The 144,179-nt window shown below is 47.6% G+C and overlaps 3 protein-coding genes across 6 annotated transcripts; 1 reads left to right on the top strand and 2 right to left on the bottom strand.

Annotated features, from left to right (window-relative positions):
- Window positions 1–7,115: 7,115 nt before the first annotated feature.
- LOC148474593 (carbohydrate sulfotransferase 5-like) lies at window positions 7,116–57,955 on the bottom strand. Of its 2 annotated transcripts, none has more exons than XM_088458362.1 (2): window positions 57,883–57,955; window positions 7,116–8,317 (listed from the first exon to the last, which is right to left on the bottom strand). In XM_088458362.1, the coding sequence occupies exon 2, from the start codon at window positions 8,296–8,298 to the stop codon at window positions 7,147–7,149; it is 1,152 nt and encodes a 383-aa protein (XP_088314488.1). In that variant the 5' UTR covers window positions 8,299–8,317; window positions 57,883–57,955; the 3' UTR covers window positions 7,116–7,146. The 2 variants fall into 2 exon arrangements, with proteins under 2 accessions (XP_088314488.1, XP_088314489.1); XM_088458363.1 differs by lacking the exon at window positions 57,883–57,955 and adding an exon at window positions 14,673–14,751.
- A 19,725-nt stretch (window positions 57,956–77,680) lies between these two features.
- ATMIN (ATM interactor) lies at window positions 77,681–106,675 on the top strand. The gene is made up of 4 exons (XM_088458401.1): window positions 77,681–77,985; window positions 95,728–95,853; window positions 97,149–97,348; window positions 103,871–106,675. Exons 1-4 carry the CDS (start codon window positions 77,788–77,790, stop codon window positions 105,633–105,635), a joined length of 2,289 nt encoding a protein of 762 aa, XP_088314527.1. The 5' UTR covers window positions 77,681–77,787; the 3' UTR covers window positions 105,636–106,675.
- A 6,911-nt stretch (window positions 106,676–113,586) lies between these two features.
- On the bottom strand, window positions 113,587–129,992 carry CUNH16orf46 (chromosome unknown C16orf46 homolog). Of its 3 annotated transcripts, none has more exons than XM_088458353.1 (3): window positions 129,818–129,992; window positions 116,762–116,955; window positions 113,587–114,661 (listed from the first exon to the last, which is right to left on the bottom strand). In XM_088458353.1, the coding sequence occupies exons 2-3, from the start codon at window positions 116,945–116,947 to the stop codon at window positions 113,732–113,734; spliced, it is 1,116 nt and encodes a 371-aa protein (XP_088314479.1). In that variant the 5' UTR covers window positions 116,948–116,955; window positions 129,818–129,992; the 3' UTR covers window positions 113,587–113,731. The 3 variants fall into 3 exon arrangements, with proteins under 3 accessions (XP_088314479.1, XP_088314478.1, XP_088314480.1); XM_088458352.1 differs by lacking the exon at window positions 129,818–129,992 and adding an exon at window positions 122,632–122,792; XM_088458354.1 differs by lacking the exon at window positions 129,818–129,992 and adding an exon at window positions 122,556–122,642.
- Window positions 129,993–144,179: the final 14,187 nt, after the last annotated feature.

Here is a 144,179-nt window from a genome sequence, read left to right as displayed (position 1 = left end):
GCTCCGTCGTGTGCATGTGCGAGACCTGGCTAGCGACGGGTGCTCCAGGTCTCGCAACAAAGGGGACGAGCTGTCAATGGTGATTGACAGCTCACCCCATTTGGTAGGCGGGCAGGGGGGGTGGCTGGCCAAACTGAGGCGTTCCTGAAGATACAGTATGTCTGTGACAATTGAAGTATAACACAGATACTCAAAAGGAGTGTTTTTGAATGTGGATTTGGAAACAATTGTCAGATGTTTAGCTATCATTAGAAATTGTAGGCCTTGTGTCCCATGCTGATGTGGTTAAGAGGGACTCAAAATTGTATTCTGAATAAACATAGGAAAGCCTTTCGATAAAGTTATCAGACTCCTTGCCAACGCTTGTTCAACCTGTGAAGCGGACATACTCCATTGTCTGTCATAATTTTAGTTCAGACAGAAGTAATATTACTGTTTGAAGTTATGTAGGTATATATATATATATATATATATATTAATATATTGGTATATATATTGTGATAGGATCATTGGTAAAGTGGTCTGTGGCAGGTACATTTGTCCCAGATTCCTGTCTTATGTGTTTTAAACCCCCAGGAGAAAGTCTGCAGTGTAGCAGGCTTGAGTTTCGGCTTTTTGAAAAGCCGGTTTGGGACCTGGGGGTTGTGGGTGAGAGGAGAGGGAGGGCTCCACCCACGGCCACTCCAGGTTTTGGATCTTGCAGCCTGGTACAGGCTTGTTAAGGTTTCCACCTGAGAGTGGCCAATATAAGCCTAGAGTGTTGAGGGCTGATTGTCTCACCTGGGAGAGCAGACAGGGAGTTTGCTCAGAGACACTTGAAAACCTAAACTGTAAGTGTTGTGCTGTGCTTTTGTTGCTGGTGAGGGCACTAGGCCCTGCCAGGTTCTGGTAGTGAGGGAACTACCTGTGAAGTTAGTGCCCCGACAGGGCTAGGATTTTTGTTTATGTTTTCTTTATGTTATTTCTGACATTGTACAATAAAGACTGGCACCCACCAGCTTGTACTTGCATCCAGACTGGTGTGCTGCTTCCCTGCTGCTGTGTGTGTGTGTAAGGAAGGAGTCCTCTACCCAGGAGAGGGACCCCCTAACCTAACTGTGTCACAATATGGTGGAGAATGCGGGCAACCACACACACTGAAGTTGCAGCAAGAGGAAAACTTTCCGTTTAAACATTAAAGGGAGAGACATCCAGTTTGTGAGTGTGGAAATAACACTGTGTCCTTGGAGTCCCATAGAGGAGGCGTCAGCCAATGCTCAGAGAGGCAAGGTTCAGCTTCCAACCTACACCCCAGGACAAAATGGAGGACATGATTAAGGCCTTGCTCCAAGCTACAGCAGCTCAGCAGGAATCTACCAGAGCTCAGCAGGAGATGAACAAACTTCAGCAGGAATCTACCTGGGCACAGCAGGAATCCACCAGGGTGCAAGTGTTGGCCTTGGAGACAGCCCAGAGGCAACAACAGGTCGCCATCGAGGAAACCTGCCAGGCCATAAAAGAGGTGCTACAGCACCTGGTCGCCCGGCCCAGAGATGTTGCTTCTGGTCCTCCCACCCCCACTCACTCCGTACGAGCCAGTCACTTCCTTCAAAAGATGGCTTCCGGCGATGATGTGGAGGCCTATCTCGCCGCATTTGAAAGAACGGCCGAAAGGGAGAGTTGGCCCCAGGAGCAGTGGGCAAGTCTGGTGGCACCTTTTTTGTCTGGGGAGCCACAAAAAGCATATTTCGACTTATGCCTGGCTGATGCCAAGGACTATAAAAAACTAAAACAGGAGATCCTAACTCGCTTGGGAGTCACCACCTTTGTTCGTGCCCAACGGGTCCACCGCTGGGAGTTCCATATGGACAAGCCTCCACGTTCACAGATGCATGACCTCGTCCATCTGTCCTCAAAATGGCTACAGCCCGAGACGCTGACGGGACCACAGATCGTGGAAAGGGTCGTGATGGACCGGTACCTGCGATCATTACCCGCGACTCTGCGCAAGTGGGAGAGCCATGAGGACCCTAAGACCGCGGACCAGTTGGTCGAGCTAGTGGAGAGGTACGTGGCGGCTGAGGAGCTGAGGAGTATGCCCCACCAAGCCCCGATGGCGCACCAGCGAACTCCCACAGACACTGGTAAGACTGTTCCAGGGGAGAAGGGTGCTGGGCGGTGGGATGTACCTAAGACTGAGGGTGTAGAACCTGGAGACAGGCCTGCCAGGCCAGGAAGGTTCTTGCCCCGTAAACGACTAGACATATGATTCAGTGTTTCCGGTGTGGTGACTTCGGCCATATTTCCGCTAATTGTTCACTTACAACTGAACCTATGCAATGTGATACTGCTCATGCCTACCGCAGGGGGTCTTTCTTTGCACAGACAGCCTGTACGGCTGACCGGCAGGCTGAGACTGATAAGCACATGTGTGTACTCACTGTAGATGGCAACCGAGTAGAGGCACTGTTAGACTCTGGTAGCTTGGTGACACTTATAAAAGCTGAGCTGGTGAACCCCTTGAGGCATAAGTGGAAAACTGTTGATGTGACCTGCATACATGGGGATAATCGATATTATGTTACTGCCGAGGTGAACATCGAGACACCATGTGGCTCTGCTATAGTTTCTGTGGGTTTGGTGCCTGGTCTGGTGTACGATGCAATATTGGGGAGAGACTTTGCTCACTTCTGGAAGTTGTGGGAAAGCCGTTTTGTTCCAGAGGTGAACAACCCCGATCCATTTGAGAAGGTTGTTGATGTAGTGGAGGAGGGAGTTTCTTCTGAGTCAGAGTTATTCCCTTTTTCTACTATGGTTGGCGAACTAGAGAATGCGGAGCGTGACGGTGGCCCGCCAACTGATGTGCCTCCCATTGAGGTGGGAAGTGTGGTTGGGCCAGTGGATCATCTGCCTGATTTAGAGGTCAGAAGAGAGGTCTTTGCCGTGGAGCAGTTGAATGACCCTACTTTGGTAAAAGCCAGGGAGAATGTAAAAGTAGTTGATGGTAAACCCATAGACCCTGATAGTCCTTTGTCCTATCCCCACATGGCAATGTGTCAGGACTGGTTATATCAGGTGACTAAGAAGGGGAAGATGTTGTGGAACAACTAATAGTTCCCAAAGCCTACAGAAGAACAGTGTTGGATCTGGCCCATGGTCGTATAACGGCAGGTCATCTAGGGGTAGAGAAAACCACTGAGCGAATAATGCAGAGGTTTTTCTGGCCCGGGCTTCATAAAGAGGTATTTGACTTTTGTGCATCCTGCCCTGAGTGTCAGTATCATGCTCCCAGACCACGTTTTAAGGGACCACTAGTTCCATTGCCTATTATAGAGGTGCCGATAGTGAGAGAGCACCTGAAACAGACTCAACAGGCACAGCAGAGGGTATACAACCGCAATGCTCGGTTACGCAGCTTTGCTCCTGGGGACAGAGTGTTAGTGTTGGTTCCCACTGTGGAAAATAAACTTTTGGCCAAATGGCAAGGGCCCTTTGAAATCTTAGAAAGAGTGGGACAGGTCAATTACAAAGTTTACCAGCCGGGGAAAAGAAAGCCAGAACAGATATACCATATAAATCTGTTAAAGCCCTGGAAAGATAGACCGGTACTGTCGGCCGTCCGAGCCCCTCTAGTAAAACCAGGGCCCTTAGTTCCCGAAGTGACAGTGGCAAAAAACCCTGTCGGCAATTCAACAATGAGAGGTCAAGGAGTTTCTGGTTAGAAATAGGGTGCTGTTCTCTGACGTACCTGGGAAAACCTCGGTCGTTAAACATGACATCATCACTGACCCAGGGGTTAAAGTTAATCTAAAGCCCTATAGGTTACCAGAAGCACCAAGAGCATCGGTGTCGAAAGAAATTAAAAATATGCTAGAGTTAGGGGTTATTGAAGTATCACATAGTGAATGGTCAAGTCCCATTGTGTTGATTCCAAAGCCCGACGGGAGTGTGCGTTTCTGCAATGACTTCCGAAAGTTGAACAGTGTTTCAAAATTCGATGCCTACCCGGTGCCACAGTGGAGAAGGAGGCGTTGGCCATAAAGTGGGCGTTACAAACTTTTAAATTTTCAGTGGAACACAGGCCAGGGGGCCTGTTGTCTAAAGCGGACGCGTTGTCACGCATTCATTGTTTGGGGGCTTCAGTTGTTCCGCCCCACAGGTCGAAACAAAGGGGGGGGATATGTGATAGGATCATTGGTAAAGTGGTCTGTGGCAGGTACATTTGTCCCAGATACCTGTCTTATGTGTTTTAAACCCCCAGGAGAAAGTCTGCAGTGTAGCAGGCTTGAGTTTCAGCTTTTTGAAAAGCCGGTTTGGGACCTGGGTGTTGTGGGTGAGAGGAGAGGGAGGGCTCCACCCACGGCCACTCCAGGTTTTGGATCTTGCAGCCTGGTAACAGGCTTGTTAAGGTTTCCACCTGAGAGTGGCCAATATAAGCCTAGTGTGTTGAGGGCTGATTGTCTCACCTGGGAGAGCAGACAGGGAGTTTGCTCAGAGACACTTGAAAACCTAAACTGTAAGTGTTGTGCTGTGCTTTTGTTGCTGGTGAGGGCACTAGGCCCTGCCAGGTTCTGGTAGTGAGGGAACTACCTGTGAAGTTAGTGCCCCGACAGGGCTAGGATTTATATTTATGTTTTCTTTATGTTATTTCTGACACTGGCGCCGACCAGCTTGTACTCGCATCCAGACTGGTGTGCTGCTTCCCTGCTGCTGTGTGTGTGTGTAAGGAAGGAGTCCTCTACCCAGGAGAGGGACCCCCTAACCTAACTGTGTCACAATATATATATGTATATATGCACCTAAATGATCACATGAGTATCCACAATGCATGCACACATATATATACAGTTGCAAGTATAAATAGAAACACACACAGTGCATGTTTTGCGCTGTAACACAAACCCTGCACACAGTGCACTTTTTTACACTGCATGTAGACACACAACGCATACTTACATATAACCATAAATATACATGCACTCAAAAGGTACCTGCACATTATGGTTCATATAAAAGTTATTAATTATGATGTCAAATGTATGTATTTGATATTAATGGTATACAACATGATAGACATGACTTGTTTGGTACTAAACTGAAACACTGTTTATTTCCAGATATCTGAATCTATCAGCGAGGGAGTCACATCTTGCGTTCGATGGTTATGGAATATAGGAAATTATTGGTTAGACTGTATACACTGTAATGTAGTGTCTCTGTCTAGTTTAAATCAATTAAAGACAATGTAATCTGGAGAATTGGGACATACCCCTAGTGAACTGTCCTATGAACTACAGCGTACTACGAAGACCAAGAGCAAGAACCAATGGAATTATGTTTGTCTGTCTACATTGTTGTTATCATGATCTGTTAGGGTATGTAAGAAAAACAAGAAAGGAATCCTAGCGCTTAAATACCACACTAATAACTCAATCTAAAAATGAACCTGCAGCGGTATAGCAAACAAGGGGAACAAATTGCAACCACCCAAGCACTGAGACAAAAATAGTTAAACACGCAAAAAAGTTTCAAGTTTCAGCTTGAAAAAGTCCCAGGAACAGGACGAAAAGCGTTGCGGTCCGTACCTGTCCATTGTGTCCTGTCATATTACCCGCTCTTGTAAGTGTCGTCAGTGTCCTCAGTCTGTTTCTCCCGGTGCGAGGATATCTTGCAAGTCACGGCCGTGCACATCCCCTCATCCGGAAAATCCTCCCGGCTTCCCTTTGGCCCTGGTCTCCGGCAGGCAATCATTACTGTGCAGCCGCACAGAGGGCCTGATTCAGACCCGATCGCGAGTGCTGAGCGCTCGCAAGCGGGTCCATGTTGCCCAAGTGCACATGTGCACGACGGAGGCGGCTCCGTCGCGTGCATGCGCTAGACCCGAATAAAGACGGCAAAGCGCTCTGTCAGAGCAGCCGGCTCTGAATCAGGGCCTGAGAGCCTTAGCACTGGATCAGCTGTGTGACTCTGAGACTGTTTTCTGTCCTGGTCAGCATTCTCCACAGTACAGCTGGTGAGAGAACAACGCTACCTCTATTTTTTAGCCGTCTGAGATCTTGAGATCGGTCAGTACTTCTAACTTGGTCCTATTATTGTGTGCCCGACGGGGTAACACTTTGAGTATCTCATAAGCTATTAACTGCCTTTGCTATACAAGCTTCAGATTGTCTATTGTGGATATCTCAACGGATACAGTACTTGCAGGCTAGTGGCTACAATATTACCAAATCAAGCTATTAACTAGCAAAGTGTGTCTAAACGCTTTTCATCTGAAGCATCTGGAATCTTTCCATGCAGGAACTGTTATCTTGTGATTCTAACCCAGCACATTAGTACCATTATTTATACACCAGCTAGTTAATACAATATTCATTCATTCATACGTTTTTTGTTTTTACTGTGAAATATGTTTTTATTATTGATTCTATGTCCTATTGAGATATATATATATATATATATATATATGTATTATCCTATTTTTTCATAATTGTAATTTATTATTAAATTATTATTATATTCCAAATTGCCTACCAGCGCGGTATGCGTGTTTAACTATTTCTGTTAGGGTATATAGCCTGTGTCCCGGTCCCAGTTAGTAGCCATTCTCATGGATGACCACAGACCTCAGGATGGATGACTGTAACTGGGACCGGTGCACTTGCATATGTATCGACTGTACCTTGTTTATGTATAATCTTTTGCGCTATTTGTATTTAGATCACAGATTGTAACTAAATGCACTTTATGTGAATAATAACTTTTTGTGCTTTGGAACCACACTCAAAGTCTGGAAAGCAATTATTTCTTGTGCAACTTACAACACTAAATAGCGACATTTAGGTATATAGATCATTAGGTATTCATACGGTATTCTGACCAGCTGCATCCCCGATAGCCGGGATTTCATACCCAACCCATATCAGCGATGACGCGATCGCGCAGCCACACCCCAGCAGCCGCCATGCCGCCTGCTGCGCTGACCTGGCTGCCCCCTCGTTACCGTAATTACGATAAGGAGTTGTGCACTTGCGTTTGCACCATCATGCACATTGTACTCTCACATATATTTTATTCACTCATTTTCTTTTTGGTTTACCTCAACTCTAACTTGTATTTTTCCCAATCAATAAAGATCATTTGGAAAAAAAAGTAAGCAATTTAATTTAATCAATTTTTCCTCTGTGACAACCATGTGAAATCGTCTCGCTGTCTCGGTAGTATGGAATCCATTGCTAAGTTTCCCAGCTCTGCCTTTGAATCTATAAATTGGTAGCGGAAAGCATTCATAGCTTCTTTACATATGTCCTGCACTTTCTTGATCTTTTCTAGGAATATTCCCTTTCTCCAAGTCTGGGACATATAAAACGCATCCCTTGGCGCAATCTCAAAATCGTTCACCTTGTGTTGCCGATTTCCATGGGTGATATTGTAGATCCACGAGCCAACATTTTCACTCAGCTTGAGGTTAACAAATGTAAATATTTTTCTCGCGCTCTTTAAGGGCTCTCTAACCAGATCATCGTATCTAAGCAACATGTAGCGGTCTTTAAGAGAAAAAAAATTGTTAGAATGTACTGCTTTATATATGTCGACTTGGCTTTGACAGATTTTCTGTAAGACCTTGAACTCCAACGCTTTGGTGGCATTTTGGATAATCCCATTGTCAAAAGTCAAAGAACTTTTTATTTTCTCGCGAGATATGGCAACAGCGCGAGGGTCATGGACTACATGTATGATCCTCAGGTTTAAGGTGGGGTCTTTTAGCAGAGAAATCAGCACTTTTAAGTCAAAGATGCGAAGCTCCTGTATAACGACATGGCTGTAAGTATAACAGGCGTCTTCGATTTTCTGAAATGAAGAATTCCCACAATGTTTCTTACATGTGGCTTCAGTGACAATGTCACTACGGGAGAAAGAATCACATGCCGGAGGTGAGCAGAGGGCTCTGCTAGCAGACCATCGAAACAAATCCGACACGTGACTGGTTTTTTGCATGTATGCATCAAACACATACATGTCACATCTGAAGACTGATCGGATCATGTCCCTCACTGCCATCTGAAGGACAAGTGCGTTGCTCTGGAACATAGATTTCCACACATGCCAAGCCGGCTCCTTCATGTAGAACACATCCGGGTGTTGGCTGAAAAACTGACCGACCAGAGATGATCCTGACCTCCAGGTGGAAAGTATGAGAAGATGGACTTTTGGGGAGTTCTGCTTTGTGCTTGACTGAATTTGAGTTCCCAAGTGTGTAAGGAGCATGATTGCACTAAAAATAATCACGATTGCAATTAGGCGAATTCTAAATCTGCTCATGGTCTCTGAACTTTGGTCACTGTAGATGAAATAAAAAAAATATTTAAGATGTTTATATTATGGATCTTATATCATTTTATCTACACCTGGGATTATGCACACACACACATACTCAAATGTTCTGACTGATTGACTGACTCATCAACGCCCAGCCCAAACCCCTGGACCTAGAAACATGAAAATGGGGAAGCACATACCTTCCATGACATAGGTGCCCACTAAGAAGGGATTTTTCAAAATTCGACTCCTAAGGGGGTGAAAAGGTCTAAAATGTTTACCCCCCTGTGCAATGTCCTGACTTACTGTCTCATAGTGGCTGTAGCACATTTCTAGATTCAAACACCATCTGTCCCCCCAACTGCTGCCAAACATCACTGGCAGTTGGTGTGGCTCCCCTACTTGAATAGTGAGGGAACGGAACGTGTTACTACAGAGGTGAAAGAGGAAAATGTGTTACAATAGCAGTTAGAGGGGAATGTGTTACTATAGAGGTGAGGGAGGGGACTGTGTTACTACACAGATGAGGGAGTGGAATGTGTTACTACTATAGAGGGAAGGGAATGTGTTATTAAACAGGTATGGGAGGTATGTGTTACTACACTAGTGAGAGAAGGGAATGTATTACTACACAGATGAGGGAGGGCAATGTGTTACTATAGAGGTGTAGGAGGGGAATGTGTTACTAAACAGGTATGGGAAGGCAATGTGTCACTACAAAGGTGAGGGAGGGGAATGTCAAATGTGTTACTAGGGGGTGAGGGAAGGGAAAGTGTTACAAAATGGGCAAGAGAGGGGAATGTGTTAATACATGGGTGAGCATGGGTAATGTGTTACTTCAGAGGTGAGTGGAATGTGTTAGTACATAGGTGAGGGAGGGTAATGTCTTACTATAGAAGTGAGGGAGGGGATGCATTACTATATAGGTGAAGGGTTAATGCATTACTGGAGTGATGAGATGAAAATGGAAACAGTAAGGGGTCTATTTACTAAGCCTTGGATGGAGATAAAGTGAACAGAGATAAGGTACCAGCCAATCAGCTCCTAACTGTCATGTCACAGGCTGTGTTTGAAAAATGACAGTTAGGAGCTGATTGGCTGGCACCATATTTCCGTCGACTTTATCTCCATCCAAGGCTTAGTAAATAGACCCCTAAATATCTAAGGTCTACTGGGTACATCAGCTAGTATATAAATAAATATATATATAATCTGAGTCGAAAGCAGAGGTTCCCTGCGTCTTATGCTAATGCCACGACAACTGAGACGCCAACTTCCAGCATCCTGTGAGAGAGTATTTCCCATCACTGTGCGACTATATACGCCACCATCGGTCGCATCATTGAAACTTGCAGCAGCCCTGTGGCAGGTGCTGTTCCTCCATCTGAGTACGGGCTCCTATATGAGCGGCTGTGTGCCACCCCGTTACCTCCAGGAACACCTACTAACATACACAGACCCTGCATCGGATTCTGTACTGCGTCTTTGTGCGCAGACAATTGGAACGTATGCGCTGTATGACTCAGACACGCGCGGACTTATAACATCGGCCAGCTGCGTGCATCATCGACACTGCGCACGACTCAGGCCCGAACCGCAGTATAGTACAAATCGGAATGTTTTCCCTTTCACCAATAGCGTCACCTGAGAAGAAAGGCTGAGCTGTGTACATTGCTAATACACATACAGTCAGGTCCATAAATATTGGGACATTGACAGAATTTTCAGATTTTGGCCTCTATTCACCACCACAATGGTTTTGAAATGAAACAAACAAGATGTTCTTTAACTGCAGACTTTCAGATTTAATTTGAGGGTAATTACATCCAAATCGGGTGAACGGTGTAGGAATTACAACGGTTTCTATATGTGCCTCCCACTTTTTAAGGGGCCAAAAGTAATGGGACTATCAACTCAATAGCTATTTCATGGACAGGTGTGGGCTATTCCCTCGTTATTTCATTATCAATTAAGCAAGTAAAAGGTCTGGAGTTGATTCTAGGTGTGACATTTGCATTTGGAATCAGTTGCTGTCGACTCTCAATATGAGATCCAAAGAGCTGTCACTATCAGTGAAGCAAGCCATCATTAGGCTTAAAAATCAAAACAAACCCATCAGAGAGATAGCAAAAACATTAGGTGTGGCCAAATCAACTGTTTGGAACATTCTTAAAAAGAAAGAATGCACCGGAGAGCTCAGCAACACCAAAAGACCCGGAAGACCACGGAAAACAACTGTGGTGGATGACAAAAGAATTATTTCCCTGGTAAAGAAAAACCCCTTCACAACAGTTGGCCAAATCAAGAACACTCTCCAGGAGGTAGATGTATATGTGTCACAGTCAACAATCAAGAGAATACTTCACAAGAGTGAATATAGAGGGTTCACCACAAGATGCAAACCATTGGTGAGCCACAAAAACAGGAAGACCAGATTAGAGTTTGCCAAACAACATCTAAAAAAGCCGTTACAGTTCTGGAACAACATCCTATGGACAGATAAGACAAAGATCTATTTGTACCAGAGTGATGGGAAGAGAAGAGAAGGAAAGGAACTGCTCATGATCCAAAACATACCACCTCATCAGTAAAGCATGGTGGTGGTAGTGTCATGGCGTGGGCATGTATGGCTGCCAATGGAACTGGTTCCCTTGTATTTATTGATGATGTGACTGCTGACAAAAGCAGCAGAATAAATTCTGAAGTGTTTCGGGCAATATTATATGCTCATATTCAGTCAAATGCTTCAGAACTCATTGGATGGCGCTTCACAGTGCAGATGGACAATGACCCGAAGCATACTGCAAAAGCAACCAAAGAGTTTTTTTAAGGCTAAAAAGTGGAATGTTATGCAATGGCCAAGTCAATCCCCTGACCTGAATCCGATTGAGCATGCATTTCACTTGATGAAGACAAAACTGAAAGGAAAATGCCCCAAGAACAAGCAGGAACTGAAGACATTTGCAGTAGAGGCCTGGTAGAGCATCACCAGGGATGAAACCCAGCGTCTGGTGATGTCTATGCATTCCAGACTTCAGGCTGTAATTAACTGTAAAGGATTTGCAACAAAGTATTAAAAAGTGAAAGTTAGATTTAGGATTGTTTAGTTTGTCCCATTACTTTTGGCCCCTTAAAAAGTGGGAGGCACATATAGAAACCGTTGTAAATCCTACACCGTTCATCTGATTTGGATGTAATTACCCTCAAATTAAATCTGAAAGTCTGCAGTTAAATCACATCTTGTTTGTTTCATTTCAAAGCCATTGTGGTGGTGAATAGAGGCCAAAATATGAAAGTTCTGTCAATGTCCCAATATTTATGCACCTGACTGTATATTGCATTCTGAAATGTTTCCTTGTTCATTTTAGATCAACATTTACTTGTACAACACACAGCGTACAGAGGCTTAGGGCCTTATTTCGGGGTGAATGCTATGGCGGTGCCGCACGCTAGTGGCTAATATTTTCAGTCTGCGCATGTTTCCGAGCAGCACTGCGCTCGCCTCAAGATTGTTACCATCAAATTTAGACACAGAGGGGCTAAATCAGTGGGCATTTCTGGGTGGTAAAGAGGGTGGCAGGCCAGACGTGGGCGTGCTGTGCTCAGCGGCTGTGCCTTTTGCCACAGTTGCCCTGATTTCAGCAGCCATGTTCCAGATGGACAATCGGGCCTCAATAGGGCTGGTGCAATGTTCAATGGTGTGAGCAATGTGCAGCCGGATTAGCGCCGCAACCAGTAGGCGTCTCTCTACGAACCCCATCAGCTGCAACATTAGCATAAAGACTCAGGACCTCATTCAGAGTCGGTCGCTGCGGCCGAACGGTCGTAAGGTAAAAGGGGCTGGATATGCAAATGAAGCGCTCGCAAGTTGCGTCGTTAAGATGGGATCGTTAGCTGGACGAGCGAGGGGAGGATGCGGCCATAAGACTAAAAATACGCCCCCTTCTCGTTCGCATTACACATCATCTCCGGGCATATAAGGATTAATCAAGACCATCGGGAACCATCGGAGCTGCTCGTAGAGCTTAAGGTTGACCATACCCTCTCTTAAGCACTACGATCAGGTCAGTGTACAAACCTCCCATGTCACGTGTGCCATGACATTACTTAGTTAATTATGCACTCCCATAAAATGCTGTTCGCATAATTAGGCACGCCTGCGTTCGGATCTCCACTCCCCCGTTCACAAGCACCTTCCCCTGTTACCACCCACAAACGGCTCATTCTGTCACTCAAACTACCGACCTGGCTGTGTTCAAGGAGAGAGCAATTTCTGATCATAATAGCTAGTTTGCGCACGCGCATTGTGAATTTTCTGCATGCGTAGTTTAGCGAACATCGGTGGCGTACGACCGAGCGGCCGCAACGACCAACTCTGAATGAGGTCCTCAGTCGCACTGCTCAAAAGAATCAGTCGCGGCTGCATTTAGAGAGAGATAAAGTGGACGGAGATAAAGTACCAACCAATGGGCTCTTAACTGTCATTTTTCAAACACAGCCTGTAACATGACAGCTGGAAGCTGATTGGTTGGTGCTTTATCTCTGTTCACTTTATCTCTTTCCAAGGCTTGATATAGCTCCCTCAGTGAAAGTTGTAATGGTCTTGGAAGTAATAGACAAAACATATAAGGGCTGATGTGGATTTGAACACAAGTCTGTTTTGCGGACATATCTAGTGTGTATTTGCATCACGTCTGCTTTGAGACCAAACGTACGCAACTATAGGAGACGTTCAGTTGTATGCAGCTCAGTCACATCCCGCTTGTTGCTGCTGGGGCACAGCTGGGTGGCAATGGGGCATGCGCTCGTAGGCTAAGTTCAGTGAGGGTGTGTCAGATGAATTGGATGAATATTATGAATTATAGGCCTGATTCAGAGCCGCTCGTAAGCGGCCGATCGTTCGCTCTGAGCGATGTTCGCAGAACTGCGCATGCGTAATACGCATGCGCGAACCAGTCAGTGCGGTCGAAATTCATGTGCTCGCAAAATAGCGAATGCCTGCTAATTTGAGTGACAGAATGAGGCGTTTGTGGGTGGTAACAGGGGAAGGTGCTTGAAAACGGGGAGTGGAGATCCGAACGCAGGCGTGCCAAATTGGGCGTTTTAAGGGTGTGCATAATTAACAAAGCAGCGTCATCGACCACATTACTTGGTTGTTTCTTAGCCTGAACTGCTCGCATGATTGCGGTAGGAAAATCCAACCACAAGCACTGCGAGCAGTTCAGACGCCTTTCGATGTACTCGATTAATCAAATAAATAGCGGAGATGACGTAGGATGCGAGCGGCCAGGGGGCGTTTTTATCAAAATAGCGGCCGCAGGTTTTGTTCGCTCATTCAGACTTAGAGGCGTCAACAGACCGCAAAGAGCGAGCACTTCATTTAAATAGCCAGCCCCTTTTTCAGAACGACCGTCCGCAAATAGCGTTCGGCAATGAATCAGGCCCTATGTCTGTTTTCAGAAACGCCAAAGTAACTGAGCAGGACCATCAAATATCATAAAAATATGGATATTGCATGTAAGAAATATGGCAGCGTGCGGTATGGCAAAAATACATACTTGCTCTCACTGGGCACTTGCAAGTAAAGCTAGGCACACAAGCACCTAACAAGCCACACCCACATCCTCCTATTGGATAGTTCCAAGATTAGCACCCTGCAGATGAGGACAAGTTGGCTCACGAATCCATACATGGGTAAAATTTGCACAGTTATAAATGACACTTGGGACTCAGGGCCTGATTCAGAGCCGCTCGTAAGCGGCCGCTGGTTCGTTCCGAGCGATGTTTGCACAACTGCGCATGCATACGGATTTTAATAAGCATGCGCGAACCAGTCAGTGCGGCCGAAAATCGTGTGCTCGCTAAATAGCGAATGCCTGCTATTTTGAGTGACAGAATGAGGCGTTTGTGGGTGGTAACAGGGGAAGGTGCTTGAAAACGGGGAGTGGAGATCCGAACGCAGGCGTGCCAAAAGGTCAAAATGGACGTTTTAAGGGTGTGCATAATTAACAAAGCAGCGTCATTCACCTTAATAAGCAATGTTGTGAGTGGAATTAGCTTTTGCATGCAAGAAAGAAAACTTTTCTTCACTGCATACAAATACTGGGCAGCTTCACTCATCAGGGTTGCCGACATTCTGGCTGCCCTTCCGGGAGGGAGCATACAGATCGACATACCAGGGGACGTGGTCAGCATAGGGGGCGTAGCCGGACAGTTTGTGGGTGGAGCGGGGGCCAATGACGCGATTCACAGTGAATCGCATCATTCTGGACCCGCCCCCGCTACACAAAGCCGCGTGTACAAAAATCCACTAGCACTCCCTGTGAGTGTATGATGGAGCTTCTAGTTCATCATGGGCTTGTTCAATATTTTATTACCCGGGTAACCATTGGTGCAAGGAGGGAACAACTGCACCAATGGTTGGCACAGTTATCTCTACGTGCGTGAGCCCTGTAGCCTGGGCTCTGGTTGTCATAAGTTCCAGCATATGTAGGCATACTGCAGCAAGCCACGGACAGTACCAGGGACTGAAGACTTATCTATGGAATCATTTCTCTCTTCACTGAAGTCAGCAAATTCACCTACAGGAGTGTTGAATGATGATAACATAAAAACAAGGCACCATATGAAAATAGCGTAGAGAAAAGGCACTGTATAAGGATAGCATAGAGAACATGCATCGTATGAGGATAGCGTAGAGCACAGGCACCGTATGAGGATGGAAATCAGGCACCGTATGAGCATAGCGTAGAGAACAGGCAATGTATGAGAATAGAATACAGAAAAGGCACCGTATGAGAATAGAATAGAGGACAGGCACCGTATGAGCCTAGCGTAGAGAACAGGCACCATATGAGGATGGAGAACAGGCACCGTATGAGAATAGCAAAGAAAACAGGCACCACAAGAGCATAGCGTAGAGAACAGGCACCGTATGAGGATGGAGAACAGGCACCGTATGAGCATAGCGTAGAGAACAGGCATCATATGAGGATGAAGAACAGGCACCGTATGAGCATTGCCTAGAGAACAGGCAATAAATGAGGATGGAGAGCAGGCACCATATGAGAATAGCATAGGGAACAGGAACCGTATGAGCCTAGCGTAGAGAACAGTCACCATATGAGGATGGAGAAAAGGCACTGTATGAGAATAGCATAGGGAACAGGAACATTATGAGCCTAGCGTAGAGTACAGGCACCGTATGAGGATGGAGAATAGGCACCATATGAGCATAGCGTAGAGAACAGGCACCGTATGAGGATGGAGAACAGGCACCGTATGAGCATAGCGTAGAGAACAAGCATCATATGAGGATGAAGAACAGGCACCGCATGAGCATTGCCTAGAGAACAGGCAATATATGAGGATGGAGAGCAGGCACCATATGAGAATAGCATAGGGAACAGGAACCGTATGAGCCTAGCATAGAGAACAGGCACCATATGAGGATGGAGAACAGGCACCATATGAGAATAGCATACAGAACAGTCACCATATGAGGATGGAGAAAAGGCACTGTATGAGAATAGCATAGGGAACAGGAACATTATGAGCCTAGCGTAGAGTACAGGCACCGTATGAGGATGGAGAACAGGCACCGTATGAGCATAGCGTAGAGAACAGGCACCGTATGAGGATGGAGAACAGGCACCGTATGAGCATAGCGTAGAGAACAGGCACCGTATGAGGATGGAGAACATGCACCGTATGAGAATAGCATAGAGAAGAGGCACCGTATGAGGCTAGCGTAGAGAACAGGCGCCGTATGAGGATGGAGAACAGGCACCGTATGAGCATAGCGTAGAGAACAGGCACCGTATGAGGATGGAGAACAGGCAGCGTATGAGAATAGCAAAGAGAATAGGCACCGTATGAGCATAGCATAGAAAACAGGCACCGTATGAGCATAGCATAAAGAACAGGCATCGTATGAGGATTGAGAATAGTTACCATATGAGCATTGCGTAGAGAACAAGCACCGTATGAGGATGGAGAACAGGCACCGTATGAGAATAGCATAGTGAACAGGCACCGTATGAGCCTAGCGTAGAGAACAAGCACTGTATGAGGATGGAGAACAGGCACCGTATGAGCATAGCGTAAAGAACAGCCACCATATGAGGATGGAGAACAGGCACCGTATGAGAATAGCATAAAGAACAGGAGCCGTATGAGCCTAGCGTAAAGAACAGGCACCGTATGAGCATAGCGTAAAGAACAGTCACCATATGAGGATGGAGAAAAGGCACTGTATGAGAATAGCATAGGGAACAGGAACATTATGAGCCTAGCGTAGAGTACAGGCACCGTATGAGGATGGAGAACAGGCACCGTATGAGCCTAGCGTAGAGAACAGGCACCGTATGAGGATGGAGAACAGGCACCATATGAGCATAGCGTAGAGAACAGGCACCATATGAGGATGGAGAACAGGCACCGTATGAGAATAGCATAGAGAACAGGAACCGTATGAGCCTAGCATAGAGAACAGGCACCATATGAGGATGGAGAACAGGCACCGTGTGAGAATAGCATACAGAACAGTCACCATATGAGGATGGAGAAAAGGCACTGTATGAGAATAGCATAGGGAACAGGAACATTATGAGCCTAGCGTAGAGTACAGGCACCGTATGAGGATGGAGAACAGGCACCGTATGAGCATAGCGTAGAGAACAGGCACCGTATGAGGATGGAGAACAGGCACCGTATGAGCATAGCGTAGAGAACAGGCACCGTATGAGAATAGCATAGAGAAGAGGCACCGTATGAGGCTAGCGTAGAGAACAGGCACCGTATGAGGATGGAGAACAGGCACCGTATGAGCATAGCGTAGAGAACAGGCACCGTATGAGGATGGAGAACAGGCACCGTATGAGAATAGCATAGAGAATAGGCACCGTATGAGCATAGCATAGAAAACAGGAACCGTATGAGCATAGCATAAAGAACAGGCATCGTATGAGGATTGAGAATTGTTACCATATGAGCATTGCGTAGAGAACAAGCACCGTATGAGGATGGAGAACAGGCACCGTATGAGGATGGAGAACAGGCACCGTATGAGCATAGCGTAAAGAACAGGAGCCGTATGAGCCTAGCGTAAAGAACAGGCACCGTATGAGGATGGAGAACAGGCACCGTATGAGAATAGCATAGAGAACAGGCACCGTATGAGCCTAGCGTAAAGAACAGCCACCATATGAGGATGGAGAACAGGCACCGTATGAGAATAGCATAGAGAACAGGCACCGTATGAGCCTAGCGTAAAGAACAGCCACCATATGAGGATGGAGAACAGGCACTGTATGAGAATAGCATAGGGAACAGGAACCATATGAGCCTAGCGTAGAGAACAGGCACCGTTTGAGGATGGAGAACAGGCACCGTATGAGCATAGCGTAGAGAACAGGCAACGTATGAGGATGGAGAACATGCAACGTATGAGAATAGCATAGAGAAGAGGCACCGTATGAGCCTAGCATAGAGAACAGGCACCGTATGAGGATTAAGAACAGGCACAGTATGAGCATAGCGTAGAGAACAGGCACCATATGAGGATGGAGAACAGGCACCGTATGAGCATAGCATAGAGAACAGGCAGCGTATGAGAATAGCATAGAAAACAGGCACCGTATGAGCATAGCGTAGAGAACAGGCACCGTATGAGGATGGAGAATAGTCGCCGTATGAGCATAGCGTAAAGAACAGCCACCATATGAGGATGGAGAACAGGCACCGTATGAGAATAGCATAGAGAACAGGCACCGTATGAGCCTAGCGTAAAGAACAGTCACCATATGAGGATGGAGAAAAGGCACTGTATGAGAATAGCATAGGAAACAGGAACCATATGAGCCTAGCGTAGAGAACAGGCACCGTATGAGGATGGAGAACAGGCACCGTATGAGCATAGCGTAGAGAACAGGCACTGTATGAGAATGGAGAACAGGCACTATATGAGCATAGCGTAGAGAACAGGCAACGTATGAGGATGGAGAACATGCACCGTATGAGAATAGCATAGAGAAGAGGCACCGTATGGGCCTAGCGTAGAGAACAGGCACCGTATGAGGATTGAGAACAGGCACCGTATGAGCATAGCATAGAGAACAGGCACCATATGAGGATGGAGAACAGGCACCGTATGAGCATAGCATAGAGAACAGGCACCGTATGAGGATGGAGAACAGGCAGCGTATGAGAATAGCATAGAAAACAGGCACCGTATGAGCATAGCGTAGAGAACAGGCACCGTATGAGGATGGAGAATAGTCGCCGTATGAGCATTGCGTAGAGAACAGGCACCGTATGAAGATGGAAAACATGCACCGTATGAGAATAGCATAGGGAACAGGCACCATATAAAGATGGAGAATAGGCACCGTATGAGCATTGCGTAGAGAACAGGCACCGTATGAGGATGGAGAACAGGGACCATGTGAGGATGCAGAACAGGCACCGTATGAGCATTGCGTAGAGAACAAGCACCGTATGAAGATGGAAAAAACGCACCGTATGAGAATAGCATAGGGAACAGGCACCATATAAAGATGGAGAATAGGCACCGTATGAGCATTCCGTAGAGAACAGGCACCGTATGAGGATGGAGAACAGGCACCGTATGAGAATAGCATAGTGAACAGGCAGCGTATGAGCTAAGCATAGAGAACAAGCACCGTATAAGGATGCAGAATAGGCACCGTATGAGCATAGCGTAGAGAACAGGCACCGTACGAGGATAGAGAACAGTCACCATATGAGCATAGCATAGACAGCAGGCACCATATGAGCCTAGCGTAGAGAACAGCCAGGCACCGTATGAGGATGGAGAACAGGCACCGTATGAGCATAGCGTAGAGAACAGGCACCGTATTAGCATAGCGTAGAGAACAGGCACCATATGAGAATAGCATAGATAACTGGCACCGTATGAGAAATAGCGTAGAGAACAGGCACCATATGAGGATGTAGAATAGTCACCGTATGAGCATTGCATAGAAAACAGGCACCGTATGAGGAAGGAGAACAGGCACCGTATGAGAATAGCGTAGAGAACAGGCACCGTATGACGATGGAGAATAGGCACCGTATGAGCATTGCTTAGAGAACAGGCACCATATGAGGATGGAGAATAGGCACCGTATGAAAATTGCGTAGAGAAAAAGCACCGTATGAGGATGGAGAACAGGCACCGTATGAGCATAGCGTAGAGAACAGGCACCGTATGAGGATAGAGAACAGGCACCATATGAGGATAGCATAGATAACTGGCACCGTATGAGCATAGCGTAGAAAACAGGCAACGTATGAGCCGAGCGTAGAGAACAGGCACCGTATGAGGATGTAGAATAGTCACCGTATGAGCATTGCATAGAAAACAGGCACCGTATGAGGAAGGGGATCAGGCACCGTATGAGAATAGCGTAGAGAACAGGCACCGTATGACGATGGAGTACAGGCACCATGTGAGAATAGAATATGGAACAGGCACCGTATGAGGATGGAGAACAGGCATCGTATGAGCATTGCATAGAGAACAGGCACCGTATGAGGATGGAGAACAGGCACCGTATGAGAATAGCATAGGGAACAGGCACCGTATGAGAATAGCGTAGAGAACAGGCACTGTATGAGGATGGAGAACAGGCACCGTATGAGCATTGCGTAGAGAACAGGCACGGTATGAGGATGGAGAACAGGGACCGTGTAAGCATTGCATAGAGAACAGGCACCGTATGAGGATGAGAACAGGCACCGTATGAGAATAGCGTAGAGAAAAGGCACTATTTGAGAATAGCGTAGAGAACAGGCACTATATGAGCATAGCGTAGAGAACAGGCACCGTAAGAGCATGGAGAACAGGCACCGTATGAGAATAGCGTAGAGAACAGTAACTATATGAGATTACCGTAGAGAACAGGCACCGTATGAGAATAGCGTAGAGAACAGGCACTATATGAGAATAGCGTAGAGAACAGGCACTATATGAGCATAGCGTAGAGAACAGGCACCGTATGAGGATGGAGAACAGGTACTGTATGAGGATGGAGAACAGGCACCATATGAGGATGGAGAACAGGCCCTGTATGAGGATAGCGAAGAGAACAGGCACCTTATCAGCATAGCATAGAGAACAGGCGCCGAATGATGACAGCGTAGAGAACAGGCGCCGTATGATGACAGCGTAGAGAACAGGCGCCGTATGATGACAGCGTAGAGAACAGGCGCATTATGAGGAGAGCATAGAGAACAGGCGCCGTATGAGGATAGCATAGAGAACAGGCGCCGTATGAGGAGAGCATAGAGAACAGGCACCGTATGAGGAGAGCGGAAAGAGAACAGGCACTGTATGAGGGTAGACAACAGGCACCGTATGATGACAGCGTAGAGAACAGGCGCCGTATGATGACAGCGTAGAGAACAGGTGCCGTTTGATGACAGCGTAGAGAACAGGCACCGTATGATGACAGCGTAGAGAACAGGTGCATTATGAGGAGAACATAGAGAACAGGCACCGTATGATGACAGCGTAGAGAACAGGCGCCGTATGAGGAGAGCGTAGAGAACAGGCACCGTATGAGGGTAGACAACCAGCGCCGTATCATGACAGCGTTGAGAACAGGCGCCGTATGAGGAGAGAGTAGAGAATAGGCACCGTATGAGGATAGCGTAGAGAACAGGCACCGTATGATGACAGCATAGAGAACAGGCACCGTATGATGACAGCGTAGAGAACAGGCGCCGTATGATGACAGCGTAGTGAACAGCTACCGTATGATGACAGCGTAGATAACAGGCACCGTATGAGGATAGCGTAGAGAACAGGCAACATATGAGGATAGCGTAGAGAACAGGCATCGTATGATGATAGCGTAGAGAACAGGCACCGTATGATGATAGCGTAGAGAACAGGCACCGTATGAGGATAGCGTAGAGAACAGGCACCATGTGGGGAGAGGATGGAGAACAGGCACAATGTGAGGAGAGCGTAGAGAACAGGCACAGATGAGGATAGCATAGAGAACAGGCACCGTATGATGACAGCATAGAGAACAGGCACTGTATGATGACAGCGTTGAGAACAGGCGCCGTATGATGACAGCGTAGAGAACAGGCACTGTATGATGACAGCGTTGAGAACAGGCACCGTATGATGACAGCGTTGAGAACAGGCGCCGCATGATGACAGCGTAGAGAACAGGCACCGTATGATGACAGCGTAGAGAACAGGCACTGTATTAGGATAGCGTAGAGAACAGGCACCGTATGAGGATAGCGTAGAGAACAGGCACCATGTGGGGAGAGGATGGAGAACAGGCACCGTATGAGGATAGCGTAGAGAACAGGCACCGTATGAGGATAGCGTAGAGAACAGGCACCATGTGAGGAGAGTGTAGAGAACAGGCACCGTATGATGATAGCGTAGAGAATAGGCACTGTATGAGGATAGCGCAGAGAACAGGCACCGTATGAGGATAGCGCAGAGAACAGGCACCGTATGAGGATAGCTTAGAGAACAGACGCCGTATGAGGATAGCGTAGAGAACAGGCACCGTATGATGACAGCGTAGACAACAGGCACCATATGAGGATAGCGCAGAGAACAGGCACCATATGAGGATAGCGTAGAGAACAAGCACCGTATGAGGTAGACAAGAGGCACCGTATGATGACCGCGTGGAGAACAGGCGCCGTATGATGACAACATAGAGAACACTCACCGTATGACGACAGCTTAGAGAACAGGCACCGTATGATGACAGCGTAGAGAACAGCCACCATATGATGACAGCGTAGAAAACATGCATTGTGGGATGACAGCGTAGAGAACAGGCACTATATGAGCATAGCGTAGAGAACAGGCACCGTAAGAGCATGGAGAACAGGCACCGCATGAGAATACCGTAGAGAACAGGCACTATATGAGCATAGCGTAGAGAACAGGCACCGTATGTGGAGAGCGTAGAGAACAGGCACCATATTATGACAGCGTAGAGAACAGGCACCGTATGAGGAGAGGGTAGAGAACAGGCACCGTATGACGATGGAGAACATGCACCGTATGAGCATTGCTTAGAGAACAGGCACCGTATGAGGATGGAGAACAGGCACCATGTGAGAAAAGCATAGGGAACAGGCACCGCATGAGGATGGAGAACAGGCATCGTATGAACATTGCATAGAGAACAGGCACCGTATGAGGATGGAGAACAGGCACCATGTGAGAATAGCATAGGGAACAGGCACCGCATGAGGATGGAGAACAGGCATCGTATGAGCATTGCATAGAGAACAGGCACCGTATGAGGATAAAGAACAGGCACCCGTATGAGAATAGCATAGGGAACAGGCACAGTATGAGAATAGCGTAGAGAACAGGCACCGTATGAGGATGGAGAACAGGGACCGTGTGAGCATTGCGTAGAGAACAGGCACCGTATGAGGATGGAGAACAGGCACCGTATGAGCATAGCGTAGAGAACAGGCACTATATGAGAATAGAGTAGAGAACAGGCACTATATGAGCATAGCGTAGAGAACAGGCACCGTAAGAGCATGGAGAACAGGCACCGTATGAGAATAGCGTAGAGAACAGGCACTATATGAGATTAGCGTAGAGAACAGGCACTATATGAGCATAGCGTAGAGAACAGGCACCGTATGAGGATGGAGAACAGGTACTGTATGAGGATGGAGAACAGGCACTATATGAGGATGGAGAACAGGCCCTGTATGAGGATAGCGAAGAGAACAGGCACCGTATGAGAATAGCGTAGAGAACAGGCACTGTATGAGGATGGAGAACAGGCACCGTATGAGCATTGCGTAGAGAACAGGCACCGTATGAGGATGTAGAACAGGGACCGTGTGAGCATTGCGTAGAGAACAGGCACCGTATGAGAATGGAGAACAGGCACCGTATGAGCATAGCGTAGAGAACAGGCACTATATGAGAATAGCGTAGAGAACAGGAACCGTAAGAGCATGGAGAACAGGCACTATATGAGATTAGCGTAGAGAACAGGCACTATATGAGCATAGCGTAGAGAACAGGCACCGTATGAGGATGGAGAACAGGTACTGTATGAGGATGGAGAACAGGCACTATATGAGGATGGAGAACAGGCCCTGTATGAGGATAGCGAAGAGAACAGGCACCTTATCAGCATAGCATAGAGAACAGGCAGAGTGTGATGACAGCGTAGAGAACAGGCACCTTATGAGGATGGAGACCAGGCACCATATGAGGAGAGCATAGAGAACAGGCACCATAGGAGGAGAGAGTAGAACAGGCAACGTATGATGACAGTGTAGAGAACAGGCACAGTATGAGTAAAGCGTAGAGAACAGGGACCATATGATGACAGCGTAGACAACAGGCACCGTATGATGACAGCATAGAGAACAGGCGCCGTATGATGACAGCGTACAGAACAGGCGCCGTATGATGACAGCGTAGAGAACAGGCGCATTATGAGGAGAGCATAGAGAACAGGCGCCGTATGAGGATAGCTTAAAAAGAGAACAGGCACTGTATAAGGGTAGACAACAGGCACCGTATGATGACAGCGTAGAGAACAGGCGCCATATGATGACAGCGTAGAGAACAGGCGCAGTATGATGACAGTATAGAGAACAGGCGCCATATGATGACAGCGTAGTGAACAGGCGCATTATGAGGAGAGCATAGAGAACCGGCACCGTATGATGACAGCGTAGAGAACAGGCACCGTATGAGGGTAGACAACAAGCGCCGTATGATGACAGCGTTGAGAACAGGCGCCGTATGATGACAGCGTAGAGAACAGGCACCGTATGAGGAGAGAGTAGAGAACAGGGACCGTATGAGGATAGCGTAGAGAACAGGCACCGTATGATGATAGCGTAGAGAACAGGCACCGTATGATGATAGCGTAGAGAACAGGCACCGTATGATGATAGCGTAGAGAACAGGCGCCGTATGATGACAGTGTAGAGAACAGGCACAGTATGAGTAAAGCGTAGAGAACAGGCACCATATGATGACAGCGTAGAGAACAGGCACCGTATGATGACAGCGTAGAGAACATGCGCCGTATGATGACAGCGTAGAGAACAGGCGCCGTATGATGACAGCGTAGAGAACAGGCGCCGTATGATGACAGCGTAGAGAACAGGCGCATTTTGAGGAGAGCATAGAGAACAGGCGCCGTATGAGGAAAGCATAGAGAACAGGCTCCACATGAGGAGAGCGGAAAGAGAACAGGCACTGTATGAGGGTAGACAACAGGCACCGTATGATGACAGCGTAGAGACCAGGCGCCGTATGATGACAGCGAAGAGAACAGGCGTAGTATGATGACAGCGTAGAGAACAGGCGCCGTATGATGAAAGCGTAGAGAACAGGCGCATTATGAGGAGAGCATAGAGAACAGGCACCATATGATGACAGCGTAGAGAACAGGCGCCGTATGAAGAGAGCGTAGAGAACAGGCACCGTATGAGGGTAGACAACATGCGCCGTATGATGACAGCGTTGAGAACAGGCGCCGTATGATGACAGCGTAGAGAACAGGCACCGTATGAGGAGAGAGTAGAGAACAGGCACCGTATGAGGATAGCGTAGAGAACAGGAACCATATGATGATAGCGTAGAGAACAGGCACCGTATGATGATAGCGTAGAGAACAGGCGCCGTATGATGACAGCGTAGAGAACAGGCGCCGTATGATGACAGCATAGGGAACAGGCGCCGTATGATGACAGCGTAGAGAACAGCCGCATTATGAGGAGAGCATAGAGAACAGGCGCCGTATGAGGAGAGCATAGAGAACAGGCACCATATGAAGAGAGCGGAAAGAGAACAGGCACTTTATGAGGGTAGACAACAGGCACCGTATGATGACAGCGTAGAGAACAGGCGCCGTATGATGACAGCGTAGAGAACAGGCGCAGTATGATGAAAGCGTAGAGAACAGGCGCAGTATGATGACAGCATAGAGAACAGGCGCCGTATGATGACAGCGTAGAGAACAGGCGCATTATGAGGAGAGCATAGAGAACAGGCACCGTATGATGACAGCGTAGAGGACAGGAATGTATGAGGAGAGCGTAGAGAACAAGCACCGTATGAGGGTAGACAACAGACGCCGTATGATGACAGCGTTGAGAACAGGCGCCGTATGATGACAGCGTAGAGAACAGGCACCGTATGAGGAGAGAGTAGAGAACAGGCACCGTATGAGGATAGCGTAGAGAACAGGCATCGTATGATGACAGCGTAGAGAACAGGCACCGTATGATGACAGCGTAGAGAACAGGCGCCGTATGATGACAGCGTAGAGAACAGGCGCCGTATGATGACAGCGTAGAGAACAGGCACCGTATGAGGAGAGAGTAGACAACAGGCACCGTATGAGGATAGCGTAGAGAACAGGCACCGTATGAGGATAGCGTAGAGAACAGGCACCGTATGAGGATAGCGTAGAGAACAGGCAACATATGAGGATAGCGTAGAGAACAGGCACCGTATGATGAAAGCGTAGACAACAGGCACCGTATGAGGATAGCGCAGAGAACAGGCACCATATGAGGATAGCGTAGAGAACAGGCACCGTATGATGAAAGCGTAGACAACAGGCACCGTATGAGGATAGCGAAGAGAACAGGCACCATATGAGGATAGCGTAGAGAACAAGCACCGTATGAGGTAGACAAGAGGCACCGTATGATGACCGCGTGGAGAACAGGCGCCGTATGATGACATCATAGAGAACAGGCACCGTATGATGGCAGCATAGAGAACAGGCACCGTATGATGACAGCGTAGAAAGCAGGCACTGTATAAGGAGAGCGTAGAGAACAGGCACCGTATGATGACAGCGTAGAGAACAGGCACCGTATGATGACAGCGTAGAGAACAGCCACCATATGATGACAGCGTAGAAAACAGGCATTGTGGGATGACAGCGTAGAGAACAAGCACTATATGAGCATAGCGTAGAGAACAGGCACCGTAAGAGCATGGAGAACAGGCACCGCATGAGAATACCGTAGAGAACAGGCACTATATGAGATTATCGTAGAGAACAGGCACTATATGAGCATAGCGTAGAGAACAGGCACCGTATGAGGAGAGGGTAGAGAACAGGCACCGTATGACGATGGAGAACAGGCACCGTATGAGCATTGCTTAGAGAACAGGCACCCTATGAGGATGGAGAACAGGCTCCATGTGAGAATAGCATAGGGAACAGGCACCACATGAGGATGGAGAACAGGCATTGTATGAGCATTGCATAGACAACAGGCACCGTATGAGCATGGAGAACAGGCACCATGTGAGAATAGCAAAGGGAACAGGCACCGTATGAGAATAGCGTAGAGAACAGGCACTGTATGAGGATGGAGAACAGGCACCGTATGAGCATTGCGTAGAGAACAGGCACCGTATGAGGATGTAGAACAGGGACCGTGTGAGCATTGCGTAGAGAACAGGCACCGTATGAGAATGGAGAACAGGCACCGTATGAGCATAGCGTAGAGAACAGGCACTATATGAGAATAGCGTAGAGAACAGGAACCGTAAGAGCATGGAGAACAGGCACCGTATGAGAATAGCGTAGAGAACAGGCACTATATGAGCATAGCGTAGAGAACAGGCACCGTATAAGGATGGAGAACAGGTACTGTATGAGGATGGAGAACAGGCACTATATGAGGATGGAGAACAGGCCCTATATGAGGATAGCGAAGAGAACAGGCACCTTATCAGCATAGCATAGAGAACAGGCACAGTGTGATGACAGCGTAGAGAACAGGCACCATATGAGGATGGAGACCAGGCACCATACGAGGAGAGCATAGAGAACAGGCACCATAGGAGGAGAGAGTAGAACAGGCAACGTATGATGACAGTGTAGAGAACAGGCACAGTATGAGTAAAGCGTAGAGAACAGGCACCATATGATGACAGCGTAGACAACAGGCACCGTATGATGACAGCGTAGAGAACAGGCGCCGTATGATGACAGCGTAGAGAACAGGCGCCGTATGATGACAGCGTAGAGAACAGGCGCATTATGAGGAGAGCATAGAGAACAGGCGCCGTATGAGGATAGCGGAAAGAAAACAGGCACTGTATAAGGGTAGACAACAGGCACCGTATGATGACAGCGTAGAGAACAGGCGCCGTATGATGACAGCGTAGAGAACAGGTGCAGTATGATGACAGTGTAGAGAACAGGCGCCGTATGATGACAGCGTAGTGAACAGGCGCATTATGAGGAGAGCATAGAGAACCGGCACCGTATGATGACAGCGTAGAGAACAGGCACCGCATGAGGGTAGACAACAGGCGCCGTATGATGACAGCGTTGAGAACAGTCGCCGTATGATGACAGCGTAGAGAACAGGCACCGTATGAGGAGAGAGTAGAGAACAGGCACCGTATGAGGATAGCGTAGAGAACAGGCACCGTATGATGATAGCGTAGAGAACAGGCACCGTATGATGATAGCGTAGAGAACAGGCACCGTATGATGATAGCGTAGAGAACAGGCGCCGTATGATGACAGTGTAGAGAACAGGCGCCGTATGATGACAGCGTAGAGAACAGGCGCATTATGAGGAGAGCATAGAGAACAGGCGCCGTATGAGGATAGCGGAAAGAGAACAGGCACTGTATAAGGGTAGACAACAGGCACCGTATGATGACAGCATAGAGAACAGGCGCCGTATGATGACAGCGTAGAGAACAGGCGCAGTATGATGACCGTATAGAGAACAGGCGCCATATGATGACAGCGTAGTGAACAGGCGCATTATGAGGAGAGCATAGAGAACCGGCACTGTATGATGACAGCGAAGAGAACTGGCACCGTATGAGGGTAGACAACAAGCGCCGTATGATGACAGCGTTGAGAACAGGCGCCGTATGATGACAGCGTAGAGAACAGGCACCGTATGAGGAGAGAGTAGAGAACAGGGACCGTATGAGGATAGCATAGAGAACAGGCACCGTATGATGATAGCGTAGAGAACAGGCACCGTATGATGATAGCGTAGAGAACAGGCACCGTATGATGATAGCGTATAGAACAGGCGCCGTATGATGACAGTGTAGAGAACAGGCACAGTATGAGTAAAGCGTAGAGAACAGGCACCATATGATGACAGCGTAGACAACAGGCACCGTATGATGACAGCGTAGAGAACAGGCGCCGTATGATGACAGCGTAGAGAACAGGCGCCGTATGATGACAGCGTAGAGAACAGGCGCATTATGAGGAGAGCATAGAGAACAGGCGCCGTATGAGGAGAGCATAGAGAACAGGCACCACATGAGGAGAGCGGAAAGTGAACAGGCACTGTATGAGGGTAGACAACAGGCACCGTATGATGACAGCGTAGAGAACAGGCGCCGTATGATGACAGCGTAGAGAACAGGCGTAGTATGATGACAGCGTAGAGAACAGGCGCCGTATGATGACAGCGTAGAGAACAGGCGCATTATGAGGAGAGCATAGAGAACAGGCGCCGTATGATGACAGTGTAGAGAACAGGCGCCGTATGATGACAGCGTAGAGAACAGGCGCATTATGAGGAGAGCATAGAGAACAGGCGCCGTATGAGGATAGCGGAAAGAGAACAGGCACTGTATAAGGGTAGACAACAGGCACCGTATGATGACAGCATAGAGAACAGGCGCCGTATGATGACAGCGTAGAGAACAGGCGCAGTATGATGACCGTATAGAGAACAGGCGCCATATGATGACAGCGTAGTGAACAGGCGCATTATGAGGAGAGCATAGAGAACCGGCACCGTATGATGACAGCGAAGAGAACTGGCACCGTATGAGGGTAGACAACAAGCGCCGTATGATGACAGCGTTGAGAACAGGCGCCGTATGATGACAGCGTAGAGAACAGGCACCGTATGAGGAGAGAGTAGAGAACAGGGACCGTATGAGGATAGCGTAGAGAACAGGCACCGTATGATGATAGCGTAGAGAACAGGCACCGTATGATGATAGCGTAGAGAACAGGCACCGTATGATGATAGCGTATAGAACAGGCGCCGTATGATGACAGTGTAGAGAACAGGCACAGTATGAGTAAAGCGTAAAGAACAGGCACCATATGATGACAGCGTAGACAACAGGCACCGTATGATGACAGCGTAGAGAACAGGCGCCGTATGATGACAGCGTAGAGAACAGGCGCCGTATGATGACAGCGTAGAGAACAGGCGCATTATGAGGAGAGCATAGAGAACAGGCGCCGTATGAGGAGAGCATAGAGAACAGGCACCACATGAGGAGAGCGGAAAGTGAACAGGCACTGTATGAGGGTAGACAACAGGCACCATATGATGACAGCGTAGAGAACAGGCGCCGTATGATGACAGCGTAGAGAACAGGCGTAGTATGATGACAGCGTAGAGAACAGGCGCCGTATGATGACAGCGTAGAGAACAGGCGCATTATGAGGAGAGCATAGAGAACAGGCACCGTATGATGACAGCGTAGAGAACAGGCGCCGTATGAAGAGAGCATAGAGAACAGGCACCGTATGAGGGTAGACAACAGGCGCCGTATGATGACAGCGTTGAGAACAGGCGCCGTATGATGACAGCGTAGAGAACAGGCACCGTATGAGGAGAGAGTAAAGAACAGGCACCGTATGAGGATAGCGTAGAGAACAGGCACCGTATGATGATAGCGTAGAGAACAGGCACCGTATGATGACAGCGTAGAGAACAGGCGCCGTATGATGAGAGCGTAGAGAACATGCGCCGTATGATGACAGCGTAGAGAACAGGCGCCGTATGATGACAGCGTAGAGAACAGCCGCATTATGAGGAGAGCATAGAGAACAGGCGCCGTATGAGGAGAGCATAGAGAACAGGCACCATATGAAGAGAGAGGAAAGAGAACAGGCACTTTATGAGGGTAGACAACAGGCACCGTATGATGACAGCGTAGAGAACAGGCGCCGTATGATGACAGCGTAGAGAACAGGCGCAGTATGATGACAGCGTAGAGAACAGGCGCAGTATGATGACAGCGTAGAGAACAGGCGCCGTATGATGACAGCGTAGAGAACAGGCGCATTATGAGGAGAGCATAGAGAACAGGCACCGTATGATGACAGCGTAGAGAACAGGAACGTATGAGGAGAGCGTAGAGAACAGGCACCGTATGAGGATGGAGAACAGGCACCATATGAGCATAGCGTAGAGAACAGGCACTATATGAGAATAGCGTAGAGAACAGGCACTATATGAGCATAGCGTAGAGAACAGGCACCGTAAAAGCATGGAGAACAGGCACCGTATGAGAATAGCGTAGAGAACAGGCACTATATGAGATTAGCGTAGAGAACAGGCACTATGGCCCTCATTCAGAGCCACTCGCTAGCGGCAGTACGCTCGTTCCGAGCGATGTTCGCACATCTGCGCATGCGTACGGTTTTTAGTACGCATGCGCGAACCAGTCAGTGCGGCCGAAAATCGTTGGTACGCAATATAGCGAGGGCCTGCTATTTTGAGTGACAGAATGAGGCATATGTGGGTGGTAACAGGGGAAGGTGCTTGAAAACGGGGAGTGGAGATCCGAACGCAGGCGTGCTTAAAGGTCAAAACGGGCGTTTTATGGGTGTGCATAATTAATACAGCAGCGTCATTGACCACGTCACTTGGTTTTTTTTAACTCAGAACTGCTCGCAAAATAGCGGTTGAAAACACCAACCACAAGAATAGCGAGCAGTTCATACGCTGTACGATGTACTCGATTAATCTAATAAATAGCGGACATGACGTATGGTGCGTGCGGCCAGGGGGCGTTTTTATCAAAAAAACGAGCGTATGTTTTGCTCGCTCGTTCAGACTTAGAGGTGGGAACAGACTGCAATTTGCGAACGGATCATTTGAATAGCCACCCCTTGTTTTTGAACGAACGACCACAAATAGCGAACGGCTCTGAATCAGGCCCTATATGAGCATAGCGTAGAGAACAGGCACCGTATGAGGATGGAGAACAGGTACTGTATGAGGATGGAGAACAGGCACTATATGAGGATGGAGAACAGGCCCTGTATGAGGATAGCGAAGAGAACAGGCACCTTATCAGCATAGCATAGAGAACAGGCACAGTGTGATGACAGCGTAGAGAACAGGCACCAAATGAGGATGGAGACCAGGCACCATATGAGGAGAGCATAGAGAACAGGAACCATAGGAGGAGAGAGTAGAACAGGCAACGTATGATGACAGTGTAGAGAACAGGCACAGTATGAGTAAAGCGTAGAGAACAGGCACCATATGATGACAGCGTAGACAACAGGCACCGTATGATGACAGCGTAGAGAACAGGCGCCGTATGATGACAGCGTAGAGAACAGGCGCCGTATGATGACAGCGTAGAGAACAGGCGCATTATGAGGAGAGCATAGAGAACAGGCGCCGTATGAGGATAGCGGAAAGAAAACAGGCACTGTATAAGGGTAGACAACAGGCACCGTATGATGACAGCGTAGAGAACAGGCGCCGTATGATGACAGCGTAGAGAACAGGTGCAGTATGATGACAGTATAGAGAACAGGCGCCGTATGATGACAGCGTAGTGAACAGGCGCATTATGAGGAGAGCATAGAGAACCGGTACCGTATGATGACAGCGTAGAGAACAGGCACCGCATGAGTGTAGACAACAGGCGCCGTATGATGACAGCGTTGAGAACAGTCGCCGTATGATGACAGCGTAGAGAACAGGCACCGTATGAGGAGAGAGTAGAGAACAGGCACCGTATGAGGATAACGTAGAGAACAGGCACCGTATGAGGATAGCGTAGAGAACAGGCACCGTATGATGATAGCGTAGAGAACAGGCACTGTATGATGATAGCGTAGAGAACAGGCGCCGTATGATGACAGTGTAGAGAACAGGCGCCGTATGATGACAGCGTAGAGAATAGGCGCATTATGAGGAGAGCATAGAGAACAGGCGCCGTATGAGGATAGCGGAAAGAGAACAGGCACTGTATAAGGGTAGACAACAGGCACCGTATGATGACAGCGTAGAGAACAGGCGCCGTATGATGACAGCGTAGAGAACAGGCGCAGTATGATGACAGTATAGAGAACAGGCGCCATATGATGACAGCGTAGTGAACAGGCGCATTATGAGGAGAGCATAGAGAACCGGCACCGTATGATGACAGCGAAGAGAACAGGCACCGTATGAGGGTAGACAACAAGCGCCGTATGATGAAAGCGTTGAGAACAGGCGCCGTATGATGACAGCGTAGAGAACAGGCACCGTATGAGGAGAGAGTAGAGAACAGGGACCGTATGAGGATAGCGTAGAGAACAGGCACCGTATGATGATAGCGTAGAGAACGGGCACCGTATGAACATAGCGTAGAGAACAGGCACCGTATGATGATAGCGTAGAGAACAGGCGCCGTATGATGACAGTGTAGAGAACAGGCACAGTATGAGTAAAGCGTAGAGAACAGGCACCATATGATGACAGCGTAGACAACAGGCACCGTATGATGACAGCGTAGAGAACAGGCGCCGTATGATGACAGCGTAGAGAATAGGCGCCGTATGATGACAGCGTAGAGAACAGGCGCCGTATGATGACAGCGTAGAGAACAGGCGCATTATGAGGAGAGCATAGAGAACAGGCACCGTATGATGACAGCGTAGAGAACAGGCGCCGTATGAAGAGAGCGTAGAGAACAGGCACCGTATGAGGGTAGACAACAGGCGCCGTATGATGACAGCGTTGAGAACAGGCGCCGTATGATGACAGCGTAGAGAACAGGCACCGTATGAGGAGAGAGTAGAGAACAGGCACGGTATGAGGATAGCGTAGAGAACAGGCACCGTATGATGATAGCGTAGAGAACAGGCACCGTATGATGACAGCGTAGAGAACAGGCGCCATATGATGACAGCGTAGAGAACAGGCGCCGTATGATGACAGCGAAGAGAACAGGCACCGTATGATGACAGCGTAGAGAACAGCCGCATTATGTTGAGAGCATAGAGAACAGGCGCCGTATGAGGAGAGCATAGAGAACAGGCACCATATGAAGAGAGCGGAAAGAGAACAGGCACTTTATGAGGGTAGACAACAGGCACCGTATGATGACAGCGTAGAGAACAGGCGCCGTATGATGACAGCGTAGAGAACAGGCACCGTATGAGGATAGCGTAGAGAACAGGCAACATATGAGGAGAGCGTAGAGAACAGGCACCGTATGATGAAAGCGTAGACAACAGGCACCGTATGAGGATAGCGCAGAGAACAGGCACCGTATGAGGATAGCGTAGAGAACAGGCACCGTATGATGAAAGCGTAGACAACAGGCACCGTATGAGGATAGCGAAGAGAACAGGCACCATATGAGGATAGCGTAGAGAACAAGCACCGTATGAGGTAGACCAGAGGCACCGTATGATGACCGCGTGGAGAACAGGCGCCGTATGATGACATCATATTGAATAGGCACCGTATGATGGCAGCATAGAGAACAGGCACCGTATGATGACAGCGTAGAGAGAAGGCACCGTATAAAGAGAGCGTAGATAACAGGCACCGTATGATGACAGCGTAGAGAACAGGCACCATATGAGAAGAGCGTAGCTAACAGGCACCATATGAGAAGAGCGTAGCGAACAGGCACTGTATGACGGCAGCATAGAGAACAGGCACCGTATGATGACAGCGTAGAGAACAGCCACCATATGATGACAGCGTAGAAAACAGGCATTGTGGGATGACAGCGTAGAGAACAGGCACTATATGAGCATAGCGTAGAGAACAGGCACCGTAAGAGCATGGAGAACAGGCACCGCATGAGAATACCGTAGAGAACAGGCACTATATGAGATTAGCGTAGAGAACAGGCACTATATGAGCATAGCGTAGAGAACAGGCACCGTATGTGGAGAGCGTAGAGAACAGGCACCATATTATGACAGCGTAGAGAACAGGCACCGTATGAGGAGAGGGTAGAGAACAGGCACCGTATGACGATGGAGAACAGGCACCGTATGAGCATTGCTTAGAGAACAGGCACCGTATGAGGATGGAGAACAGGCACCATGTGAGAATAGCATTGGGAACAGGCACCGCATGAGGATGGAGAACAGGCATCGTATGAGCTTTGCATAGAGAACAGGCACCGTATGAGGATGGAGAACAGGCACCATGTGAGAATAGCATAGGGAACAGGCACCGCATGAGAATGGAGAACAGGCATCGTATGAGCATTGCATAGAGAACAGGCACCGTATGAGGATGGAGAACAGGCACCGTATGAGAATAGAATAGGGAACAGGCACCGTATGAGAATAGCGTAGAGAACTGGCACTGTATGAGGATGGAGAACAGGCACCGTATGAGCATTGCGTAGAGAATAGGCACCGTAGGAGGATGTAGAACAGGGACCATGTGAGCATTTCGTAGAGAACAGGCACCGTATGAGGATGGAGAACAGGCACCGTATGAGCATAGCGTAGAGAACAGGCACTATATGAGAATAGCGTAGAGAACAGGCACCATATGAGCATAGCGTAGAGAACAGGCACCGTAAGAGCATGGAGAACAGGCACCGTATGAGAATAGCGTAGAGAACAGGCACTATATGAGATTAGCGTAGAGAACAGGCACTATATGAGCATAGCGTAGAGAACAGGCACCGTATGAGGATGGAGAACAGGTACTGTATGAGGATGGAGAACAGGCACTATATGAGGATGGAGAACAGGCACAGTGTGATGACAGCGTAGAGAACAGGCACCATATGAGGATGGAGACCAGGCACCATATGAGGAGAGCATAGAGAACAGGCACCATAGGAGGAGAGAGTAGAACAGGCAACGTATGATGACAGTGTAGAGAACAGGCGCTGTATGATGACAGCGTAGAGAACAGGCGCCGTATGATGACAGCGTAGAGAACAGGCGCATTATGAGTAGGGGTGTGCACCGGCCACTTTTCGTGTTTTGTGTTTTGGTTTTGGATCTGGATCTTTCTTCGTGTTTTGGATCTGGATTGGTTTTGCCAAAACCACCCTTCCGTGTTTTGGGTTCTGGGTTTTGTGTTTTGGATCTGTATTTTTTTTTAAAAAAAGCATAAAAACAGCTAAAATCACAGAATTTGTTGGTTTCTCTGCTCCTATGCTATTATTAACCTCAATAACCTTAATTTCCACTCATTTCCAGTCTATTCTGAACACCTCACACCTCACAATAGTGTTTTCATGTCCAAAAGGTTGCACCGAGGTAGCTGGATGACTATGCTAAGCGACACGAGTGGGCGGCACAAACACGTGACCCATCTAGGAGTGACACTGCAGTGGCAGACAGGATGGCAGTTAGAAAAACTAGGCCCCAAACTGTACATAATGCAAAGAAAAAAAAGAAGTGCAAGATGGAATTGTCCTTGGGCCCTCCCACCCACCCTTATGTTGTATAAACAGGACATGCACACTTTAACAAATCAATCATTTCAGCGCCAGGGTCTGCCACACAACTGTGGCTGAAATGATTGGTTCGTTTGGGCCCCCACAAAACAAGCTGGCAATTAATGTGTCCCTGCACAAACTGGCTCTACGGAGGCAAGATGTCATCCTCATCCTCCTCATCCACCGATTCCTCACCCTCTTCAGTGTGTACATCCTCATCCTCACAAAGTATTAACTCGTCCCCACTTGAATCCACCACCACAGGTCCCTCTGTACCTTCTGGAGGCTGGTCTCCCTGGAAGAGCTGATAATTCATTTTGATGAACATCATCTTCTCCACATTCTGTGGAAGCAACCTCCTACGCCTTTCGCTGACAAGGTTCCTGGCTGCACTAAACACTCTTTCGGAATACACACTGGAGGGGGGGCAACTCAGGTAAAATAGAGCCAGCTTGTACAGGGGCCTCCAAATTGCCTCTTTTTCCTGCCAGTACAGGTATGGACTGTCTGACATGCCTACTTGGATGCTGTCACCGATGTAATCCTCCACCATTCTGTCAATGGTGACAGTATCATATGCAGTGACAGTAGACATGTCAGAAATTGTTGCCAGGTCCTTCAGTCCGGACCAGATGTCCAAACTTGGTCCTGCCTGCCCTGCATCACCGCCAGCGGGTTGCTTTGGATACCTAAGTTTTTTCCTGGCAGCCCCAGTTGCGGGAGAAAATGAAGAAGGAGCCGTTGACGTGTCACGTTCCGCTTCAGCTGACAGTGTGTTCACCAGCAGGTCTTTGCACCTCTGCAGGCTTGTGTCGGCCGGAAAGAGAGACACCACATAGGCTTTAAACCTAGGATCAAGCACGGTGGCCAAAATGTAGTGGTCTGATTTCAACAGATTGACCACCCTGGAATCCTGGCAAAGCGAATGAAGGGCTTCATCCACAAGTCCCACATGCCGAGCGGAATCGCTCCGTCTTAGCTCCTCCTTCACTTTCTCCAGCTGCTTCTGCAAAAGCCTGATGAGGGGAATGACCTGACTCAAGCTGGCTGTGTCTGAACTGACTTCACGTGTGGCAAGTTCGAAGGGCTGGAGAACCTTGCACAACACGGAAATCATTCTCCACTGTGCTTGAGTCAGGTGCATACCCCCTCCTTTGCCTATGTCATAGGTGGATGTATAGGCTTGTATGGCCTTTTGCTGCTCCTCCATCCTCTGAAGCATATAGAGGGTTGAGTTCCACCGCGTCACAACCTCTTGCTTCAGGTGATGGCAGGGTAGGTTCAAGAGTGTTTGCTGGCGCTCCAGTCTTCGGCACGCAGTCGCTGAATGGCGAAAGTGGCCAGAAATTTTTCGGGCCACCCAAAGCGTCTCCTGCACGCCCCTGTCGCTTTTCAGAAAATTCTGCACCACCAAGTTTATTGTGTGAGCAAAACATGGGACGTGCTGGAATTTGCCCAGATGTAATGCCCGCACAATATTGGTGGCGTTGTCAGATATCACAAATCCCCAGGAGAGTCTAAGTGGGGTAAGCCACTGGGCGATGATTTCCCTCAGTTTCTCTAAGAGGTTGTCGGCGGTGTGCCTCTTACTGAAACCGGTGATACACAGCGTAGCCTGCCTTGTAACGAGCTGGCGTTTCTGAGATGCTGCTACTGGTGACGCTGCTGCTGTTGCTGCGTAAGGTGATACATCTACCCAGTGGGCTGTCACAGTCATATAGTCCTTAGTCTGCCCTGTTCCACTTGTCCACATGTCCGTGGTTAAGTGGACATTGTGTACAACGGCATTTTTCAGGACACTGAGGACACTTTTTCTGACGTTTCTGTACAGTCTTGGTATCGCCTGCCTAGTGAAGTGGAATCTAGACGGGATTTGGAACCGGGGACACACTACCTCCATCAATTGTCTAAATCCCACTGCACTAATGGCGGATACCGGACGCACGTCTAACACCAACATAGCAGTCAAGGCCTCAGTTATACGTTTTGCTTCAGGATGACTGCTGTCGTACTTCATCCTCCTCGCTAAGGACTGTTGGAGGGTCAATTGTTTAGTAAAAGTAGTGGTGTTCCTACTTCCTCTCTGGGATGATGAACGACTCCCAGCAGCAGCAACAGCAGCAGCGGCAGCAGTAGGCGTAGCAATGCAGGATCCTCCAGAGGAATCCCGGATAGGAGAGTCAGTCATGCCAGTGACATGGCCTGCAGGACTACTTCCGATCCTGACTAAGGAGGAAATTGACGAGGAGGGAGTTGACGGTGTGGTTTGCAGGCGCTTGGATACAACAGGACAACGGGATTTAGGTGTCCCTGGACTGCTTACGGTCTTAGCCAAAGTTTCTGAACTTGACAGTAACTTTTTATGAACGCGCTGCAGGTGCCGTATAAGGGAGGATGTTCCTAGGTGGTTGACGTCCCTACCCCTACTTATTTCACCTTTACATATGGTACATATGGCAAGACAGTTGTTGTCCGGATTTGGATAGAAATATTGCCAGACCAAAGAGGTGGAATGTTTGGTCTTCTGCCCAGGCATGACCGTGATGGGCTTTTTCATCCCACGGACAACAACTGTCTCCCCCGGAGCCTGATTTAAACAAACCACATCACCATCAGAATCCTCCTCGCCAACTTCCTCCTCAGCGCCAGCTACACCAGTATCCTCATCCTGTTGTACTTCAACAGTGACATCTTCAATTTGCATATCAGCAAGTGGACTGTGGGTGCTCCTTTCAGCACTTGCAGGGGGCGTGCAAATGGTGGAAAGAGCCACCTCTTCCCGTCCAGTGCTGGGAAGGTCAGGCATCGCAACCACCACCACACTTGGACTCTCCTTGGGGATTTGTGATATCTTCTTAGAAAGCACAGTTCTTCGCTGTGCTTTTGCCAGCTTAACTCTTTTGATTTTTTTAGTGGGAGGAGGGCTTCCATCGTCATGTGAAGCTGAACCACTAGTCATGAACATACTAGGGATCGACCTTAACCGTTCCTTGCCACTCCGTGTCGTAAATGGCATATTGGCAAGTTTACGTTTCTCTTCAGCTGATTTAAATGTCTTTTTCAAGGTCATTTTCCTGAACTTTGCCATTTGGGATTGTATGTGCCCTCTACTATGACATTGGGCATCGGCCTTGGCAGACGACGTTGATGGCATGTTATCGTCTATGTCATGACTAGTGGCAGCAGCTTCAGCACTAGGAGGAAGTGGTTCTTGATCTTTCTCTATTTTATTTTTATCGGAGAAAGTTTGGTCCTCCATTTATGTTATATCGATTTGATATATACGTGCGGCTAAACACAGAAAATAATTTTTTTTTTGGTTTGGACTGGAGTGTACTTTCAGGGGTTACAGCACCCTTTAACGGTCAAGCCAGCCGGCCCTTTACTTATGACACAGGCGCACGCTTGGCACTACTTTGTTGATGCACGTGCGGCTACTGCGCACACAATTCACAAACACAGAAAATAATTTTTTTTTTGGTTTGGACTGGAGTGTACTTTGGGGGTTACAGCACCCTTTAACGGTCAAGCCAGCCGGCCCTTTACTTATGACACAGGCGCACTCTTGGCACTACTTTGTTGATGCACGTGCGGCTACTGCGCACACAATTCACAAACACAGAAAATAATTTTTTTTTTGGTTTGGACTGGAGTGTACTTTGGGGGTTACAGCACCCTTTAACGGTCAAGCCAGCCGGCCCTTTACTTATGACACAGGCGCACTCTTGGCACTACTTTGTTGATGCACGTGCGGCTACTGCGCACACAATTCACAAACACAGAAAATAATTTTTTTTTTGGTTTGGACTGGAGTGTACTTTCGGGGGTTACAGCACCCTTTAACGGTCAAGCCAGCCGGCCCTTTACTTATGACACAGGCGCACGCTTGGCACTACTTGTTGATGCACGTGCGGCTACTGCGCACACAATTCACAAACACAGAAAATAATTTTTTTTTTGGTTTGGACTGGAGTGTACTTTGGGGGTTACAGCACCCTTTAACGGTCAAGCCAGCCGGCCCTTTACTTATGACACAGGCGCACTCTTGGCACTACTTTGTTGATGCACGTGCGGCTATTGCGCACACAATTCACAAACACAGAAAATAATTTTTTTTTTGGTTTGGACTGGAGTGTACTTTCGGGGGTTACAGCACCCTTTAACGGTCAAGCCAGCCGGCCCTTTACTTATGACACAGGCGCACGCTTGGCACTACTTTGTTGATGCACGTGCGGCTACTGCGCACACAATTCACAAACACAGAAAAAAATTTTTTTTTTGGTTTGGACTGGAGTGTACTTTCGGGGGTTACAGCACCCTTTAACGGTCAAGCCAGCCGGCCCTTTACTTATGACACAGGCGCACGCTTGGCACTACTTTGTTGATGCACGTGCGGCTACTGCGCACACAATTCACAAACACAGAAAATAATTTTTTTTTTGGTTTGGACTGGAGTGTACTTTCGGGGATTACAGCACCCTTTAACGGTCAAGCCAGCCGGCCCTTTACTTATGACACAGGCGCACGCTTGGCACTACTTTGTTGATGCACGTGCGGCTACTGCGCACACAATTCACAAACACAGAAAATAATTTTTTTTTTGGTTTGGACTGGAGTGTACTTTCGGGGGTTACAGCACCCTTTAACGGTCAAGCCAGCCGGCCCTTTACTTATGACACAGGCGCACGCTTGGCACTACTTTGTTGATGCACGTGCGGCTACTGCGCACACAATTCACAAACACAGAAAATAATTTTTTTTTTGGTTTGGACTGGAGTGTACTTTGGGGGTTACAGCACCCTTTAACGGTCAAGCCAGCCGGCCCTTTACTTATGACACAGGCGCACTCTTGGCACTACTTTGTTGATGCACGTGCGGCTACTGCGCACACAATTCACAAACACAGAAAATAATTTTTTTTTTGGTTTGGACTGGAGTGTACTTTCGGGGGTTACAGCACCCTTTAACGGTCAAGCCAGCCGGCCCTTTACTTATGACACAGGCGCACGCTTGGCACTACTTTGTTGATGCACGTGCGGCTACTGCGCACACAATTCACAAACACAGAAAATAATTTTTTTTTTGGTTTGGACTGGAGTGTACTTTGGGGGTTACAGCACCCTTTAACGGTCAAGCCAGCCGGCCCTTTACTTACGACACAGGCGCACGCTTGGCACTACTTTGTTGATGCACGTGCGGCTACTGCGCACACAATTCACAAACACAGAAAATAATTTTTTTTTTGGTTTGGACTGGAGTGTACTTTCGGGGGTTACAGCACCCTTAATGGTCAAGCCAGCCGGCCCTTTACTTATGACACAGGCGCACGCTTGGCACTACTTTGTTGATGCACGTGCGGCTACTGCGCACACAATTCACAAACACAGAAAATAATTTTTTTTTTTGTTTGGACTGGAGTGTACTTTCGGGGGTTACAGCACCCTTAACGGTCAAGCCAGCCGGCCCTTTACTTATGACACAGGCGCACGCTTGGCACTACTTTGTTGATGCACGTGCGGCTACTGCGCACACAATTCACAAACACAGAAAATAATTATTTTTTTGGTTTGGACTGGAGTGTACTTTCGGGGGTTACAGCACCCTTAACGGTCAAGCCAGCCGGCCCTTTACTTATGACACAGGCGCACGCTTGGCACTACTTTGTTGATGCACGTGCGGCTACTGCGCACACAATTCACAAACACAGAAAATAATTTTTTTTTGGTTTGGACTGGAGTGTACTTTCGGGGGTTACAGCACCCTTTAACGGTCAAGCCAGCCGGCCCTTTACTTATGACACAGGCGCACGCTTGGCACTACTTTGTTGATGCACGTGCGGCTACTGCGCACACAATTCACAAACACAGAAAATATATTATTTTTTTAGCACTTGGGGGGAGCACCCCTGATGGACAGAGCACCCCCTGGACAACACTACAGCACTCCTTTAGGACTGGGACACTGCACAGGACTTTGGAGTGGACACAGCCCCTATGGAGAACTGACTGCACAACACAGTCCAGCCAGCCCCTATGGACTTTGAAGTAGTGGACACAGCCCCTATTAACAACAGCAGCACAGCACAACACAGCCAGCCCCTATGGACTTTGAAGTAGTGGACAACAGCAGCACTACACTACACTACACTACACAGCCCTAACTCCCACCCTCCCTCTTCACTGTCCACAGCCGAGTGAGAAAATGGCGCCGACGCGGGTACCTTATATAGGATCCAAAACCCGCGAGACTCGGAAGGCGGGATGATGACGTTTTGCCTCGATTTCAGATCCGAGTCAGGCGGGAAAAGTCGAGCCTGACTCGGATCAGACTCGGATCGGGAGGGTTCGGGGGGGTTCGGATTTCAGAAATCCGAACCCGCTCACCCCTAATTATGAGGAGAGCATAGAGAACAGGCGCCGTATGAGGATAGTGGAAAGAAAACAGGCACTGTATAAGGGTAGACAACAGGCACCGTATGATGACAGCGTAGAGAACAGGCGCCGTATGATGACAGCGTAGAGAACAGGTGCAGTATGATGACAGTGTAGAGAACAGGCGCCGTATGATGACAGCGTAGTGAACAGGCGCATTATGAGGAGAGCATAGAGAACCGGCACCGTATGATGACAGCGTAGAGAACAGGCACCGCATGAGGGTAGACAACAGACGCCGTATGATGACAGCGTTGAGAACAGTCGCCGTATGATGACAGCGTAGAGAACAGGCACCGTATGAGGAGAGAGTAGAGAACAGGCACCGTATGAGGATAGCGTAGAGAACAGGCACCGTATGATGATAGCGTAGAGAACAGGCACCGTATGATGACAGCGTAGAGAACAGGTACCGTATGATGACAGCGTAGAGAACAGGCGCCATATGATGACAGTGTAGAGAACAGGCACCGTATGATGACAGCGTAGAGAACAGGCGCCGTATGATGACAGCATAGAGAACAGGTGCAGTATGATGACAGTGTAGAGAACAGGCGCCGTATGATGACAGCGTAGTGAACAGGCGCATTATGAGGAGAGCATAGTGAACCGGCACCGTATGATGACAGCGTAGAGAACAGGCACCGCATGAGGGTAGACAACAGGCGCCGTATGATGACAGCGTTGAGAACAGTCGCATTATGATGACAGCGTAGAGAACAGGCACCGTATGAGGAGAGAGTAGAGAACAGGCACCGTATGAGGATAGCGTAGAGAACAGGCACCGTATGATGATAGCGTAGAGAACAGGCACCGTATGATGATAGCGTAGAGAACAGGCACCGTATGATGATAGCGTAGAGAACAGGCGCCGTATGATGACAGTGTAGAGAACAGGCGCCGTATGATGACAGCGTAGAGAACAGGCGCATTATGAGGAGAGCATAGAGAACAGGCGCAGTATGAGGATAGCGGAAAGAGAACAGGCACTGTATAAGGGTAGACAACAGGCACCGTATGATGACAGCATAGAGAACAGGCGCCGTATGATGACAGCGTAGAGAACAGGCGCAGTATGATGACCGTATAGAGAACAGGCGCCATATGATGACAGCGTAGTGAACAGGCGCATTATGAGGAGAGCATAGAGAACCGGCACCGTATGATGACAGCGAAGAGAACTGGCACCGTATGAGGGTAGACAACAAGCGCCGTATGATGACAGCGTTGAGAACAGGCGCCGTATGATGACAGCGTAGAGAACAGGCACCGTATGAGGAGAGAGTAGAGAACAGGGACCGTATGAGGATAGCGTAGAGAACAGGCACCGTATGATGATAGCGTAGAGAACAGGCACCGTATGATGATAGCGTAGAGAACAGGCACCGTATGATGATAGCGTATAGAACAGGCGCCATATGATGACAGTGTAGAGAACAGGCACAGTATGAGTAAAGCGTAGAGAACAGGCACCATATGATGACAGCGTAGACAACAGGCACCGTATGATGACAGCGTAGAGAACAGGCGCCGTATGATGACAGCGTAGAGAACAGGCGCCGTATGATGACAGCGTAGAGAACAGGCGCATTATGAGGAGAGCATAGACAACAGGCGCCGTATGAGGAGAGCATAGAGAACAGGCACCACATGAGGAGAGCGGAAAGTGAACAGGCACTGTATGAGGGTAGACAACAGGCACCGTATGATGACAGCGTAGAGAACAGGCGCCGTATGATGACAGCGTAGAGAACAGGCGTAGTATGATGACAGCGTAGAGAACAGGCGCCGTATGATGACAGCGTAGAGAACAGGCGCATTATGAGGAGAGCATAGAGATCAGGCACCGTATGATGACAGCGTAGAGAACAGGCGCCGTATGAAGAGAGCATAGAGAACAGGCACCGTATGAGGGTAGACAACAGGCGCCGTATGATGACAGCGTTGAGAACAGGCGCCGTATGATGACAGCGTAGAGAACAGGCACCGTATGAGGAGAGAGTAAAGAACAGGCACCGTATGAGGATAGCGTAGAGAACAGGCACCGTATGATGATAGCGTAGAGAACAGGCACCGTATGATGACAGCGTAGAGAACAGGCGCCGTATGATGAGAGCGTAGAGAACAGGCGCCGTATGATGACAGCGTAGAGAACAGGCGCCGTATGATGACAGCGTAGAGAACAGCCGCATTATGAGGAGAGCATAGAGAACAGGCGCCGTATGAGGAGAGCATAGAGAACAGGCACCATATGAAGAGAGAGGAAAGAGAACAGGCACTTTATGAGGGTAGACAACAGGCACCGTATGATGACAGCGTAGAGAACAGGCGCCGTATGATGACAGCGTAGAGAACAGGCGCAGTATGATGACAGCGTAGAGAACAGGCGCAGTATGATGACAGCGTAGAGAACAGGCGCCGTATGATGACAGCGTAGAGAACAGGCGCATTATGAGGAGAGCATAGAGAACAGGCACCGTATGATGACAGCGTAGAGAACAGGAACGTATGAGGAGAGCGTAGAGAACAGGCACCGTATGAGGATGGAGAACAGGCACCGTATGAGCATAGCGTAGAGAACAGGCACTATATGAGAATAGCGTAGAGAACAGGCACTATATGAGCATAGCGTAGAGAACAGGCACCGTAAGAGCATGGAGAACAGGCACCGTATGAGAATAGCGTAGAGAACAGGCACTATATGAGATTAGCGTAGAGAACAGGCACTATGGCCCTCATTCAGAGCCACTCGCTAGCGGCAGTACGCTCGTTCCGAGCGATGTTCGCACATCTGCGCATGCGTACGGTTTTTAGTACGCATGCGCGGACCAGTCAGTGCGGCCGAAAATCGTTGGTACGCAATATAGCGAGGGCCTGCTATTTTGAGTGACAGAATGAGGCATATGTGGGTGGTAACAGGGGAAGGTGCTTGAAAACGGAGAGTGGAGATCCGAACGCAGGCGTGCTTAAAGGTCAAAACGGGCGTTTTATGGGTGTGCATAATTAATACAGCAGCGTCATTGACCACGTCACTTGGTTTTTTTTAACTCAGAACTGCTCGCAAAATAGCGGTTGAAAACACCAACCACAAGAATAGCAAGCAGTTCATACGCTGTACGATGTACTCGATTAATCTAATAAATAGCGGACATGACGTATGGTGCGTGCGGCCAGGGGGCGTTTTTATCAAAAAAACGAGCGTATGTTTTGCTCGCTCGTTCAGACTTAGAGGTGGGAACAGACTGCAATTTGCGAACGGATCATTTGAATAGCCACCCCTTGTTTTTGAACGAACGACCACAAATAGCGAACGGCTCTGAATCAGGCCCTATATGAGCATAGCGTAGAGAACAGGCACCGTATGAGGATGGAGAACAGGTACTGTATGAGGATGGAGAACAGGCACTATATGAGGATGGAGAACAGGCCCTGTATGAGGATAGCGAAGAGAACAGGCACCTTATCAGCATAGCATAGAGAACAGGCACAGTGTGATGACAGCGTAGAGAACAGGCACCAAATGAGGATGGAGACCAGGCACCATATGAGGAGAGCATAGAGAACAGGAACCATAGGAGGAGAGAGTAGAACAGGCAACGTATGATGACAGTGTAGAGAACAGGCACAGTATGAGTAAAGCGCAGAGAACAGGCACCATATGATGACAGCGTAGACAACAGGCACCGTATGATGACAGCGTAGAGAACAGGCGCCGTATGATGACAGCGTAGAGAACAGGCGCCGTATGATGACAGCGTAGAGAACAGGCGCATTATGAGGAGAGCATAGAGAACAGGCGCCGTATGAGAATAGCGGAAAGAAAACAGGCACTGTATAAGGGTAGACAACAGGCACCGTATGATGACAGCGTAGAGAACAGGCGCCGTATGATGACAGCGTAGAGAACAGGTGCCGTATGATGACAGCGTAGTGAACAGGCGCATTATGATGAGGAGAGCATAGAGAACCGGCACCGTATGATGACAGCGTAGAGAACAGGCACCGCATGAGTGTAGACAACAGGCGCCGTATGATGACAGCGTTGAGAACAGTCGCCGTATGATGACAGCGTAGAGAACAGGCACCGTATGAGGAGAGAGTAGAGAACAGGCACCGTATGAGGATAACGTAGAGAACAGGCACCGTATGAGGATAGCGTAGAGAACAGGCACCGTATGATGATAGCGTAGAGAACAGGCACTGTATGATGATAGCGTAGAGAACAGGCGCCGTATGATGACAGTGTAGAGAACAGGCGCCGTATGATGACAGCGTAGAGAATAGGCGCATTATGAGGAGAGCATAGAGAACAGGCGCCGTATGAGGATAGCGGAAAGAGAACAGGCACTGTATAAGGGTAGACAACAGGCACCGTATGATGACAGCGTAGAGAACAGGCGCCGTATGATGACAGCGTAGAGAACAGGCGCAGTATGATGACAGTATAGAGAACAGGCGCCATATGATGACAGCGTAGTGAACAGGCGCATTATGAGGAGAGCATAGAGAACCGGCACCGTATGATGACAGCGAAGAGAACAGGCACCGTATGAGGGTAGACAACAAGCGCCGTATGATGAAAGCGTTGAGAACAGGCGCCGTATGATGACAGCGTAGAGAACAGGCACCGTATGAGGAGAGAGTAGACAACAGGGACCGTATGAGGATAGCGTAGAGAACAGGCACCGTATGATGATAGCGTAGAGAACGGGCACCGTATGAACATAGCGTAGAGAACAGGCACCGTATGATGATAGCGTAGAGAACAGGCGCCGTATGATGACAGTGTAGAGAACAGGCACAGTATGAGTAAAGCGTAGAGAACAGGCACCATATGATGACAGCGTAGACAACAGGCACCGTATGATGACAGCGTAGAGAACAGGCGCCGTATGATGACAGCGTAGAGAACAGGCGCCGTATGATGACAGCGTAGAGAACAGGCGCCGTATGATGACAGCGTAGAGAACAGGCGCATTATGAGGAGAGCATAGAGAACAGGCGCCGTATGAGGAGAGCATAGAGAACAGGCACCACATGAGGAGAGCGGAAAGAGAACAGGCACTGTATGAGGGTAGACAACAGGCACCGTATGATGAAAGCGTAGAGAACAGGCGCCGTATGATGACAGCGTAGAGAACAGGCGTAGTATGATGACAGCGTAGAGAATAGGCGCCGTATGATGACAGCGTAGAGAACAGGCGCATTATGAGGAGAGCATAGAGAACAGGCACCGTATGATGACAGCGTAGAGAACAGGCGCCGTATGAAGAGAGCGTAGAGAACAGGCACCGTATGAGGGTAGACAACAGGCGCCGTATGATGACAGCGTTGAGAACAGGCGCCCTATGATGACAGCGTAGAGAACAGGCACCGTATGAGGAGAGAGTAGAGAACAGGCACGGTATGAGGATAGCGTAGAGAACAGGCACCGTATGATGATAGCGTAGAGAACAGGCACCGTATGATGACAGCGTAGAGAACAGGCGCCGTATGATGACAGCGTAGAGAACAGGCGCCGTATGATGACAGCGAAGAGAACAGGCACCGTATGATGACAGCGTAGAGAACAGCCGCATTATGTTGAGAGCATAGAGAACAGGCGCCGTATGAGCAGAGCATAGAGAACAGGCACCATATGAAGAGAGCGGAAAGAGAACAGGCACTTTATGAGGGTAGACAACAGGCACCGTATGATGACAGCGTAGAGAACAGGCGCCGTATGATGACAGCGTAGAGAACAGGCACCGTATGAGGATAGCGTAGAGAACAGGCAACATATGAGGAGAGCGTAGAGAACAGGCACCGTATGATGAAAGCGTAGACAACAGGCACCGTATGAGGATAGCGCAGAGAACAGGCACCGTATGAGGATAGCGTAGAGAACAGGCACCGTATGATGAAAGCGTAGACAACAGGCACCGTATGAGGATAGCGAAGAGAACAGGCACCATATGAGGATAGCGTAGAGAACAAGCACCGTATGAGGTAGACCAGAGGCACCGTATGATGACCGTGTGGAGAACAGGCGCCGTATGATGACATCATAGAGAATAGGCACCGTATGATGGCAGCATAGAGAACAGGCACCGTATGATGACAGCGTAGAGAGAAGGCACCGTATAAGGAGAGCGTAGATAACAGGCACCGTATGATGACAGCGTAGAGAACAGGCACCATATGAGAAGAGCGTAGCTAACAGGCACCATATGAGAAGAGCGTAGCGAACAGGCACTGTATGACGGCAGCATAGAGAACAGGCACCGTATGATGACAGCGTAGAGAACAGCCACCATATGATGACAGCGTAGAAAACAGGCATTGTGGGATGACAGCGTAGAGAACAGGCACTATATGAGCATAGCGTAGAGAACAGGCACCGTAAGAGCATGGAGAACAGGCACCGCATGAGAATACCGTAGAGAACAGGCACTATATGAGATTAGCGTAGAGAACAGGCACTATATGAGCATAGCGTAGAGAACAGGCACCGTATGTGGAGAGCGTAGAGAACAGGCACCATATTATGACAGCGTAGAGAACAGGCACCGTATGAGGAGAGGGTAGAGAACAGGCACCGTATGACGATGGAGAACAGGCACCGTATGAGCATTGCTTAGAGAATAGGCACCGTATGAGGATGGAGAACAGGCACCATGTGAGAATAGCATTGGGAACAGGCACCGCATGAGGATGGAGAACAGGCATCGTATGAGCTTTGCATAGAGAACAGGCACCGTATGAGGATGGAGAACAGGCACCATGTGAGAATAGCATAGGGAACAGGCACCGCATGAGAATGGAGAACAGGCATCGTATGAGCATTGCATAGAGAACAGGCACCGTATGAGGATGGAGAACAGGCACCGTATGAGAATAGAATAGGGAACAGGCACCGTATGAGAATAGCGTAGAGAACTGGCACTGTATGAGGATGGAGAACAGGCACCGTATGAGCATTGCGTAGAGAATAGGCACCGTAGGAGGATGTAGAACAGGGACCATGTGAGCATTTCGTAGAGAACAGGCACAGTATGAGGATGGAGAACAGGCACCGTATGAGCATAGCGTAGAGAACAGGCACTATATGAGAATAGCGTAGAGAACAGGCACCATATGAGCATAGCGTAGAGAACAGGCACCGTAAGAGCATGGAGAACAGGCACCGTATGAGAATAGCGTACAGAACAGGCACTATATGAGATTAGCGTAGAGAACAGGCACTATATGAGCATAGCGTAGAGAACAGGCACCGTATGAGGATGGAGAACAGGTACTGTATGAGGATGGAGAACAGGCACTATATGAGGATGGAGAACAGGCACAGTGTGATGACAGCGTAGAGAACAGGCACCATATGAGGATGGAGACCAGGCACCATATGAGGAGAGCATAGAGAACAGGCACCATAGGAGGAGAGAGTAGAACAGGCAACGTATGATGACAGTGTAGAGAACAGGCGCTGTATGATGACAGCGTAGAGAACAGGCGCCGTATTATGACAGCGTAGAGAACAGGCGCATTATGAGGAGAGCATAGAGAACAGGCGCCGTATGAGGATAGTGGAAAGAAAACAGGCACTGTATAAGGGTAGACAACAGGCACCGTATGATGACAGCGTAGAGAACAGGCGCCGTATGATGACAGCGTAGAGAACAGGTGCAGTATGATGACAGTGTAAAGAACTGGCACCGTATGATGACAGCGTAGAGAACAGGCACCGCATGAGGGTAGACAACAGACGCCGTATGATGACAGCGTTGAGAACAGTCGCCGTATGATGACAGCGTAGAGAACAGGCACCGTATGAGGAGAGAGTAGAGAACAGGCACCGTATGAGGATAGCGTAGAGAACAGGCACCGTATGATGATAGCGGAGAGAACAGGCACCGTATGATGACAGCGTAGAGAACAGGTACCGTATGATGACAGCGTAGAGAACAGGCACCGTATGAGGAGAGAGTAGAGAACAGGCACCATATGAGGATAGCGTAGAGAACAGGCTCCGTATGATGATAGCGTAGAGAACAGGCACCGTATGATGATAGCGTAAAGAACAGGCACCGTATGATGATAGCGTAGAGAACAGGCGCCCTATGATGACAGTGTAGAGAACAGGCACAGTATGAGTAAAGATTAGAGAACAGGCACCATATGATGACAGCGTAGACAACAGGCACCGTATGATGACAGCGTAGATAACAGGCGCCGTATGATGACAGCGTAGAGAACAGGCGCCGTATGATGACAGCGTAGAGAACAGGTGCCGTATGATGACAGCGTAGAGAACAGGCGCATTATGAGGAGAGCATAGAGAAAAGGCGCCGTATGAGGAGAGCATAGAGAACAGGCACCACATGAGGAGAGCGGAAAGAGAACAGACACTGTATGAGGGTAGACAACAGGCACCGTATGATGACAGCGTAGAGAACAGGCGCCGTATGATGACAGCATAGAGAACAGGCGCAGTATGATGACAGTGTAGAGCACAGGCGCCATATGATGACAGCGTAGAGAACAGGCGCATTATGAGGAGAGCATAGAGAACAGGCACCGTATGATGACAGCGTAGAGAACAGGCGCCGTATGAAGAGAGCGTAGAGAACAGGCACCATATGTGGGTAGACAACAGGCGCCGTATGATGACAGCGTTGAGAACAGGCGCCGTATGATGACAGCGTAGAGAACAGGCACAGTATGAGGAGAGAGTAGAGAACAGGCACCGTATGAGGATAGCGTAGAGAACAGGCACCGTATGATGATAGCGTAGAGAACAGGCACCGTATGATGATAGCGTAGAGAACAGGCGCCGTATGATGAGAGCGTAGAGAACAGGCGCCGTATGATGACAGCGTAGAGAACAGGCGCCGTATGATGACAGCGTAGAGAACAGCCGCATTATGAGGAGAGCATAGAGAACAGGCGCCGTATGAGGAGAGCATAGAGAACAGGCACCATATGAAGAGAAAGGAAAGAGAACAGGCACTTTATGAGGGTAGACAACAGGCACCGTCTGATGACAGCGTAGAGAACAGGCGCCGTATGATGACAGCGTAGAGAACAGGCGCAGTATGATGACAGCGTAGAGAACAGGCGCAGTATGATGACAGCGTAGAGAACAGGCGCCGTATGATGACAGCGTAGAGAACAGGAACATATGAGGAGAGCGTAGAGAACAGGCACCGTATGAGGGTAGACAACAGGCTCCGTATGATGACAGAGTTGAGAACAGCCGCCGTATGATGACAGCGTAGAGAACAGGCACCGTATGAGGAGAGAGTAGAGAACAGGCACCGTATGAGGATAGCGTAGAGAACAGGCACCGAATGATGATAGCGTAGAGAACAGGCACCGTATGATGATAGCATAGAGAACAGGCACCGTATGATGATAGCGTAGAGAACAGGCGCCGTATGATGACAGCGTAGAGAACAGGCGCCGTATGAGGAGAGAGTAGAGAACAGGCACCGTATGAGGATAGCGTAGAGAACAGGCACCGTATGATGATAGCGTAGAGAACAGGCACCGTATGAGGATAGCTTAGAGAACAGGCAACATATGAGGATAGCGTAGAGAGCAGGTATCGCATGATGATAGCGTAGAAAACAGGCGCCGTATGATGATAGCGTAGAGAACATGCACCGTATGAGGAGAGAGTAGAGAACAGGCACCGTATGAGGATAGCGTAGAGAACAGGCACCGTATGAGGATAGCTTAGAGAACAGGCAACATATGAGCATAGCGTAGAGAGCAGGTATCGTATGATGATAGCGTAGAAAACAGGCACCGTATGATGACAGCGTAGAGAACAGGCACCGTATGAGGAGAGAGTAGAGAACAGGCACCGTATGAGGATAGCGTAGAGAACAGGAACCGTATGATGATAGCGTAGAGAACAGGCACCGTATGAGGATAGCGTAGAGAACAGGCAACATATGAGGATAGCGTAGAGAACAGGCACCGTATGACGGTAGACAACAGGCGCCGTATGATGACAGCGTTGAGAACAGGCGCCGTATGATGACAGCGTAGAGAACAGGCACCGTATGAGGAGAGAGTAGAGAACAGGCACCGTATGAGGATACCGCAGAGAACAGGCACCGTATGATGATAGCGTAGAGAACAGGCACCGTATGATGATAGCGTAGAGAACAGGCACCGTATGATGATAGCGTAGAGAACAGGCGCCCTATGATGACAGCGTAGAGAACAGGCGCAGTATGATGACAGCGTAGAGAACAGGCACCGTATGAGGAGAGAGTAGAGAACAGGCACCGTATGAGGATAGCGTAGAGAACAGGCACCCTATGATGACAGCGTAGAGAACAGGCACCGTATGAGGATAGCGTAGAGAACAGGCAACATATGAGGATAGCGTAGAGAACAGGTATCGTATGATGATAGCGTAGAGAACAGGCACCGTATGATGATAGCGTAGAGAACAGGCACCGTATGAGGATAGCGTAGAGAACAGGCACCATGTGGGGAGAGGATGGAGAACAGGCACCATGTGAGGAGACTGTAGAGAACAGGCACCGTATGAGGATAGCGTAGAGAACAGGCACCGTATGATGAGAGCGTAGAGAACAGGCACTGTATTAGGATAGCGCAGAGAACAGGCACCGTATGAGGATAGTGCAGAGAACAGGCACCGTATGAGGATAGCGCAGAGAACAGGCACCGTATGATGACAGCGTAGAGAACAGGCACTGTATGATGACAGCGTAGAGAACAGGCACTGTATGAGGGTAGACAACAGGCGCCGTATGATGACAGCGTTTACAACAGGCGCCGTATGATGACAGCGTAGAGAACAGGCACCGTATGATGACAGCGTAGAGAACAGGCACCGTATGAGGATAGCGTAGAGAACAGGTATCGTATGATGATAGCGTAGAGAACAGGCACCGTATGATGATAGCGTAGAGAACAGGCACCGTATGATGACAGCGTAGAGAACAGGCGCCGTATGATGACAGCGTAGAGAACAGGCGCCGTATGATGACAGCGTAGAGAACAGGCGCCGTATGATGACAGCGTAGAGAACAGGCACCGTATGAGGAGAGAGTAGAGAACAGGCACCGTATGAGGATAGCGTAGAGAACAGGCACCGTATGATGATAGCGTAGAGAACAGGCACCGTATGATGACAGCGTAGAGAACAGGCGCCGTATGATGACAGCATAGAGAACAGGCACCGTATGAGGAGAGAGTAGAGAACAGGCACTGTATGAGGATAGCGTAGAGAACAGGCACCGTATGATGATAGTGTAGAGAACAGGCACCGTATGATGATAGCGTAGAGAACAGGCACCGTATGATGATAGCGTAGAGAACAGGCACCATATGAGGATAGCGTAGAGAACAGGCAACTTATGAGGATAGCGTAGAGAACAGGCACCGTATGAGGGAAGACAACAGGCGCCGTATGATGACAGCGTTGAGAACAGGTGCCGTATGATGACAGCATAGAGAACAGGCACCGTATGAGGAGAGAGTAGAGAACAGGCACCGTATGAGGATAGCGTAGAGAACAGGCACGTATGATGATAGTGTAGAGAACAGGCACCGTATGATGATAGCGTAGAGAACAGGCACCGTATGATGATAGCGTAGAGAACAGGCACCGTATGAGGGTAGACAACAGGCGCCGTATGATGACAGCGTTGAGAACAGGCGCCGTATGATGACAGCATAGAGAACAGGCACCGTATGAGGAGAGAGTAGAGAGCAGGCACCGTATGAGGATAGCGTAGAGAACAGGCACCGTATGATGATAACGTAGAGAACAGGCACCGTATGATGATAGCGTAGAGAACAGGCGCCGTATGATGACAGCGTAGAGAACAGGCGCCGTATGATGACAGCATAGAGAACAGGCACCGTATGAGGAGAGAGTAGAGAACAGGCACCGTATGAGGATAGCGTAGAGAACAGGCACCGTATGATGATAGCGTAGAGAACAGGCACCGTATGAGGATAGCGTAGAGAACAGGCAACATATGAGGATAGCGTAGAGAACAGGTATCGTATGATGACAGCGTAGAGAACAGGCACCGTATGATGATAGCGTAGAGAACAGGCACCGTATGAGGATAGCGTAGAGAACAGGCACCATGTGGGGAGAAGATGGAGAACAGGCACCATGTGAGGAGAGCGTAGAGAACAGGCACAGTATGAGGATAGCGTAGAGAACAGGCACCGTATGATGACAGCGTAGAGAACAGGCACTGTATTAGGATAGCGCAGAGAACAGGCACCGTATGATGATAGCGTAGAGAACAGGCACCGTATGATGATAGCGTAGAGAACAGGCACCGTATGATGATAGCGTAGAGAACAGGCGCCGTATGATGATAGCGTAGAGAACAGGCGCCGTATGATGACAGCGTAGAGAACAGGCGCCGTATGATGACAGCGTAGAGAACAGGCACCGTATGAGGAGAGAGTAGAGAACAGGCACCGTATGAGGATAGCATAGAGAACAGGCACCGTATGATGATAGCGTAGAGAACAGGCACCGTATGAGGATAGCGTAGAGAACAGGCAACTTATGAGGATAGCGTAGAGAACAGGCACCGTATGAGGGAAGACAACAGGCGCCGTATGATGACAGCGTTGAGAACAGGTGCCGTATGATGACAGCATAGAGAACAGGCACCGTATGAGGAGAGAGTAGAGAACAGGCACCGTATGAGGATAGCGTAGAGAACAGGCACGTATGATGATAGTGTAGAGAACAGGCACCGTATGATGATAGCGTAGAGAACAGGCACCGTATGATGATAGCGTAGAGAACAGGCACCGTATGAGGGTAGACAACAGGCGCCGTATGATGACAGCGTTGAGAACAGGCGCCGTAAGATGACAGCATAGACAACAGGCACCGTATGAGGAGAGAGTAGAGAACAGGCACCGTATGAGGATAGCGTAGAGAACAGGCACCGTATGATGATAACGTAGAGAACAGGCACCGTATGATGATAGCGTAGAGAACAGGCGCCGTATGATGACAGCGTAGAGAACAGGCGCCGTATGATGACAGCATAGAGAACAGGCACCGTATGAGGAGAGAGTAGAGAACAGGCACCGTATGAGGATAGCGTAGAGAACAGGCACCGTATGATGATAGCGTAGAGAACAGGCACCGTATGAGGATAGCGTAGAGAACAGGCAACATATGAGGATAGCGTAGAGAACAGGTATCGTATGATGACAGCGTAGAGAACAGGCACCGTATGATGATAGCGTAGAGAACAGGCACCGTATGAGGATAGCGTAGAGAACAGGCACCATGTGGGGAGAGGATGGAGAACAGGCACCATGTGAGGAGAGCGTAGAGAACAGGCACAGTATGAGGATAGCGTAGAGAACAGGCACCGTATGATGACAGCGTAGAGAACAGGCACTGTATTAGGATAGCGCAGAGAACAGGCACCGTATGAGGATAGTGCAGAGAACAGGCACCGTATGAGGATAGCGCAGAGAACAGGCACCGTATGATGACAGCGTAGAGAACAGGCTCTGTATGAGGGTAGACAACAGGCACCGTATGATGACAGCATAGAGAACAGGCACTGTATGAGGGTAGAAACCAGCCGTATGATGACAGCGTTGAGAACAGGCGCCGTATGATGACAGCGTAGAGAACAGGCGCCGTATGATGACAGCGTAGAGAACAGGCACTGTATTAGGATAGCGTAGAGGACAGGCACCGTATGAGGATAGCGTACAGAACAGGCACCGTATGAGGATCACGTAGAGAACAGGCACCATGTGGGGAGAGGATGGAGAACAGGCACCATGTGAGGAGAGTGTAGAGAACAGGCACCGTATCATGATAGCGTAGAGAATAGGCACCGTATGAGGATAGCGCAGAGAACAGGCACCGTATGAGGATAGCGCAGAGAACAGGCACCGTATGAGGATAGCTTAGAGAACAGGCACTTAATGAGGATAGCGTAGAGAATAGGCACCGTATGATGAAAGCGTATACAACAGGCACCGTACGAGGATAGCGCAGAGAACAGGCACCGTATGAGGATAGCGTAGAGAACAAGCACCGTATGAGGTAGACAAGAGGCACCGTATGATGACCGCGTGGAGAACAGGCGCCGTATGATGATAACGTAGAGAACAGGCACCGTATGATGTCAGCATAGAGAACAGGTACCGTATGATGACAGCGTAGAGAGCAGGCACCGTATGATGACAGCGTAGAGAACAGGCACCGTATGATGACAGCGTAGAGAACAGGCACCGTATGATGACAGCGTAGAGAACAGGCACCGTATGATGACAGCGTAGAGAACAGGCACCGTATGATGGCAGCGTAGAGAACAGGCACCGTATGATGACAGCGTAGAGAACAGGCACCGTATGAGAAGAGCGTAGCTAACAGGCACCATATGAGAAGAGCGTAGAGAACAGGCACCATATAAGAAGAGCGTAGCGAACAGGCACTGTATGACGACAGCATAGAGAATAGGCACCGTATGATGACAGCGTAGAGAACAGCCACCATATGTTGACATCGTAGAAAACAGGCATTGTGGGATGACAGCGTAGAGAACAGGTGCCATATGAGGAGAGCGTAGAGAACAGGCACTGTATGAGTGTAGACAACAGGCACCGTATGTGGAGAGCGTAGAGAACAGGCACCATATTATGACAGCGTAGAGAACAAGCACTGTATGAGGATAACATAGAGAACAGGCACCGTACTAGGAAAGCGTAGACAACAGGCACCGTATTAGAACAGCGTAGACAACAGGCACCATGTGGGGAGAGGATGGAGAACAGGTACCATGTGAGGAGAGTGTAGAGAACAGGCACCGTATGATGATAGCGTAGAGAACAGGCACCGTATGAGGATAGCGTAGAGAACAGGCGCCGTATGAGGATAGCGTAAAGAACAGGCACCGTATGAGGATAGCGTAGAGAACAGGCGCCGTATGAGGATATCGTAGAGAACAGGCGCCGTATGAGGATAGCGTAGAGAACAGGCACCGTATGAAGATAGCGTAGAGAACAGGCACCGTATGAGGATAGCGTAGAGAACAGGTGCCGTATGAGGATAGCGTAGAGAACAGGCACTGTATGAGGATAGCGAAGAGAACAGGCACCGTATGAGGTGAGAGTAGAGAACAGGCACCGTATGAGGAGAGAGTAGAGAACAGGCACTGTATGAGGATAGTGTAGAGAACAGGCACTGTATGAGGTTAGCGTAGAGAACAGGCATCGTATGAGGATAGCGTAGAGAACAGGCACTGTATGAGGATAGCGTAGAGAACAGACACTGTATGAGGATAGCGTAGAGTACAGGCACCGTATGAGGATAGCGTAGAGAACAGGCACTGTATGAGGATAGCGTAGAGAACAGGCACTGTATGAGGATAGCGTAGAGAACAGGCACTGTATGAGGATAGCATAGAGAACAGGCACCGTATGAGGATAGTGTAGAGAACAGGCACTGTATGAGGATAGTGTAGAGAACAGGCACTGTATGAGGAGAGAGTAGAGAACAGGTACTGTATGAGGATAGCGTAGAAAACAGACACTGTATGAGGATAGCGTAGAGAACAGGCACCGTATGAGGAGAGCGTAGAGAACAGGCACCGTATGAATAACAAAATCATTCAGAGTAATGGATAGAATTATAAAGTGTATATAAATACCACATCTTACCTGACACTGCAGCGTTAAGGCTTGGGGCGGAGACAGATAACAGTAGGAACTGAGGAAATGACCTCTGAACAGATCATTCGTTTTTTATGGGGGAAGAGAGCTGCAAAGTTTGTATGTATTCTTGAAAAACAGGGTTTTTGGAATGTCTATGTGAATATTCCATACACTACAATGCTTATTTATTGTGCTACTAAGCCCAGGAACACAAAAAAGCACACACACAGCTATATATTGTTAGACAGTGGCGTAACTATAAATTTTGCTCCCCCATGCCAAAAAAGTTTCAGGCGCCCCCCCCCACCCACCCTCTAAGATCAAACACTCCCAAAGACTTAGTTTAAGGTGTGTGGTTACATGATACAGCAACGTGCCTTACACATTATGACACACTAAGTAATGCCACTTATAACACAGTGTGCCACACCGGAATGCCCCTTACAACATATTATGCCACACCGGAGTGCCCCTTACAACACATTATGCCACACAGCAATGCCCCTTACACATCCCACACAATAATGCCACATATAACACATAATGACATACAGTAAAGCACTTATAACAAATTTATGCCATGCTGTAATGCCCCTATTTCACATTATGCCACACTGTAATGCCACATACAACAGATTATGCCACATACAACACATTATGCCACACAGTAATGCCCCTTACACATTATGCCACACAGTAATGCCCCTAATAGCACATTGTGCACACAGTAATGCCAAATACACATTATGCCAAACAGTAATGCCCATTACATCCCACCCTGACAGATCTACTTCACCAACCCTCCTTTCTGCTCCTGCCAGTCCGTCACCTCAGCTCAAGACAGGTTGCACAGTTTTTATGTACGTGTAAAACCAGATTATTGGGAACATAGTTTATAACCTGTAAACTGTGTATCAAATTAGTGCCCCTTATACAGTGCCCCCTGTAGTTGTGCCCCAAAATGCAATGCCCCCTATACTAGTGCCCCTTATGCAATGCCCCTGTAGTAGTGCCCTTATGCAATGCCCCCCTGTAGTAGTGCCCATTATGCAGGGCCCCCTGTAGTAGTGCCCATTATGCAGGGCCCCCTGTAGTAGTGCCCATTAAAGTAGTGCCCCCTGTAGTAGTGCCCATTATGCAGGGCCCCCTGTAGTGCCCCTTCTAGTAGTTAGCCCCCTGTAGTGCCCCTTCTAGTAGTTAGCTGCCTGTAGTTAGCCGCCTGTAGTTGCTCCCTCCCTCCGCACGCACACAAACACACACACACAAAAGAAAAAAACACAAACACTTACCTTTATCCCCGCTCCAGTGCTGCTGCCGTCCATACCCCGGCGTCCGCTCCTCGGCACTATGGGAGTGACGTCATTACATCACTCCCATAGTGCCCTGCGGGACCCGGAAGACGGAGGGAGCTCCGCCCTCCGGCTGCCGCCGGGGGTTTGAATAGGAGCCGGGCGCCCGCTGGTAACACACTCAGCGGGTGCCCGGCAGATGGAGGGTGCAGGGGGTGCGACCGCACCTCCCGCACCCTCCGTAGTTACTACTACTGCCCCCGTCGCCCCCAAGCTACCCAGCGCCTCCAAGCCACCGCGGGGGCTGCGGGGGCAGTAGTTACGCCACTGTTGTTAGACAAGATTTGTGTTCAACCCTCCAAAAACGCCAGTGTGCAGAGGCTTACTGCATTTTCTTATACAGTTATTATGAGGGTTACGTATTAAGACTCTGCTATAATTCGCTAAAACAATCCCCATAGAGAAGACTTTCATATCTTCAGATATCAACCAGGGGCAGACCAACCCAGGTGCAAGAGGTAAGCAGCATATCTCTCTGGTGTGGAGTAAAAGGAAAATAATATTAAATCCCAAACTAGGAGTGTTTTGCATTTAATATTGGTGTTATAAATTCTGTGGGCAGGTCCATGTAAATCAGACAGAGCTGGCTACTCTTGTAATGAGCTAAGGACCTGATTCACTATCATATGTAGCTGCGTATATGCAATAGTGATTACGCACGTAGTTCAACTGCGATAGTATGCTAATTCATTGCGATCACTATTCCCTCGCAGCACTACACAAGGACGCCCACTTTACTTGCCACACATCCGTAATGTTTAGCAAGACTGCAAAACCATCGGTACAACCGAATACCATCGCAGCCTCACGCACTTGCATAAGCCCTGACCTTAATCAGAAATTTCTAACAACCACGCACGCTATGAGGGCACAGACACATTCCAGTTATTGGTAGAGCCATTTGAGGGTCCAGCTTGAAATCCAAGGTGGAAAGCGCCAAAACATCACCTCAAAGAAGCCACCTCAGCTCTCTCGGATCACCCACGTTATTCATCTCAAATGTTCAGTTTTTCTACAAAAATACTGCTTGGTTTAGCCTCATTTGCTACAAGTGTCTCTTTTATGTGTTTGACTTATGACATGGCCAAAATGTGTCTAAGGGGTCTATCTACTAAGCAGTGTTAGGAGACAGAGTGAAAAGTGATAAGGTGCCAGCCAATCAGCTCCCAACTGTCATCTCACAGGCTGTGTTTGAAAAATGACAGTTAGGAGCTGATTGGCTGGCACCTTATCACTTTCCACTCTGTCTCCTAACACTGCTTAGTAAATAGACCCCTAAATAGTGTATATCCCTTCTTATATAAAGGTGCAGAAAGTGTCCCTCTGAAAGAATCTGGTTTCCATCACCTCCAGGGACACGTAAAGGAACAAGCTGTCAGACACGCAGTGATCTCTTCAGTTCCCATTAATGTCCTGTTGCCGGCTTACTCTCAGCAGGTTGCAGGCTATCGGAATAGGCGTGTGGTTCTGAGGACAATGGCCCTGATTCAGACCCACTCGCGAGCGGCTGTCCGCTCGCAAGTGGGTCGATGTTCTGCACTGAGCATGCGCACGACGGAGGGAGCTCCGTCGTGCGCATGCGCCAGACGCGACGAGCGAAGGAAAGTCCTTCGCTCGTTGTGTCTGATCAAAGGGGGCGTGCTGTCGATGTTGATTGACAGCACGCCCCCTTTGGTGGGCGTGCCTCCCTGACGGGGGCGTTCCCACGGGAACGCCTCCCGTCAGAAGCCGGCCCACTGACATCACTAGTGATGTCAGTGGGAGTGATTTTGGCTCTGATAGAGCCAAAATCACTCCGGAGCTTGCGGTTGAAAACCTCAACCGCAGGCTCCGGCTCGCAGTTTCGATGGTCGCGATGGTCAAGACCATCGCGGCCATCAAACTGCACGCTCGTATAGCCTGTGGGTGGTGACCCACAGCTATACGAGCGTCCAGGAGGACGCTCCATTTTCATGGAGGCCGGCCCTCATTCAGAGCGTGCGCTCTGCTCAGAGCGTACGGCTCTGAATGAGGGCCAATGTTAAGTAATGGTCATGTGACTGCTGATGTCATCAAAAGGCATTAGATTTGAAATTGCTTTCCCTGTATAAGGGAGCTCTGTACGCAGGGGTTGGGTATGAAATCCCGCCGGGTGAAATACCGATGCCGGAAGCCCGAACAAGAAGAATCCAGATGGGTGTAGGTAAATCAACCGGTCCTACCCTCCCCCCCCCCTAACCCTCCCTTGGTGGTGCCTAACCCTAAGTCCTCCTGGTGGTGCCTAAACCTAACCCTCCCCGTACCCTAATCCTAGCCCTCCCGGGGGGGGTGCCTAACCCTAACCACGCCCCAGTGGTGACTAACCCTAACCCCCCCTCTCCACAATCTAACCCTAACCCTCCCTGGGAATCCGTCTGTCGGGAAGCCATCGTCGGGCTAAAGATAGGCATTGGGATTTAGATGCTTATCTTTAGTTCCAAGTCGGGATTAAGACATCGGGATTTCGTCAGACTTCATCCTGTAACGCAGACCTTTGTCAGAGTATTTGGCTCATGTGTTCCAGTATTGTTAATCCTGATTTTCTTCAGTACGTGGTGCGGCATCTGGTGCCTGTTATATTCTGCGCCTCTGCTGCCACCACCAGATTGATTCTATTTTTATATTTTGTAAATAAATATATTAAATAATTCTACTTTCAAGCTGGTTGGTTGCTGGGTGTAGTATTAACAGGCAGACAAGTGCTGCGATCGCTTCCGATGGTACTCGATGTTACCGATGGTTGCATACACATCCTGGAGATGACGTGCATAAGTGGGCGTCTTAAGACAGGCTGGTGGGCGTCTGCATGCACAACGCGATCGCACGCCATGACATAGTGGGCGTGCTAATGCTTGGGCGTGCGATAGCGGATTTGCATACTTTTGCTGCGTGCAAACGCATCTAGCGAGCGGGTCTGAATCGAGCCCCGAGTGCTGGGAGCCTGTCTCACCCTGTACTCACTGTAACTCTCCCCTCACTACAGTAAGGTTCAGTGTCCATTGATTCTCCCACCTGCATCACAGACTGTCTCTTTTCTTCCTCCCCCCACAGTGAGGCATGCCTATTATGGCTCACTTTCTGTGCAGTATTACTGGCCGTGGTGTGGCCCCGCCCCGCCCCTAGCTCCACAAGCAGTGTCTGAGAGGTGAGGCTGAGCTCTTATTGCTTCATCTCTTGTCTCTCCCTGCAATTCTAGGGAGCTCCACAGATTTGGCCAGTTTACTTTTAACTACAAAATTATTACAATAAACAAAGAAGATGTTATAAATATTCCATGTATTATTCTAATCATTCTTGTGTCAAAACTCTGGAGCATGACAGGAAGTATGATAAGGGAGAGAGTATGACAGGTGAGGCTCTGCATTCCCTGCCTACCCTGACTGCACGTCCCTGCAAGGGGCATATTTATCAAAGAATATTTGCAGGCTGTTCCCTGTAAACACACATTTTCAGGGGATGCCCGCAACTATTAAGGATCCCCTGGCTGCATCTATGGGGGATCCCCTGAATGTATCTATGTTTTTGATTGCAAAAGCGCAGCCTCCTTAGGTTTCCATGGTGGCTGCATAAATGCCAAATGTACCGGGCAAGCTTGGCCTCGGTAACTAACAACATCTTTAAATGGCCTTAGCCGTTGTAGCCTACGGGCTACAGATTACAAAAGTTACTGGCACTCACCTGTTTTCGGGAACAGTGAACAGCCCGCCCCCGCTCCGCCCCCAAATGCCTCAGCAATGGGGGGGGGTCTGCAAGTGAGATCGCAGGACCCGTTCTGCACATGCACACACCCCTAAACATGTAAACTAACCATCGGGTTAAAATACATCTCTGAATCAGGCCCTAATTACATATAAACAATGGACATTTAAGCTTTTTTATAAACATCTCAGCCTTGTTGGAACCCCGTGAAATAATTGCACCTTTTACAATATACCTCAAAGGATATATATGTAGAACATACAGTACCTGCCTACTTTTGTAATTTTGTCTTTGGGACAAGCCCATAGAGGAGATGCATGTGGGCAGTGACGGGGGAAGGGGCGGACTATTTGCGCCATTAGGCACCGCATCCCTGCAGCAAAATGATGCGAATCAAGCATATTTGAACAGGGGGTGGAGCAAAATTAAATAATTATCATAGAATTGCTACATTAGGCCCCGCCTCCTTCTCATGGATACGCGGATTCCCGGTATTATTCCTTCTATTCTGCCTACTTCACTAGGCAGTGGCTGGGATGCTGGAGGAGTACCTACTCTTTAAGGGGTACGGCGGGCTACCCGAAAAATCGGGAGCACCCCGCAGGTTCCAGGAGAGTAGGCAAGAATGATTTTAATTTAAACCTTAAAATTGCATGGGTTATCTATGTAACAAATGAGATACCTGGATTGTACTTGGCTTAGGGTCCGATTCAGAGATGGACACAGTTAGTACTGCTGCAGCGTCGTTATATGCTAATATATGTAAATGCTGCAGGATGAGTTTTGAGATAAAAGACGCTCGCTGCCGGCTTCTGTGATCCGCTGCTGCATCGGAGGATGCAATATCTGATCATCTGCGTGACCTTTGGTCATCTGTGGTTACCCAGAATGTCCGGTTACATCACGCACCCACTGGCTTCGGCATACCCAGCAAACAGGGCCGACATCCCCCGTTTTTTTGTAACGCTTCCTGTCACCACCAACCAAATGCCAGCAGCAGAGTGTCAATCATGCTTTAGTGTTTGGGGCATTGCGAGCAATATCGCAGCCCCATATCTGCACATGTGGAATGCAGACTAGGCCCTCATTCAGAGGCGGTCGGAGGATGCAAGCGGTCGCTCAGAACCTGGGCGGCCACTTGCATCCTGACCGCCCGCCTCTATTGCGGTCGTTAGGCTGTGGGTTAACACCCACAGCTCTAACGACCGCTTGGGTGATGGTCGCGATGGTCAGAGACCATCGCGACCATCGGGGCTTACGACGAGACCCTAGGGTAGGGTCTCACTTGTCGTAAGCCCCGGAGAGCTTCTGGCTCTGTCAGAGCCGGAAGCTCTCCACTGACATCACTAGTGATGTCAGTGGGGCCTCCCCCAAATGGCAGGCGTTCCCATAGGAACGCCTCCGTTTGGGCTGCCACCCCCCCGGCCCGCCTTCCAAATGGGGCGAGCTGTCAATCAACATCGACAGCTCGCCCCCTTTGGAAAGAGACCCGCTACGACCGGCGCTGTCAGTCGTAGTGGGTCTCACGCATGCGCACGAGGGAGCTGGCGGCATTACATACCCATTCCTCTTCCAATGTATAGAATTGGTTCCACTTCAAACTAAGGAGAGCTGTCACTTACCTTAACACACACACTGGGAGCTTGTCTGCACTGTTGCTTTTCTTGCACAGTCAACAGGAACATTGAAGGTTGCTAACCATCGGCTTTTGATGTCCATCCGGGGCATGTGCCCCTGTGCTCCCTCCCTTTATCCCGTTTTGTATGCAAGCAAAGATTGTAAAACATACTAACCCACTTTAGAAATCCCCTCTCTGGGAGCAGCCTGTAGAGGAGGTGCTGCTGACAGGTTTTGGGGCCAGACTCTAGGCGTCATTAGGCCACGCCCTCTGGGGAAAATCAGATAATTGATGCTATTAGTCCCCTCCCTACAGACCCGCAAATTCCCAGTGAAATCTTCCCATCCCGTCCACTTCACTAGGACGTGGGCAGGAGATACGCCTACTCTTCCAGGGGGGCTAACCGAAAAATCTGGAGCCTCCCGCAACTTCCAAGAGAGTAGGCGAACATGTTGTAAAATAGCTCTGAAGATTGGAGCAATTTAATGCAAAGCTATCTGCTATTTAGTGGGTAATAAACCTGATAAATAATGAATGGACCTGTAAAATACAAGTATATTCAGAAGCATGCATACACAGTAGACATTTGCAATCTTCTATCAAACCTTATTCTGTAGCATTACAGCGAATAGTTTATGTAAGTATTCCACACAAGCTGCTTCAATGTTGCCTTTTGCAATGCAAGTTGAGTCTCCCATATCCAAATATTCCGAAATACGGAATATTTTTGGCTTGACTGAGATAATGAAACCTTTGATTTTTGATGGTTCAATGTACACAAACTTTGTCTAAGGCACAAAATTATTATAAATATTGTATAAAATTACCTGCAGGCTGTGTGTATAAGGTGTATATAACACTAATGCGTTCTGTGTGTATATTTGGGTCCCATTCCCAAGATATCTCATTATGATATGCAAATATTCCAAAACACGGAATATTCCGTTATCCAAAATACCCCTGGTCCCAAGCATTTAGGATATGGGAGACTCAACCTGTATATGTAAAGATGTAGGTTTTTGCAATATCTATTTCAAATATTGATGTGTTTTATTGGATGACCTTATAAATGTGTATGGTATTTGCAGGTGAACCTGGGATGCCAGCCTGACAGGGGAACAGCAATGGAGAGGGGTTTCCCCATGGCACCTCCACCAGCCCTGAGTAAACCAAATAACAACCATAACTCCCCACTTTCACTTTCTTGATTACAAATTGGAGACAGATTAGCATATGCATGAATCCACTCAGTCCATGCATTAATCTGCATATCTATCCCTTCCAGTGAGGAAACTCTCCTTTCCTGTAAGACCACTCCCTTTCCTACCTCAGGAAATCAGGTCTGCCATGTGACAATGGGAAGTGTTTAAGCAAATGTACAATTACAAGTTACCCATGTACTTCTAGCATAATGCATTCTTGTGTACTTGTGGATATTACTCATAGGCCTGATTCAGCACGGATCGCTATTGCGATCGCAGCTGCGATTACGCACACAGCGAAGTTGCGAAGATATGCTAATGTTTGCAACCGCTCGGCCAGCATAGAGACGACCACCTCTGCTTTCTCACATCTGTAATACCCCGCAGACTTGCGTATACATCAGTAACATCGGACCCTCATGCACAACTACAGCAGCTCTGACCAGTCTCAGAAATCGCAACTCTCGTCGCCCGCTGTGAGTACTGAAGCTGCATATGCATATGGGTAATTTATGCACGTCCATGCAACGGCGTTCAAATGGACAGGTACGCCAGCGTTTCTCCTACCACTCCCCCATCACCACACCCAAATGCTGACCTCCCATCACTCACTCTGCGATGATTTCCACAGTGCTTCCGTAATCGCAGTGCGATCGCACCGCACGTGCAGTGTGGTGCATACGCAGGTGGGGTTGGTACTTCGGTAGCAGCAGATCTGAGTTATGTCACTGCCGGCTTCTCAGATCCACTGCATGCATCCGAAGACACAGCATGGGATCACCAACGCGTGGGCCATCGTACATCTGCGTAACCCTAAAGTTAGAATGTCCAGCTGCCAAGGCCAGTGAAGCTGCGCCCCAGAAAGGGAGACGATCAGGGCTTGATTCAGAGACGGGACGCAATGCCGATATTTACGCAGAAAGAGCGATTGTTGAATTTGCGCATACGCAAACGCAGCACTGAACTCCAGCATCAATCGCATTGTGATTACATTCATACAGAGGAACCACTCGCAAAGCGAGTGACAGGTAGTCAGCGGTTGGGGGTGATTACGGAAGGGGGGTAATTAGAACGCAGGGCTGTCTGATCATGTAAATGCCATTTCGTGGGCGTGCATAAATCAGCCATTGCGTTCTCCTGTGCAGCATGAGAGCTCCCTGTGTGTCACAACAGCCGCAGTGTGTGAGGCAGATCAGACGTGACTTACATGTTGCATGACTGCCCGATGTACGTTGATGTTACCGATGTTTACGCTGTTCTACGTCGTCGTACGGATATGAGAAGGCAGCGGTGGGCGTCCCTATGCTCGGCTGTGATTTGGAAGCCATTAGCATATTTTAGCAAGTGGGATCCGTGAGCGAATGCAGTTGCGATTGAATCAGGCCCTCAGTAAAGCAGCCATCGGACAGCTGCGACCGATTCGGACCAGCATCCCAGTTTGAATCAGGCCCTGTATCATGTAAAATACTGTAATCTCAGTGTAGTCTAAGGCCGGGTACACATCACAACGACGGGCAATTGGCTCGATGGTTGACTCAACTTCCCTTTAGCCCAGAACAAACAACATTGAGTGTACACACTGTATAATCCTTCAAGCGACAGAATGATGTAACGTATACGATTTATCATTGCTCCTGTACACACTTGAACAACCATCTTAAAGATCAATGGCTGGGAGTGGCAAGAGGTGACGTCTTCAGGGGGAAAATCGGAACGACATATCGCCTGGTCGTCCGGTTGGCAGCACACACTACACGATGTGCACCACGTTATGACGCACGGGAGTGCGCAATTGTGCATACACACACTACATGATAAACAGTGTTGTTCCAGTTGACAAGTCATGCCGATATTGTTCTAGTATGTATCTGGCCTTAGATTCAATCTAAAGACATTGCTTTGTTTTGATTTTGCCAAGACACGGCAAGTTCATGTTCTATTGTTGTTATTGTATTTACAAGATGGTACTTTACAAAGAGTTTACAATCTAATACTCATTAATATTTATACTTGCTTCAGAATATGATTCTTATCACTAAACCTTCATACAGTAGGGTTACCACATTTTCATTGTCATATTCCTGGACAGAGTGTGAGGCCAGGGATGCAGGACCAGATTAACAATTTTCTTACAGACACAATATTATAAAATGTTTATACTTTGCATATTTAAGGAGACATCGGGGCTGATAGTGTAGGGCGTGAACACACCCACACAGCACTGGTCACACCCATACAGCACTGGTCACACCCACACAGCACTGGTCACACCCCCACAGCACTGGTCATACCCACACAGCACTGGTCACCCATACAGCACTGGTCACACCCACACAGCACTGGTCACACCCATACAGCCCTGGTCACACCTACACAGCACTGGTCACACCCACACAGCACTGGTCACACCCACACAGCACTGGTCACAGCACCTCTACTTATAGGCCCTTGAACATTTTCAGCCCCAGGCCCATGTGACCCTAATCCATGTTAAATTTTTATGCCTCAGAGCTACTTCATGCTAATTTATATGCCTCCCCCCATGCCTTTTTATGTGCCTCGGTGTCCCTCATGCCCCTTTATATTCCTTATAGCCCCTCATTTGCCTCAGAGCCCCTGCATGGCCCTGTATATATGCCAGTCCAGAGCGCCCTCATGCTCTTTTATATGCCTCACACCCCCTAATACCTTTATATATCTCTTAGCCCCCTCATGCCCCATTATATTCCAGCCCAGTGCACTCTAATTCCCTTTTATATGCCTTATAGCACCCTCATGCCCCTTTAAGTGCCTCAGATTCCTTTCAGTCATGCCCCTTTATATATGCCAGCATCAGAGCCTGGTCAGTATTGCCACTTCATATGCCTCATAGTCCCCTCAGTCATGCCCCTTTATATTCTGTATGCCAGATTCAGAGCCGGGTGTCATGATGCCAGTCTCATATCCAGTCTCATATCCTCCTGTCATGTCCTCCTGTCATGTCCTCATATCCTCCTGCCAGTCTCATATCCTCCTGTCATGCTACTTCATATATGCCAGCCTCAGAGCCCTCTTGTATATGCCAGCCTCAGTGCCTCATCATTCCCTTTTATATATGCCAGCCTCAGAGCCCCTTTATATATGCCAGCCTCAGAGCCCCTTTATATATGCCAGCTTCAGAACTTCCCGTTATATCTCTTTATATGCCTCACTTACAGCCCCTCAAATCAGCCTAGAGCCACCCTCAAAACTCCACACTCTAGTCACACCCGGGACCATTGGTACTAGTTCTCTTATATTCCAAAAGTAAGCCATATGTCTATAAAAAAATTACTCTTATACACCACTAATTCATTTTTTTTTTTTTCAAATGTATGGTGACATAACTAGAATGTACCTCAGTATTTGCAGATAGTAAAATGAGAGATGTAGTGACCACAAACTACCACAAGATGCCACTGTCTGACTACATGTAGTAATGTTTAGGGCAGCGGTACTCAAACTTGGCCTTCAAAGCACACAAAAGGTGCCTATCCACTAGAAGACAGGCAAAAGACTGCACGATTACGACATTGTAATCGTGCAGTTGTTTGTCAGTCTGTGCTGTGCCTGCACTGACCGAACAGCCGTTCAGTGTAGGCACAATCAATCATCTGCAAACATGCTGAACTTGACGTTATCACCAGGTTGGCCAGCATGTTTGCCCGATGATAGATGTCTAAAAGACCAATTTTTTAAACAATCTGCAAACAATTTTCAAATGATTATCGAACGATATCGTTATTGTTCAATCGCTCATTTTAATCATCTAGTGGATAGGCATCTTAATGCTTGGAATACATTATAGATTTATCGAACTCAAAATATCGGTCTGTCGGACATGCCAAATCACAGGGGGGAACATGGGAATATCTCCTCCCCAGGGGAGGAATGCAGATATTGTGTGGCCATTCACTATAAAATGTCTCACAGTGTATATCTGCCATGATATCTGATGGGTTTCAGCTTGTCAGAAAAAATGTGTCCCAGCATAACAGTCTAGATTTTCAGGCTATCCATGCTTGAGTGCAGGTAGCTTAATTAGTACCTTAGTCCATTTAATTTAACCATCTGTGCTTAAGCATGGATATCCGTAAAACCTGGACGTTTAAGATGCCTTAAGGATCGAGCTTGTGAACAACTAGTTTAGGGAAAGACTTTACTGATACAGTAGAGGTGATATACTCAAGGTTGTCGAAAACTCAGACTGGGATGGGGTGTGTGGTCAAATTTGGCAAGTGCAGGCTGAGTACAGGGTGCTCCGGAGGAGGGAGGGGGGATCCTGCTGCCGGATGCAGGATGACGGCCCGGTCTGCATGTGTTCCAGTGATGCGGACACATGTAGATCTCGTACAGCATCTTACCCCATGGTGTGTGTGTTGTGTACAGAGGTGGCGCAGTCACTGCTCTCAGCCTCCTATCTCCTGGCTGGAGCCGCCCAGCAATCCAAACCCAGAAGCCGAGTTCCAGCTGACACCATGGCAATGTTTCCTTGTGGCTGTGGTCATCAGTCAGCGCTCCTCCACCACCAGTGCTGTGCCAACTACCTCCCCGGCCTCCTCTGGCAGCACAAACTCTGGGTCTGATTCAGACCCGGTTGCAAGCGCTGAGCGCTCACAACCGGGTTGATGGTGGCCCACAGCGCATGCGCACATCGGAGCCAGCTCCGTCGTGCGCATGCGCGAGACCCGGCTAGCGTCGGGCAATCCATCGCTCCGAGTCTTGCACCAAAGGGGGCGAACTGTCGATGTTGAGTGACAGCTCGCCCCCTTTGGTGGGCGGGCCGGGGGGTGGCTGCCCAAACGGAGGTGTTCCCATGAGAACGCCTTACGTTTGGGGGCGGCCCCACTGACATCACAAGTGATGTCAGTGGAGAGCTTCTGGCTCTGTTAGAGCCGAAAGCTCTCTGGGGCTTGCGATGAACGAGACCCTACCACAAGGGTCTCGTCGCAAGCCCCATGGTCACGATGGTCTTGACCATTGCGACCATCATCATGGCCGCTCGCTATAGCTGTGGGTGGTCACCCACAGCTATGCGAGCGGCCAAGAGGCCACTCCAAAAAAAAAAAGCCTGGCCCTGATTCAGAGCGAGCGCTCTGTCAGAGCAAGTGGCTCTGAATCAGGCCCTCTGTTCCCACTCCCCAGCCTATAATATGACGTTACTGCAGGGATGTGCAGTCAGGGAAGGCAGGAGAGGCAGAGCCTCCCCTGTCATACGCCTGAGAATTGATATAAAAATTATTAGAATACAAAGAAGATATTTATAATCATTTTTATAGTTAACACTCACCAGCTTTGTGGAGCTCCCTGGGACTGCAGGGAAACAAGAGATTCGTCAGCAACAGCTCAGCTCGCTTCTGTATAGTCAGATACTGCTTGCAGAGCTGGGGGCAGGGCCACACCATGGGCATTAAACTGCACAAAAAGAGAGCTAATAGAGGCATGCCTCTGAGTATGGGGGCGTGTCTTAAGCACTGATGGACACCTTGGATGTGTCATGTGACCAGGAAGTGTACTACAGTGTTTAGAGATCAGAGCTCAGGTAGCTGAAGCAAGAGGACAAAGTGATGCAGGTAGGAGAATAAATGGACACAAGCTTAGTGTAGTGAGGGGATGGAGATGATATCATCTCCAAGTGCCGGTAAGACAACTCTCCATAAGGTGTTAATGGGACCCGGGTCACCTGTTCACAATGCAGAGTAACACTGGTCGTTCCCGTGTTCAACTCTGCTCGCTACCTGGATGGATAGCTGGGTCACTGGACCCAGGAATCCAACCCTGGCCCCTTTTCCACTGAGCCACGGGTTGACATGGCAATAACCCAGGTTATTTGGCCAGTGTAAAAGGGGTCTAACTGTGTACAAACCATGTTGCAATACAAGGAGTACAAATACATAGTTTTTTTGGCACGCAGGGTAAATACCGGCTGCTTTTGCATGTAGTCCTCAAATGCTGGCCAGCTTTATTGTGGACACGGCCCTCCCAAATCTAACTCTCTCTGCACATTATACATCTGCCCCACCTGCAGTGCAGCATGGCTTTACAGTTACCTGCTCTTTCATAAGCTGGGCACACATCTTATATCTGCAGATTGACTGATGTGTTGAGTTTGAAAATATATGAAAATGTATTATGTTCTTCTGTGATTTTCCAACTATTTTTTCTACAATAAATTACTGGGTTAGAAGTCGCCATAAAAAAAAACGCTACTTGATAAATTAGTCTCAATTCCATAAAAGGTTCAATGCATATAACACTGCCTTAAACCTGAAAACGAACCACTCAATTCATTGGGGTATATTTACTAAAGTTCAGGTTTATAGAAGTGCAGATGTTGCCCATAGCAACCAATCAGCTTTAGCTATTATCCTCTAGAAGGTGCTAAATTTATATTTACGCCACCAGGAGTCCCTCCCAGCGAGCAGTAGAAGTAAACTAATCACATATTAAGGATACCTTATCGCTGCAAATCACAGGAAATAGGGAATCCTTATTCACCTGAATGTATTATTACCGAGTCGCTGTGACAGGAGCACCGATAGGAGTCCCTCCCAGCGAGCAGCAGAAGTGATCGCATCCGGAATTTGTTTACTTTTATTAAACTTGTTGCTGTCGCTACAGCTTACAATGTGCAGTTACTTAATATACAGTTGCTTGTCTGTTTTGCCCATGTGTAGACTGTTACACGGATATCACAATACTGGCCCATCTACGGAGTACCAGGCAAACTTCACCTTAGGCTATACTTGCCTACCCTCCCGGAACTACCAGGAAAGGGGAACAAGTCTCCAAGGAGCTGGGGCCAACTAGCCGCGGCTACCCACCTTCCCCAGTGAAGTGGGCAGCACAGGCATGCGATAATGCAATCCCCGTTAAATTGTGTCATTGTGGCTCCGCACCCTGCTCCACAATGCAGTAATCTCGGCATTGCATAGCGAGGGGCGGTGCTACGATGACGTGATCCTGACGCCATCGATGGACGAGTGGGAGCCAATGGTTATTCTTTTTTCTTGACGGGACAGTTTAGCCCCACTCCCTGCAGCTGCTAAGCTCCGCCCTGTTTTTGATTGGAACACGGCCCGCAGTGCCCCCAGCAGCCGTGGCCATCAAGGGGTGCAAACCATCGATGGTTCACCATAGATGTTTTTTTACGCCATCGATGGTAATCAATGGACCCATCTATGATAACCATCGATGGACACCCACTAGGGATGGACATCAATTGTCGATGTTTGCAGACCATCAATGTTTTTCTTGCGATGGTAGTGTTTTTATCATTCGATGGCAGCATACCGATGTTTGTCGCCATCGAATGGTAATCATTCAATGCTGTTCCGTTGGTGGCTTATTTCCTTTAAATCCTAAAAGCTGTGCCTCCCCTGGCTGCTGTGTGCTGTATCTCTGCAGCTAACAATCTCCATGGTTCATGCTGCTGGGATCGTTGGAGGCTGTCTCTCACTGCCTCAGATGTGAGCCTCAGTCCCTCCCTCTCCTCTCTGACAGGGAGGGTAGAGATGTGGGTGTCTCGACACACCACACGTTGAGTGACTCGAATCATTCGAATATCTGAATGATTCGAGCCATTGTGTTGAGACACTCACTCAGTAGATATCTCTAGACACACACAGACAGCTACCAACGTTTACACAAGCAGAGATAGAAATTAATTTCTCAGCTGGTGCTGTAAGAGGTTTGTTTTCTGATACTTTGCGGTTTATTTACTAAGCAGTGTTAGGAGACAGAGTGAAAAGTGATAAGGTGCCAGCCAATCAGCTCCTAACTGTCATTTTTCAAACACAACCTGTGAGATGACAGTTGGGAGCTGATTGGTTGGCACCTTATCACTTTCTTATCACTTTTCACTCTGTCTCCTAACACTACTTAGTAAATAGACCCCTTTGTGTTTTTATAAGTATATTTAATACATGTTTTTAGACTTTATACATCTTATGCTGGGTACACACTGGCCGATATATTGGCCGATCAATTGATCGACCAATATATCGTGCCCCCGTCGGCCAGTGTGTACAGATGATCTGTCTGTGAACAACATCGTTCACAGACATATCACATTGGCTGTGCTGCACAGCCAATGAACAGATATGTCTGCAGACACATCTGTCCATCGGCATGTGTGTACGGGCGATCAGCCGATCGCCCGTACACAGGGGTGCAGAGAGGGGAGGGGGAACCGCGAGCGGGTACTACTTACTCGGGTCCGGCACAGTTCCCCATCCACAGCAAGCAGCCCAGCACACGCTGGGAGACTGTCTCGAGACTGCTAAAGCAGCAGCCCGAGCAGTCTCCTATGCCAAAGGGGAGGAGCGCTCACGCTGATAGTGCCCCCCTTTGGCTGTGCGCTGGGCTGAGGGGCACACAGTGCCCCCCTCCCCAGCACGCAGCGCCGCATTGGAAATGTTTATTTATTTTTTTGATGGGGGCGTGGCCACGCCGGCCACGTTTAGGCCACGCCCCCTACCCGTCCTCAGTCCGGCCCGAGCTGCTGCAGCATGCAGATGATGGTCGGTCACTCGATCTGCAGATATATCTGTCAGGTGTGTACCCACCTTTATACTTATACAGAAACAGCGTTTCTCATTTTCCTCCTCGTCCTCAGTCAGCTCTGCCTGCTGCCTGGCTCAGCTGTGTTTTTTTTTTATTGCTTCGGGTCCGAGCCCCTCCCCCGATCCTTTACTATTGATATAAATAGTTTTTACCATTGAATTCTTTTGATGCGATGGTTAGTTACCATTGCATCAAAAGATTTAATGGTGGAAGCACTGCCATCATATGATGGTGGACTCCCGATGTCCACTCCTACACACCACCAATGGCCATCCCTAGCCATTATTTTATTTGCCCTGGAAGGTGTGCCATCATCTATGGTACACCTCCTTGGCGCCATCAACTCCAATTATGCCTCTGCTAAAATCAGACAGATCTCTACATACGCTCACCACTAAATTGCCTGTAATTCTGCCTAGGCCTGTTGTGGGACACGCCCTCGGAACACATCTGTGCCTATGTGCGAACACAACGTTTCCCCCACTCACCTGCAAGTGGAGATGCTACTGAGATACGTACGACTCTGAAAACACTCTAAACGGAATCGGTATGATTTACCGCCGGACCCATGCCCGGCGGTAGGAATCCCAACAGCGGCATCCCGGCACAGGAGGAAATCCCGATCGTCCTAAGGTAAGTATTGACTAACCTATTTCTATCCCCTAACCCTAACCCTCCCTTAGGGGTGCCTAACCCTAACCTTCCCCCCCAGTGCCTAACCCTAATCCCCCCACATAGAACCAGTGGCGTAACTTCATCCCAGGTGCCCGGAGGCAAGATAAATGTTGGTGCCCCCCCCCCCCAAATTAAAATGTACCACCCCCCAGCACCTATGCCAGCCCCAGCTGCCGCCTCCCTTTGCAATTCCCCAGTAGTGGTCCCCCTGTGCAGTGCCCTCTGTAGACGTCCCCCTATGCAGTGCCGCCTATGCAGTACCTCCAGTAGTGGTCCCCGTTTGCAGTGCCCCAGTAGTAAGGGCCCCTGTGGTGCCCCCAGTAGAAAGCCCCCTGTAGTGCTCCCAGTAGTAAGTCCCCTGTAGTAAGCCCCCAGTAGTAAACTCCCTGTAGTGCCCCCAGTAGTAAGCCACCAGTAATGCCCCCTGTAGAAAGCCCCTGTAATGCCCCATGTAGTAAGCCCCCAGTAATGCCCCCTGTAGAAAGCCCCCAGTAATGCCCCCTGTAGTAAGCCCCCGTGATGCCCCCTGTAGTAAGCCCCCTGTAATGCCCCCTGTAGAAAGCCCCCAGTATTGCCCCTTGTAGTAAGCCCCCGTAATGCCCCCTGTAGTAAGCCCCCATAATGCCCCCTGTAATAAGCCCCCGTAATGCTCCCTGTAGTGAGCTCCCAGTAATGTCCCCTGCAGTGAGCCCCCAGTAATGTCCCCTGTAGTGAGCCCCCAGTAATGCCCCCTGTAGTAAGCCCCCAGTAATGCCCCCTGTAGTGAGCCCTCTGTAATGCCCCCTGTAGTGAGCCCCCAGTAATGCCCCCTGTAGTGAGCCCCCCCCCGCAAGCGCACACACATACAAAAAACAAAAAAAAGCAATTCTTACCTGAAACCCCGCTCCAGTGCTGCTGCCGTCCGTCCCCGGCGCCCGCTCCTCGGTACTATGGGAGTGACGTCATGACGTCACTCCTATAGTGCATTGCGGGACCCGGAAGCGGAGCTCAGGAGTGAGCTCCGTTCCTCTGGTTACCGCCGGGGGGAAAGGAGCCGGGCGCCCGCTGGTAACACACTCAGCGGGCGCCCGGCAAATAGGGGCTGCGACCGCACCCTCCGTATTGACGCAGCTGGAGGTGGAGCGCCGATCAGCGGCGCTCCATCTCCATAGCAGTGCCCGGAACGGCCCGGGGGACAATCGAGCCAGGTGCCCCCTTAAGGGCTGGAGCCCGGCGGCAAATGACTCCATTGTCTCCGGGAGTTCCGCCACTGCATAGAGCCCCATTTATCAAGGATCGCTATTGCAATGAGATCAGGGCATGCCAGTAACGCCCCTGATCGCATTGCAAAATGCGATCCTACCTGCTGGATGTATTATCCGGGACATGCAGGGAGATGGCTCTCATTGCCGGCGGAGGATTCCGTGAGATCCCTCCGCCCGCTGATATGCGGTAAATTGCCATAGATTACAGCGGCTAACGATATCTTCAGATGGCGTTAGCTGCTGGGGCCAATATCGGGAATGCTTTACATTGCCGATATGATACATTTGGCAGCATCGCATCCCCCATAGAAACCTATGGGAGAGCCGGCTGCCTGCGGCAATGGAGGGATCTCCGATACCTGCTGCGGTCCCTTCCTTCATACATCCGGGGGGGTACTTAGTATTTGAGGTAAACCACCGAAAACAGGTGTTTTCGGGGAATTTACCTCAAATTCACTTTGATAAATGGGCCGATAAGTGCCTAAACCTAACCCCCCCTTCCCAGCCGCCTAAACCTAAGTCCCCTGGGGGGGTGCCTAACCCTAAGTCCCCCCCGGGGGTGCCTAACGCTAACCCCCCCTTCCCCGCCGCCTAACCTCCCGAGGGGAGTGCCCAACCCTAAGTACCCCCCAGGAACCCTAAACCTAACCCTTCCCCCCCCCGCAGCTATCCGCGCTCAGAGTGCCTTCGATCGGGATGCCGGGCGTCAGGCTCCCAGTGTATGTCTAATGACAGGCGTCGGCATATCGACGACTGTCTTTAGACCCCTGCCGGGATATGACAGCCGGGAAGCCGGCTGTCGGGATTAGGTTCCTCGGCTTCCTGACTGCATACCCTCTAAACTACCCAAAGTTACATATGCTCAACTACAGAGCATGCGCAGTGCCTCACAGCACTGAGGTCATGGTTTCAATTTCTGGTCATGGCCTGTGTGGAGTTTGTATGTTCTCACCATGTTTCTAGAAGACTCCTGATGCAGCTGAATGCAACCCCAAGCACCTACAGATCGTTGACTCGTAACTAGCTAAGCGTGTATTTTACAAAACATAAATATTGCTTGGTTTTTGTTGCATTGTATTGTATGTATGTTGGAGAGCTGCTCTTCTTTACAAAGCCAAGCTACCACATAATACACTAGTATTGATGAACTGTATTAGAAAGGTGCAGTTAATAAGCAAATAATGTTTAATATCATGTAATGGAAGGGCTATGGCGCATGCGCCTGTGGATGTGCTGCTGGCAGTGGGACTATTTGTCAGGTGTAACACTGAGCGGAAGGTTATTCGCACAAGAAGTAGTAACACACCACACCAACAACAATACGGCGTCTGTATAGCCACGCCCGTAGTAGAACCCCGCCTACCTATGCAAATAGGAGATCGTTCACCCAATCACGGTACTGTTTTTGTCCTCGGCCACCTCCCCCGGAAGTAGCTGTTGCGGCGTACTGGGAGGGGGTGGTGCCAGGTGCACGCCGGCAGTGTGTACGGCGGCAGCGGCGCCCCCCGTGCTGCTGCGGTGCCATGGCTGCCCGCGGCGGCGGTGGTACCAGGGTACGGGCCCTGTACTCATGCGAGCATTGGGAGATTGTGAAGCCGTCAGTCAGCGAGCTATCGCGGGAGGTCCGGACCAACATACTGTGCACGGTGAAGGGATGCGGCAAAGTTCTCCCTAACCCCCCCGCCCTCAACATGCACTTGGTGAAGTCCCATGGAGTGCAGGTGAGATGATTGTTGTGGGACGTACCACAATGACAAGCTGGGGGGTGTCCGTTATAGTAAATATGGTAATTGCACAATATGGAGGATTTAATGTGAGCAGCAGAGTGAAAGCGACCTTACATGGCCAGTGCTGCTGTCAGTGTGTGATGAATGGTAAGGTGGTGCTATGGGATGCCATGGTTACCACTCTGTCATGTAACATGTTTCCAATCTTCCTGCATATAGAGATTTCCCTAGCTAAGGGCGTGACATGGGTCAAGCATGCCAAACTGTCCATATTGTGCCCATGATCTCTGATGTGTTTTCAGGTCTTTGACACTATTGTATTTGAAGCATATTTTCATCCTGTTGGGGGTCATTATAATGACATAGCGATTTGCCTGAGTAATGTACTGCAATTTAGGGGTGCGCATATGTTTGCCGTATATGATACCCTCTAAATAGAATGTGGGTATACAGATCTTTGAAACTATTTTGCCGGTAACGACGCATCGTTATGACAAATTTGCTTTGTCTAGGGTGTACCCACTAGCTCGATCCCGATGCGCTCTCCTGCAGGTCGCTAATGACATCCCCAGTCGTCAGTACTTGCAGCGCTATCTGGCGGTGTCGTTAGTGATGCCATGCTGCCAAATACAGCCTGGCACTGCTACATCCACCCCCTCCCCTTCCCCTCCACCCTCGTTTCGTTGTTGCTGGCATTGGCAAGTGTGTATGCACTTGCTGATGCCGGGTCCGTCGCTGATGTCGCTGGGGTACACACAGCGTTTGTGTACCCCTTGTGAGCTACGCCCTCTTACTTTGTCGGTTACAGGGTTGGACTGGCCCACAAGGGTATAGGGGAAATCCCCGGTGGGCCCCACTGCCTGTGCCCCCCCCCCCCCCCTCTAGGTGTCAGGTTTCAGACCCCAAATTATAAATTGTTACACTATTCGACAGACAGTACCTGGTGAAGCAGGACCACTGATTAACAAGGGGGCTTGGTTCACTTCTATAGAATCTACACCAAGATTTGCCTAATGGTTAGCCAACCATCTGTGATGGTAGGCCACACCCCTCTGGTGGATGACCACTCCCCTTAAGCAATGGGCCCTTACCACTGATTATCCCGGTGGGCCCCTCATGCTCCAGTCCGACACTGGTCGGTTATTACCCAGTCTTGTTCTATTACTGTTTGTTCCCAATTGTAAAGTGAAACAGAATGTTTTGGCTCTTTATTAGTAACTGATAATAAAATAATAAATCACTCCTACATCACTGATGTCTGCATGAGCGAGTACAGATACTGGCAGTGTAAGGGGGTTCCCTTAGTTCTAGTAGAGGGGAATCCTGCTGCTAGAGCGTACAAGGGCGTTCTATAGCATTGTGTGCTTCCAAGTGACCTCAGCTTGGGGAAGTGCCCACTAGCAGTACCTGCTGTTACAGCAGCAAGAAGGAAGGGGAGGGGGGGGGTTAAACTTCTTAGTAATAAACATGGTTTTGGAATGAGATGTTCAACTGTATACATACTTTTGGCCATGTAGTTTATGCATTTCTTTGGTTTGCAGTAGAACAAAACGAAGCCTACAAATTGAGTAAAGCTAGGTACATGCACTGCAATAATTGGGCTGATCAACCATTACTCAGCTGGTTGGTCTCATCATTGCACAGTGTGTTGACAGCACCCGGGGCCGACAGCCGCTCACAAACCCTTCAGATCGACTCCCGACATCAGAAGTGCCGCACTACATTCATCGCTCCAGGTGAGCTGATATTGTGCCACTAGTGTGTACGTGATCGGGCCAAAATCGTCACCTCAATATTTATTGTTCAGATAGGAACGATAATTGTCTCCTGTGTATACAGGAACTGTGACGTCTATAGGATCGTTTCCGCTGTTAGAAATAAAAAATAGTAGATCGTTCCTCTTATCTAGTGTGTACAGTGCTCAAGTCTTTGCTTATTCCACACACAAATTCTTAAATGGCCATTACAAAATTATTGGCACCTATTTAGAAATGGTTATAGATAACTAGATCTCAAGCAGATGGTTCTCCCTCACTGGTCAGTGCTTGCCATATAAAAAGATCTGAATGGGTTTGAGTAGAGAAGAGGACTCCGGCTCCTCCAATGAGCATTTCTTGGGTGGTCAAAAGTTTGCTGCCATGCGTGGACAGTCAGGAGTCTACAAATGAATTCCCTGCGACCTAGATGTTCCTGTAGCGATGTTATCAGGAAGTATGAGCCCATGGTACTATAGCGAACATACCTGGAGACCGTCATGTTCCTGTACAGCAATGTTATACACATACCTGGAGTCCGTCATGTTCCTGTACAGCAATGTTATACACATACCTGGAGTCCGTCATGTTCCTGTACAGCAATGTTATACACATACCTGGAGTCCGTCATGTTCCTCTACAGCAATGTTATACACATACCTGGAGACCGTCATGTTCCTCTACAGCAATGTTATACACATACCTGGAGACCGTCATGTTCCTCTACAGCAATGTTATACACATACCTGGAGACCGTCATGTTCCTCTACAGCAATGTTATACACATACCTGGAGACCGTCATGTTCCTCTACAGCAATGTTATACACATACCTGGAGACCGTCATGTTCCTCTACAGCAATGTTATACACATACCTGGATGTGGCCAAAAGACAAAACGTGATTTGACAATGGCAGCGCAGTATTGTTCTCATGGTGGAGAAAGCACCTTGATCAGCTGCCAAACAGATTATAGCATGATCCCCAAGGTGCGTCATTTTCACCTGGCACTATCCGTTTCCAGCTCCTTTAAAGGGGGTTATATAATAAGAGGCCTGAAGAGAAAGATATAGGCCCGTATTCAATTTGAGGCGGAAAGTCCAGACTTTTCGCCTGCTGGGCTTTTTGCCTGGCATCCAGGCGGAAAAGTATTGCGCACGTGCCCGCTCTATTCCCCGTATCCAATTTCAAAGTAGGCGAAAACTGGAACCGGCGAAAAAAAAAAAGGGAATTTTTGGGAAATCATCCTAGTACACCCCCTAAAGATGTCCAGACATAGGGGATCACTATGGGTCCCCCAGTTTTTGCCTGATGAAGGAAGTTGGGTTTTTAAGTAGCTGCAGCAGGTGCATAAATGCGGCTATGAAGAAGTGCTGAAGAATAGTACTTAGGGTTTTGTTGGGGGGAAAATAACTATGGCCATCAAATTTCGAGTACATGAAAATGGGTGCAAGCATATTTTTAAGTCCCTTAAATGATTTTTAAAAATTAAAAAATGCACCTGCTGCTACTCCCCGCAATGAAGAAAACACCTGCCGCATACTTCCGAACCCCTCTGGAATCTATTTGGGTACTTTAGGATGTGTTACCATATATATATTTTTGTTAACTTTTTTTTTTTACACAGATTATTTTTAGGGACCATTCCCAGGGGTGCATTGCATCGGCAAAAAGTCAATGTAATTGAATAAGGGGAAAAAGACTAGGTGAAAAATGAGGTCATCGGCGATAATTTATCGCCAATAACGGCTTTTTGCCTCAAATTGAATATGGCCCTTAAAAACTTTTCTGTAAAATTCCAAAAGGCACCTGACAGTCTGAAGTCCTTCTGGCAAAATGTCCTGTGGGCAGATGAGACCAAATTCATGCTTTTTGCTCAATTACATCATTATTTATATATGAAATGTAACTTTCAAAGAAAAGATCACCAGCCATACATTCAAAATGGTGTGCTCTGGGATTGCATTGAATCTTCCAGCAGGACTACAATCCTAAATACACTTCAAACGCACCCAGGAGTGGTTGAAAGGTAAGACACTGGACTGTTCCAAAGTGGTAGCAATGAGACGGGATTTAAATACCATAGGAAACCTATGGAGATATCTGAAAACAGCATTTTGGAGAGAGTACCCTTCATATCTGGAAGAACTGGAGCAGTTGCACTAGAAGAGTGGAAGAAACTGCCACAGAAAGGCTGGGAATACCAAGTGTAATGGGCCTATTCGTCATCACTAATGGGCCTGTTACAAATGCGGAAACGCTAGTTTCCGGATGTTTTTGCAACTGCACCATACATTTTTGGGGCCCGATAGGATGGCCTAAAATTCAGCAAGTTTAATCTTCAGATGGCGCTATTTCCCCATGCCCCGCTTCTTCCTAAGGGGAGGATGTCCGGTGTTGCAAAGAGGGATCAGAGCGGATGCCTTCACCGCCTCCTCACTTAGTGCCCTCTCCGGTCACGCATGCGCAGTCCCTTGGATGGGCACCGGTAAGTATTGTTACTGAGCGTGGGGATCGCTGTTTTTCCCTGCTGTCAGTATTGCTCCAGTAATATCCACTGCTGCAACTTATGACAGGTTGTATACTTAATCATCGAGAGCCGCCCGGCCCCTGATGACGAATTGGCCCCTAATTGTGAAGGTGCATACACACAATGATTTTTTGAACGATTATAGCTAACGATAGCATGTGAGATGCACCCACTCACAGGAGCATGGCATAGCACCCAGCAGCTGAGACTAAAGTAGTTACTACTGTATTAGGATGGCGGGACAGTCCCATAATATATCCATTTTTTTATCAGGCTGTATATAGATGCTAAAATGTAACATACAATAATTAAAGTGCTACAACTTTATTTTGTACATCTCTCATGTAAATAACACATAAACAATCTATTTTCTGTCATAGAGATAGATGTATGAAGGACTTAATTTTTACATAACATCAAATAATCTTATACACACACATTCCACAGCACATATCCTAACCCTCTGCTCCATGCTCCTTCCCCACTATCTACCCCATCTGTGTCGCCCCTGTCTGTCTGCCCCTCCCCTTTAGAATGTAAGCTCTCACGAGCAGGGCCCTCGTCTCTCACGTGCTTCTCCTCCCCCTACATATAGTATAATTTACTCCTAACTCCCCACAACGGCACCTAATACCTTGTTGCTCATGTCCTGCTGCTTGTGTTATGCAGCTATGTGTATAACCTTGTCCTTGTCCTGCATTGTTTTGTATTACTATTAACTGTTTTTCTTGTGTGCTCATTTATGTACTGTGTAAGGCGCTGCGGAACCTTTGTGGCGCCATATAAATAAAGGAGGATGATAACAATAATTGTTCAATCGTTGAAAAAATCGTTCACTCTCTGAGTAAAACGATGAATGATTATCGTTCATGCGCGTTCACGTTTGTAGTTCAGTCAGACTGACCAACTCAACGATTTTCAGTAAGGGAATATGCTAAAATCGTTTGTAGTTCAAAAAAATCGTTCATTACACTAAAAAAATCAGACAGAAAATCGTTCATAAAATCGTTTGTGTGTATTTAGTGTAATTTTTTTTTTTCTAAATCAGGGTCCATAGGGTATCCACAGGATATCTTGGGGTATAGGTGACGACGTCAGGCATCGGGCACCATAGAGTTAACTTTTCAGCCTCCCAGGATGCACTAGGGTCCCCCTCCTATACCCCGCCAACCGAGCCAAGGCATCTCAGTTTTCGTTGGTGCCCGGCTCAGTCAGAGCACATGTTTAGAGGGGGGCTAAGAATAGCCCCTGAAGTTTCTTCAAGGCAGCTGTGGCTGCACATCTGGGAGTACAGCATGGACAGTCACTGCTGACGTCCATGCTGTCTCCCCCACACCCCGTCGGTACCAGAACGTCGGTACTGATCCGGGGATGCTGGTAAGCATCTGGGGTCACGGCTAGCGGTGACCCCAGATGCTTCGGACCATGGCCGGATTCAAGGGGAGCAGGTAAGCAGCGGGGGTCCCGCGGTGGGTCCCTGCTGAGCACATGGTCTACAGTTCCAGGCAGGGGGCTCCCTGGGGACTGGCTGCAGCGTGGAGCCAGGTACTAACCAGCGCTTCCACTATCCCCCTGGGACAGCGGGCCGCAGCTGAGCGGCAAGCGCTGCGGCGTCCCAGGGGTTAATTGCATGCCAGGGGAGCGCGCCTTCCCTGTATACAGCCGGCGCCTCCCCCGCTGTACACAGCCTTCTCTGCACTGCCGATTGGTCCTGTGGCAGCGCTCCTCCCCCAGGCCGGCCTCCTCTCTGCTCCTTGGTGGCCATCTTTGCATGGTAAACGTTGCTGGACGCTGCTGATCGGTGGCATCGCGGTCTGGGTTCCCCGGAATACCTCTCCTCCGTTGGCTTAAGGTCAGTGTATGCAGTGCTGTGTCCTACAGACTCTGTGTCTGTATAGTTGAGAAACAGCACTGATAGTGCAGGGATTAATTTCTTCTGCATTGTATGTGACTGCTGCTAGCGTCTGCTGCCTGTACTTTCACTTTCTACTGTCAGCCTTTTCACTGTCCCTGTTCTTCTGCTAAAGCCCTCGCACCGGTGATTGCAGGGCGGTTCTCCCACTATACTAACAAGTATCAGTGAGAGGGGTCACATACTTACCATCATGTCTGAGAGTGAATTTCCTCTCCAGCTTATTTGTACTAAGTGCAATGTACCAATAGCGGAGGGGGAGGGTAACGCGGAGGGGCTATGTCGGCAGTGTTATTTATTGTGGCGGCCAATTACTGTCACGGCTCCGATACATTAACCTCCCTGGGCTTGTTTCGCTAAGGCGCTTACAACCTTAGTGGGCCAGTTAGCTCCGCCACCTGCGTTTTCCCAGATGGGATTGTCCCAGCAGTCAGTGGTGTCGTCACCCATGCAGGGTTTCCCGAGGCAATTGATGGTACCCCACAGTCTCCCTATTTCCCCTCCCCAGGTCTCTCAGGAGCCTGCGTGGGTTAATTCGCTAACAAGTTATGTACAGCATTTGTCGGACGTGTTACAAGGGGAGTCTGTGTTGCGGCCTGTGGCGTCTGTCTGCTCCTTATGAGGATGACGACGTGACGTCCGATGATGGGGAGATTCTGGATCTATCTGACCAAGAACCTCTCCGTACTAAAGAGTCGGACGCTAAGTCAAAGGTTTATATTCCTGGCCTTATTGGGGCAGTCCGCATGGCTTTAGTTATTGAGGAGGATGATCCTCCGGTGTCCAAATCCAAATGTGCCTTTTTCAAGGATATTAAGGGTGACATCACAGCGTTTCCTCTTTCGGGTCAGTTAGTAGACCATTTAGAGGAGGCGTGGAAACACCCCGGAAAACGGTATCAGCCTCAGAGGCGCTTACCCGTGGCTTATTCGTTTGCTGACAATTATTTTTCTAAGTGGGAATCCCTTCCACAGGTGGTTCTCATGTGACACGCCTAGTCAGAAGTGCCACTTTGCCCATGCCTTCCATGTCCTCCTTGAAGGATGCTATGGACCGCAAGGTGGAAATCTGCCTAAAGTCCATTTATTCACTTGCGGTGGGGGTGTCCAGACCGGCTATGGCCATGTGTTGGGTAGCCAGGGCTATGGAGCGCTGGGCTGATAGTTTGGTGGTGTCTTTGGACTCTGACTGTTCGGCTGAACAGGCCGAGTTGGTGGGCAATCTCCGGGATTCGGCCACTTACATCAATGAAGCGGCCTTGGATATCAGTATCCTCACCTCTAGGATTTCTTCTGCCGCTGTTGCTGCTCGTCGCACCTTATGGTTGAGATCTTGGAAAGCGGACGCTGATTCCAAAAAGGGCTTAGAAGCTTTGCCTTTTAATGGAGAAGTCCTATTTGGTCTGGATCTGGACAAAATTGTAGCTACGCTGGCAGCAGCCAATCTGCATGTCTCCCGTCTGCTGCGGTCCCTTCAGGTTCTGGTACGTCGTCCTTTCGGCCTTACAGGGCCCAGGGTAGGCCTATAAAGCAGAGTCTTTTCCCCGACAGGCTGGGCCCAAGAAATCGGCCAAGCCCAGGAAACGGGCCTGGAGTACCAGACGTCCGGCCCCTAAGTCAGATGACAAACCTGCGGCCTGACGGTCCGGGCCTCCCTTTGGGGGATCCCAAAGTGGGAGGCCGCCTGCTTCAGTTCGCCCAGTGTTGGTCGATAGCCCCGACAGACAATTGGGTTCACGTGGTGGTTTCTCACGGGTATGCCCTCTCCTTTCGGCACAGGCCCCCATCCCGGTTCTTTACCACAGGCCTTCCATTAGATCGGAACAAAGCCTTGGAACTGCGGAAAGTTTTGCACACTATGCTCCAGGCTGGAGTTATAGTGCCTGTTCCATTCTCCCAGAGGAGCCAGGGTTTCTATTCCAATCTATTTTGGTGCAGAAACCCAATGGGTTGTACCGTCCGATACTCAACCTCAAGGCCCTCAACAAGTCCTTGAGGGTGCCTCGGTTTCGGATGGAGACCCTACGGTCCATCATTCTGGCGCTGGAACCTGGGGATTGCATGGTGTCATTGGACATCCAGGACGCTTACCTGCATGTACCCATTCTTTTGCGCCTGCAGCAATTCCTCAGGTTTGCAATCCGCAATGATCACTTCCAGTTCCTGGCGCTACCTTTTGGCCTGGCGACAGCACCACGAGTGTTCACCAAGGTCATGGTGGCTCACCTGCGGATGCAGGGAGTCCGAATGTTACCGTATCTGGACGACCGTCTGTTGTTGGCAGGGTCTCCAGAGCTCCTTCTACGCCATCTGAACCTGAAGATTGCAGTGCTGCAACGTCACGGCTGGCTGATAAACTGGCAAAAAAATCCACCCTGATCCTGTCTGAGGATCCTGCACGTAGGGGCCTTGTTGGACTCCAGGCAGCAGCGGATCTTTGTGACAGTGGAAAAGATCTCTGCTTTGCAGTTGAGTGTGCTCAGTTGTCTACAGTGTCGCCGAGTGTCTCTGCACTCGGCGATGAGGTTGCTGGGCTCCATGGTGTCAGTATTCGACATGGCGGAATATGCCCAGTTTCACTCCAGATTTCTGCAGCAATTGATCCTGTCCAAATGGAATGGTGCTCACTCCGAAGGTTCGCCTGTCTCTAGCCTGGTGGTTGCAGACGACCCACCTCAACAAGGGTATTTTGGGTGGCGAACTGGGTCCTGTTAACAATGGACGCCAGTCTTCGGGGCTGGGGAGCTGTCACTGGTCCACACTTGTTCCAGGGCAGGTGGACCCAGGCAGAAAAGGAGCTTCCAATAAACATCTTGCAACTCCGCGCGGTTTTCAATGCTCTCCAGCAGGCACATCGGGTTCTCCAAGGTCACTCCTTGCAGGTCCAGTCTGACAACGCCACCACCGTGGCCTACATAAATCGACAAGGAGGAACCCGAAGTTGGGCAGCCCTCGCAGAGGTGTCCCGCATCCTGGTCTGGGCGGAGCGCAATCTCCCGGCTGTATCAGCAGTATTCATCCCGGGAGTCCTCAACTGGGAAGCGGATTTTCTCAGTCGGCAGGACGTACACCCGGGAGAATGGTCTTTGCACCAGGACGTCTTTCAACTTCTGGTGGACAGGTGGGGTCTTCCAGAGATAGACCTCATGGCGTAATGGCACAACAAGAAGTTGCCAGTGTACAGGTCTCGGAACAAGAGACGAAAAGGAGTCTCTGGTGGAAGCTCTGTCCGTCCAGTGGACATTCCAGTGTGCCTATCTCTTTCCTCCATTTTCCCTTCCTTCTTCCGCGGGTAATCCGGAAATTCAAACAGGTAGGGGGTACACTCCTGTTGATGGCTCCCGAATGGCCCAGGCAGCACTGTTTCTCGGACCTCCAGAGTCTGTCCGTGGACACTCCTCTGCGGTTGCCGCTGCGACCGGACCTGCTATCACAGGGTCCTTGTCTTCACCCGGACCTGGCTCGGCTATCTTTGACGGCGTGGCTGTTGAGACGGCCATGTTAAGGTCCAGGGGGTTTTCCGGCTCTGTGGTGCAAACCATGCTAAGAGCTCGGAAACCATCCTCTGCAAGGATATACCATCTTGTGTGGCATACGTTCTTCCAGTGGTGTCGACCGAGAGGTTATGCCCCTCGGGAGTTCCGTCTGTCTAGAGTGTTGGCTTTCCTACAGACGGGGCTAGACTATGGGCTTCGCCTTGCTTCCCTGAAAGTGCAGGTGTCGGCCCTGTCAGTCTGGTTCCATCGTAGGATTGCTGCGCTCCCTGATGTGCGCTTCTTTATCCAAGGTGTTCTTCGCATTCAGCCACCTTTTGTTTCACCCGGTGGCTACTTGGGATTTGACTGTGGTCCTGAGAGCTCTCCAGGGACCGCAGTTTGAACCACTGGGCTCAGTGGACCCTAAATGGCTTACAGCTAAAACAATATTCTTTCTGGCCATTGCTTCGGCCACACGTGTTTCTGACTCTCCTGTAGACCCCCCTTTTCTGATTTTTTCATAGGAACAGGGCAGTGCTGCACACTCGTCCGAAAGTTGTTTCAAGTTTTCACATCAACGAGGAAATCGTTGTGCCGGCTTTTAACTCCCCTGATCTTTCAGTGGGTGAGGCCACTTTGGACGTTGTGCGGGCCTTAAGGATTTATGTTGACCGCACTTCTTCTTTTAGGAAGTCGGACGCCTTGTTTGTCCTCCTATGGCTTCCGTAAAAAGGGTTGGCCTGCTTCAAAGCAGACTTTGGCAGGTTGGTTTCGTATGGCTATTTCAGAAGCTTATCTTCATGAAGGACTTCCGGTTCCTTCCTCTGTGAGGGCACATTCCACTAGGTCTGTGGGTCCTTCGTGAGCAGCTCGACGTGGTGCATCTGCAGTCCAGATCTGCAAGGCTGCCACGTGGTCCTTTGTCCATACCTTTGTGAGGTATTACGCTTTTGACACCTTGGCCTCTCAGGATGCTTCCTTCAGGCGGCGGATTCTCCTTTCAGCACAGGAGTGTCCCCACCCTTAAAGGATACTGCTTTGGGACATCCCCAAGGTATCCTGTGGATACCCTATGGACCCTGAAGTAGAAAATGAGAGATATGGTAAGAACTTACCTTTGTTATCTCTATTTTTACGAAGTTCATAGGGTTCCACAGGACTCCCGCCCTGTCACACCTGTGCTGCAGATGGGCTTTACCCTGGTCACCGGTTTTATTCCGTCTCCCTCTAGTGAGAATGTGATTCTTGTGTGTCCAGATCTTTTTTCTCTCTCTTCCTTCTCCTCCTCTGGCCTATGGCTTGGTACGTAACTGAGATGCCTTGGCTCGGGGGCGGGGTATAGTGCATACTTGGAGGCTGAAAACTTAACTCTATGGTGCCCGATGCCTGACGTCATCACCTATACCCCAAGGTATCCTGTGGAACCCTATGGACTTCGTAGAAATAGAGATAACAAAGGTAAGTTCTTACCATATCTCATATTTTTATATATTAAAATGATATAGGAGGAATTTAATTGTTTCGTAGGTGCCCATTGGAGCAATTAAATTGTTCCCATCCCATAGGGCACATGTGTGCGCCCAGAAGCACTGGGTTTAGCCACGCAAAGAGCTAAACCTGTATAAAGTACTGCTTCGGGCACCTAAAGTGCCAACTAATCGTACATCTCTGCTCGCCGTCTCAGAAATGCCAGCATCGGCGGCTATTCGCGCCCGATGTGAGCAACAATTGAATTGCTTTGCCGGGTGCCCGTTAGCCGCTGGGGAATACATTTCAATCTCCCCCATATCGTTTTACGATGTTAATTAAAAGGAAACAAATGTTTTTGTAATATTGACAAAATTGTGAATACCATGCGGGAGATTGACCAAACTTTCCAGAGAGGACAGGTGGAGGTGTTGTCCATAGCAACCAATCAGCTTTCATCTATTATTTATCTAGTACAGTTCATATGATGGCTACAATGTGGTTGCTATGAGCAACACCTACACTTGTCCTCCTTGGGTGGTTTTGATCTTTCCCCAAATGCAGTTGTTAATTTCAATTTATGTGTAGAGAGAATGGTGGGCGTTTGAAACTTGGAAATCTGAAAAAGGTGCACCTGGTCTGGGTATTTCTGTCCATGATGCTGTATTTCAGATTATTCTAACATATTTTGTTTAGAGACCCTAAAGTTACGGCCTTTGCGCTCAATTTGATAGCATTGTATACTCCTAATAACAAAATTGTGTGTTTTACATTTACTATAGGTGCTTTCTTGCTGCAAAACATATATTTTTAAAATGTTTCTTATTGCGGCATAGGAGGAATACAGAAATTTCATCCACATTAGAAACAATCAGTTGACAAAAAAAGTTTATGTGCAGTATAACAAGTCATGTACAGAATGGTATAGGGCTAATTACCCAATTCATAAAAGTATACAGAATTCAAGGCCTAGTCTCATATAAAAATAAATTGGCTGGCCTTGTAAGTGTATGCCAGTCTCATCCGATAGTGTATTGCCAAAGCACTGGTGTGTGGCTTCTTTAGTAGAACGGTGGAGAATATCGATAAAGCTTTCCCACATAGTGAAAAAAAAAAAAATTGAGTTTCCCTCTGGAGAGATGACTCCAACCAATCCATATGAAAAAGGGAAAAAATCTTTTCCTTAAATCGCTCCAGAGAGGGTGGAGAACTCTGGATCCACAAATGCAGAATACTCTTATGGGCAGCAGAGGAAGCCTCCAACAATATCACAGGTGGTAATATACCAAAAAGTGGCCATTCATAGTTACCTAAGTGAGCAGAGACAAATCTCCAGACGGAAAACCAGAACCATCTAATTAAGGGATGAGCCTATACGCAAATGGCATAAATTGGCAAAAGGTCGGTGATTATCCAAATTACCCATGAGAAATCCCCTATGAGAGATATAAGACCGGTGAAAAAATATTTAGAAACATTTCTAGCTGCCCACTATACTGGAGTGTTCATTGAGTAAGAGAACATTTTAAGAAGTCTACCAAAAGTCGGGCATAATGTAGTCAAGGCGGCCAAAGGTGATACTTTGGGAGGACTCTTGCTCACACTTCAGGAGGCTGTGAGCAGAAATCCACAATAAGGGATAGATATACCAATAGCACAAGCTACGTGCACCTAAAATCAATAAAATTCTCCCCTTAGAAGGGAGATCACCTCTTTCCCGGAGATCACAAAATTGGGGAAATACCCAGAGGGGGGGCAAGGTTGCAAAGGGACTTTATGCTCATACACACTTAGCGATATGCTCCATTGCTAAGTGTTTGACCTTGAACTGCCGGACTCGATGTCGGTGAGCATACACACTGAACGATATCGTTCAGTGACGTCACCCTGCCACATCCCCAAACTTGCAGTGCCTGACTATCTTGTCAGGTTGCCCTCAAGTTCGGGCAATGAAAGACATTGTTAACGATCCGCGGGAGTGCGCATCGTTAACGATATTGTGCATACACACTGTGCGATATTGAATAACTATATCATTATCGTCCATACTGTTCAATTTATTGTCTAGTGTGTATGAGCCTTAAATGTTGTATCTGGTCCAACAGACAAAGGGTTGGGATCAATAACTGGAAGAAATGCCTTGTTATTCTATAGAGGTGTCATGAGGGGCCAGTTTTAAATCCGAATCAAACACGATTACAGAAATCCAGTGTTGAGATAATCCGAGTATAGGAGGTAGGTGGGAAGATGGAGGCCTTTCAAATGGTACTTTTGTAAGTTGGGTAGATCTAAGCCTCCATCTTTGGTGCTTTGACAGAGAATCCGTCGTGCGCATGCGCGAGACCCGCATAGCGACAGCCAAGCTGTTGCTATGGGTCTCTCACCAAAGGGGGCGTGCTGTCGATGGTGACTGACAGCACGCCCCCTTTGTTGGGAACGCCTGGGATCCCATGGGAACGCCTTCCGTCTGGAGCCGGCCCCACTGACATCACTAGTGATGTCAGTGGGAGTGCTTTTGGCTCTGATAGGGTCTCGTCGCAAGCCCGATGGTCGCAATGGTCTTGACCATCGCGACCATCTTTTTGGCCGCTCGCATAAGCTGTGGGTGGTCACCATTTTCAGGTAGGAGGACCCTGATTCAGAGCGAGCTCTCTGGTCAGAGCGTCCGGCTCTGAATCAGGCCCAGAGTGTACTGTTATACATTACTGCCTTTTTAAGTCCTTCTAATATTTTTAGTGTAGTGTTGACACTTTTGAATACAGTGGTGGAAATTAGCACTTTATATAATATATCTCTCTGCTGTTAACATCTGCATTAATCAGGTTTAAATAAGACTGACCATAAACATACTGTAATGCTATAGCTGTCAACTTCCGTATGGTTTCCAGCAACATTTCTGCTGCAGGGCTAAAGCAATGTCCTACACAGGTACATCTAGCGTCTATACAACATACGGCGCGACTGTGCCACGCCGGGAAGTTTTTGTTGCATCTTTTTCGCACAGCAAATTCGGCAAAACGCCACTCGCCGTGTAGTAGAGATGGTGGGCTGCAACTTTAACCGCACAAGAATTTGTTTTAAACCTGCACAAAGTCACACATGAACAAAATTTGGCGTGAGAAAAACCCGCGCAGTTACGTCGTCACACTTTCCATACAGATGGATGCATTTGCACACCAATGTTCAAATGTCGCACATCAAATAGATCAGTGCAATATAGCAAAGTAGTTTTGTTGCTTCCACTTGTAGTATTTATGCAAATAAGACGGGACCTGGCGTGCTGAGAGGGGCTGTTTGGTGCGACTGAAGACGCACCTGTATATCATAAAGTGCACTGCTCCCTAAGTAAACTCTTAAAGCAGATAGTGCAACTTGCCGCATTTGGTCCCTTCATTTCTATCTGCCTGGTAGAACATTGAGGCTCCCCCTTGGAAAGAGGAAGACACATTCTCGCTGGAGGTTTTTGTTTTCTGCACAATGTATGTGGGTGGCAGCACATGATTATATGGGTGCTGCTCTAATCCAGGCTGGTTTGCACTTTATTTCAACTCTAACCCTTTTGCAAGTTATCAACAGTAACTTTCTGTCAACGTGCGTTGCCTGGGTACCCTCCTTGACTGCCACATATCCTTTACCCTACGTATTCAGTCTATGGGCCATATCCAATTAGTCCCGAAGTCGGCCTGAGAACGGCACTTATCAGGGTTTTTTTTCGGGACCTGATGTGTCCCGAAAAATAATCCACGTTAAGTGCCGGGTTTTTTTGCCCAAAAAAGGGCTTATCGCGGTTACTATGTGTTAACGGGCGAACTATCCTTTTATTTCGTCCGAATTAATAGGATAGAGAGTAAAAAAATATCGGCGAAAAATCCCTGTTTTTTGCCGATCGCGGGGATCAGTGTTCGGGGCTGATTGGATATGACCCTATATCTCATTCTTGCTGTTTCCAGCTCTGAAACCTCTTGAAGATTGGGCCCTTTCCCAACCCTAGTGCCACAAACCCTTATTATCCATGCACTTATCCTCCCGCCTTGACTTCTGTAACCACTACCTTTGCCCCTTACTCGCTTTTCCCCACTCCAATCTATTATGCATGCTGCTGCCCGTCTAAATGCTCTGTTGGCTCCCCCCCCCTCTGCCATCTGCTTCACGGATTCCTCACCCCCCTTACAATCCAGTAATTCATGACCCTCACTTGCAAATAACTCAATCATCTGCCCCATCCTACATCTCCAACCTCATTTCTGTTCTCAATCCCTCCCGCTGTCTTTGCTCTTCCTTTTAATTGCTTCCACTCCGCCTTGCTTACCTCCCCTCCTCTGGAACTTTCTCCACCACCAGGTTAGACTTTACATGAGTCTCGACCGCTTCACTCAAAACTCCTCTTTTCATTACAGCCTACTATCCCTCCTCCTAAACCACCACTCTTCCCATCTGTCCTTCACTCCTCCCCAGTTCACCTTCCAACTGTTCACCTGTCCTCTTACAATATAAACTCGCGGACAGGACCTTCCTTCCTCATGGTTCTCCTAAGCACTATTCCTGCTGCCGGTGCTCCTGGTTTCCTGATCCCTCTCAGTGACTCTTACCTGCGTCTGCTCGCCCTTCACCGGTGCAGGATCATTGACCCCCTCCCCGTGGCTAGTCTCCAGCTGCCTTACAGTGAGATCCCCATTTTGTGATATGACTAGTCGACATTCAAAATGAACAATAACTCGACAACCAATATGTCAATGTACAATTAGGTCGAAATGGTTAAAATGTCAACGCATTCAAAATGTTGGCATTTAACATGTAGACACCAGAATGACACTGTTTTTTATTTTAGCCTAACCCTAATTCCTAACCGTAAACCTAACCCTAAAAATCATCAAATAAAAGTTGACATTTTAAATGGCGACACATTGATTGCCGACCTATTGTCCATGTTGACTACCTGACTGGGTACGGTTTCCCAACCCTTGCCTCTAGTCTGCATCCTACCTAGTCGGTTTATTGCTCCTTGTTCTATAGATCTGTCCATTTACAGCTGATGTCTTACGGTTACTGTACGGTTATATACCCTGTACTGCGCTGCGTAAATCTTGTAGTGCCTTTAAAAAATAAAGGAAGTGGATAACTGGTAGAAGAACCAATAGTTGTACTGCCCTCTGTTTTAGTCTTTTCTAGCGGTTTTATTACCGTAGAATCGGTGTACTCCGGAACACTGCCAGGTCTCAGATGGTCACTAGTCACCGAGCCTCACCTGGTTCCTGCTGGGAATAACCCTTAATTACACAGAGGTCACTGCCATCTTTCAGCATTTCATATCCATAAGTTGTTTCATACCTAAACAAAGCAAAATGTTGACCAGTGTCCTTTTATCTTCAGCGGGTGTAATTTTATTATCTAGGTATGGGATCTATCATCTGGAAACACATTATCCAGACAGATAAAGTAAATAACTTCTGCTGCATGATTTACTATACACTTGGGAGTGTTCCCTGCGTCTCTTCCAACAGGCACTGAGGAATTCACTGACGGGGGTGCCAGAGGCAGCACGGGGAGACACAAGGAAATCAGTATGGTTAGGCCATGGTGCTCCAAACTGTGGGGGAAAACCCTCTGGAAAGCACCAAGTTCCAGGCATTGTGGATTCCCAGACCTGTATTTGTTATTATAAACGTCTCCTTCATTAGATACCTTTTGTTCAGGATCTTTTTCTAGCAAGCGCGTGTTGTAACTTGCAGTAACATAAGCTTTGGGAGAACAGATACAGATGCGAGTCTCTGGCCTCACTAGCACAATCCTGTGTGTACGAAGATCTGCTGTAATGAACCAATGACAGGAAAGCGGGATGTGATGACAGCTAGGGTCCAGTGCTGGCAGCACACACTGGGCATCGTACACCTATCATATGATTACATACATACTAATACCTCGGAGCCCACTCTCTAATACAGAGAAAAGATGAACGCTCTCCTACCTTATTGCCATATCTTACCACTTTTATACAGCATGCATTCCATTCATAAATGACCCTATTATTCATATGTGAGGAGCCTGTTTCTTCTGCAGGTTCATGGTTATATGAAGCCATCATACATACCCACTGTCTTATCCACTAATCTTTTACCCACACTTTGGCACGTGTAAAACACAACTGAATACTATACTAAATCGCTATTCTGAGTGCCCTCCAACACCGAGCCCATCACAATTTCTAGGATAATGACCCTGTTGAAAATAAAATGCTCCGTATACATTTTTGGGGGGCTTTTTCCAACCGCTGCCATATCGTAAAGGTGACTTTTAGAAACTTGGTGCAGGATGTCGGGATTTGGCGTGACCATGTGGGTGACATTCTCTCACTTTTCTTTTTGGATTTCAGGCTGCCGTCCTGTTGACACCAATCGTATGTTTCAGCTTTTTCCAGTTGGGAAGATTGTGGGGTTTTTTATTTTTTTTTTGTGCTTCCAATGCAGGCGCTAGTTATTGACTGGCGTGACATGCTCCCTGAGTAGTTTGGTCTCTGCTGTAAGAAATGATTTAATAAGCATATTAATGTAGTATTGTAGTGCTCTTGTCTGTTTGTAAACTAAACGCAATTTCCCCTGCAGGACGGCATCACCAATCCCACACTACGGAAAGATTTGAAAGCGTCACAGAAACTCTACAGCTGCCCAATTGAAGGTTGCCCTAGGGGAACAAACCGGCCCTTTTCACAGTTCTCTCGCGTAAAGCAGGTACACGTGTTAGCATTACAAGTGGTACACTATACTCAGACTATCTCTCACTTATCTTCAAGTAGAGCTTGATCCCAAGAGGTATACACAGTGCACGCTGCAGTACCTTGGATCTTTTAAGCCGAAATTGTCAAGGACTCGGAGATAACTGCAGCTAAAGTAAACGGCATCTGGTCCATTTCACCATAGAACAACCTTTACACGCATGCATTATATATACAATAATGATCTGCACTGTCTGTTCTTCCAGCACTAAATGTTTGCAAGACGTATACCAGATGCAGAACACACTTCAGCTGCCTTTGCAGAAGAGCAATGGCTATTAGGCGCTGGTTCTTCCACAGCTGCTTCCTCCAATGTAGAGCCGAACACAGGACATTAAAATAGTATTAGAATATCTGGCATTAACTCCTTTTTACAGTGGGGTCATGGTTAACACCCACCTGTTGTTAATTTGGCACAAAAATCAAAGTTAAATTAAGGCCCAGTACAGCACTGTGTACACTTACTGATGGACGTCTGTTTAGAACTATAAAATAGAAGTAATCTGTAATATAAGAGTTGCCATGATGTTACTGGCCAGGGTGGGCACCGCAATGGTAGTGGCCAGAGTGGATACGCCCAAAGGAATGGCTAGTAAATTAATTTCTCTCCGGTTACTATGAGAGTGACCAGTCTAAACTGGACGGTGACCTAATTGTAAGGGTGGGCAAATTAATCATAAAACCAGAAATAGGCTGTGGCAATAGAACATGGGGATGCGGTCAAGATACCGGCGGGCGGAATCCTGATCATCATTGGCCCCACTACCAAATCCCGACACCTGGGTGTCTTAGCATGTAGCTGTGGGGGAGGGGGGGGGGATAGCTTTAGGGACCCCCAGGGAGACTTCGGGTTATGTTAGGGTAGGGAAAGAGGGGGGGGGGCTAGGCACCCCCCGGGAGGGTTAGGTTGAGGGTGGGGGGTTAGGCACTAAAGGGGAGGTTAGGGTTAGGCACCCCTAAGGGGGAGGGTTAGAGGGGGGATGGTAAGAGTACTTACCTCTTGCAGTCGGGATTTGATTAGCCGCCGGCATTAAATACCGATTCCGAACATGGTTAGCGATTTTGGTACGTTATACATATGAATGGTACATGTTCATTTTGGGGCTTTTTTTCCAATTTGAAACTCATTCTAGTGCTATTATTTTTAGGATCTGAGGCATAGTTCCAACAAAGCGTGTACTAGTTGTGTAGCCCCTGCCTGTGTGTGACTTGTAGCCGTGTCGTATGTAACCATGATCTTGCTTATTTCAGCACTTCATGAAAATGCATGCAGAGAAGAAGCACAAGTGTGACCGGTGCGGGAACTCCTATGGCACGGAGTGGGACTTAAAGCGGCACGTTGGGTACTGCGGAAAGACCTTTAAGTGCACGTGCGGCTGTCCTTACACAAGCAGAACAGCGCTCTTATCGCACACCCACAGAATGGGCCACGAGATACCCATCGAGCACAGGTGAAGCACTTGTACAACATTTCCGTTTGAAGCTCTAAACCCGGTCTAATAGGGCGTTAAGACCACGTTAATTAATGGGCACCCAGAACACTTGAATTGTAACACTGGGCGGCCATTAATTATTGCTGCCCACACAGGCTATAAGAATGTTGGTATTTACCATTTTGACTTTGTTTTCCTTGCCTGCTGTTAATGAAGTACAATGGCACATGATATACTAGATAGAGGAAGTCTGGAACACCCCTATAAGCTCAGACTGCACTGTGACATCCCCCCCCCCCCCTCCCATTATCACATGACATGCTGAGTGCTGCAAGTCTGAACAGGCAGTCTGGTGTCTAACAGCCATTCTTGTGTATACTCCAGAGAGATTCTATATGATTTGATAGTTTGTAGAAGAGAGGCGAACAAAAATTACTTGCATGCAGGGTTGCATGAAATTTTCTTTTTTTGTTTTGTTGTTTAAATCCAATCTAAAAATGGATTTATTGGATTTAAATCAGATTTTTTTTAATTTTAAATAGGATTTTTTTTTTATTCAATTTTTTTTTTTTTGTTTAAAGTAAACTCTTTACATATTTAAACGTTTACTTTAAAAAAAAAATGTAATAAAAAAAGCTTTCTACTTCAGGGTCCATAGGGTATCCACAGGATACCTTGGGGTATAGGCGATGGCTGCAGACATCCAGGCACCACAGAGTTAAATTTTCAGCCTCCCAGGATGCACTGGGGTCCCTCTCCTATACCCCGCCCCCGAGCCTCAGGCCACCCAGTTTCCGTCGGTGCCTGGCCGAACCAGTCGCACCGTACAGAGGGGGTCTTTTTAAGGCCCCTGAATATTTATTCGCAGCTGTGGCTGCACAACTAGAGTGCTCCAGCATAGGACAGTCAGTATTGACGTCCATGCTGTCACTCCTACACCCCAGTACCGATCCGGGGATGCTGGTAGCTGGGGTCACAGCTAGCGGTGATCCCGGCTACCTGGACTGTGGCCGGATGCACGGGGAACAAGGTAAGCGGCGGGGTCCCGCGGTGGGCACCCGCCGGTAACACAGTCCTGTTTGGTCCCCAGGCAGGGGGCTCCCTGGGGACCGGCTGTGCGTGGGGCCAGGTACTGATCCTGCGCCTTCCACTAGACCACCAGGGACAGCGGGCCGCAGCATGTGAGGTACAGCGCGGCGTCCCAGGGGTTAATAGCAGACCAGGGGAGAACGCCTTCCCTGTCTCACAGCCGGCGTCTCCCCCGCTGCACAGTGCCATTCCACAGCGGTCTGAGCGGGCAGTGTCAGCGCTTCTCCCCCGGGCCCGCCTCCTCTCTGCTCCTCGGTGGCCATTTTCTCACTACATGTGCTGGGGATGGCAAACGTTGCTGGAAGCTGTTACAGGTGCCATTGCGGTCCGGGTCCCCCGCATACCTCTCCTCCGGTGTAAGGTCAGTGTATGCAGCACTGTTTCCTACCAGGCTCTGGTCTGTGTAGTTGATCGCAGTGCTTGTAATGCAGGATGTTATCTGTGCATTGTATGTGACTTAGATGCTAGCGCTGTTTGCCTGTACTTTCATTTCTGACTGTCAGCCTTTTTCCTATCCCTGTTCTTCTGCTACAGCCCTTGCGGTGCGGTGTTGCAGGGTGTTTATTACCTCACAGTAAACGTGGTTTTTCTGTGTGGGAGGTCACATACGCTCCGTTCACATTCCGCATGTGTGAAAGTGAACGAGGATATCCTATTCCAGCTAAAATGTACTGATATCATGTGCAGTTAGCGGAGGGATATGTAGACGCTGAGGGTTTATGGAGGGCATGTTGTATTATATATCACGCCCCATTTCTGTCACTGTGCTTGCACAAAAAAGGGGATCGCCCTCGGCTGGCTAAGATGCTTACAGCCTTTGTGGGCAACGCCCCCTGCGTTTCCCCATAGGGGTTATCGCAGCCTGTGGTGGTCTCATCACATGCAGGGGTCCCTGGACAGTTGATGGTACCCCAGTGTATCCTGTTTTTCGCCCCCCCAGGTCTCGCAGGAGCCTGTGTGGGTGAATTTATTGTCCAAATGGTATAGCACCTGATGGACGTTTTACAGGGGGAGTCACCATTTTGGCCTTCTAAACGGCCTTTCGGGTCTCAGACGGGTAAAGGCATGACATCTGATGACGGTGACATTATTGACTTTTTCAGACACGAGCCCCTTAGTGCAAAGGAGGCGTAGTCTGGGTCTAAAGTCTATATACCTGGCCTTCTACAGGCAGTCCGTGCGGCTTTGGTTATTACATATCCCCCGTGGCTAAATCCAAATATGCCTTCTTTAAGGATAAGGGTGTTGCCACTGCAATTCCTCTATCTGGTCAGGTGGATCATTTAGAGGAGGCGTGGAAAATCCAGGTAAGCGGTTCCAGCCTCAAAAACGGTTGACTTTATGCATACCCCTTTTGCGGATAATTACATTTCCGAATGGGAGTTACCTTTACAGGTAGATTCTCATGTTACACGTCTAGTGAGGAGTGCTACGTTGCCCATGCCCTCCAGGTCCTCTTTGAAGGAGGTTCCAGATTGCAAGGTGCAAATATATCTAAACTCCAATATTCCCTTGCTGGAGGGGCTTCCAGGCTGGCTATGGCCGTGTGCTGGGGGGACAGAGCCATGGAGCGCTGAGTAGGTAACTGGATCTCTGCACACTGACTCTCCAGCAGAGCAGGTGGATAGTGGCAAATTCTCAGAGACTTTGCCACGTTCATAATGAGACGGTCTTACATATAGCCTACTCCTTTCCAGAATCTCCTCGGCAGCAGTAGCGGCTTGCCGCTCCCTGTGGTTGCGCTCTTGGAAAGCGGACGCAGATTCCATTTGAAATGCTTTGCCTTTTACGGGACAAGTCCTGTTTGGCCCTCGTCTGGACGCAATTGTGGCCCCGCAGGCAGCAGCTACGTCTGCGTGTCTGCCATCGGCTACAGTCCCATCAGGGTCTGGGGCTTTGTCTTTTCGGCCCTGTGAGGCCAGGGTAAGTCTAAAATACAGCTTTCCAAGACAGTCAGTAGCCAGGAAATCTGCTCAGCCATAAGAACAGGCTTGGAGTACAAGACGTCCTACTCCCAAGTTGGACTATAAGCCTTCAGCCTCACGGAACGGGCCTCCTCTCGGGAGACCCCAGAGTTGCAGGCCGGCTTCTCCAGTTCGCCCAGTGCTGGTGTCTGACCACCACGGACACTGGGGTAAGAGAAGTATTTTCTTGAAGGTATGTCCTCTCCTCCCGGTAAAAGCCTCCTAGACGGTTTTTCGTTACAGGTCTTCTGTCAATTCAGGACAAGGCCCTGTAATTTTTGAGGGTGTTACACTCCAGGCAGGAGTTATAGTACCTATTCCGTTGCCCCAAAGGGGAACAAGGTATTACTCCATCCTCTTTCTGGTACAGACACCCAATGGGTCTTACCAGGACATTCTCAACCTCGAATCCTTCAACAAATTCTTAAGGGTTCCTCGGTTCGGGAGGGGGACCCTGCATTCCATCATTCAATGGAGCCTGGGAAATTTGTGGTGTCGTTGGATGTATTCAGGGTGACTACCTGAATATCCCTCTTTTCTTAGCACACCAGTGTTTTCCTCAGGTTTGCAGTGGTCGATAAGCATTTCCAGTTTCTGGCATTGCCCCTTGGTCTGGCCTCCGCGCCTCACGGTTTACCAGGGTCATGGCAGTTATGGCAGCCCACCTGCGGATGCAGGGGGTCCGCTTGTTACCCTATCCGGGCGACCTCCTGTTGTTACCACGGTCCCCAGAGATACTTCAGTGCCATATGCAACGGACAATATCTGTGTTGCTACGTTAGGGCTGACTGATAAACTGGAAATGGTCCTCTCTGATTCTTCACAGAGGATGATCCATATCCCAACATCGGAGGATCTTTGTGATTGAGGAAAAGATCTCTGCATTACAGGCAAAGGTACGCAGTTGCCTGCAGAGTCGCCGAGTGTCTATTCACTTGGCAATGTGGTTTCTGGGTTCCAGGGTGTCGCTGTTCGACATGATGGAGAGTACCCAGCTTCACTCTAAACCTCTGAAAAACTTGATCCTCTCCGGATGGGATGGGTTGCCCCATCGGATAAAGTCAATAGGCTTTCCCCGGAGGTTTGTCGCTCTCTGGCCTGGTGGCTGCGGAAAGCTCACCTAAACAAGGGGCACCCCCTTTGAGATTGCGGACAGGGTCCTTCTGACGACGGACGCCAGTATCCGTGGCTGGGAAGCAGTGACGGGTCCACACTTGTTCCAGGGCAGGTGGACACCAGTAGTTTTTGCGCTTCCCATAAACATCTGAGAACTCTGAGCAGTATTCAAGGCTCTCCAGCATTCAGGATAGGTCCTCCACGAAAATACCGTGCAGGTACAGTCTGACAACGCCATCATGATGGCTTATGTAAACCACCTAGGAGGTTCCCGAAGTCAGGCGACACTAACAGTGGTGTCCCGAATTCTGGCTTGGGTGGAAGGCTATATCCCTGCCGTCATCGGCAGTGTTCATTCAGGAATCCTCAGATGGAAAGCAGGCTTTCTCAGCCGCCAAGACGTGCATTCAGGGAAATGTCCTCTTTATTAGGAGGTGTTCAATCTTCTGGTGAACAAGTGGAGCCTTTCAGAGATGAGACTCTTCTGATAGACGTAGGTAGGTCCAGTGGACCTTCAAAGTGGTGTACCTCGTCCCTCCATTATCCCTTCTTCCTCCAGTAATAGTAAGAAGGAGGCACGCTCCTGCTGATAGCTCCAGCGTGGGCCAGATGGCACTATTACTCAGATCTTCGGAGCCTCTCAGTTAACACTCCGAAGCTGTTGCCTCTACGCCTGGACTTGTTGTCTCGGGATCCTGGCTGATACCCAGACCTGGGTTGTCTGTCCTTGACAGTGTGGCGGTGGAGACTGCCCTCTTAAGGTCTAGGAGTTTTTCCAGCTCTATAGTTAACAGGGGCTCTGTCCATGCTTTTATCTGCAAGAATTTACCATTGGGTATGGTATACTTTCTTTCAGTTGTGTCGCCTGGGGGCTAGGCTCCTCGGGTATTCCGGGTATCCAGAGGTTGGCTTTCCTACAGGTGGGCTTAGATTACGGTCTTCTCCTTGCTTACCTGAGGTGCAGGTTTCTGCCCTGTTAGTATGGTTTCAGTGTAGGATTGCTACTCTTCCTGATGTCTGCACTTTTGTGCAGGGTGTAAGTCAGCATCCCTTTGTTCCACCTGTGGCTCCTTGGGATTTGGCTGTGGTCCTTAGGGCTCTCTGAGGACCGCCATCTGATCTGCTGGGCTCAGTGGATTTCAAATGGCTTACGGCTAGGACTGTATTCTTTCTGGCTCTTAATTTGGCCAGTAGGATCTCAGAATGGGAGGCTCTGTCATGTAGACCTCCCTTTTTCTCATCTTTCCTAGGAACAGGGCAGTGCTTCGCACTTGCCCTGGTTTTTTACCTACGGGGGTGTCTAGTTTCCACATCAATGAGGAAATTATAGTACCGGCCTTTACTTCCCCAGTCCTGTCTGCTGGTGAGGCCTATTTGGCTGTGGTACGGGTGCTAAGAATTTAAGTTGACCGTACCAGTCCATTTAGGAAATCAGACTCTCGGTTTTGTCCTTTCTGGTTTCCATAAAAAGGGTTGGCCTGCCACTACGCTAACTTTGGCAGGATGGATTCACAGGTCTTCCTGTTCCATCCTCTATTAAAGCTCTTCCACTAGGTCTGTGGGTCCCTCGTGGGAAGCTCGACGTGGCGCCTCAGCGGTGATTGGCAGCCACGTGGTCATCTGTCCATATTTTTGTAAGGTATTATGCTTTTGATACCTTCGCCTCTCAGGATGCTTCCTTTCGGCGGCGGATTCTCCTTACAGCACAGAGCGTCCCCACCCTTAAAGGATACTGCTTTGGGACATCCCCAAGGTATCCTGTGGATACCCTATGGACCCTGAAGTAGAAAATATGAGATATGGTAAGAACTTACCCTTGTTATCTCTATTTCTACGAAGTCCATAGGGTTCCACAGGACTCCCGCCCTGTCGCACCTGTACTGCAGATGGGCTTTGACCGGTTTTTCCGTCTCCTTCTGGTGAGAATGTGATTCTTGTGTGTTCCAGACTGTCTTCTCTCTCTTTTTTTGCTCCTGCTCCGGCCTATGGCTTGTTACGAAACTGAGTGGCCTGAGGCTCGGGGGCGGGATATAGGAGAGGGACCCCAGTGCATCCTGGGAGGCTGAAAATTTAACTCTGTGGTGCCTGGATGTCTGCCGCCATCGCCTATACCCCAAGGTATCCTGTGGAACCCTATGGACTTCATAGAAATAGAGATAAAAAGGGTAAGTTCTTACCATATCTATTATTATTTAAATCAAATCCTCTTCTTCTTTTTTTTTTTTTTTTTTTAAATCCAATTTTGTGCAACCCTGCTTGCATGTATGTCTGAAAAGGTACTTGCTATTCAAAATAAAGTCACTACATTACTGCTATGGCTGATTTAATTTTGAGTGACAAGACTTGGAAGTAATATCTCCTTTCCTTGCAGAGACCCACCTGTAAAGAAACGAAAAATTGAAGCTTCAAAGCAAATCCAAAAGGCAGTTTGCGAAGAGAGGGCATTGACGCACAGCCTGTCTGCAGCAGCTACCACGCCTGACCAGCAGATGGCAGAGCTGAAGGCACTACCTGCAAGTGAAATGTACATCAATTCCTATGTTACAGAAAGCGCTCCCCTGCAACCATATCAAGCTCAAAAACCCTTGTTACCAAAGCCTAAGCTAACTTTAATTAAGCTGCCGGTAATGCAGCTGGCTCACCTGCCTGTCCTAGTTTCTTCCGAATGTCCAATGAAACCTATGGTCATGGCAGTCAATAACCGAGGAGACGTCATGAGTACGTTACAAATTGTTCAACATTATAATGGGACAGTTCTCCCAAGTGTGGATGCAGAGACTACCGTACCTAATAATAACCTCTCTCAGGCTAGGAATGGAGGGTACAGTTCACTGGGATCTATAAACTCTTATGTGCAAGTCAATATGGAGAATCTGCAGCCTGCAGACACAAACATGGAAGCGAGCGGCTCGTCTAAGACCAGAATCACATCTGATGTTCAGACAGACTTATCTTACTTTGCATCTAATGTATTACCAAGCAACCCCTGGATTCCCAGCGACTCTTGTGTATCCTCTTGTTCCCAGACAGACTTGTCATTCAGTGCGCAGATGTCACTGCCTATCAGTGTTGAGACGCAAACACTACAGAAGAGTGCATGTCTGTCGGAGGTCTTGGACGGCCCTTGTGGAGTTTCTCGGGAAACTCAAACTAACACTATCTCTTTTCCAAGAGACAACCCCTTGCTGGTGGACCAGTCTGTCATGTGTGATGATCTCTTTGGTGGCCCCAGTTCGCTTTACACTGTATCTACACAAACCAGTCAGACTGAAAACAGTTATATTTCTGGAAACTTAGGTCAGAACCTTCTGGACAATGACGACATCAAGGAAATCAGGGAGGAGGAAATGAAGTCTACTTTCATGAATTTTAATACACAGAGTGGGCCATTCCCATCGCAAAACATGACTGATAACCAGACTCAGACAATGGAGCTTTTGAGCGACCTAGAAAAGATCCTTTCGGATAATATATCTGGGCAGTCCATGGATAACCGCGGCCTGTTGTCGGGGGGAGATGCCCAACTGTCGGCCAATTGTAACCCCAACCCCAGCATAGATTTTGATATCGAAGAGTTCTTCTCTGCGTCAAATATCCAGACTCAAACGGAACAGAGCGTACTGGGGAACCTTAATTCCGAATACTTGGATATCGAAACCCAAACAGATTTCTTGTTTTCTGATGACTTGACGCAGTCGTTCTCGAATAAGGGAAACTCCAACCTCCTGGGCATGGAAATGTTTGATACTCAGACCCAGACGGACCTGAATTTCTTCCTGGACAATAACGCTCACTTGCGTCTTGGTAATATCCTGAAACAGTCTAGCTTCTCCATTAGCACAGACTCCTCTGACGCAGAGGGCCAAGCAAATGGTGACACAGTCAGCAGAAATATGCCCTGCCCTCCGCTGGACAGTCATGTACAACAGAACAGTGCTGAGACGCAGACCACAGACAGCTGCTTTGAAACACTCGGAAGCTTATTCCTTACAAGCAACGAGACGCAGACTGCAATGGATGACTTCCTACTTGCAGACCTGGCCTGGAATACAATGGAGTCTCAGTTCAGCTCGGTGGAAACCCAGACTTGCAAGGAGAGATTCTCTTTGTTCTCCACTGAAAAACCTGGCCACTGACCCAGGCCCCTCCAAATCCAATCATCGATGGCAGTGAATGATCACCTTTTCCCCTTCTATTTATTGGTTTGTCCCTGCATGTCTTAATGTATTTGGCAAGAACAAACCGTGCAACGTCTGTAGCCTTTATGAAATGTGTTGGCAGCCTTCCTGAGTATGGCATAGACACATTGCCACAGCCTAATGAGCTTTACAAACCTATTTTAAGTTAATTCTGTAATGCATGTCTTGCTGTATGGTCTATTTTGTATATTGGCTATAACAACTAGAAAAGCACTTTATTTATTTGATTTTTCCATTGTGTATTATTTATACTGTGATTATAAAGAGTGTTTTAACTGGTTACACTAATGTATACCTTTAGACATGGGAGAGTGCTAAGTACTGTTACAATATGTCCCACCTGGTTTGAAGAAATATAAACCAAAGAGGTTTGGCTTAAAATATATCCATGGCAGACACACAGATGGTGGGTGAAAAGTTTTGTGGGTGGAATTGCCGTTCATGATCACACACCTTTATCCACTATACATCCCTGACTGACACCCTACCCATTCACTAGAAGCTGGTGACATCCCTGACGTGCCCCCTGACCCATTCACTAGCGACCTCCCCTAATGTGCCCCCTGACTCATTCACTAGCGACCTCCCCTGACGTGCCCCCTGACTCATTCACTAGCGACCTCTCTGACGTGCCCCCTGACCCATTCACTAGCGACCTCCCCCGACGTGCCCCCTGATCCATTCACTAGAAGTTAATGATGAGGCACATCTGAATAAGTGATTTTCATTAAGTACATTTACTGCGATGCCTTTCTCTTTAAATTTACTTTAAGCATCAATTGTATTTTGATACATTTACTTTTGTAATTTGAGCTTGTATCATTGGTAACTAGATGAAAGCAAACCATCCTTATCTAACTGCATGGAAGTTGTTCCACTTGTTTTTGCTGTTTTCCTCAGATACCTGTCACACAAGGTGCTGTCACATTTATTCCTGTCTGGTTCTACTGAAATAAATAAATTAAAAAAAAGTGTAATCTTTTCAGAGGTAATATTTTGGAATATACATGTACAGTCAGGTGCATAAATATTGGGACATTGACAGAATTTTCATATTTTGGCCTCTATTCATCACCACCACAATGGCTTTGAAATGAAACAAACAAGATGTGCTTTACTTGCAGACTTTCAGATTTAATTTGAGGGTAATTACATCCAAATCAGGTGAACGGTGTAGGAATTACAACGGTTTGTATATGTGCCTCCCACTTTTTAAGGGGCCAAAAGTAATGGGACAAACTAAACAATCCTAAATCTAACTTTCACTTTTTAGTACTTTGTTGCAAATCCTTTGCAGGCAATTACTGCCTGATGTCTGGAACGCATAGACATCACCAGATGCTGGGTTTCATCCCTGGTGATGCTCTGCCAGGCCTCTACTGGAAATGTCTTCAGTTCCTGCTTGTTCTTGGGGAATTTTCCCTTCAGTTTTGTCTTCATCAAGTGAAATACATGCTCAATCGGATTCAGGTCAGGGGATTGACTTGGCCATTGCATAACATTCCACTTTTTAGCCTTAAAAACTCTTTGGTTGCTTTTGCAGTATGCTTCACGTCATTGTCCATCTGCACTGTGAAGCGCCGTCCAATGAGTTCTGAAGCATTTGACTGAATATGAGCATATAATATTGCCCGAAACACTTCAGAATTCATTCTGCTGCTTTTGTCAGCAGTCACATCAATAAATACAAGGGAACCAGTTCCATTGGCAGCCATACATGCCCACGCCATGACACTACCACCACCATGCTTCACTGATGAGGTGGTATGTTTTGGATCATGAGCAGTTCCTTTCCTTCTCCATACTCTTCTCTTCCCATCACTGTGGTACAAGTTGATCTTTGTCTCATCTGTCCATAGGATGTTGTTCCAGAACTGTAATGGCTTGTTTAGATGTTGTTTGGCAAACTCTAATCTGGTCTTCCTGTTTTTGTGGCTCACCATTGGTTTACATCTTGTGGTGAACCCACTATATTCAATCTTGTGAAGTCTTCTCTTCATTGTTGACTTTGACACATATACACCTACCTCCTGGAGAGTGTTCTTGATTTGGCCAACTGTTGTGAAGGGGTTTTTCTTCACCAGGGAAATAATTCTTCTGTCATCCACCACAGTTGTTTTCCGTGGTCTTCCGGGTCTTTTGTTGTTGCTGAGCTCTCCGATGCGTTCTTTCTTTTTAAGAATGTTCCAAACAGTTGAATAGCCCACACCTGTCCATGAAATAGCTTTTGAGTTGATAGTCCCATTACTTTTGGTCCCTTTAAAAAGTGGGAGGCACATATAGAAACCGTTGTGATTCCTACACCGTTCACCTGATTTGGATGTAATTACCCTCAAATTAAATCTGAAAGTCTGCATTTAAAGCACATCTTGTTTGTTACATTTCAAAGCCATTGTGGTGGTAAATAGAGGCCAAAATATGAATATTCTGTCAATGTCCCAATATTTATGCACCTGACTGTATATCTCAGATCTTCACCATTTCACTGCTGAGGCATAATTCCATAATAATAAATATCAGTAATGTATGCAGAACTGCACAAATGATTCCTTTTTTGTTTTTTTTCTGTTTCAGAAGGTTTTTTTTTTTTTTTTTTAAATTGTAAGTAAACTAAATCCAGATGGGGGAAGAGCTGGGAATGAGCTTACCCCATGTAAGGCCTCCGTTATTGGGTGATCACCAGACAATACAAAGTAAAAGGGCATGTCATTTGATATAGGGGGACTCCATTGTGCTCTGCCCATTCCCCAGCACTTTTACAATTCGGCTCAAGTGTAGTTTTTTTTTTTTTTCTCTTTTGCTGTGAGGGTTTGGGGCTAAATTACATTATTGCACCTCAGTCATGATGAGCCACCCCCCCCCTAATTTCCAGTAGCAGTTACCAGCACTTGAAGGGCCTTTTTAGGCACGTTTTCCCTCCATGTCAACTCCTGCAGTGCCTGAGATGAGTGGGACTTGTCCTTAGCACGTTTAAAGTACATGTTTAAGACTTGTCCCACTCATTTAGCACTGAAGATGTAAGAGAGATGTATATTTGTAATTCATGTTCCAAACTTTCCTAGCGTCCATAAAGGTGTTTCTATCATTGTATAAAGAATATTCTTCCTGATGAGAGTTTAAGGGTAATTTACAGACGGAACAAAACAAAATGCAGTAGCCATAGCAACTAATAAGATTAGTGTTGATCTAATAGAAGCAATTAATCCCCCAGTGCCATCTTCTATAATAACCCTCAACTTGGACAAGAGTGGTATAAAATGTTGGTACTGTATGTGCAGATCTGACACAGTGGGTACAGGTGTGGCAGTTGCACACTCCTAAATATACTTCTAGTAAATCTGTTAATACACTGATTCAGGTAAAAGCATTTTAAAACACCAACAAATGGACTTTTCCTTGTGTATCTCCCACCTTATATTCAGTGTATTCCTTGGAAGAGTATACACAAGAGGGGATGAGATGGAGAAAATAAGACTAACAGATGGCAGCAGTGGGGCAGAAGTAACCAGGGGGAAAACTTTCAGGTTCCTGGGCAGTGCAGAAAAACACACACAACCAAAAAATATATATATATAACAGGCGCTAGTCAATATAAAAATTTATTAAAAATACACCAAAATAAAACAGGAAAAAAGAGAATAAAAAAATATATATATATATTTTTATTCAATATATTAATATGTATATAAATAAACAGGAAAAACAATATAAACAGTAAAAAAAAAAATCACCAGGAGTATGGCTAACACAATTAATACACACTATCCAATAGAAATTTTATATATATATATATATATATATATATATATGTCATCCTACTTATACACTTGATTCTTAACGGTGTATATTAGCTATGCCAAAAAAATTTGTTGTTAACTTTTCGGAATAAGTAAATAAAAAAAGCATGCATGCAGAAATATATGTATAGCAAATGGCGATGAACTGTTATCCCCAACACTAATGGGGTTGAATTTATTTGTATGATCTGGATTCCTAATTATGGCATATGCAAATTAGATGTCCTAACAAAGAACATCTTCAGTTATCCCTTTTTCTGTGTTCTTTCACATATATACATTCATTTTTTCTGGACAGTACATATGACAATACTCTCAAAATCTAGGCTGACATCTGAATAGCTATTAAACGCCGCTAAGAATGAAGTGTATAAGTAGGATGACTGTTTAGTCTTAGGCAGATGTGTATTTTTAGATAGATATAATATTCATTCTATTGGATAGTGTGTATTAATTGTGTTAGCCATACGTATAGTGATTTTTACTGTTTATATTGTTTTTCCTGTTTATTTATATACATATTAAATATTTATTTTTATATATTTTTTTTTTTCCTGTTTATTTTGGTGTATTTTAATACATTTTTATATTGACTAGCGCCTGTTATATATATTTTTTGGTTGTGTGCTTTTCAGTTGATGGGAATCCAGCAATCTTCCCACCTATATAAAGGCTGCTGTCAATTGCATAGAAATATAATTACACCAATTGATCTGTTGGTACTTTCTATAGGTTATTGGATAAGTGCAGAAAAATAGCTTGTTCCCCCACTAGCTAGGAATAACCAATGTTAAAGAAATGCAGCAGCTACGGGCCCCCGGGGGGGGGGGGGAGGTTGTAGTTAACACACACATTGCAACGGAGGTAAGCCCAACACTGCATGTAATCTAGCAAATTGACCGCAAGTGCAGTGAAGCCAACACAGATAGTTACTGTGCAGGCCCCTGCCAATGCTCAAAAGAGCAGAGGGGAGCGCACAAGCTGCATCACCCTCCCCCAAATTTTCTACCCTTGATACTAAAGCTTTTCATGCTGAAACCTGCAACAACCCATCATTTCTAGAACATGGGTCTTGTTTTTGGGATAAATAAGATTATACAAAATGTAAATATTTTACTTTTCACATCCTGTCCTTTTTCTGTATCCAGCTGCTGTTATACAGTACATGGGAAAGATTTCTGGACTGCACACTCTGAAAAAATTTATATATATATATATAAAATAATAATTAGGGATGAGCGGGTTCGGTTCCCTGAGAACCGAACCCACCTGAACTTCGGGGATCCGGGGCGATCCGAGCCAAAGCTCGGATGTCCCTGTCTGCCCCGGATCCCTCTCCCGAGGCAAAACCTCGCGATCTGCTGTTGGATCTCGAGATTTTGCCGCGAGCTGCCATTTAAAAAAAATGCCTTTACCTTTAATGGGCAAAGTGCTGATTGGCTGACAGAGCCGTCTGTCATGGCTCTCAGCCAATCAGCATTATGGTGCTCATTTGCATGTAGCACGGACCCAGGAGATCCATGCTACATGCATCTGTGTGATTGACAGGGACACAGAGCACAGACGGGTCAGTGAGACCCGTCTGCTGCTGTGTATTTCAATGACACAGATGCACGCACGGACCAGGAGATCCGTGCTACTTGCATCTGTGTCATTGACACAGAGCACTGACGGGTCCATGAGACCTGTGCTGCTGTGGTAAAAAAAAAAAGGAAAAAACCCATGTAATAAAAAAATGGCGTGCCCGACCAAACCCACGCCCGCCCCCCCCCCCCCCACCCCAAAAAAATGAAAACCCGCTCCACGAACTCGGTACTTCCCGAATGAGAGCTTAGAGGCGGGGTATCGCCATGGAAACCCCGCTGCTAAGTGTTTCATTGGTTGAGAGAGGTCATCTCCCGTCTCTCAGCCAATGAACGGCTCCCTCCATTGTAGTCAATGGTGGGAACCGCAGGGTAAACTTTAATAACCCTGCGGCTCCCACCATTGATTACAATGGAGGGAGCCGTTCATTGGCTGAGAGACGGGAGATTACCTCTCTCAACCATTGAACACTTAGCAGCGGGGTTTCCATGGTGATACCCTGCCTCTAAGCTCTCATTCGGGAAGTACCGTTCTATAGAACGGTACTAAGTTCGTGGAGCGGGTTTTCGTTTGTTTTTTTTGCCAAGTTCGGGGGATGCCTACTTTGGAACGAAGAGGACAGAACCTCGCATAGGAGATGGTGAGTGTTTTTTTTTTTTTTTTTTCACAGGTCCCCTATGGATACTTTACCCTTGGGGTGCCCTGGAGAGGGTGTGGCCCCTTTATTGGGGGGGGGTCTCCAGGGATCCCCGGCCTGGGCTGACTAGTGGTCAGGGTTGATGCTGCGGCTGGGGGGCCCGGTGAAAGGGCTCCCCTGGCTGTGGCATCAGCCCCCCGCTAGAAAAAGTTCAGTGCTGGTCCTGGAACATACAGGGGAACCCTACTAATTTTTTTTCCCCTGTATTTCCAGGACCGGATCAGAGCCCAGAGCTGGTTGCGCAGAATGTCGTTTGTCCCCCGTATTTTGGCAACCAGCGCTGGTTTGACTAGCCCGGTGCTGGTTGTGCTTAAGTACAGGGAACCCTTACGTTTTGTCCCCTGTATTTAAGCACACCCAGCACTGGGTCACTAATTCCCGGGGCTGGTTGTTCTTTTTTTTTTTTTTGGGGGGGGGGGGGGGGGGGGGGGTGGTTTGTTTGTTGTTTAAAGGAATAATCCAGATCCAAAACACGAAGATCCAAAACACGAAAAGTGGCCGGTGCACACCCCTAATAAATATATATATATGTATATATACATACACACACACACACACACACACACACACACTGGGAGGTGCTACCTGATGAGACTAATTGCAGGCACAACATTTTATTGCATTTATATATTAATAATTTGTAGTTGTGCACCTGAGATTTGTCTGTTTTTGTTATACAGTACATGTCTATTCAGTTCATGTCACTGGGAAACCAAACTATCCCAGCACACTATTTGACAATTTTTAATATATGAATTTATTACAACCGCACATTATGATGCAGAGATTTAATCTAGATCTGTATATGCATTTTACCAAACCCATAGCAGGCTTTGAATAGAGTACATTCCCCTAGGGCCACTCCTAGAATGAGGATTTATCCTGCACAAGTTTCTTGATATTTGTGGTTCCACCCACAATTGTCCATCTTTTCAGAATCTATTATACACATGTGAATTAACTAACTTAGGGGTCTAGTTACTAAGCAGTGTTAGGAGACAGAGTGAAAAGTGTTATGGTGCCAGCCAATCCGCTCCCAACTGTCATCGCACAGGCTGTGTTTGAAAAATGACAGTTGGGAGCTGATTGGCTGGCACCTTATTACTTTTCACTCTGTCTATTAACACTGCTTAGTAAATAGACCCCTTAATCTTTAAATTACTACCGATCCTCCAGCGAGAAATCATCAAACACATAAGTTGTCAAAAGGACATTTGTGATCAAACCTCCCTTAAGGCTTCAGGTTTATTGAAATACTGCAGTGTCTATAGCTGGAAACTATAATTAAAAGTACTTTTTTTAAAGGTATATTTAAATGTTGTTATTCCAGTATTTGTACATAGTGCAGATAAGGCTGGACACATCCCAGGAGCCACATAGCTGGTGTGTCTGCTAGAAAAATACTATGGTCCATTTTGGGAGCCATTTCTATTGAGGTCAATGGTTGCACATGATACATTTTGTCCACCCTTAGCATAGAGAACTGTCCTCTAAAAGGCACCAATACATCTTTTGGGCAATCCGCCGATTCCCCAATCTGATCGGAAATGCCAACAGACAGCCATCAATGATCACCGATCAGTTGGGGAATATGTAAAATTCTTACATGTTAAAAATTCCCGGATTTATTAATCATATTTTGATCCGCAAATCAGTGAAGTCCACCGATGTGCCGACCCCACGTCTGGGGATTGGCCCAATCTGTTGCTAGTGTATTGGGGCCTATACTCTAGTGAATGTGCACCTGCCATCAGCATATTGTACATTACCAGCTGAACATGTGTGGAAAGGCAATTCAGGTATTAAAATATTTGTTTCATACATTGAGTTTATTGGCACAGTGTTACTATACATAATATAACAATAGGAGGTAGCTGATAACATACAAACATTTAATTTGGTTGTGACAATGCAGTGTAGAGAACCTTTATTGAGGAATACTAAGGAAGGGCGGTTTAGTACAGTTTAACTTTCACTGGTATTGCCACCCTTTTCACAGTGAGTGAAGGCAACACTGTGTCTCCCAGCAGTGGGGAGGTGTCTGATTTTGGTCTTCTAAATTTATGGTCATTGAAAGTTTTTATATGCTGCTGGACGTTGCGCTTGTTCTGCGTTGTCCTAGTGTGGAGAAAGCCTACGGTGGTCGGAAGGCAGCTCTCTTTTGCAGATTTCTGGGCTAGAAACGAGCACTGCCATTGGAGACGGTCAGGGTTCTCCAAGTGTGCTCTTGGCATAAAAGAGGTGATAAAGGAAAGCGGTTCCGATACTTTTAACTTCTCACTTGTGGCTTCCAACAGTCTCCTCTCTGCCCTGAGGTCTGTGTTGTGGATCACAGGAGCAGAAGGAATCTTTTCAAGCTGCTGAATCAGAAACGCTTTTCTTCTTGTCAGCTGCTCCGTAAATCCGTTGCCAGCGGGAGCTTTGAGCGGTGGCAGGGATACGGGTGAGGTGAATGGCTGTGCCTCCTTTGTGTTATAAGAGTTAGTACATATTGGAATGGCTCTGCCGGTGAGCTGAGCTGATCTGCTTTGAGAATTCCTCTCCTTTTGTCCTCTAATGGTCACCTCTGCAGGGGAATCGTTGTCACAACAGGCTTGTGTTCTGGAAATCGTGGAAAGGCAGTGATCTGTAGACTCTGGGTTTAAGTCCTCATCTGCAGGAGGTAAAAGGTATCCTCGCTCACAGAGGCTCTGCTCGCTCACAGATTTCTCCTCGTGGTCACTGTGTGTTGTACATTTGATTTCTGGAACCTCGTCTTTACCATCTGGCAGAAAATACAGATCAAGGCACAGAATACACTGCGTGGAGCCTCCTTGCTTGAGCTTCTTGGATTTCCTCTGGGGGTGCAGACAGGCTGTGGCACAAACTGGACCCCACCCGCACACCTGCAAACCCAAAAAAACCACAAGGCGTTAATCCTGCTTGGATTATACTTGCAAAGAAAACCTTTGAGTAATGGGCACCTGCCGCATACAGAGTAAATGCAGATATTTTGTTGGCTGAAATAGTACTTACCAATATGGCTTCTGTCCCTTCACTACAGCCCAGGGCTGTAGAAATTAGATTTCCAAAGTAAATCTAATTTCTTATTGCAGCTATAAAGAGTTAGTTTGTAATTGGGCAGCACAGACGGTGTAATGGTTAGCGTTACTGCCTCACAGCAATGAGGTCATGGGTTCAATTCCCACCATGGCCCTAACTGTGTGGAGTTTGTATATTCTCCCTGTGCTTTCGTGGGTTTCCTCCGGGTACTCCAGTTTCCTCCCACATTCCAAAAATATACTGGTAGGTTAATTGGCTACCCTCAGAATTGACCATAAGTGTGTATGTGTGTGAGCATGTGTTAGGGAATATAGATTGTAAGCTCCACTGGGGCAGGGACAGATGTGAATGGCCAAATATTCTCTCTGTAAAGCGCTGCGGAATATGTGTGCGCTATATAAATAACTGGTAATAATAAAATAATAAATAATTGATCACATTTCTATAGCTGGGTCTGTGTGCACGTCCTGCAAAGAGAAAATAAAGTAAAGTGATAGCTAAGCTATCACTTTACTGACGGGCTTGGATTCAGCTTACCTACTGCAAGTATAGATGGCTCCGAAGAAAAATGTGATACTGTAGCGTAAGGGCTACAACGGATACCGGCAGCGCCGAAACTAGGATTTTTGTCACCCGGGGCAAGACAGTAATTTGGCAGCTCCCCCATAGTAATGTCCCCTGCAGCAGTGCACTTATAGTAATGCCCCCATAGTAATTCCCCTGTAGTAGTGCCCATATAGTAATGCTCCCATAGTAAGTCCTCTGTAGTGCCACTTACACACAAAAAACCCCCCCAAAAAACCTTATACCCTGCTCCTACGTCCGGTCGGCTGCTCCTCGGAACTTTAGTGCCCATGGGGAGAGCCGGAAGCTAGAGGTCAGGAGAGAACTCCAGCTACCGTGGCGCTGCAGGTAAGGAGCCAGGTGCCCGCTGGTAATAAAATCTCAGCGTGCGTCCGGCTTGGAGTTCCCCTGCGGCGCCGGGCTGGGAGGACACTGGCGGCGGCTCCTCTTATTATATAAAGGTAACTTGTATTTTAGGTTTAAGGTCATGTGTTTGTGTTATTAGCCATTCAAACTCGGATGTGGCACATAGAAGGCGCCATAGGCATTCACTTCCTGTAGATACACTGCTGCTGGGTATGAATTAAAACTGAGCAGTTAGATATTTTTAGAAAGATAGATCAGAAGTGTAATTGTCCTTATTGAATAGACTAATCATTCTCACAGTGATTGGTGCACTTTTCTGTATTACAGAGATACTAGTATAAATAGACTTGCACAGTGGCAGATTTTGATTGCTTCAATATTATTGCAATATAAATACATAAACTAGCTGCTATATGAATAAAGGTTAAATATACCCACCTAGAGAATGTTATTCTTTGGCCGTTATGTATAGAATGACGGGTTCCGGACTATAGCCAGACCGTCTAGATAGACACCAGATGATAAAAGTTCGACACAGACAAAAGTCAGACACACTAAAGTTAGACATGTAAAAATTGGACAGGGACAAAAGATCAACAGGGTCAAAAGTTCGACATGAAAAAGATCGACACAAAAATAGTCAACACCTTTTTTAAAAAATTTTTATTAGGGTTAGGCACCAAGGGGAGGGTTAGGGTGAAGATAAGGGCTAAAAAAAAAAAATATATATATTATTGTGGACCATTTTTGTGTCGACCATTTTCGTGTCGAACTTTTGACCCTATCGACCTTTTGTACCTTTTTACATGTCTAACTTTAATGTGTCTGACTTTTGTCTGTGTCTAACTTTTTTCCCTGTCTAGACATTGTCTAACTAATTACTGTCTCTCTCTTATACCACACCCGTTCTTTGTTCAGTCCATCTAACTAGCAGCACAAATGCTCTGGTACAGAAAGCTATTTTGAATGACAGAAAACTCACCCATTGAACATGACATGTAGTAACTACTTACAGCTTCTTCCCACCCAGTCCTTATGATCCACTCTACCGACGTCTGATCATCTTCAAAAACCTTCTCGCTGATCTCCAGCAGCGACTCAGTCAGATCCCTCTCCCATTTCCCTTCATCTTCGGAGCAGCATTTCTGAAGACTTTTCTCATGATCTTCTAATGGGAGATCATTGTCTAGGGTAGCCATTATTGTACCTGCAATACAAATAGGGGGGGAAAAAAAACAACTTTACTTAATAAAGTACTGACTACTAAACATTAAGTATTTCTTTGGGACAATGGTCAAAAGTAACAGAACTGGAAATCTACCATAATAATGTGACGTTCCACACATTTAAGAACTCCATAGAGCAGTACCAGCTGTGCGCTGCTCAGCCTGGTGTTGATGATTAGGGGGATCCCAGTCTCAATCTCCCTCTTCTAGTGGAAACCAGCCCAGGCTGTCTAGCACCGGAGCTGGCTGAGAATTTAGGAAGAGAGCACGCTGTCCATTATTTGATGATATAATATTTCTTTATGACACAGTGCAGCATCCGGAGGTCTAGGTGAGGCAGCTCCACAATGGAAATGTCGACACTCGGAACGGGGACAGTGTCAGGTGGAAGCCGTAATGCCGATCTGATGAGAATACAATTTAAAGCATTTAAACAGGGTCGGTTTTGCAACTTAATACACAGGACGTGATTCAGAGATGACGTTTACACAGTTGAGCGAATATCTGTAAACTGCGCATGCGTCAAGGTACATTACTGTAGTCGCTCACAGCGACTTTTTACTCGCAGTGTGATTGACAGGCAGGGAGTTGTGGGAGGTACAAGAGTGGTTGTAAAAAATACAGGAATGTCACAACCATTTTTAAAGGAGTGTCTCAGCCTGTGTCTGCTCTCCCGTACAAAATAAAAACGCCTCCTGTGTCTCCATTCCTGCAGCCATTTTGCACCATCATAGGGTTACTCAGAAGACGATGAGCGACATATGCCGCGTATTTATAAGCAGATGCTTGGATTTACAAAGCCGCAGGATGGAGTCTCAATATAAATCCCGGTGGCTGCGGCATTTCAATATTTGCGCACAGCGCCACATACCGGAACACAGCTGCGATGCCATTAGTGTATATATCTCAATCAGGCCCATAATGTGATTGAAAGTATTTTAACACTGCCAAGACAAACAGGTCGGCTTCCATCTGACACTGTCGACATTTTGATTGTGGAACACTCATACCAAAGCCCTCTGTGGCAGTAGATGGCCAGCATTTGCAGTCTCTTTGCTATTTAACTGCGTGTTGATGTTTTTCTGCTAATGACTGACTGACGTCTGCTCACACAACCGATGCCGCAAATTAAATCATTTGCAGTTAAAACTTGTTTTAATTACCATCATCAATAACCGCCTCTTAGAGTGCACTGCAGGTTCTTACTGTATAATCACTTATTTAAAATGGATCAACAGCAAACCAGGCTGTTAAAGGTATTTCAAGTGATGCTTATTAATGGTTTTGCATTTAACAACACGTGTGGAGAAAGTGGGCTGCATCATGGCCGCAGAATCGCCTAGTGTTAAGAAATGATTCCACTTGTTACATCGTATAAAGCAGCATTTCCTATGGACTGTCCTGAACGGTGAAGGCATTAAAATAAACTTTCAAAGAATAAAGCGAAAGAGGGTCCTTCATCAGGGGTTCATACAACTGTGACGAGTGATGTCAGTGGTGAGCTACCGGCTCTATTAGAGCCGGAAGCTCATTTGGGCTTGCGGCAGATGAGACCCTACCACAAGGGTCTCGTCGCAAGCCCCGATGGTCGCGACCATCACCTGGCCGCTCGCTAAAGCTGTGGGTGGTCACCCACAGCTTAGCAAGCGGCCAGGAGGCCGGACTGAAAATAAAAACGCCCTTCAGACCTGCGAGCTGCCACCGGCAGCGAGCGGGTCTGAATCAGGGCCATATTACACTAAGGCCGGTATCCTATTAGCCATGGCTAATTACCTCCCCCAGGACTATCCACTTCGCCCTGATGAAGGCACTTATCGGGGCTTTTGTAGGCAGGCAAAACCAAATCCGTGATAAGAAGCTGCGGTCCCTCCTTCATACATAATAAGCATACAGAGAAGTTTATGCATCAAGCAGAGAACCAGTGGAGAAGTTGCTCTTAGTAACCAATCAGCTTTGAAGTATGATTGGAAGCTATGGGCAACTTCTCCACTGGACCACTTCACACTTTCCACTGCTTGATACATAAACCCCTTAATATTGTGGGTAACATTAAAAAATCGGTGTTTTAGGGGGATATGCCACAATATACCTTAATAAATAGGACCCAAAGTAATTTAGCCTCACAACTTAAGGGAGGTCAGCTCTATGCTGCTGTTTAGGAACGCCAGGAAACTGCAATTACAGTGAGTGTCACATAGCAATTTTCTGACATCGGTGATGGCAGCATTCAACTGGCAAATAACTCACAGTCAGATTCTGCATAATTAATATAGCTAGCGCACCAGAGCTGATCACTAATTTTGCAAAGGAACAGTCCCAAGGAGAAGCCACTTCTGATTAATGAAGTTGATGGAAGACGACCAGTTGGCCTTCACACAGATAGTCACAATGAGGAACTGTCACACATGCTGCCCACTAAGTCGCCCCTTGCCTGGTAGAATTAGTATTTACTATGGTGTTTTTTTATTATTATTATTATTATTATTATTATTATTCCATATCATTGTATTATAGGTTTTTTTCTATCTGGAATATGAAATAGTCTATTGGAAATTCTCCAAACTGCCGCTTTCTCGGCCTATGTTCCAAGTTTATTCCCTGTTGTAGCTGTCTCTCACTGGGGTAATTGGAGTCTGATTGAGAAGTTGAGGGGATGTAGTCAGGATCCCAGTGACCGGTCACAATATGGCAGCTGAGTTCTGACGAGGGTAGGATTAGGCACTAGGGGAATGGTTACGGTTAGGCTGCCAAAAGAGGATTCTGCTGCTGGTCAGGATAGTCACAGCTGGAATATTGCACCCAACCTGCCACAGATGCTTTATACACTGTTCCGTGGTACTCACAGGCTGCCGGTTATAGTATTCAGGCCTGTCTGCAATTGACCTAGCTATATTACCTTTAATCTTCTGCCTGTCATTCTCCTGACTTTGGATTGATTTTGATTGCTCTGTTCTACAGTTGCCCCCACCTGGATTGTTTAGAGACTACTCTCTTGCCGCCAGCCCTGACCCTTGCTGGTTTATCATTTTGCTCCTTAGCAACCTGCCCTGACCATTTACTTGTTCCACTTTGTTATCAGTTGCATGTCTCTAAGTTCTGCTCCACATGCGATGATCCATTGTGATGCAGGGAACACCTCTATAGTAGTATCTTCCATTCTGCTATGGGGCGTTGTGTTATCGCTAACTTGTCCCATACATGTGTATCTGTGAGTGCACCAGCTTATTGTAAACGTACTACATTCAATAATACCTGGAGGCAGCAGAGTACCGGTGAGCAGATTGTGCACTTTGGTAACAGGGGCCACTACAAGTGAAAACTGGTGTTCCTGTCTATACTGCAGGTAACACAAATAATGGGTGCGGTCATCACATGTAAGAGGATACCACTTCAGGTAGAAACTATTTAATAGGACTAAGAACAACTTTGAGCTGTGAGAATGTAAGATATAGTTGTTTAGACGAGCAATCCTGCATCTCTGGACACTCCAATCTGAAACTACAGCATACCTGCCAACTGTAAAATGTTCCTCTCCAGCAGAGTTCCCATAGGGAAGAGGCAGCTGGTCACTGGAGTGGGTGGGGGAACGAGGCTGGGTACGTATTGCCATTAGGCCTTTCCCTCTCACAGCACAGGGAGTGGACCAAGATGTCGCAATTCTCTAAGCATTCCGTCAAATTAGCCAGAAAATAACAACCGCACTTAAATGCAAATCTATTAGCATCAGACAAAATAAAAATTCTCCAAAATGCATGCGTACTAAAAATAAGACACGGCTTGTGTACATGTGTGATGTTCTGTAAATAGCCCTGGGAGGGAGCTCCTGGAGCTATTCAGTTCAGCGCGCGGTTTGGTCCGACAGTTGGCAGTTAAGTCGGAGAATGACGGTTCTCGCAGCTTAACCTGGGTGTTTAGTCGTGTGAATCATCATTCTCCAACTAAAGTGCCAGCCACGAGGCTGTTAGCGCCGCGCTAAGCTGGAAAACAGCCGCGCGGCCGGCATTTGTGTCGGATTTCTCCTCGAACCCTCAGGGGGATGAGAGAAGAAATCCTTTAGTCGGCCCAAACAGCGCAATGAATTGAATAGTTCCGGGAGCTCCCTTCCTGGGCTGTTCAGCATCGTGTTGTATTGAATCGAGCCTCATGACTATTGCCAGTTCAGTGTATATGCCAGGAAACAAAGATTACTGAGAGAGCTGGATAACGATGTTCTGCTTTTCTGTCATTTGTAGCTTGGTGCACAAAATATAGTAACACATTAAAATCATCATATTTCTTTCTCCCATGCTCCATTCCTGCCTTTATTAAACGGTATAGCATTGCTCCTAATGGTGACTGTAAGAGATTTGTCTTGTTCATTCTGTCTGTGTATACGGCATTATCGCATAGTAACAGCTGTGACTTACATTTTCCCCTCTCTGCTTCTTGGAACAAAAAGTTTCAGGATATTAGATCCCATACCTCTACCTTCAATAACTGCTTGTGTCACATTTAGGGTGTGTTACCATTTTCTGGTGCGGAGACCTCAGTTCCCCTAGTACTGAGTGTTTGTAATTTACATTGGAAACTAAACTACACTCATAGATCTATGTAAAAGTCATATCTAAATGTGGATGTGTAACCAGTGGGTTAATTATTTAATTTCTACATAGCATACAAGCACTAGAACCTGTGTTGGGCCCCATTGAGGATTGAAAAAGGTATTTATGCTGAGAATGGCCATAACCTTTAGCTTCATAAAAGACATACAGTAAATAGAGGGGCCTACTCTGTGTCCGGTTGTACCCAACACTGGCATTAGATGTGCAGTGGGGACGCGGTCATAATACCGACAGGATGTTGGCGCTTAGAATGCTGGTGCCGGAATCCCGACACCCGTCAGAATCCCGACCTCCAGCATCCCGACGTTAAGTACTGGGGTTAAGGGGAGAGTTAGGCACTAGGGGGGGGAGGATAGGTTTAGCAGCGGGGAGGGAGGGTTAGGATACTGACCGACAAGTGGTGCCTGCTTGTCCAAGCATTTGGTGACAAATGACGGGGCTCCTTGGATATGAACTACATCTTATAAAGATGATGATACACTGGTATTGTCTGAGGGAGTGATTTAGTAGTGGACGTAATTGCAAAGCTGCATGCAAGCAGCTTTGTAATTCCATCCTTGCAAATATAGCAAGAGGTGTCTGACACCCCCTGTATGGCACCCCTTATGCATTTGCGATCCCAGAACTGCGACTGAGGTCACGGTCTGGGATAACAGTAAGCCTCAGCTTATGCAGGCTGGCCGGCTTGCGAGAACGCAGATACTGGCCTTGCCACTCCTGGAAAACGGGGGCAACATGCCCGTTTCCAGGAATGCTGGCAGTTTCCACCCCTGCACCACCCCTTAATTGCCTAGGCATAGCAGGGGCTGCTTGTGATCACGCAGGACCCATTCTGCACACGAGTAGAACGGGTCCAGAGCACACACAGATTTCCGATTATTGTGAATCTGCGTTCAGAGACTCAGCCCCTGAATGCATAGACATGAGTTTAGTATATACTCTGTTACTTATAATAAAGTGCAAGTTTGATTTGTACTCACTGAATTGGTTACATCAGGGTTTGGCAAATATGCCCTATAGCATGTATTTACACGCTACAGGCACTTAGGGACGCACTTTTTAAAAGTACCCGGTTCCTGCTGTGTGTGCGCGCCACAGCTGCTGGCCCAGTGACCTCCATCAGCGACTCTCAGCCAATGGCTGCAGCATCTCATCTTCCAGTTGGCGCCTGAGACCTCTGCCTCCCGGTCACGTGATGCCGCCAGGCTCTCTCCAGCAGTTGCCGTTCCCTGCACCGCACGGGCTGACAGCATGACTGCTCTGGGCCTCCATACACAGGTCTGCGGGTAGGTTACGCCGGATCCCCCCCCTCCCGGTCACGTGATGCCACCGGGATCTCTCCAGCAGCTGCCGTTCCCTGCTCCGCAGTGTCCGCACAGGCTGACAGCGTGACTGCTCCAAGCCTCCATACACAGGTCTGTGGGCAGGTGACGCCGGATCCCCCCCTCGAGGTCACGTGATGCCGCCGGGCTCTCTCCAGCATTATTGTGATGGGAGCTTTCTGTGCAGTGCCAGGGTGCTGCCAGTGTGTGATGGGACCCTTCTGAGCAATGCCAGTAAAAGCCCCTAACCCCCTCCTTGCTCCCAGTACTGCGTCAGGTGCTATCCACCCCTGCACCACCCTACTCCCAGCACTGCCTGCCCTTAGCCCCCTCCTTGACCAGCAGCACTGTTGCAACTGTTGTCTGCGCTTATCCCCTCCTTACCCTCCCCCAGCCCTGTCTGCCCTTACTCCCCTTTACCCCCAGTTCTACCCCAACTTCTCTCTGCCTTTACCCACAACTCTACCCCAACTGCTACCTGCCCCCAACACCGTCCCAACTGCTGTCTACCCTCAATCTGTATAATATGTGATAAGACCCAGAAACCGTGAAGTAGGACCCCAATTTTTTAAAGTGAGGGGACCCCGGGACCCAACATTGTTTTCCACTCACCGCGATCACTGTTACGTGTATAACTAGTCACTTTGATCAGAACAAAACCTGCAGTATATAGGATTCTATTCATAGTTGCACTATTAATGGGTAATTCCAACCAAACTAAAATAACATCTGTATTAGGTAGACTGCAGTGAGTAGACCTAAACAATTAATTCATATTTATATGCCCCATTCAAAGGGGCAGGAGCACACAGACAGTAATCAACATTCATGTAGGCTAAATCAAGAAAATATTGAAAAATAAGGTGATTTTTTAATATATATATATATATATATATATATATATATATATATATATAAATTATTAAACTAATAACCTATATTTGTGTTGAATCCCACCTAGCACATTACAGTGACTGCTCAGTGTGGGCTCCTAAGCGAACTGTTTGAAAAATTCATTTCTGAGCTACTGAACATAACTTTGCCATTAGCAGGCTGCAATTACCCACATCTAGCAGCAATTTCACATTTGCTCAGTGTTCATTCTAGCACCCTGCACCTGTCACAAGCAGTGAGGTTCCTCATTCCTGCCTGGGTGTCACTCTATGTTCTGGTGCTTCTCGCACACTCTGGTCAGTATCTCAAAGGTTTGCCAGCTGAGTGTGCTAGAAGCACCAGAGCAGAGAGCAACACCCCAGACAGGAATGAGGAACTGCATGGGTTGTGGCAAGTGCAGGGTGCTAGAATTACCACTATTTGCTTGTGTTCATGCCCCTTTGGATGTATTATATGTTCACACATTCCCTGCTGCCCGGACAGCCAATTTAGCCGTGGCCCCCCCGCTGCATGGGCGGCCAAATTAGCTGTGGCCCCCTGCTGCCTTGGCGGCCAAATTAGCCGTGCACCGCCCCCCCCCCCCCCCCCCCGCTGCCTGGGTGGCCAAATTAGCCACGGCCACCCCCCCCTGCAGCCTGGTCGGCCAAATTAGCCGCGGCCACCCCGCTGTCTGGTCGGCCAAATTAGCCGCGCCCCCCCCCCTGCCTGGTCGGCCAAATTAGCCGCGCCCCCCCCCCGCTGCCTGGTCGGCCAAATTAGCCGCGGCCCCCCCCCGCTGCCTGGTCGGCCAAATTAGCCGCGGCCTCCCCGCTGCCTGGTCGGCCAAATTAGCGGCGGCCCCCCCCCCCGCTGCCTGGTCGGCCAAATTAGCCGCGACCCCCCCGCTGCCTGGTCGGCCAAATTAGCCGCGACCCCCCCCGCTGCCTGGTCGGCCAAATTAGCCGCGACCCCCCCGCTGCCTGGTCGGCCAAATTAGCCGCGACCCCCCCCGCTGCCTGGTCGGCCAAATTAGCCGCGACCCCCCCCGCTGCCTGGTCGGCCAAGTTAGCCGCGACCCCCCCGCTGCCTGGTCGGCCAAGTTAGCCGCAGCCCCCCCGCTGCCTGGTCGGCCAAGTTAGCCGTGGCCCCCCTGCTGCCTGGACAGTCAAATTAGCCGCGCCCCCAAGGACGACCAGATTAGCTGCGGCCCCCCCCCCCCCGTGGCCCCCCTGCTGCCTGGATGGCCAAATTAGCCATGGCCCCCCCCCGCGCTGCCTGGACGGCCAAATTAGCCGTGGCACCCCCCCGCGCTGCTGCCTGGACGGCCAAGTTAGCCGTGCCCCCCCCCCCCCCCCCGCTGCCTGGACGGCCAAGTTAGCCGTGGCCCCCCCCCCGCTGCGTGGACGGCCAAGTTAGCCGTGCCCCCCCCCCCCGGATGGCCGAGTTAGCCGTGGCCCGCCCCCCCCCCCCCCCCGCGCTGCCTGGACGGCCAAGTTAGCCGTGGCCCCCCCCCTCGGCAGCCTGGACGGCCGAGTTAGCCGTGGCCCCCCCCCGGATGGCCGAGTTAGCCGTGGCCCCCCCCCCTGGACGGCCGAATTATCGCTGCCTCCCCGCTGCCTGGATGGCCAAATTAGCCGTGCCCCCCCCCGCTGCCTGGACGGCCAACTTAGCAATGGCTCGAGCTGCCCGATAAGTTTGACGTAAATAAACTTTAAAAATACATTTAGGAGCAATTATAAGCATGAGTTTGTAGAATCCAGGGGCAACAAATAAGTTGGTACAAATGGATTAAAAAATATATATCCTATTTATGTATTTGCAAAATTAAGGGGACATGTCCCTTCAGTACACATTCAAAGTAAGGTCAATGACACTGAGGTGTAGTGTGTCTAGTCATTCTGAATTGAACTCCTGATGGGCACACACTTAACGATGTGTACCCAGCCGATGTGTCGTGCGGCAGGTCCCGGCATCAGAAAGTGAGTACACACTTGCCGATGCTGTGAGTGACAATGTGAAAGTGGGGGCCATGCTGCATTCGGCTGCATGGCCCCCGCTAATAATATTGCAGTAAAGTGTTTTACTATCAAAAGAAACTAAAATGTAAATATAAAATAGTGATTCACATTAAATATCACGCTAATCTACGGGTGACCAAACAATTCGTGTTTTCCAGATCACATATGTTAACATCAGTAATGACTACACCTGTGCACCAGCTAGGTGATCTAGAAAACATGAACGGGTAATGGTCCTTGAGAACTGGAATTTGGCCACCTCTGCTCTAATCGATAATGTTTGATTATTAAAGGATAAGATTAGCAGACTGCGCAACTCAAGAGCAACTCAAGGTCATTCCACCAACCTGCACACAGCAGAGCAGTTTCAATAAATAATTACACAGGACACTGCCTTGTACTTTACACTAATGTTCCTCAAATAGCAATCTATAAATCATGTGGAGGAACACTGCTGCATAACCACCCCTCTGTGTATTTTTGAATGATGCTACCTCCGAATGATTATAGCTTAGATCCTTGAAAGTATCCCATGTTTGACATTTAAAAGTAGTAGCATTCATCAAAATAATTGCCAAAGTGTGTAAATAAGCAGCTTTAAAAGACAAAAAGCATTAAAAAAATTAATTAAAAACAAACATTTTGAGCTTTGAATTATAAAAATGCTAAATTTGAATAAACAATACCACTCAGAATGTACTCCTTTGTCTTGACAATGTCAATGTTAACATAGATAAATGTCATGAACAGAATCGGTATGAAATACAGACAGTCGGGATCCTGGCGAACAGAAACCCGACGCCGGAATCCCGACAGGGTTAACATACAAACACTTGTTGGTCGGTATGTTAACCCTCCCCCGCTCCCTACCCTAACCCTCCCTCTTTGGTGCCTAAACCCCCCTTCCCGCACGCTAAACCTGACCCTCCCCCATTAGTGTCTAACCCTAAACCTAGCCTTCCCTCAGACCCCGATACTTATCTTCGGGATCCCGGCGCCGGTAATGTAAGCGTCGGCATCCCGGCCGCCGGGATACCAAACGCACACTGTCATGAACAATGGTAGTTATTGGATTGTATACATGTATAAGTGTCAATGTGGATTAGGTTCAATATTTGTGGCTCTAATTCAACATACTTTTAAACAATACAATTTGTATTCATTTTTACATATTTTTACCTAGAAAATCAGCACCAACACTGGAAAACTGCGTCATGTCGGAAAACTTCAGTCTGACTATAAAAGGTCTACTTTCTTAATAATATAATAAAGAGCACAGTGCTCACATCCACATCATTGTTTTTTGGTGCTAGCGTGTGCATGGATCAGATTAACAAATCCTTCATTACTATAGAGAAGGTAATCACAAATTGTGCACAGGGACATAGTTACACTCTTAAGGCCCCCATACATCAGCAATTGATTGCAGCAATCGATTGAAAAAGGGAAAGTATTTTATACACAATCGATTGTGGCATCTCTTCAATCGATTGAAAAAGGGAAAGATTTTTATACACAATCGATTGCAAAGTGCACGATTGCTGCAATCAATTGCCGATGTATGGGGGCCTTAAGGGCTGGTACACACTAGACGATATATTGTCCGATCTGGTGGTTCGGACATATTGTCTGCATTGGGTAGTGTGTACCTGCTATGTCGCTGACGATGCGCGCTCCTGCACGTTGTCAGCTACATCGCCCGTCGTTCTGACGGGCGATATCAGCGGGGGCCATGCTGCCGAATGCAACATGGCCCCCACTGGCGCATTGTCACTCCCGGCATCGGCAAGCGAGTACTCACTTTCCGATGCCGGGACCTGCCGCACGACACATCGGCTGGGTACACATCGTTAAGTGTGTGCCCATCATGAGTCCAATTCAGAATGACTAGACACACTACACCTCAGTGTTATTGACCTTACTTTGAATGTGTACTAATTAAAAATAAAGGGACATGTCACCTTAATTTTGCAAATACATAAATAGGATAGAGATATATATATATTTTTTTACTCCTTTTCAATCAATTTGTACTAACTTATTTATTGCCTCTGGATTCTACAAACTCATGCTTATAATTGCTCCTAAATGTATTGTTAAGGTTTAAAAGTTGTACTAAAGCTTTTTACTTGTGTAACCCACCCCTTTAATTTAATATTATTTTTTCAATTGTTCTTGAATAAATTGTATATATTTTTCATATATTTATTTTGCACTTGCACTTTTTCACCTTAATGGTGTAGGTATACACTATGCTGGATATTTTCAATTTGAGGATTTAACAAAAAAAAAAAATCCATTTAATTCACATTTTGTTGTTAATTCAATTGTTACTACTATCTTCCTTAATACCTTTACTAGTATTTTACTATTAACTTAGAGCTGACACCGGAATGTCATAGGTTAAGTTACTGCAATTTGACACTACATATACTATATATTCTCCTCACTTCATTATAAATACGCATTGGCGCCGTACCCACCCCCCTTTTTTTTATTTAAGGTATATTTATTAAAGATCCACACAAAATACATCAAAATATGTCTACAAAGAGACAGACAAACTTCACTGAACATAGCAATAGGAATACACAAGAACATAATTCAGTGGTAAGTACAAAACTGTGGGATACAATTTTACATTTTAAAAGGAAGAATAAAAATAAAGAGACCAGCAAGGAGAGTAGAAGATAAGAAGAAAAAGGGAGACAGTGTGGCTAGTACTGTCAAAGAGGAAGAGTAAAGGGGGAGAAAAAAAAAAGATTAAATGAATGGGGAACTAGCATTGAAAAAGGACAACCAGGGGGCCCAAACCTTACTGAATGTTTTGCAAGAGTGGTTAAGGATACTGGTCATGTGTTCCATTCGCTGAACAAACCAGACCCTATTAATAACACACACACATATATATATATATATATATATATATATATATATATATATATACACACACCTTATGCGGCACTTCATATTAAGCTTGTGGCTTCATTGTACTTAAAATTAAAATAATTGTGTTCTTGTTCATTTAACTTAGCCTAATATATATCTCACCTTTGTTGTCTTACATTGGGTGTATTTTACAAATCTAAGCAGATGTAACAGAGTAATATTACAGAATGCACCGTATCCATCTATAGTCAGATAGTGGCCTCAGCCAATACCTACATTAGATAATATGTGATCTGTATTCTGCCATAGTACAGCACTGCAGCTATTATATTGGTGGTGTAACAATGCTGATCACACTCCAGCAATAGAGCAGCAGGCAGGGCCAGTGACTGAGCTCCTCTCTACACTCCCATGTATGCATGTTACAGGTCATACAGTGCAGCAGTGCACCTGCTTTACACACACATGTATGCATATTACAGGTCATACAGTGCAGCAGTGCACCTGCTTTACACACACACACATGTATGCATGTCACAGGTCATACAGTGCAGCAGTGCACCTGCTTTACACACACATGTATGCATATTACAGGTCATACAGTGCAGCAGTGCACCTGCTTTACACACACACACATGTATGCATGTCACAGGTCATACAGTGCAGCAGTGCACCTGCTTTACACACACACACATGTATGCATGCATGTCACAGGTCATACAGTGCAGCAGTGCACCTGCTTTACACACACATGTATGCATGTCACAGGTCATACAGTGCACCTGCTTTACACACACGTATGCATGTCACAGGTCATACAGTGCACCTGCTTTACACACCCATGTATGCAAGTCACAGGTCATACAGTGCAGCAGTGCACCTGCTTTACACACACATGTATGCATGTTACAGGTCATACAGTGCACCTGCTTTACACACACATATGTATGCATGTCACAGGTCATACTGTGCAACAGTGCACCTGCTTTACAGACACACGCATCATATTAGAAACCATTATGGAGTTGGGTAGCAGCCTGCGGCTTTGTTGTGGAGCAGCCAGATGCGAGGCACGCTGGGACTTGTAGTCCCACAGGTTGCCTAGTTCAGCCATGAGTATAAGCCGGAGCCGGTACATACCGCGTCTACAGCATAGGTGCAGCCTGTGCGGGGGTGTACGTGACACCGGTGCGGGGTGCTCTCCTCGCCAGCTCCATCCTCCTCTCTGCAGCAGCACAATTACAGGCCGCCGCCGTTGCCATGGGCGACCCGGAGCGGACACGTGCCGGAAGTGACGTACAATATACGCCGCCCCCAGTCCTCCTTGTCTCCCTGAGCTACTGACCTTGGTGCTGATCTGGGTGCAGGAAGAGGGGCATCGGCGGCGTCAGCCACAGCCCCGCCCCCTCCCCACTCATGTCAGTGGGTGTAACGTGTAATGGCCACAGCGGCACTAATATAAGTTTTCTTTCCATGCAAAATGTAATGTAGTGTACTGAGCTCATATATTATATACCTACATAATAATGGTGTGTGTATAGTCCTACTACACGCTGTTATACATTACTAATACAACAACGTGACTACAAATATACTACATTTATTCACATGATTCATATAGTGGCATCATATTAGGTTGGGACATATTATATGTAAATGTGTGTGTGTATCTATCTAGGGCTCCATTTAGCAATGAGATAGGGCGATATCCAATTAGCCCCGAACGTAGTTCGGGCGCTAATGGATAGCCGCGATAGTCTATGTTTTTTTTCACCCTATCCTATTATTTCTGTCGAAATAATAGGATAATTCTCCCAAAACCACATAGACCCTTTGATAAACTCGCAGACCTATGTGTTTTAGCCATTTAGGTGGTGAAAAAACGTCACTTAACGTGGATTATCCACGATAAGTGTCGGCGTCAGGCGGCACTTTGCGGCTAATAGGATAGCCACACCGTGATCAATTAGCACCGCTACTTTAGTGCTGCTAATTGGATGGGTGTGGTATGATTGACCACCGGACGTGAGCCCGGCGGTTCAAATCCCAACACTAGTATGCCGAAGAACGCAGATCCCAACAAAGGTAAGTAAGCTATCTAACCCTCCCCTCTCCCCCCCTAACCCTCCTTAAAGGGTGCTTAACCCTAACCTTCCCCCCTAGTGCCTAACCCTAACCTCGCCCCAGGGTTGCCTAAACCTAACCTCCTCCCCTCCCTGCAGACTAAACCTAACCCTCCCAGGGGGGTTCCTAACCCCCCCTAGCCTGACCCTTACCCTCCCGGGGTGGTGCCTAACCTAAGTGCCCCCGGGAGGCTCTAAACCTCAGGATTTCGACGCCTATCATTAGTCCCCTGCCGGGATTGCACAGTCGGAAAGCCGGTGGTCGGCATTTTGACCATCGGCTTCTTGACTACCTCCCATTTGGATACCCCCCATAATTCCTTTAGCATCCTTTCAATATTTAATAAACAGTGCTAATCTTTTGATGGCGAGAGCGATACGATCCCCATTGCCGACAATAGGGACCCAGCAACAGCCTTTTTACGGCTTCAGCGAAGCCTTCCAGGCACTGCCGGGTCCCTGCATGGTGAAACAGTCATGCAGATGCGCAGACTAGCCACCACACGTGCGCATGACATAGAAACCCGACGCTGGCAGAATTAGGCAGCAGCTGAGCGGAGGACACCAACGATGAGGAAGACGTCGCTGGACCTCGCCGGTTATGTCAGTAATGATAAATACCATAGCATATTCGTTTGTATTACCGCAATGCTAAACAAAATATGGCACTGGTTATTAGGTTTGTTGTTGAATGGGCCTGTATCTAAGGCGCGCACGCACACACACACACACACATACTAGTTTTAAACTCCTTAGGACAGTGGTTCCCAAACTTTCTTGAATAACGGCACCCCTAGGCCAAAAGTTTCTTTTTGAGAAATTCTGCAGTCATTATTACATTAAGGAAATTGTTGTTATCTGTCAACCTTAGTTATGTGGTGGAACGGGTGTGATATGTATTACCTGGTGATGGTGCCTAACCCTAACCTCCCCCCGGGGGTGCCTAACCCTAACCCTCCCTCCCTCTAGCCTTACCCTGACCTCCCAGGGGGTGGCTAACCCTAAGTCTCTCCCGGGAGCCCTAAACCTAACCCTCCCCCCCCCGTGGCTGTCTGCTGCGGCGCCCGACATCATTTAGATCGGGATGCCGGGTGCCGGTCTCCTGGCATCGGTAAAATGACAGGCGTCTAGATTTAGACACCTGTCATTCAACCCTCGCCGGGATTAAGTAGTCTGGAAGCCGGCGGTCGGCATTTAGACTGTCGGCTTCCAGACTACATCCTGGTGGAACAACAGGGTTACTCTTCTGTTTTTCTTCATATTCTATGAGTGGCAGTCACCAGCTCTGGTTTTGCCTATCAACTGGACCATAAAGGTTTCACTTGATCCTGGACCCAACAACCCATGGCACTCCTGCAAGTGTCCCACAGCACCCCGAGGTGCCACGGCACCCAGTTTGGGAACCACTGCCCAAGGTCATCGTCCCCTCTCGTACCTGGACACAGACTGTGGACATTTGCCTCCCCAGCCAAGTAAATCTTATTCCCGCCTGCATGGTTAGTTGTGGGGTAGAATTCTCCTTCAACAGAGTAGGCTAAAGGAAAGTGTCATAAAGTCAAATGAAAAATATTTTTTTTATTTTGGAAATCTCATTAATGGCTGACACCCACCGATACCGAGCACTAATGACCTCTAAAGACATCCTTTCATCTAATGCTAAACAGCATTTGTTTGTTAGTTTGTACCTAATTCCATTTTAAATAGTTAATAGAGATAAGTAACAGTCCTAATGGATGAAACTATTATGTTCTAAATACACTAAATACTCTATATAGCTGTATGCTGAAAATCTGCAGTTTGTTTGCTTGAGGTTTTAGCAATATAATATCTAATATATTTCTCGCAATGAGGGAGATGTATTAAACCTTGGAGAGAGATAACGTGTAGAGAGATAAAGTATCAACCAATCACTCCTAACTGTCACTTTACATGCTGTGTTTGAAAAATGACAGTTAGGATCTGATTGGCTGGTACTTTATCTCCCTCCTCTTTGTCTCCCTCCAATGCTTAGTACATCTCAACCCTATATAATTTTTTTTTTTTTAGAACTTAAACTCTGCTAAGATATTGACCCCATTTCCTTATACAGCTAATGGCTGCGTACACTAGAAGGATGACCTGCTCTCTTCACCAAGCTTACTGATATATGCAGTAGACATGCTAGGTCTCTGAGAAAGCCACAAGATGCTGTGGTAAGGGCAAATTATTGACTTCACTCAATTCATTACATATATGAAGCACACAAATCAGAAAGATCAATACTTTTGAATTTATGTGAATGAAATTCTGCAGTTCCTCCCAGAGGTATATTTGCAGCCTGTTCTGTTATGGTTATAGGATAAGTAATCCATAGGGATTGACATAGTAATCTCTATACACCTAAATCATCCAGGTGAGCGTGAAAATACAAACTGTTATGAACCGAGGAGAATGTCACATTTTAGCTACAAAAAAATGTTTTTGAATTTAATGTGTAGACTCTTTACAGCTCTGCACAAACAGAGACTGACAAGCTAGGGCAAATCACAGGAGTGCTATTTATCATTACCAGTTATTCATATAGCGCACACATAGGCCCTCATTCAGACCCGCTCGCAAGCGCTATGCGCTTGCAAGCAGGTCGATGGTGAAGGCCTGCACATGCGCAGCGCTAGCAGTGCGCGTGCGCAAGCCACGGAGCAAGTGGCAAATTCACTCGCTCCGGGGCTCGCTACAAATGGGGCAGCTGTCGATGTTGATCAACAGCTCACCCCGTTTTGCAGGCGGGGTGGGGGGTTTCCGAACAAACAGAGGCGTTCCTGAAGGAACGCCTGCCGTTTGTGGGCGGCCCTACTGACATCACCAGTGATGTCAGTAGGGAGCTTCCTGCTCTGTTAGAGCAGGAAGCTACCTGGGGCTTGTGGTAGACGAGACCCTACCGCAAGGGTTTGGTCGCAAGCCCCGATGGTCTCGACCATCACGACCATCACCTGGTAACTTGCTTAGCGAGCGGCCAGGAGGCCGGCATTCAAAACAAAAGCAGCCACCCTCATTCAGAGCGAGCGGCTCTGAATGAGGGCCCTATTCTGCAGAGCTTACAGAGAGTATTTGGCCATTTACATAAATCCCTGCCCCAGTGGAGCTTACAATCTATATTCCCGCCCACCTGTACACACACACACATACACACTAGGGTTAGTTTTTTTGTCGGGACCCAATTAGCCTACCAGTATATATTTGGAGTGTGGGAGGAAACCGGAGCACCTGGAGGAAACCCAAGCAAGCATAGGGAGAATATACAAACTCCACACAGTTAGGGCTGTGGTGGGAATGAAACCTATGACCCCAGTGCTGTGAGACAGTGATGCTAACCATTACACCAACCATCCTGTCCAAGTAGATAGGTTTATTTCTTCTCTAATGCATAGTGAATCAATAGGTTAGGTTTAGGGTGTGGGGAGGGGGAGGTTATGTGTAGGCTAGGGGGTAGGTTAGGTTTAGGGTGTGGGGAGGGGGGGTTATGTGTAGGCACAAGGGGGTAGGTTAGGTTTAGGCACCAAAAAGGGAGAGTTAGGGAGAGGGGGAGGGTTAGGATACCGACTGACAGGTGTCGGTATCCTGATCCTGTCAGCATTGGGATGTTGACCGTCAGGAGCCCGAGCACCAGCATCCCGTACCTCTCAGGGCTTAGGAAAATATCAAAAGGGGAGAGTGGGTTTAAAGTGCAAAAGTGGGCATCAGCTGGGTGTTGCCTGCAGAAAGTGGCATATGATTTGGGCTGTGGCCCGCAACCAACCATATTATGCTTGTACTAGCACTAACCTCTCCTCCCTTTTTCAAGCCTCTGCTGCATTTAACATAAGCAAAATATACAATACAACCCTTTAGTTTATATTGTTCCTTCTGCTGTGTTTTTTTTTTTTTTTTTGATAGATACTGACCTATTAAAATGCATAGGTCTTGCCCACAGGGTGACACACAGAGTAGATTTTCTGTTCTGACAGCGGTTAAATATGTGACAGCAGCATTTAGGGCCAGCAGCAATACAGTGTCTCACAGAGGTCTGTTTTATTTCTCCTGCACGTCAGACAGAACAGCATGTGAAACTCTAAGTGTTTTTTTACCGTAATAAAATATAAAATAGCACAGACTGGATTTATCTACTGCTTTCTGGCCGCAAGGGATTTGGGACTGACACAGTTACAGCTGTCTGTATGAACTCTGGTTGGTAGTTGAAGCTCTCTGAGCTGCCTGAGGCCTCATAAGGTACTTTTGATGCGGTTCTCTCTGAGGGTGATTGTAGAGGGGAATATAAAGGTGCTCTAATTGCGGATATACCCATATGCGCCAGCACGCTTATTTTACACAGCTTTTTAATAATTACACTATTCTTAAGTTACTTGCAACCAGTAATCAAGCACAGTGTCGGACTGGAGCATGAAGGTCCCACCAGGGGAATGCAGTGGAAGGGGCCCATGGTTAACGTGTGTGGCCAGCCATCACAAATGCTTGGTTAACCAATAAGCAAATCTTGGTGTAGTATCTATAGAAAGGAACCAATCACCCATGATCAGTGGTACTACACCAGGTAACTGACCATCTAATAGAGTAACAATGTATGATTTGAGCTCTGGAACCTGACACCTTGAAGATGGGGTGGGCTCTTAGGCAGTGGGGCCCACCGGGGATTTCCCCTGTACCCCTGTGGGCTAGTCCAACCCTGATCTAGCGTATAGGTACGTTCAGAAAAACGTATGTGAGCCTTACTCACTCGCGCAGACTCACTTGCACCATCTTATGGACCTGCAAAAGATATAACTCCTAAGTAATATATCTAAAGCTACAGTGTGTACAAGACTACAAGTCAAAACAAAATATATCACAAAGGGGCATGGTTAACTTATACCTGCATGCTTACTGTCCTGAATGTATATCTAAAACACTTCATTTATTTTATAGGTTGTACCAGTGGTGGATTTTACCTCCTCCCCAGTAAAATCTGCCACCCGCAGGCACTGTTCAGCAGTGGCAGTGACTTCCAATTAGCTCCCTGCTAATCACCGCCAGACAGGAAGTCCCAGGGTGTAGAGTGTTTCTCCCCTTGGGATTGCCAGTGTGGACTATGATAACTGAGACAGCGCTTCCCATGGGAAGTCACTCCCCTCCTATCACTGCAGCCGACGCAGTCCCTAGAATCTGGCCATCTTGTTCATTTTTGTGCTGGGATTGCACCAAGGCACAAGCCGGAGCTGGATTCTATGTATAAGATTCAAAATATGGGCGCAAGTTTGCGAATGTGGCAAATTGTAGGTGAGATGCATTGATACATTGCATATAATTGTAGGGCCGTAACTAGGGTAGTGCCACCAGTGCCATGGCACAGGGCACCATAGGGCAGGGGGCGCTGTTTGGCCGGTCAATGTTCCTGTTTATTATCATTCTCACTTGTAGCTTCCTCTTCTTTTATCCCCAGCATCTCCTGTCTTCCTCAGGAATTCCCCAATCTCTTCCCTGGCCCTTCCCCATGAGGCCATGGCCCTTTTTGTCCTTATTTTAAAAATGGGAGGAGGGGCCCCAATGCTCTCTCTGGCACAGGGCACCAAAAAGTCTAGTTTCGGCTCTGTATAATTGTATACAGCTCTCAGGGCCGGATTAAGGTCTGCGGGGGCCCCTGGGCAACGAACGTGTGGGGGCCCCTATAAAAAAAAAATATATATTATATATATATATTCTCCGCCACATGCTGGTTTTGGACATTATACATACATATACACACACACATATATATATATATATATATACTGTATATATACCTGTACACATATAAATACATAAATATATACACATATTCACACACATATATACTGTATATATACATACCTGTACACATATAAATACATACATATTATATACACATATTCTTCACACACATATATACTGTATATATACATACCTGTACACATATAAATACATATTATATACACATATTCACACACATATATACTGTATATATACATACCTGTACACATATAAATACATACATATTATATACACATATTCACACACATATATACTGTATATATACATACACATACCTGTACACATATAAATACATACATAATATATACACATATTCACACACATATATACTGTATATATACATACACATACCTGTATACACATAAATACATACACATATGTATATGTATATATATATATATATATATACGCACAGATAAACATGATCTGATCTTACATGATCTCGTGGTGTCAGCGGCAGCGGCGGGCCGGCAGCAACAGCAGGAGTTGGACCACCAGATCACTGGCCCGATTCGCGGCTCTTTCAAAAGGGGGCGGAGCCTAATGTCAGGAGGGGCGGGGCTTAAAAGCGGGCCGTGCCGTGGCAGGCGACTGGAGTACATCAGAGGGATGTCTGTGGCAGGGGGCCGGGGACAGTGTGTGGGGGCCCCCAATGTGTGGGGGCCCCAGGACGACCGCCCCTGTCGCCCCTCCTATAATCCGGCCCTGACAGCTCTGAATCCGGCACTTTGTAAGTAATATTCTCCTTTATCACATGTTCTTATTTAATAGCAAAAGTCCTCCTGTCAAAGTTACCTCAGGCTTGCCTACCCTCCCGATTTGGCCGGGAGCCTCCCGATTTTTGGGTGCCGCTTCCGACCCCCCGGAATGGCAGGCAAGTCTCCCTACCCCCCACAGAGTTTATATCAAAACCTCCGCAGCGGACCCTATATTAATTTAAAAATGTACCTATTATTTTGATCTTGTTTTGATTTGCCCCATCCTCTTTTCTCTTAACATACTACTTATTATTTGACAAACTCCATGGTGGCTGCGTTTATAACGGCCATCAATCTCATGCTAAATACAGCTTAGACACAACTATGGCACCCAGGATAGGGCTGGTGCTAATGTGCATTAATGATGGTGAAAACTATACAGATAGGGCAAATCGGTATGGTTCAAATCCTGACAGCGGAAGCCCGGCAGGGGTGAAGATGCCAAACGTAAAAAGGTTTGTATTAACTAACCCTATTCTACACCCTAACCCTCCCTTAGGGGTGCCTAACCCTAACCTCCCCCCCCAAGTGCCTAACCCTAACCTCCCCCAAAGTGCCTAACCATAACCCCCCTCTAAGTGCCTAACCCTAACCCCCCCTTCCCCGCAGCCTAACCGTCATGACCGGGGTTTCTCAGTATGGCGGTCAGCGGGTGATACCTGTGAGGACACTGTGGCGAGGGACGTCTGGCGGTGGTGCTGGTGCTTGGCGGGGAGCATTGGCTGTGCGTGGTCCTTCTGGGCTGGTTGGGCCTGGCGGTGCTTCCGTTCCGCTCCGACATGGGTGCTGCCATCTTGCCTCTGGCCATGTGACCTAGTCGCCCTATCCTAGAGTGTCACGTGCTCTCTCTGGCCTTTCAAAGCAAGGCACTGGGTATTTAAGGGAGTTCATTGCCAGTGCAACGTGTTTCTCAGCGGAAGCTGAGAGAGAGTTCCTGTGCTTATACACCAGTAGTTGGAATCCCTGCCTAGCCTGCTTCACCTTGCCTGCTCCAAGTCCGCTGGATTCTCCTGCCTCCTCCATTTACCTCTCCCTTGCCTGTTACCTGAGTCTCCTGTACCCTGCACCTTGCCTCCACTTACATTCCACTGGATCCTGTCTTCTCCAGCCTGCACCTTACTCCAGCCTCACAAAACCTGGAATATTGGACTGTCTCCTGTCTGTCAGTACCTGGACTTTTTCCCATTGCCTCACTACAGTTCCAAGTGCACCTTAGTACTACCCGGACTTTATGTTGCCATATTCATGTCTACTAAACCACTCATTACAAGTTCCACTTTCTCTTTTAAATCTGCTTCAGTGTCTGCTCCTAATACCACCCCGGGTCCACAACAAAACCGGAACCTCACAAACCCTAAGTCTCCCGGGGGGGTGCCTAACCCTAACCTCCCCCAGGGGGTGACTAACCCTAACTCCCCTTTCCCCTAGCCTAACCTTAACTCTCCCAGGGGGGTGCCTAACCCTAAGTCCTCCCCGGGAGCCCCTGAACTAACCCTTCACCTGCCCCCGCACCCTCCCAGCAGCTGTCCGCGCATGGCACCCGGCTTACCTTCAATCGGTATGCCAGGTGTCGGGCTCCCGGCGTAGGTCTAATGACAGGCGTCGGGATTTTGACGCATGTCATTAGTACCTTGCTGGGATTAGGCAGTCGGGAAGCCGGCGGTTGGGATTTCGGGATTATGTATTTGGGGAAAGCCATGCATCCAATAGCATTATACCATGCCACCATCCATGTCAGAATCGCCTACTGTCACTAGGGCCACACACATCAGCTATTGTCCTGCTAGAAGATTATTGTACATGAACAAGATAAACTGTTGATGTTTTTGGGAAGAGATAAGGATATCAAAGGACAGAGGCAAAGACAATGACTCTATGCTTAGGTCTGACAACTAAATCTATAGGTGCTTGAAAAATTCCTGCTACAATAATATTATATTATTTGCATTATATTTTAAATAAGATCATTGAAGGTACTAAGGACATTCTTGCAACATGAATATTATTATGCTAGTAAATGGACCTGGCATTAGGGACGGGTAGGCAGGGGAGGCAGAGCCTCCCCTGTCATACTCCTGGGATTTGATTTAAAAATGGTTAGAATAATACAAAGTGCCACGGCTTGGCGTGGTTCTGGACCCGGAGTGGAGCCGGATGCGGAATGGTGGCTTGCTTGCTGGAATTTAAAGGCAGCCGGTCTTAATGGAGTGTGACTCATGAGGTGACGGGTGCACAGAGTGCAAACTCAGCTATCGGGGCGCAGACAGAGCACAGCGACCGGGGTTGGCCGGTCCACAACGGATGGTAGGTACGGACGGCAAACAGAGATGCTGGGCAGAGAGGTGCTGCGGTATGAGGCGGTAAACCCAGGAACACACTGGAACTGCGGTACTACGGAATAAGGGAGCTCAGGAACTAGCTCACAGCTACGCTGTGATAGACGTTGCACTGGCAACCAAAGGACCTCTTGACAGTCCTTTAGTACCCTCAGGTAGTGCATGATAGGATGCCAGCATTCTCTGGACAGCTGTGAGCTGACTGGCTCCAACCTGACATGTGACCAGGATCCAAAATGGCCGCGCCCAGCAGTCTCCAGCGCGGAAACGCTGTCAGTTACCCCCAGCACGCAAGACTCTCCAGATGGGCCCCCTCAAGCTGTGGAGACCCCCTGTGCCCAGCGCCGCTCTCCAAGGACCCGCACCACCGCCGGAGGGACCGCGCCAGAGCGCCCGACGAGGTGAGTGCCGCGATCCCGATAGCAAGAGAGCCTGGAGCGTGACACAAAGAAGATATTTATAACTTATAAACGTCTTCTTTGTTTATTGTAATCATTTTTATAGTTAACACTCACCATCTTTGTGGAGCTCCCTGGGACTGCAGGAAGACAAGAGATGAGGCAGCAACAGCTCAGCCTCTCTTCTGTATAGTCAGATACTGCTTGCAGTGTTGGGGGCAGGGCCCCACCACAGGCAGTAAGCTGCAAAGAAAGAGAGCTAATAAAGGCATGTCTCTGAGTATGGCAGGGCATGCCTTGAGCACTGATGGACACCTTGGATGTATCATGGGGCCAGGTTTGTCTAGAGATGTGACCGCAGCAGCAGCAAGAGAAGACACAGTGATGCAGGTAGGAGAAACTATGGTCGCTGAAGCTTAGTATAGTGAGGGGAGAGTTACAGTGAATAGGGGGTGAGACAGGCTCCCAGCACTCAGACCCATTTCCATGTGTGCCTCCCCAGCCATTGACCTCACCGCATGCCACTGCCTGGGATAAGCCGAATCACCCCACCTGCCCCATTCCTCATTATATACTTACTTGCTCCCTGCAGAATAGTCTTTGTCTCCGGGTGGTCTGTCCTTTCTTTGTGGTGGGAGCCTTGAGGAGAGGGGAATGGGCGCACGCTCTGGTTCTCACTGAGCATGTCAGAGATGGGACAGACCCTAGCAGATTATTATGTAGATAGTCAACTTAATATTTGGAATAAGGCTGTTATAGGAACTAGGGACATGAATATTATTATACAGTAATCTCAATATTTGCAGAAAGACCTTAGAGAAATACCTGAAGTATAAATATTAATATACAGTCAGGTCCATAAATATTGGGACATTGACAGAATTTTCATATTTTGTCCTCTATTCACCACCACAATGGCTTTGAAATGAAACAAACAAGATGTGATTTAACTGCAGACTTTCAGATTTAATTTGAGGGTAATTACATCCAAATCAGGTGAACGGTGTAGGAATTACAACGGTTTCTATATGTGCCTCCAACTGTTTAAGGGGCCAAAAGTAATGGGACAAACTAAACAATCCTAAATCTAACTTTCACTTTTTAATACTTTGTTGCAAATCCTTTGCAGGCAATTACAGCCTGAAGTCTGGAACGCATAGACATCACCAGACGCTGGGTTTCATCCCTGGTGATGCTCTGCCAGGCCTCTACTGCAAATGTCTTCAGTTCCTGCTTGTTCTTGGGGCATTTTCCCTTCAGTTTTGTCTTCATCAAGTGAAATGCATGCTCAATCGAATTCAGGTCAGGGGATTGACTTGGCCATTGCATAACATTCCACTTTTTAGCCTTAAAAACTCTTTGGTTGCTTTTGCAGTATGCTTCGGGTCATTGTCCATCTGCACTGTGAAGCGCCGTCCAATGAGTTCTGAAGCATTTGACTGAATATGAGCATATAATATTGCCTGAAACACTTCAGAATTCATTCTGCTGCTTTTGTCAGCAGTCACATCATCAATAAATACAAGGGAACCAGTTCCATTGGCAGCCATACATGCCCACGCCACGACACTACCACCACCATGCTTCACTGATGAGGTGGTATGTTTTGGATCATGAGCAGTTTCTTTCCTTCTCTTCCCATCACTCTGCTACAAGTTGATCTTTGTCTCATCTGTCCATAGGATGTTGTTCCAGAACTGTAATGGCTTTTTTAGATATTGTTTGGCAAACTCTAATCTGGTCTTCCTGTTTTTGTGGCTCACCAATGGTTTGCATCTTGTGGTGAACCCTCTATATTCACTCTTGTGAAGTCTTCTCTTGATTGTTGACTTTGACACATATACATCTACCTCCTGGAGAGTGTTCTTGATTTGGCCAACTGTTGTGAAGGGGTTTTTCTTCACCAGGGAAATAATTCTTCTGTCATCCACCACAGTTATTTTCCACGGTCTTCCGGGTCTTTTGGTGTTGCTGAGCTCTCCAGTGCGTTCTTTCTTTTTAAGAATGTTCCAAACAGTTGATTTGGCCACACCTAATGTTTTTGCTATCTCTCTGATGGGTTTGTTTTGATTTTTCAGCCTAATGATGACTTGCTTCACTGATAGTGACAGCTCTTTGGATCTCATATTGAGAGTTGACAGCAACTGATTCCAAATGCAAATGTCACACCTAGAATCAACTCCAGACCTTTTACCTGCTTAATTGATAATGAAATAATGAGGGAATAGCCCACACCTGTCCATGAAATAGCTTTTGAGTTGATAGTCCCATTACTTTTGGCCCCTTAAAAAGTGGGAGGCACATATTGAAACTGTTGTAATTCCTACACCGTTCACCCGATTTGGATGTAATTACCCTCAAATTAAATCTGAAAGTTAACGCACATCTTGTTTGTTTCATTTCAAAACCATTGTGGTGGTGAGTAGAGGCCAAAATCTGAAAATTCTGTCAATGTCCCAATATTTATGGACCTGACTGTATATGAATCTCTTTATATTTGCAGTAAAACCTTTATTGGTACTAGGAGATTCTAGCAGAATGAATATTATTATATATTCATCTCTTAATATTTGCATTAATGAAATAGAAAATAGAGTTAATTTTAGATCCATTTTGATGAAAAGGAATTACCATACTCACTAATTGACTAAGTTAACCCTCCCTTCTTCCTATTGTTGAAGGACCCTTACAGCAAATAAAAGGCATTTAAAATTAAACAGATAAAACACAGCTAATTATACATTGGGGTTATCTTTGTTTGTTTTGTTTTCTAGCTTTTTTTCGACACAAATAACCAGAGGCCGCTGAGAACAGCTATACATAGAGACAAAGTACATAAAGGCTGAGACAATTTGTACTTTAAAACCAATACATCTGTAATCTGCTGCTTTGTACCAACAACACTTTAGCTTTAAACGTGCCACATTATGGGCTAAATGTAATAAACTATAAGCTGTGGGAATACGAGTATGCCCGTATTATTAAAGCAGCAAGCATGATAAAGGCTAAACCAAGCATACTCGCATGTATTCCCGCAGCGGCGTCGGCTCGCAGTGCCCTATAATTTAGTAATTTAGTAACTAAAAACAACAACAGATGTGCAAACACAACAGAACTCAGGGGTTCCGAGTAGAACAGGGTCAAGGTTCAGATTCACTTTTGTGTCCCAGTTCGGATCTGTTGCCCGTTCGGAACTCGAATTTAAACATTGTAGCTGTTTTTATTGATCTTTAACAAAATGTATAAATTTTTATTAAATTTTTATCTGAATCCAAAACCAAAACACTTGAGGGTGGTTTTGCAAAACCAAAACACGAGTATGAATCCGTGAGGGGGGGCACAAAATTACTGCAGCTGTAGGCTGTGCTGTGCATGCTGCGGTAAATTAGCGTAGAGAGGGAAAACTATTTCCCGAAAAGCTGTCATCGCAAAAATGACAGCTTTTCGGAATAGATAGTTAAGGGGAGGAGTAATGATGAATTCCTCCGGTAATTAGGTAGAACTCCTTGCGAGTTCTAAACCTAATTATCTCCATCGATTTTATTAGGTATGATGAATAAGCCCCTGAGTCATTTAAATTTCATGAGATTTGACCTTTCAGGAGACGTCCATTTGGCTTTCCAGGGATTAAGCCTTGTGTTCCCTTCTCTAGAATATATTAGCATACAATAAAAATGGATAAATGTGCCATTATAGAATTAAGGTATTTTTTATTGTGGTTTGCAATTTTGTAATCATTTTAATGTAGTTTTTTTTCCAATTATTGAGATTATTAGATTTGTTTTACTCTGTGTGCAGTAAAATGCAGTAACGCTATTCAGCATTACAGTCATTGTGCAGAATACAACAGCAGTGACGTCCATCTTCTCACAGCACAGGAATATATAATGGAGCTGTAACCTTCACTCACTGCTCTACCACTGCACAAAGTCAACCCATTATTGTCTTTCAAGCTTAGACATTCCCTTAGTAACCATTACAAGCACTGTTGTTCTAGTAACACAATATATAACAGTAGAGAGAAGTGGGGAATGACTTGTCACGTAGCCCGAGGTACAAAGCATTCAGGCCCCAAAGTGACAACATAG

This window comes from Taudactylus pleione, unplaced genomic scaffold (assembly GCF_031769625.1).
Source record: "Taudactylus pleione unplaced genomic scaffold, aTauple2 ptg000828l, whole genome shotgun sequence".
Taxonomy (NCBI): Eukaryota; Metazoa; Chordata; class Amphibia; order Anura; family Myobatrachidae; genus Taudactylus; species Taudactylus pleione.
The sequence above is the reverse complement of the archived record's forward strand: the minus strand, read 5'-3'. Positions and strand labels throughout refer to the sequence as shown.

What these genes read in the sequence shown, in the direction of transcription:
- ATMIN (XM_088458401.1), top strand. Translation starts at nt 77,788, where the DNA reads ATGGCTGCCCGCGGCGGCGGTGGTACCAGGGTACGGGCCCTGTACTCA. An exon ending in AGTTCTCTCGCGTAAAGCAG is followed by an intron (nt 95,854 to 97,148) that starts GTACACGTGTTA and finishes TGCTTATTTCAG; the next exon opens with CACTTCATGAAAATGCATGC. An exon ending in GAGATACCCATCGAGCACAG is followed by an intron (nt 97,349 to 103,870) that starts GTGAAGCACTTG and finishes CTTTCCTTGCAG; the next exon opens with AGACCCACCTGTAAAGAAAC.
- CUNH16orf46 (XM_088458352.1), bottom strand. Translation starts at nt 122,695, where the DNA reads ATGGAGGTCACTGGGCCAGCAGCTGTGGCGCGCACACACAGCAGGAAC. An exon ending in GAACCGGGTACTTTTAAAAA is followed by an intron (nt 116,956 to 122,631) that starts GTGCGTCCCTAA and finishes TTTGTATTGCAG; the next exon opens with GTACAATAATGGCTACCCTA. An exon ending in GGACTGGGTGGGAAGAAGCT is followed by an intron (nt 114,662 to 116,761) that starts GTAAGTAGTTAC and finishes TTGGGTTTGCAG; the next exon opens with GTGTGCGGGTGGGGTCCAGT.
- LOC148474593 (XM_088458362.1), bottom strand. Translation starts at nt 8,298, where the DNA reads ATGAGCAGATTTAGAATTCGCCTAATTGCAATCGTGATTATTTTTAGT.